Source organism: Sarcophilus harrisii, chromosome 5 (genome assembly GCF_902635505.1).
Source record: "Sarcophilus harrisii chromosome 5, mSarHar1.11, whole genome shotgun sequence".
Lineage (NCBI taxonomy): Eukaryota > Metazoa > Chordata > Mammalia > Dasyuromorphia > Dasyuridae > Sarcophilus > Sarcophilus harrisii.
In genome coordinates this window covers 100619836-100764014 of record NC_045430.1, presented here as the reverse complement: position 1 = coordinate 100764014, position 144179 = coordinate 100619836, and the positions used below count along the sequence as shown (strand labels likewise).

Here is a 144179-nt window from a genome sequence, read left to right as displayed (position 1 = left end):
CTTCTCCCATAGAGTCTTGGTTGTAGGAATCTCTAGAACCAATCCTTTTAAACTATTGGTGATTATTCCTTATCCCGGAGTTGAGAGAAGCATCATTTCGTTGTATGGAAACAGGAACTATTGGAGGAACTATTTGAGCCAAATTATTTACCAAAACTGAAAAAAAGGTTGTCAAAATATATGACAAATGGAAAAAGTAGAATATAGTTTCTTTAAAATTTAGTTTCTTCTACCAGCCTATGCTCTCATAGGCTTCTTGAGTACACTCCTGAGCACATGCTCTCAGACAAATACTGTTTCCTTAGGGATTTGACTCCCTAATTTTGCCATTGTTAGTGCTTTGAGTGTTGAGGATTCACAGATGGTACCATCAGGAAGCAACCTTAGCTTAGCACTACAGTTTCTGCTTCTGAAACCCTGCTGAGCACTTGGCATTGATGGGAATGTAGACTAGACATGTGATCGTAGCTATAAGAATAGCAGTTGCTGGCAGAGGGGCTCTATCTCTCAGGAAAGCCAGGTGGAGCAACATCTGCCTATCTACAGATAGGGCAAGAATCACCAGATTGTTTCCACTCTTTTTCTGGTGTTCATTTCCATAGATCCTGTCACGTTAGCTCACTGAGATGATGGAGAATATGGGTATTATTCTGGACTGTTTATGTTTAGCATGATCACCTCATCTAAAAGATAGTACCCCATCAACTGAGTTATATTCCCTTCTTCCCTTGTGGTATAAGTTATATAGGCCCTGCTTCAGGCATGGGGCTAATGTCATTACTCAAGAGTTGTTTTATCAACTGTTTTGGGGAGAGCCCTACTATATGGGATTCTGCTGGTCTCTACTGTTGGTAGTTGGAATTTCTTGAAAACTGATTACATGACTTCCAGTTAAGGTGTGATATAAAAAATGGTAGAAAAAGCCAGTTCTGACACATGAAACTTAGCAAATTTCTGATAAGTATAGTAATAGAAAAAGAAAGCTTTAGAGAAACAGAAATAAGGCACTCCATCCAATCCAGAATGACAGAAAAAAGATAGCTAGAAGAGTTTAAGGGAGCAAGTTACACTAAGGAAAGCAGTAACAGTTCTAACAATTTGTTTCTGGCTTGTAGAAGCTAGAAGAGTTTATTAGGAAAGCTAGGACAAGCTTCAGTAAATAACCCAAAATTTGCCAGGGTTTGAAGAGATTCCATGAATTAGTTTTTGTAAATGGTTTGGAGGCCAGTGGGAGCTCTGGACAGGAGAGTCAAAAGTCAAAACTAGTTCCAGGAACTGGGCATTTGAAGTGAGGTTCCACTATTGTCATATCAGAATAAAGTCAAGGAATAGATCTATCACTCATAGGGTCCTGAGCAGGAAGACAGCATCTGATCATACCTTTCTCACTACACAGAGAGCAAGCTCAACTGGAGACAAGATCAATTTGATGCCTGGGGCCCTATAGAAACAGAAAGAAGACCATAGTTAAGAATGAACAGGAGGGGGAAAAAATTCTGGGAAGATGGCAGAAGAGGTCAGTAAATTTCAAGCTCTCCATATTTCCCCTACAAATAGAACAAATTTGAGCCTTAGGATGAATACAGACTAGTGAAAAATCAAAAGACTTGGGACCGAACAGGGCTTCTCCAGACATAACTTGAGAAGATCTGAAGAAAGACTCCATGTCAGGGATTAAAGTGAAATGCAAATATCTTGGGATAGCTCTGCAAAAACAGCTAATGGGGATCCCTGGGGCTAGCTGGGCTTGGCTGGAGCCTCAGCAGGAACCACAGAAACTTTCACCTCCTAGACAAATTGTGAAGTTGGGATCTGAGTTTGGAAAGACTGAGGGAAGGAACCCAAGTTTAGTTGTGCTGCAAGGCATAGCCTTGGGGTGAGAAGGAACCAGCATACCCATGAGTGTGAAAGTAGTGGGGCAGTGAGCTGCTGGCTATGGGCCCCAGTGGGTGGAACTCTTGGTTTAGCGTTCCAGCTCCAAGGAGAGCTGAAATAAAGCTTCAGGCACTATCCCCCTACCATGGGATAGGAATCCATGATTAGAGGTTTTTATATTAATAATGCTTATTTTAAAAAATGAATTGGTAAAGAAGAAAGAATCCCCCCATAGAAATTTACTATGGAAACACGAAAGATCAGAGTGCATCTTCAGAGGAGGACACTGAAGTAAAAAGAGCTTCTATCCCAAAGAGAAATGTGAAATGGTTCCCTGCCGGAGAGTATTTATAGAAGAACTCAAAAAAGAATTTAAAAATCAAATGAAAGACATTGAGAAAAAACAAAAACATCCAAGAAAAACAAGAAGATTACAAAAAATAACCAACTGGAAAAGGAGATACAGAGTCTCAAAAATGAAAATAACTCTTTGAAAATTCGAATTGGGTAATGGGAAGCCACTGAAGCCATGAAAGACCAAGAAATAACAAAATAAATTATAAAGAATGAAAAAATAAAACAGAATGTGAAACATAAGAAAAAAACCAGATCTGGAGAACAGATCAAGAAGAGAAAATATAAAAATAATTGTATTGCCTGAAAGTTATGACCAAAAAAAGAATGTTGACACAATAATACAAGAAAAAATCCAAGAAAATTGTTCTGGAGTGATAAAACATGAGGGAAAAATAGAAATAGAAAAAAATCCACTGATCACCTCCTCAGCAAGATCTTTTATGGAAAACACATAACAATATTTTTCCAAATTTCAAAACCCACAGATCAAAGAGAAAATTTTGCAAGAAATAAGAAAAAACAATTCAAATACATTGGAACTATAATTAGAATTATACGGAAATTAGTAACATCCACAATAAAAGATCACAGGTCCTGGAATCATATCTACCAACAATCAAAAAAACGAGGCCTATGACCAAAAATATCATATCCAAAAAAATATTTATAATATTGAATGATAAAAATGGAAATTCAACAAACTTGCAGATTTTAAGGGCTTTTTATCAACCAAATCTGGTTACTTAATAGGACTTAATAGAAAATTTAATATATGAGCCAATATCAAAGATCAATTTCAAGGAACTCAACGCAGATAAATTGTTTATGTTTTTTTACATGAGAAATATATACCATATGTTTAAGATTGACATCAACAATGAGGCATCTCAAAAGAAAGATCGGGGTAGAGTTAATGTGAAAATAGTAATCATGTTATACAAATGAGGTGCAGAGGAAAAACACAGAGGCATTAGAGAGGGGAGGATGGCTCACTTCTAAAACCTACTCAGAAATGGGTTAAATAGGCAACACTACATATATATCATGAAGAGTATAGAACTCTCTAAAATCTATAAAGAAATAAGGAGGAAAGATAGGCATTTAAGGAAGCAAAGGGTGAGAGAAAAAGACAAGGAAGGGATCCATGGGTGTGGGAGGTTAAGTAATATCAAGGCAAGTTAAGAAACAGAATTTAATTAAAGAAGCATCAGGAATAGGAAAGACTTGAATGTGTTTATGTGGGGGACAGTGTGTGTGTTAGTGTATGTATGTATGTAGGTGAACATATATCTATATCTATCTATCTATCTATATTCTTGCTTAACTATAGCCTGCTTGGGGGTGGGAGGGATGAAAGGAGTGGGAAAAGAATAAAGTAAAAAAAGGTGTGGAGCAGAGAACAAAAGAACAATTTACAAAGAAGTAAAGAAAAGTGGAACAGTCATGAATACAATTTTTTCTACTAATCTCTCTCTCTCTCTCTCTCTCTCTCTCTCTCTCTCTCTCTCTTTCTCTCTCTTTCTCCATACACACACACACACACACACACACACACACACTACATGGGTTTGATATAGAATCAATGACTCAATCAACCCAAATGCATCTATTAAGTAGTAAGCTGAAAATGGAAGAAGACAATTACATTGAGGATAGGGTCAGCAACTTGGGAAGAACCTCCAAATTAAAAAGAATATGCATATTTGGCAATTGGGGTAGCTAAATGGTACTATAGAGTACTGGGCTTGAAATCAGGCAGCCTCATCTTCCAGAGTTCAACTCCAGCCTTAGAAACTTACTAATTGTATGATCCTGAACAAGTAACTTAACCCTGCTTGTTTTAGTTTCCTCATCTGTAAAATGAACTGGAGAAGGAAATGGAAAATCACTTCATTATCTTTGCCAAGAAAATCTCAAATGGGATCATAAAGTGTCAGATATAAATGAATAACAACAAAGACTTCACAGGGTGGGGCCAAGATGGTGGAGTAAAACAAAGAAGCTGCTCAAGCTCTTCCAGTGTCCCTTGGAAAACATATGAAAACCAAGCCTCTGAACAGAGTCTGATGAAAGATATCACTCTCCAGCTCAAGATAAGACTAGAAAAACTTCAAGAAAGGTCATTCTCACTGGAGTGAAGAGAGTATTTAGCCCATCTCAGACAAACTCTGGGAAAGCTGGTAAGAGGATCTTAATTACAGCAAATAAGCAACTAAGATCCTCAGTCCTGGCTCGGTAGAGAAGCAAATCAGCAGGGCAGTTTCCAGTCACAGCTAGGAAGGCAAACTGGTAAACCAGTCTGTTTCCTGAAAAAAAATGCAAATGCAAGGGGCCCCTATGCTCAAAGCCAAGGTTCAAGGCTGCAGCAGAACTCAACCATAAAAGTAAAAAAAAAAAAAAAAAAGTAAATCCCAAAAGAAAAGGAAAGAAAATGAGCAAGAAATAGAAAAGAACCTTGACCATAGAAAGCTACCATGGTGATAGGGAAGACCAAAACACCAATTCAGACGAGGACAACATGTCCAAAGAAATCTCAAAGAGGGATATGAATTGGTCTCAAGTCCAACGAGGCTTCTTGGAAGTGCTCATAAAAACTTTAAAAGGCAAATAAGAGAGGCAGAAATAAAAATGAGAAAAGAAGAATGAGAAGTATGCAAGAGAGAGTCAACAGCTTGCAAAAGGAAGGGAAAAAAATTGACTGAAGAAAACCATTCCTTAAAAAAATACGATTGCCCAAATGCAAATAACAACAACAAAAATCTTAGATCTACTGGTGATTCAGTTTACAATGTTTAATCAATTACACTCATTCAGTGATAATGATAAGTCTGATAAAAAATTTAATTCTCAAATTCATGGCACCTTAAATTATGGGGGCAAATGTCTGAGGTATGAATTGAACCCCAGATCTTCCCAATTCCCAGACCTTCCACTCTAACTCCTGCACCAACTAACAGCCTATATTTCAAATAATAAGAAAATATTGTAATTATTATAATATTGGATTAGTAATAGTTTGATTTAAAACTCAAAAAAATTTTTGTAATTCCATGTTTTCACTGAGGCAGAAAATAATGACCTATAATTTCCATGAGTTCTTCTGTTGTATGTCATCTTGTTAGTTGCACAGAATAGCAAATAACAATTATTCCTATAATACACTATTTTTCCATTTGTCTTTTGATCCTGTGTCAATTGATAAAATATATATTTTTAATGATAACAAAAATAAGCTAATTAAATCATGGGAAAGAGATTAAAAGCACAAAGTGGTATGCAAATGCAAGACATTTTCATTCTTATTTTAATGAATAAAAATTCATTTTGTAGCCTTATCTCTTTGTCTCTTTCCTCTTCAATCTATTTCCTACTGGCTGCTAATTGATATTCCCATCATGGTCCTACTCAAAAACCTTCAGGGGTTCTCTACTGACTTCATAATAAAATAGAAAATTTGCAAATGAAGGCTTTCAATAATGTGGCACTCACTGGATAGTGTGCTAGTTTACAGACTGGCCAAAAATTATGCAAGATACATTTTAAAGTTTAATTTATATTATCAATATTTTCTTCATCACTTTAAAAAATCTAGACAATTAAAACAAGTTAAGCTTTGACTGGTAGACCTTGCTTAAAAATTTCTGAGATATAAATGTTTGCACTGAAAATTCAATAAAATATTATCTGACCAGTTTAAGCTGACCCCAGAACACTGTTGCTTCTACTTATCTTTTTAGTTTTATTTCACAAATTAAGGGGAGTTATCCTTTTGGTTCATTCTATTCTCTGTTCATGACATTCCATTTCCCTCTTTGCACCTTTGCCCCAGTTCTTTCCCATGTGTGGAAATCACTCCTTCTCTTTCTTGTCTTTGAATTTCTAGATTTCTTCAAAACATGAGACCTTTCCTGATTTTTCCCCAGTTATGAACACTGTCTTTCTTAAAATTACTTTTAAAAAATGTATGTGTGTATACTGGAATAGTTTGTGATTTCCTTCTCTAGCTCATTTTATTGATGAAATTGAGGTAAATATTCAAATGACTTGTCCAAGGTCACACAGTGTCTGAAGTTAGATTTGAACTCGGGTCTTCCTGATTGTAAGCTTTGTTTTCTATCTACTGTACAGTCTAGCCTAAGAGAAAAGTTCCTTCTGTGGAGATTTGTCTTTGTACCCTCAGTACAGCATATAATAGGCATTTAAAAAATATTTGTTTGATTGAACTGAATCTCTCATTTTTTTCCCCCTTCTATTAATTTCATCCCAGCCTTTAAAATATTTTCACCACAGAGTTTCAGAGGTGAAGAGGTCTCAGAACTCATCTAGTCCAACCTCAACCTTAACAGGAATCCCCTCCACAACAACTCTGGTAACGGTCAATTCTAATGAAAGGGAACTCTCTACCATTCTGTGGGGAAAAAGGGGAGAGGAAAATGGGGCTTGTTTCTTTTTTGCTTTTGTATCCCTAGGGCTATTAAAGCATAATGCCTAATACATAGTAATAATAATATTAACATAAGGGGAGGGAAGGGAGCAAAAATGTGAAACACACACACATTAAATCATGAGTAATTTGGTTGGATTAAAGAATAGACTACATTAGAAGGGGGAATGAAGAAGGGAAAAAAGAATGAAAATATCAGGTGCTGTCACATAGTGGATAATTTTGAATGTTAAAGGAAAAATAAACTTTTAATTTTACTCAATTATCCTTAAGGCCCTACTGATAATCTATGCTTAAGTTTAGTTTGATACTGTGGATGGATTGGAAGGGAAAGAGTAGAGACAGGAATAATAAAATTGCACATATATGTATAATAAGTCACTATATTATGTAATATAATAATAAACCATCACATGCATATGTATAAATATATACAATTTAGGTGTATATGTATATATAATATATACATATACATATACACACACACACACACACACATATATATTTATCTCTATCTATCTATGGCTTTAAGTTTTGTGAAGATTTTACATACATTATTTTATTTGATATTTACAAAAACCCCAGGAGGAAGTGCTATTATTTCCCCATTTTACTTATGTGGAAATTGATACAGAGAAAGGTTAAGTAAGTACTTAAGATCAAATAGCTAAATCAGGATTTGAATTAAGGTATTCCTGACTGAGTCCAGCATTCTATGTACTGTGATACCTAGCTGACTTGCTTGTTATGAGGCTACTGGAATATTTAAATACAGCTTGTATTGTCTGTTGTGGGAATTTGCTTTGTTTGACTATGCATATTTATTGCAAAGGTTTTTCTGTCACTGTTTATATCTCAGACTGTCTGTTTCTCTTTCTTTCTCTTGTAATTGGTGGTGGGTGGTGAAAGAGGGAAAATAAATGCTTAGTGACTGAAAAAAATTAAAAATGAAAAACAAAATTAAAAAAAAAAACTTATATTGGTATCCTAGAAGTGAAAAATAAAGTAACCAGGAAAGAGTTTTTAATTACTTGATAACTGATTAGTTATGAGAACTAAAGGAGAGCAAACTAGTGAAATTAATAAGTATTAGGTGCCTATTATAAGTCAGTACTGCGGATACAAAGAAAGGAAAAAATAACTTGTGCTTTCAACTTATTCATATTCTAGTCAAGGAAAGAATATGAAACAACTACATAAACATAAGATTCAAGATAAATCAAAGATAATTAGCAGAGGGAAGACATTTAGGATTAAGGGGTATTGGAAAAAGCTTCTCATGGAAGTTAGTAGTAGAATGTTAAAGGAAGCCAGGAAAGGGAGAAGAGAAATATTCCAAGTTTAGGGGGAATAGCTAGGACAAAGGAACAAAGTCAAGAGATAGAATGTTATGGTTGAAGAATAGCAAAATGACAAAGAATGAATTACTCCAAGGTTGGACATGGGAAGATGGGATGGATGTCACTACCACAGAAGACAGCCAGGTAGCACAGTAGATAGAGCACCAAGTCTGGAGTCAGAAAGACTTTAGAGTCTATTCCTGATCATCCTTGTGATGACTGTCCTGCTGAGATCAAGGCCCATCCAGAGGACCACCAAAAAGCTAGTCTGGACATTACATTTTGGCGTCCAATGTGGAGCCACTGAAAGAAGCACAGTACATTTTGAGGCTCTGGACGTAAGGACTTACACTCAGCAGTTCAACTGACGCTATTGTAAGTTCAGTGGAGAAGTCTCTGTGACCCAGAAATAGGGTAAGTAAATTAGTCACTTTCATTTTTCAGCTGAAATGGGGCAAATACTAAGAAAAGAGCCTTCCCCCCCCCCAAGGGAAGTATATTGCAAGCAAAGTTAGGTTAACAAAGAAGCAAGGTTTGTTAACTTGGGAGCAGATCACTGGACTCTAAGAAATATTAGAGTGCATGTCTCCTTGATTCTCTAAGGAAGAAAAATTAGAGCTAGATAAGTGAAAACTAATCGGAGAGCAACCAATTGAATATTACAATGATAATAGTCCTGATTCAATTCCTAAGGAAAAATTCTATATATACACAACACAATATAATTGGCTTTAAGGAATCCCATAAGTTTTAAAATAAGGAAAAAGAAGAAAGAATATAAGGGGGATGGTACTGACAAAGCAACTAAAAAGCATGAAGAACTGGACAAGAAAGGAGTTAAGTACAATGCAGATGAAATTAAGAAGTGTGGTGCTTCTCAGTAGGAGCCCTTAGGGCATTCCCCATCTCATAACACTCCCTCCTCAATTTCACTTTTTTGGGTGGAGGGAGGAGGAGGAGTGGGGGGGGGGGCAGTGACATCATCAGCAACACCCAGTTTTGTTCAGCTCCCATGACACAATTACAAAAGGAACTTCTTAAAGCTAAAGAGAAGGACAAGATACATCAGATTTGAGAATAAAAGTATAGCCTATAATTAAAGAGTTTGACTCTTCAGGTCAAAAAAGAAAATACACTCCTTTTAAACTAGAAATTATTAAAGATCTGAAAAAGGCTTGCACTCTTTATGGGTCTAGATCGTCTTATATTAAAATAATATTAGAGAATTTGAAATTTTAAGCCCTAGTGATTGGAAATCTATAGCAAAGACATGTTTAGAACCTGGACAAAACTGTTGTGGCTTTCTGAGTAGAGTAAATTCTACAGAATGCAAGCCCAATGAAATAGGCAACCTGGAGTTAATATACCAGTCACCTTTGATCAACTAGAAGATTTAGATCCTTATGCAGACACTTTAGTGCAGATTAATTACCCTGTAGTAGCATAAGAGCAAATTGCTTCTACTGCTATCAAAGCATGGGGCACCCTCCCAAGAAGGCAAGATGGAGGGGAAGCCTCCACGAAAATAGAGCAAGGTCCAAATTAACCCTTTACTGATTTCATGAGACATCTACAGACAGCTGTCATACGAACTATTGGTGAAAATTCAGCAATAGAAATTATAAGACAACTTGCTAGAGAAAATGTTAATGAGATTTGTAGAAGAATTATATTAGGACTACCGAAGGTGCTCCTTTAATGGAGATCATAAGATGCTGTGCCACAGTGGGCACAAATACCTTTTACACCCAGGCTATAATGAACATGGGAAGACAGGGTCCTTTTTGGCAAGGGACTTCAAGAGAGACTCATCAATACTCTCAATGTAGTAAAGTAGGGCATCTGAAAGCTCAATGTTGGTATAGAAGACAGGATGGGAGAACAAGACCCAAAACACTAAACCCAAAATGCAACAGAGGCTTCCATTGGGCATCAGAATGTAGACTGACTCAGGGAATGGGAAGCAGGGCTCCCCTTCAGGGCCCCAGGCAAAAAAACACTGGAGAGATGATAGCAGCCAATGTTACACCCAGAGAGTCTTTAGAAGTTCAGTACTCTGATATGATCAATCAGCCAAGAAGCAACATGATGAGAGAAAGGGATTACAATTGGGGAGAACAGAGTTGTATGCAGTTGAGACTACTGAGATATCCCCTGGAGAGGTGAAATCTGTCCAGCCTATAGATCCTTTGCCTCCAGGCACAGTAGGCTTGACCATTTCACCTCCTGAGAGTCCTTACAAAACATTGTCTATCCATACACTGATTTGGGAAACTGGGAAATGTGTAGCTAATATCCCCGTCACTAATACAGGTAGACAATGTATGATTTATCACCTAGGAAAAGTTGTAGCATCAGAGTTACTGATACACTCTCCTGATAGGTAATCTAGTGATATTTACTCAGATTTTGACTCCCAACAACAGAATTCAGGAATATTCTGGACTGCAGCTGTTACTGCTTACCAACCTATGCTCACTATCTATGTAAATGACAAACCATTGAAAGGGTTGGTAGACACAGGTGCAGATCATACAATCATTAGAAATGCCAATTGACCCAGTCATTGGCCAAAGATTACAGAAGATACCTAGGCATAGGAGGATCAATAGCAGCTGAAATTAGTGCTACCCCTTTGAGATGGACTTTTGAAGGTGAAATAGGAGTTTTTACTCCTTTTGTAGTTGAAAAAATCCTCATCAATCTATGGGGAAGAGACATCTTACAACAGTTAGGATTATAATTGAGTACTTTGGCTTTTTAGGCAGGGTTGCTGTTGAAGGCCTGCCAACACTCTCACCTGTTCCCATTCAATGGAAAACTGCTACACCAGTGTGGGCAGAACAGTGGCCCTTAGCAAATGATAAAATTCAGGCCTTATTAAATATAGTACAGGAGCAACTTCTCTAAGTACTTGGAATTTCCCTGTATTTGTTGTAAAAAAGAAATTTGGAAAATGGAGAATGTTGACTGATTTAAGAAAAGTAAATGAACAGATGGAAACTATGGGAACTCTTCAGCCTGTACTTTCATCTCCTACTCAGTTGCCTAGAGATTGGCCTCTTTGGGTTATAGACATTAAGGATTGTTTCTATTCTATCCCTCTAGATAAGGAGGATATGAAAAGATTTGCCTTTTCAGTGCCCAGTGTTAACTTAGCTGAGCCTTATAAAAGATATGAATGCACAATTTTGCCACAGGGAATGAAAAACAGCCCTACTAGGTGTTAAATGTATATTGCTGCTGCTCTTACTCCAGTAAGAAAATCATTTTCAAAAGTTATGGTGTTACATTATATGGATGATATCTTGGAGTGAGCACCTGAGGAGCAAATGTTAGAAGCATGTCTACAAAAGACCATAGAAACACTAAGGAACTTAGTGCATTTAGCTCCAGAAAAAAATTCAAAGAAATGCTTCTTTTCAATATTTAGGATATGAAGTATATCCTAAGGTACATACAGTACAAAAGCTTTCTTTAAGGACAAAGAAGTTGAACACCTTAAATGACTTTCAGAAATTGATAGAACATATCCAATGGATGTGTCTGATTTTAGGCTTAACTACCTATCAATTACAACTATTATGTGACATTTTAAGGGGAGATACTGCTTTAAACTCACCACACCAGCTTACAAAAGAAGTTCAAGAGGCTTTGAGAGAGGTTGAACTGGCTTTATCCAATGCGGTGGAAAGCATTACTCAAAAATCTTAGAAATATCAGTTTTTGCTACAAAAGAGGCACCCACAGCAGTCTTGCATCAAGAAGACAATGTGATAGAGTGGGTTAATCTCCCAGTACAACCAGAACAAAGCCTTACTCCTTACCCAGTGCTTGTAGCTAGAATCTTATTAAAGGCCATTAAGTGAGCAGTACAATTATCTGGGATAAGACCTGACAAAGATATACACCTTTTACACCAATGCACAAATTAATGTATGCTGTGCAACCATCCCAGAGTGGCAAATTTTATTGGCTACAGCTCCAAATTTTACACACAGGTCTCCATTAAAGATAACCTGGCTATTACATAATTGGCACTGTATTTTTGAAGAAAAGGTTTCTAAAGTTCCTCTTAAAGAACCAACTATCTTTTCAGATGCATCCAAACATAACATTTGTGCTGTCTTAACTATAAAAAGAGTAGTCAGAACTCCTTTTTAGTGTACTCAGCAGAATGAATTATATGCAATCAAGCTAGCTCTTACTTATTATCCAGGAGATGTAACTATAATACCTCATTTGGTCTATTCAGTAGATGTGGTACAAATTATTGCCACAGCTCAAATAAAATAATATTATATATTATATATATATATTATATATCTAATATATATCAGCTCTTTAAGGAACTTCAAGAGCAAGTAAGAAAGCATCTAGGTAAGATTTATGTCTCGTATGTCCACTCTCATAGTGGACTTCCAGGTTCAATTTTTTATGAAAATTCAAAGGCAGATAGACTTTTAACCATGTTAGCCAATATTCCTTTATTTCAGGCAGCTCAAGAATTTCATTCTAAGTGTCACCAGGCTGCTCGAGATGTACATTTGCAGTCTGGGATACCAAAAGAAGAAGCTAGGAACATAGTAAAAGCCTATACAACTTGCCTTTTTTTCCATGCTCCTATGCTCTGTCCAGGTAAAAACCCTCATGGTTTGAGCCCCAGTGAAATTTGGCAAATGGATGTGACCCATTATAAATCTTTTAGTTGTCTGTCTTTTATCCATGTTGTAGTAGACACTTTTTCAGGATTTGCTTTTTTTTTTATAACTTTTTATTGACAGAACCCATGCCAGGGTAATTTTTTACAATATTATCCCTTGCACTCACTTCTGTTCCGATTTTTCCTCCCTCCCTCCACCCTCTCCCCAGATGGCAAGCAGTCCTATAATGTTAAATAGTTACAGTAGATCTTATAAATATAGTGGCAGAATGAAAGTTTTCTTGTTGCTAGGGAGAATTGAATTTGGGTATAAATAACCTGGGAAGAAGAAAAAAATGCAAGAGTTTAATTCATTTCATGTTCTTTTTCTTTAGGTGTAGCTGCTTTGTCCATCCTTGATCAATTGAAACTGTTAGATCTTGTCTGTTGAAGAAATCCACTTCCATCAGACTACATCCTCATACAGTTTCGTTGTTATATAATGATTTCTGGTTCTACTATTTTGCCAGCATCAGTTCATGTTAAGTCTCGCAACCTTTCTCTGTATTTTCTTACAGAAAATAATATTCCATAAATTCATATACCAAATTTACTTTAACCATTCTCCAATTGATGGGCATCCATTCATTTTTCCAGCTTCTCCATAAAAGGGTCCAAAAATTTTGGACATAAGGTCCCTTTTATCTTTTTATATCTTTGGGGTATGCCCAGTAGAGACACTTCTGGACAAAGGGATGGTTTGATAACTTTTTGGGCATAGTTCCAAATTGGTCTCCAGAATGGCTAGATGTATTCACAACCACCAACAATGTATCAGTGTCCCTGTTTTCCCACATCCCTCCAAATTCTGATTATCTTTCCTGTCATTCTCAACTGAAGGGTGTATAGTGGTATTCAAGTTGTCTTAATTTGATTTTCTGATCAATAGTGATTTGGAAACTTTTTCATATGAGTAGTAATAGTTTAATTTTTTTTGAAAATTGTCTGTTCATATCCTTTGACCATTTATCAATTGGAGAATGGCTTGATTTCTTATAAATTATAATTCTATATTTTGGAAAATGAGTCTTTTCAGAACCTTTTATGTAAAAATGTTTTCCCAGTTTTTGTTTCTTCTAATTTGCCTGATTAGTTTTGTTTGAAAAACTTTTCAATTTGATATAATAAATTTTCTATTTTGTAGTCAATAGTGATTCTAGCTTCTTTTGGTCATAAACCTTCCTCTTCCACAGGTTATCCTATGCTTTTCCCAATTTATTTATGATTCATTTTTATGCCTAGATATGAACCCATTTTTGACTTATCTTGGTGTACAGTGTTAAGTGGGGTTTAATGCCTGTTTTCCATAAAATTTAATTTTCCCAGCAATTTTGTTAATGCTTTTATTTAAAATGGGGTGTTTGGGTTTGTAAATTGATTTTGTTATTGGTGTTTTTTTTTGAACAATTTTCCTTGGATAATTTTTTTTTTTAGCCAATAAAAAAGTTTTAGTAACCTGCCTTTTTATAATTTTGTTTGTGCTAGGGCCCCATTTTTTTTTTTTTCTTTTTTGAAATTTTGATTTTTTTTTATGCTTTTGTTTTTTTTGGTTCAAAAAGTTTTTAAGTTGATTGGTATGCAAATAAAAGATTAGGGTGTTTGGCCTTTTTATTTGCTTGAACCAAGGGTTTTTTTTTCCAGAGTTGATGATTTAATTTGTGTGGGTGTTTTGTTTTTGTTAAAAGTTTTGATTTTTCTAGATGATTTAAATTTTTCTTGTGTTCTTTTGGAATTTCTTGAATTTGCTGGGATTTTGGAGGAAATAAAAGTTGATGACCTTGGGTTTTTTTTGCAACTTGCTTTTGGGATTTTTCTTCTTTTAGTGAATTTTTCTTCCATCAATTGCAAAGGGTTTTGTTTTTTTTTCTTATTCCTTTTCTTTTCAGTTTATTGAAAGCTTTACTTTAATTTTAAATGAACTTTTGTGGGCAATTTGTTTCATCCCTGATCTTATTGGGAAAGGTTCGTTTGTCCCTCATTAAATGAGGCTTAATGGGGTTTTTTTAATAGTTTCTGAATTTTTAAAAAGTTTTTTATTCTTTTACTTCAAGTGTTTTTTTTGGAAATGGATGGGATTTTTTAAATGCTTTTTTCTGTTTTATTGAGGAATTTGGTTTTTGTTTTTTAAAGGCAAATTTTTGTTTTCCTAACATTAAAGCCCTGATTCCTGTTTTCCCTTTGATATTGTTTTCCTGGGATGATTTTTTTGCTTTTTTTTTATTTTAAGTTTTAGCATCAATATTCATTGGGGTTGGGTTTAATTTTTTTCTTTTTTTTAACTTTTGGTTTGGAATCCCTTCTTTTCTAAAAGGAATTTGAGTTTTTCTTTAATTTCAAATATTTATTAGGGTTTGTTTTTGAATGTTTGTGAATTCCAATGTAAATCCTGCCTGGGGATTTTTTTTTTGGGAGTTGAAAAGCTTTTCTTTTTTTAAAATGGGCTTTTAAGATTTCCTCTCGTAATCTAAAGTAATTTTGGAGGTGTTTCCCATTTTTGGTTTCAAATTTTTGGTAAAGTTGGGGGTAACCCATTTTTCTTTAATTTCTATTGGGGGAAAAGTTTCCTTTTATTTTTAAGCTACAATTTGTTTTTTTTTTTTTAATGATTTTTAAAAGGTTTATAATTTTTTTGGTTTTTCTAAAAAATCTTAGTTTTTTTTTATTTTTTTTTTTGCTTTTTTTTTTTTTTATTTTAGAATTTCAAGTTTAGTTTATTGGGGTTTTTTTTTTTTTTTTTTGTTTGCCCAATTTTATTTTTTCCTATTTTGTTCGGAACTTAGGGTAAAATTTTTTTAAAATTTTTTTAAATAAAATTTTGTATGATTTAAAGTTGATTTTGAGGAAGTTATTAATTTTGGCTTTTTGCTTTTAAATTTTTTTTTAAAGGTTTTTTTAGTTTTTTTTTGATTTTTTTCCTCTTTTTGTTGAGTTTTTTTATTGATTTACGAAAAAAAGATTTTATTTTTTTTTTTTTTTTTGGGTTTTTGCCTTTATGGCAATTTTTTTAGGTTTTTTTTGGTTACTTTTTCCCTTCATTTTAGAGGGTTTTTAAAATTTTTTTTTTTTTTTTTTTTTTTTTTTTTTTTTTTTGGATTTTTTTTCTTTTTGGATCGTTGGGTTTTTTTTTTGTTTTTTAAATTTTTCTTTTTTTTTTTTTTCTTTGGGAAGTTTTATACCACTTTGGTGTTTAATTTTAAATTTTGCCTTTTTTTGTTTTTTGAAAAATTTTTTCCTTATTTTTTTTGCAATTTTTCTTGTTGGTGGAGGTTTCCCTGTTTTTTTTTCCCTTTAATTTTTGAGTTTTTTTTTTCTTTGATTTTTTTTTTTTTGTTTTTTAAAAAAATTTGGGTTTTTGTTTTTGTCGTTTTTTTCCCTTTCTTAGGGGTTTTTTTTTTTTTATTTTTAAATTTTTTTTTTTCCTTATTTCCCGTTTTTTTTTTTCTTCCCTTTTTTCTAGTTTTTCTGGATTTTAATTTTCTTTTTTTTTTTTTTTTTTTTAATTTTTCCTTTTTGTTTTCTTTTTTTTTTTTTTTTTTTTTTTTTTTTTATTTTTTGGGGTAATTTTTTTTAAAAAATGGTATTTTTTTTAAATTTAAATTTTGTTTTTTTTTTTTTTTTAGGTTTTGTTTTTTTAAATTTTTTTTTTTTTTCCCTTTTTTTTTTTTTTCCCTTTTTTTTTTTTTAATAGTTTTGTCTTTCGGTTTCCTTTTTTTTTTTTTTCTTTCCTTTTTGGGAAAATTTTTGTTTGGGGTTTTTTTTGGAAAAAGGAATTTTTTTTAAAATTTGCCCTTTCTTTCTGAAAAGACTTATTGTTTTATTTTCTTATTCCTTTTTTTTTTCGGTAAACCAGGGTTATCCTTTTAGGTTGAGGAGCTTTTTTTTGCCTTTTAAAGAAATTGTTTTGAAAATTTTTTCTGAGTTAAAATTTTTTTCATTAACTTTTTTTACTTCTTTTTGTATATGTCCGATTGAGTTTTTAAATGAGTCATTTTGCTCTATGAAATTTTTTCCATTTCACTATTTTTTTTTTTAGTGAGTTATTTTCTTTCTCCAGTTCACAAGTTCTGTTTTCCTGCACTTCTTGGGAGTTTTTTACTTTTTCCAGTTCACATTTCAGGGAGTTGTTTTCTTTTTCCACTTTGTCAAATTTTTCTTTTAGTGAATTATATGTCTTTTCTGTACTCTCTTGCATAGCTTCTCTTTCCTTTCCCCATTTTTTTTTCTAGTTCTCTTTTAAGGTTTTTAATAGTCTCTTCTAGGAGAGCCTTTTGTATTGGGGACCAACAATTGTCTGGAGACTGTCTGCTATTAGTCTCTTCAGGGTTGAAAGCGGCTTTCTTTCTGAGTAGAAACTATCAATTGTCCTTTTGATTTTCTTATTCATTTTGTTAGAGCCTTTAGGGTCTGCCTTCAGGGCCAGGAGGTTACCAGCTTCCTCTGCAGAGCAGTGAGAGGTGTATGGACAGGTAGCTGTCCTGCTAGCCGGCTGCAAAAAGCAGCGAGGTACTGAAGTGCTCTGGGAAAGAGTTCCCCACCTGGAAGTAAATCAGGCCTGCAGGGCAGAGCTGGGAAAGTGCCCTGCAAAGAACCCTGCTGTGTGAGATAATGACTGCCCTGGGGCTAGCCGCTGAGCAGTGAGAGTTTCACTGTCCCAAGCCAAATCCCGCCCTGGGGCTGTGGGTATTAGAAGTTGAGCAGTGAATGGATTTGCAGGGACCTGAAGTGTCTCTGGCCTGGGAAGCACAGTCCTGTTGGGGAAGTTCTATTGCCCCAGGCCGAGCCCCACACTGTGCTTATTAGAGGCTGCCCAGGCTGTGCTCCCCTGCCATGTGGGTTTGTAACTGCCCCCGCAAAAGCTCCGAACTGCAGGATGTGGCTGCAGGGCTGCGTTTCAGTCTCCTGAGTCACTTCCAGGTTTGAGTAGCTACAGCCAGTGTTAGGTTCTGGCATTTTTTTAGAGTACCCTCTGTTCCAGGCTTTAATTTCTCTGCCAGTTTACTGCTTTGTAATCAAGGTAGAGCAGTTAGCCTATAGCAGAGTGGTCTCTATAACTTCTCTAGCCACAGAGATCACCCCCGCCCCTGGTCTGCTCAGGACGCTAGCCTCTCCCTGCCTGTGCTGGTCTGTTTCTGGCCCCTCAGGACAAACCTTTCCTGGAGATCTTCTAGATTGACTTCAGCAGGTAAATTGTATGCTTCTGATCTTCATGAATTTAAGCAGTGAAGAGCTATTTCTGAGACTGGATAAAATAGTTGGTTATGAGGGGAATGAGAGGAGCTTAGAAAGTCGTGTGTGCCTTCTCCACCATCTTGGCTCCGCCTCCTCCCATCTTGGCTCCGCCTCCTCTCAGGATTTACTTTTGCAATACCAGCAGCAAAAGAGGCAGCCCAAGTGGTCACTGAATTCCTTGTACAAGCTTTTGCAATTATGAGTATGCCACAAGCAATAAAAACAGATAATGAAACTGCATATACTTCTAAACATTTTGCACACTTTTGTTCACAGTATCAGATTTTACACACCACTGGCATACCTTTTAATCCTCAAGGACAGGCAATAGTAAAGAGGAGAAACAGACATCAAGACGCTCCTACAAAAACAAAAGAAAGGGGGAGCCACAGGCAATCCTAGAGAACTCTTAAATTTAGCTCTTACACTATTAATTTTTTGATTTTTAATAAAGATGCACTGGCTCCGGCAGACAGGTTTTATAACCTACCCGAAGGGTAGTGTCCAATGCAAGCAGCTTCACTATCTCTAGATAATCACCAGGTGATGTGGAGAGATCCAGAAAGTGGTGAATGGAAGGGACTAGCTAAGTTAATTGCTTGGGGGAGAGGGTTTGCTTGTATCTCTACAGATGGAGAAGGTATTAGATGAATGCCAATGAGCCGTGTTTGCCTTGTCCATTGGATAGAGATGGAAAAGACCCTCAAAATGAAGGAGAAGACCTAAGAAACATCAGATGTGTGCCACTGAAAAAGCATGACTGTTTACCCTATGTGTGTGGCAATTGACTCATAAATATCAAAAACTGTCAATGAGTGCTGCAGGACTTCAAAATCTGTAGGAATCATTGGATTCCCTGACACATTAAGTGATGAACAATAGATTGGTTTTGGACTATCTCTGGGCTTCTGAAGGAGTTTTATGTGTGATTGTTATTTATATACCCTCATTCTAGGACTTATAGACATATATAATTCCTCATGTTGATTCATGTTGTTTGTTACATCACTACTAGCCTGTGTTATATTACTATGTGCTTGTGTAATGCTGATGGATTTATGTATACCTGTTTCAAGTAAGACCCTTCAGTCCAGAGGAAACCTGCTAACAAAACAAAATATGATTTGGTGTTTTCACCTCCCTGAGAAGTCAGGGAGGGTGTGACCACCTGTGTTCTAAAACAAAAGAAAGCAAGAGATGTAGAGGGCCGGAACTTTGGAAAAGTATGCTTGTAACAAGGATGCTTACAAGGTATTAATTAAATCAGTGGAACTGATGAGATAATGGTTCTCTAGTTCACATATATCTGGTATGATATAATGATATAATCACTCTAGTTGGCATATACTCAGTATGCTGTAATGATGTAATTGTAATAGGGTATTTAAGGGCTGAGAGAACTGGGGACACAGTCGGTCAGAGTGAGTAGACTGTGAAGGAGACAGACTATGAAGGAGACAATAAAAACTTTACATTGTATTCTTGACCATCCTTGTATGACTATCCTGCTGAGATCAAAGCCCATCTGGAGGACCTCCAGAAAGGTAGCCTGGACATTACATATACATATATATATATATGTATATAATCAATAAACTTCCAAGAGTTCTATCTGAATTCTTTTGCCTGACCCCTGTATATTTTCACACCCTTAATTCACTACAGGAGCTGGATTCCAAAAATGTATGAAAGTTTTCTAAATTCAGAAAGAAATAAAAAGGCAAGGGGATAGTGGGGGGGGGGGAGGGGAGAAGATAAGGGATGGACTCTTGGAGGATTAGGTAGATTAAGGAATAGGAGGGCAAAGTAGAAGGTAAAGCAGAAGAGTAAGGAGGGGGAGGGGAAATAGGGTGAAAAGCATAGCAAGAAAAAACAGGAAGAAGGAAACTACTCAAGTAATTGTAGCTTAGAATGTAAATGGAATGAATTTGCCCATAAAATGGAAATGCAAACAGATTAAAATTTTGAATTCAACAATCTGTTGCTTTCAACATTATAAAAATGAAAGATGCACACAGAGATAAAATAAAAAGCAAGACTAGAATTTAATATGCAAAAATAAAAGCAGGGATAGTAATTATCAAAATTCAAGTTAAAGTAATTTTATCAAAAGTGAAAAATAAGAAAAAATACATTTTGTCAGCAATATTTATTCAATATTGTTTTAGACCATTTAAAACACTTAGAAGTACAAAATATCTGAGTGTATACCTGCCAAAATAGACACAGAAACTATATGAATGTATCCACAAAATACTTTTTATACAAATAAATGCAGATCTAAATAATTGAAGTAATATCCATTAAGTTCATGAATGGGTAAAACCAATATAATTATTTAAATGACAATTTTACCTAACTAGTTTATTTGGTCAAAGTCATTCCAATTAAATTATTAATAAATTATTTAAGCGAGTTAGATAAAATAATAACAAAGTTCATTTGGAAGAACAAAAAGTCAGGAACTTCAAAGAAATCAGGAGAAAAAGATATAAAGAAGTAGATTCAGCAGTGTTATACCTTAAACTATATTATAAAAAGGTGAGAGCATTATTGAAGCATATAAAAGGATAATTTTGATTATTTTAAATTAAAAATTTTTATATAAATAAAACATATGTAGCCAAGAATAAAAGAAATACAGAAAATTGGGGGGAAACTTTGATAGTCTCTCAGATGGTCTATGATGGAGTTGGAATATTGCTGTGGTATAGGAAATGTTGAGCTGGTCAATTTAGAAAAAAATGGAAAGATTTATAAAGGAAAATGTTATTCTTCATTAGAGAAATAGATAATAGGAAATAACTGTTGTTGGAGTACAGCATTAGTGAAAACCAAGAATGTGAATATGAAATGAATACCTGAGGCCAGGCAAAAGATATACTTTGCAGTCTTCATTTATTAATCTGAATGCCAGGATTTATATACTTTTTAAACTAGTGTTACATTAACAACAATTATCTCCCAGTGATGTATATACCTTCCAGGGTTAATGCATAGACCACACTTTGACATTTCAATTCCAGGAGTAGGCTGGAAACACTGATTAAGTGTGTTTTCAATTATTTATCTTAAATATGAATATGGTGGGACTAATTGCACTTTCTCTGGAACTATCTTTAGTCCATATTTTTCTAAAGCCTCCTTTGTCCCTCAATACTTGTTGTACAATATCCCAGTCATAATGGGCACATAGGAGATCAACCATATAATATACAATATATGTTTCTTTTATGTTTGACTCTGATAGAAGATATAATATCTACCACTTATTTTTGACACATAGTAGGACTATTTTTCATACCTTGTGGAAGGACTTTTCATTGAAATCTTAAGTAAGGCTCTTCAAATTTGTGAATGATAATGCAAATACAAAATGAGGACAGTCTTCAGATTTTAAAAGAATAGAATAAAAATAATCCTTGATATCAATGATAGATATTTGCCATTCATAAGGAATCATATTGCATGAGGGAAGTCCCAGTTGTAGGCTTCCCATAGATTTCGTTCTATTATTAATGTGCCTTAAATCTGTTTATATTCTCCACTTTCCTGATTTCGTTTTTTATGGCAAATATGGACGAATTCCATGGATTATTGGCTTGTTCTATATGACCAGCTTTCAATTGTTCTTTAATAATTTCTCAAAGGGCCTCTAATTTTCATTTGTTAGGGGACACTGATCAACCCATAATGGTGGCCCTTCTTTATTTTAGATGCTTGTATTTTATGAGTGACCTTATGAAAAATTTATATGACTACATTCTTCCTTTTAGCAAGTCTCCCCCCCCCCCCAATAAATTAATAGGGAATGTCTGAAAAACATAAGGTTTGAACCATCCTTCTTTATTCTCATTTCTCTATAATAACTATGTGGCACTTTGTTCTGGCATTTGTATATTGCCCATACCTTGTAAAGGCATGTGCATCATGCCTTTAGGCCATGTGCACCATGGCTTTAGGCCAAGCCTGTGGTCAGAAGCATTGTGATATCACTGATTTATCAGTTCCTGTGTCTACTAACCCTTCAAATATTTTTCCTTCCATTTCTGATTCTTGATACTCCTCAAAAAATGCTGCCTTCCATATCAAATAGTCTCCTCTTTCTAAAGTAGTTTTTGGCACTAGACACCAGTCTGAAGGTGTCAAAGCAGTTTGGGAGACTGAATCCAACAGAACATGGACATAGGAGCTATTGGAGCCATAGAAGTGACCTGATGTAATTCCTTTAATAACTTAAAGTCTATGGATTGATATCTTCTTATAATTTGAGTTGGATTATTAGAATCAGGAACTTCAATAACAGAAAAAACTAATTGTATTTCTAAAGGGACATCCTTTCCTCTTTCTTTGGCACTCTTAATTGCCTCCTGAACTAACCTGCGGGGTTCATAATAATTTGGCTTCCCTTCAGATCTGTGTTTTTGAGAAAGATCTGAACAGGGAGCCGGGAAGAGTGGAGGATGACAGGAAGTCATAAGTTGTGCTGATTCTCCCTTTTTAATAACATTTACACATTCTATAGTTTTGGCCATTTCTTGTTCCTCCAGAGTACTGGTAGAAGAATCTATTTCAAAGATTTTTGTAGTTAATGGAGTTATTTCTGGAGGTTGAAGACATATTTTCAAAATATTCCAAATAGAAAATAAAATAATTGGAAAAGCTCCTGATCCCTTTTCCTTAAAATGTTCAACCATTTATTTGTTTTCCCAATTTACCCCGGGGGGCCTTCCTCCTGCTGGTATTTGTGCAGGCCAGACTTATTTGTCCTTTGATTAAATAAAGCAACCATCCACTAGGTGGCATGCAAGGATATACAGACCAAGATTGCACAGGTTTTATACATCCCCCATGGTTGCTCTGGTGAAGTTGTAAGATCTGCCTCATACTTGCCTTATTCAGCACTTCCTGACTATTATGGAAGAACTTCTTCCTAGGCTCCAACTCTCAGGCTTGTAGTTTCTCCTCGTCTAACAAAGATAGAGAGGCTAGACTTGAGGGAAAGAAGGGAATCAAGACCAACAGGGAGTCAACTTGTTCAGGTTCCTCATTCCCTGACTTTCTTGTTTCCTCATCTGTAAGACAGTTTCCTCTAGCTTCAAAGCACTGACCAGGTTGATGCCCATTCACATGTATATAGCAATGATCTCAGGTAGTAAGAGATTTTTCAACTCTTGTAATAACTGTCATGGGAGCCACCTACTAGTGACTGCTGGCTGGCATCTAATTCTTACCAGCAGAATAGATCATGTCATGTGAGAAGATGATAATTGTTAATGTTAAACAACCTGCCCCAGATATATGGAGGAAGTTGCAGAAGCCACATTTGGTCCCTCAAATTTCTCCCTTAAAAACAGCTGTTGGAGTCTTTTATGATAGGGATCAGGCTGTAGCCGAGGAGAGAGATTGCAGAACTAAAGTGAAATTTGGAGATTGGCTGCTACTTTTGGGAACCACAGAAGTCTGAAGTAGTATGCTTTGCAAAGGGACCTCTCCTCTTGGCACAGCTGCCTACCAGGACTCCTGCCTGCTGTGAAGAGACCTTCTTCTCAGTGATAACCTCTTATTATTTCTCACCAGGACCTCTTGCAACTGAGGAGTCAGTCTTCCTAGCAAAGCTGACTTCTCAGTGCCAATAAACTTCCCTTTTGCCATTAAAACTTTTTGGGTTCGTGAATTCTTTTCACATTGGACCGGTGCCTCTGACCAAAGGGGATTCTCACATCAGTTCTCTACCACTAGAACAGCATCACAATGATACAAGGAGACAGAGAGGAAGGTGCAATGAAAATATCTTAATCTCTGATTTATTTCATCTCTATACAAAATATATATTTTCTAAGCACAGCAAGGTTATTATTGTTTTAAGAGAAGAAAAGTATATATTTTGTTTATTTTGTTTTTTATTTTTTAATTTAATTTTTATTAATTAAAGTCTTTTATTTTCAGAACATATGCATGGATAATTTTTCAACATTGACCCTTATAAAATCTTGTGTTTCAAATTTTCCCTTCCTTCCCCCCACTTCCTCCCCTAGATGGCACCAATATATGTTAAATATGCTAAAATATATGTTAAATACAATATATGTATACATATTTATGCAATAATCTTGCTGTATAAGAAAAGTCAGATCAAAAAGGAAAAAAATGAGAAAGAAAACAAAATGAAAACAAACAACAACAAAGAGTGAGAATGCTATGTTGTGATCCACATTCAGTTCCCATAGTCTTCTCTCTGAGTGTAGCTAGTTCACTCTCTCTCTTTTTTTATTATAGCTTTTTATTTATAAGATATATGCATGGGAAATTTTTCAGTATTGACAGGTGCAAAATCTTTTGTTCCAATTTTTCCCCTCCTTTCCCCCACCCCCTTTCCCAGATGGCAGGTAGACCAATACATGTTAAATATGTTAAAGTATGTGTTAAATACAATATATGTATACAAGTCCATACAGTTACTTTGCTGCACAAAAAGAATTGGACTTTGAAATAGTGTACAATTAATCTGTGAAGGAAATAAAAAATGCAAGCAGACAAAAATAGAGGGATTGGGAATTCTATGTAGTGGTTCACACTCATTTTCCTGAGTTCTTTCACTGGGTATAGCTAGTTCAATTCATTGTTCTATTAGAGCTGATTTGTTTCATCTCATTGTTGAAGAGGACCACGTCCATCAGAATTGATCATCATGTAACTGGCTCTCTTCATCACAAGATCACTGGAACTGACCTGAATTATCTCATTGTTGAACAGAGGCATGTCCATCAGAATTTATCATCATATAATCTTGTTGTTGCCATGAATAATGATATCCTAGTTCTGCTCAATTCCCTAAGCATCAGTTCATGTAAGTGTCTTCAGGCCTCTCTAAAATCATCCTGCTGGGGAAGAAGATGGACATTTAATGAAACAGGTGAATTCCATTTGTTTCTAATGAAAAAACCAGAGCTAAATAAAAATCTAGATGGTAAATCTGATTAGGAAAAGGAAAGAGGAAAATCAAATTGTTAGTCTTAAAAATGAAAAGGGAGAACTTTCCACCAATGAAGAGAAAATTAGGAGTTACTTTGCCCAACTTTATTCCAATAAATTTGATAACCTAAGTGAAATGGATGACTACCTTCAAAAATATAAACTTTCCAAAACTGAGTAGATGCCCATCAATTGGAGAATGGATGAATGAATTGTGGTATAAGAATATTATGGAATATTATTGTTCGGTAAGAAATGACCAACAGGATGATTTCAGAAAGGTCTGGAGAGATTTACACGAACTGATGCTGAGTGAAATGAGCAGGACCAGGAGATCATTATATACTTCAACAACAATACTATATGGTGATCAGTTCTGATGGACCTGGCCATGAGGTCATCATGAGATGAACCAAATCAGTTCCAATGAAGCAATAATGAACTGAACCAGCTACACCCAGCAAAAGAACTCTGGGAGATGATTAAGAACCATTACATAGAATTCCCAATCCCTATATTTTTGTCCACCTGCATTTTTAATTTCCTTCACATTGTACACTATTTCAGAGTCTGATCGTTTTTGTACAGCAAAATAACGGTTTGGACATGTATACTTATTTTGTATTTAATTTATACTTTAACATATTTAACATGTATTGGTCATCCTGCCATCTAGGGGAGGGGGTGGGGGGAAGGAGGGGAAAAACTGCAGCAAAAGTTTTGCCAATTGTCGATGCTGTAAAATTACCCATGCATATAACTTATAAATAAAAAGCTATTAATAAAAAAATTCAAACATACATATATATATATATATATATATATATATATATGCTTCCCAGATTAACAGAGGAGGAAGTAAATTGCTTAAATAGTTCCATTTTAGAAAAAGAAATAGAACAAGCTATTAATCAACTCCCTAAGAAAAAATCCCCAGGACCAGATGGATTTACATGTGAATTCTACCAAACATGTAAAGAACAATTAGCCCCAATGCTATATTAACTACTTGAATAAATAGGAATGAAAGACTCCTACCAAATTCCTTTTACATCACAGGCATGGTACTGATACCTAAACCAGGTAAGTTTATTTATATTAAATATCCTATACTATATATATATTTTTGTAATTTATATTTACATATAAATATAATTATTGTATATGTTTAAATGTATTGTACTTTGTGTATGTGTGTACATGTGATATATATGTGGCTATATGGGCAATAATATATAGGAAGCTGAGTGGTGCAATAGATAGAGTACTGGGCTTGGAATCAGGAAGCCCCATTTTTCTGAGTTAAAATCCAGCTGCAGGCACTTACAAGTATTAGAATCAAGCTGACTCTGAAAGTCAGGTAACAAAGAAATTTTACTGAAAGAAAAAGTATAGAGGAATTGGATGTTTCAGGCCAGAAGAAGGCTCCATTCATATGATGAGGAATATCTTATAGGGATAGGAAGAGGAAGCACTACGTGCAGAAGCAGACAAGTTTTATGCTGTTAATTAGTCATAGCTCCCTCCCCACAGAGAATAGGATCAGTTATTTCCTCTTAGGATTACATTATTTCTTATATTCTAAGCCTAAATATGTTCCCCCTCTCTTATACATCCCATGTTTTGTTAATGAGGTTCTAATTCTATGCAGTATGTATCAGCTTATATACATGAGGCTTGTTAAGCAAGCACAATAATGAAAAGCCTTCTAAGTGTACCAGACCTAAAATTATATTATAAAACAGTGGTCACCAAAAGCATTTGATACTGGCTAAGAAATACAGTAGTCAATCAGTAGAATAGGTTAGGTTCACAAGACACAATAGTCAGTGACTATAGTAATCTAGTATTTGATAAATCCAAAGACCCCAGCTTCTGGCATAAGAACTCACTATTTGACAAAAATTGTTGGGAAAATTGGAAATGACTATGGCAGAAACTAGGCATTGACTCACACCTAATACCCTATACCAAGATAAGATTGAAATGGGTTCATGATTTAGATATAAAGAGTGATAATATAAGCAAATTAAAAGAAGGATAGTCTTCTTCTCAGATCTATGGAGAAGGAAGGAATTTGTGGCCAAAGAAGAACTAGAGTATATTACGGAATGCAAAATGAATAATTTTGTGGAAAACAAAACCAATGCAGGCAAGATTAGAAGGGAAGCAATAAACTGGGGAAGAATTTTATATCCAAAGGTTCTGAAAAAGGCCTCATTTTAAAAACATATGGAGAATTGACTCAAATTTATAAGAATACAAGCTATTGTCCAATTGATAAATGATCAAAGAATATGAATAGGCAATTTTCAGATGAAGGAATTAAAGCCATTTTTAGTCATATGAAAAAATGCTCTAAATCACTATTGATCAGAGAAATACAAATTAAGACAATTCTGAGATACCATTACACATTTCTCAAATTGGCTAAGATGACATGAAAAGGAAATGATAAATGTTGGAGGAAATGTGGGAAAACTAGGACACTAATACATTGTTGGTGGAGTTGTGAACTGATCCAATCATTCCGGAGAGCTATCAAATTGTACATACCCTTTGATCCAGCAGTGTCTCTACTGGTCCGTACTTCAAAGAGATAATAAAAAAGGAAAAGAACACACATGTACAAAAATGTTTGTGGCAGTCCTTTTTGTAGTGGCAAGAAACTGGAAACAGTGGATGCTCATCAATTGGAGAATGGCTGAATAAGTTATGGTATATGAATATTATAGACTATTATTATTCTATAAGAAACGATCAACAGGATGATTTCAGTGAGGTCTGAAGAGACTTACCAGATGCTACACCTGTGGGCAGCCGGGCCTTACCTCCTCTCGAGCTTCAGTATGCATCTGGACACGAGCCAGCAGTGTTTGCCAAAGACAGTCACAAGCCAGAAGAGATGAAATCAAGATACTCTTTATTAGAGGCACTTTTCTCTGCCTTCCTTTTTTTCTATAATTTTTGCTCCCTCCTTATATCCCTCTTTCCACACCAACCTCAAGGAAGAAAGTTTATGCTGACATGGGTCATTCAGGAAAGGTCTGAGACCCCAATAAGGATTTTTATGCTGATGTGGCTGAGTCAGGAAAGTCACAGAGCTCACATCCTGATGACAGAGCACTTACTGAGACAAGTATGTTTTTGGATCACTGTGACTTGCTCTTTGACCTGAGCTATTGTCAACAATCTTTGCAACCCCCAGGTCTCATGTTTATCAGAGGAACTACAATGTAATACTCCAAGCCAGCACAGATTTCCTCCCTGGGCTCATGACCCCTGAGCCCTGTGTCAGCACAAACTTCTTGCCCAGGCCCTCTGGGCCCCAAGAGACTTACATGAACTGATACTGAATGAGGTGAGTAGGACCAGGAGAACATTTTACACAGCAACAACATTTGGTATTGGCTAAGAAATAGACTAGTTGATCAATGGGATCGTTTAGGTTCAAAGGACAAACAGCCAATAACTTTAAAAATCTAGTGTTTGACAAACCCCCAAACTCCAGTTTTTGGGATAAGAACTCACTATTTGACAAAAATTGCTGGGAAAATAGGAAGTGAGTATGGCAGAAACTAGACATTGACCCACACTTAACGCCGTACACCAAGATAAGGTCAAAATGGGTTCATGACCTAGGTATAAAGAATGAGATTATAAATAAATTGGAAGAACACAGGATAGTTTACCTCTCAGACCTGTGGAAGAGGAAGGAATTTATGACCAAAGAAGAACTAGAGCTCATTGTTGATCACAAAATAGAAAAATTTGATTATATCAAATTAAAAAGCCTTTCTACAAACAAAACTAATGCAAATAAGATTAGAAGGGAAGCAACAAACTGGGAAAACATTTTCACAGTTAAAGGTTCTGATAAAGGCCTCATTTCCAGAATATATAGAGAATTGACTCTAATTTATAAGAAATCAAGCCATTCTCCAATTGATAAATGGTCAAAGGATATGAACAGACAATTTTTAGATGATGAAATTGAAACTATTTCCACTCATATGAAAGAGTATTCCAAATCACTATTGATCAGAGAAATGCAAATTAAGACAACTCTGAGATACCACTATACACCTGTCAAATTGGCAAAGATGACAGGAAAAAATAATGATGACTGTTGGAGGGGATGTGGGAAAACTGGGACACTGATGCATTGTTGGTGGAGTTGTGAACGAATCCAACCATTCTGGAGAGCAATCTGGAATTATGCCCAAAAAGTTCTCGAACTGGTGCATACTCTTTGATCCAGCAGTGATACTACTGGGCTTATACCCCAAAGAGATACTAAAGAAGGGAAAGGGACCTATATGTGCCAAAATGTTTGTGGCAGCCCTGTTTGTAGTGGCTAGAAACTGGAAAATGAATGTATGCCCATCTATTGGAGAATGGTTGGGTAAATTGTGGTATATGAATGTTATGGAATATTATTATTCTGTAAGAAATGACCAGCAGGATGAATACAGAGAGGCTTGGAGAGACTTACATGAACTGATGGTAAGTGAAATGGGCAGAACCAGGAGATCATTATATACCTCAACAATGATACTGTATGAGGATGTATTCTGATGGAAGTGGATTTCTTTGACAAAGAGACCTAATTCATTTTCAATTGATCAATGATGGACAGAAGCAGCTACACCCAAAGAAAGAACACTGGGGAATGAATGTAAACTGTTTGCATTTTCTTCCTGGGTTATTTTTACCTTCTGAATCCAATTCTCCCTGTGCAACAACAGAACTGTTTGGTTCTGCACACATATATTGTATCTAGGAAATACTGTAACATATTTAACATGTATAGGACTGCTTGCCATCTGGGGGAGGGGCTGGAGGGAGAGAGGGGGAAAATCAGAACAGAAGTAAGTGCAAGGGATAATGTTGTAAAAAACCACCCAGGTATGGGTTCTGTCAATAAAAAGTTATAATTATTTTAAAAAATAAATTAATTAAAAATATATATACATATATAGTTATTTATTAAACTTCATATGTACCTAATAATTTTGCTTCTTTTCCTTTTACTTTGTTACCCCATCACCAGTCCCAAGGAATGTAATATTTACTCAATAGGGCTGGAGATGGATGAACTCTAATTGTATGCTATTTGGCAAAGAACTATTTCATGAAATGCTATCCAGCTCCAAAGAAAGAACTGATAGAGTCTGAATGTAGATTGAAGCATACTATTTTTTATTTTCTGTATTTTTTCATTTTTTTTCTTTTGGGTATGCATATCACCATATTAGTCATGTTGTAACATGACTAATATGGTGATATGTTATGCATGATTGCATATATATAACCTTATTCTAATTTTTTACTATCTCATTTTAACATGTGCTAAAGGTATTTTATATCCTTGTATCCACGTGGAAGGTAGCATATGTTCCTTGTGGAAAAACTCCTTAGAGTAATGCTTCTGTACTGAGTATTAACAGATGTGCTGGAATTTACTAGGAATAAATAAATATAAGTCCTCTACATGGTTAAAAATTAACAGCACAAGCATGGAAAAGGAGAGACTTGATTTAACAGAGGTTCTTAAAAGGACCTGGAATCAATCTCTCTCTCTCCGTGTCTCTCTCTCTGTCTCTCTGTCTCTGTCTCTGTTTTTCTATCTGTCTCTGGTCTCTGTCTCTTTGTGTGTGTGTGTCTGTCTCTCTGTGTCTCTGTCTCTCTGTTTCTCTTTGTCTCTCTTTGTCTCTCTGTCTCTCTGTCTCTCTCTCTCTCTCTCTCTCTCTCTCTCTCTCTCTCTCTCTCTCTCTCTCCCTCTCTCTCCCTCGAAAAAATTTAAAGGGGGCATGTTTCCTGCTTTAAATATTTGAAAGGCAATCACATAGAAGAAGAGTTAGATTGATTTTGTTCTGTTGCAGGAGACAAAACTAGGAATAAAGAGTACAAGTTAGAGGGAGGCAGAGTTTGGCTCTCTGTAAGGATAAACTTCTTTTTTTTTATAATGTATTTTATTTTATTTTATTATTTTATTTAATAGCCTTTTATTTATAGGTTATATGTATGGGTAACTTTACAGCATTAACAATTGCCAAACCTCTTGTTCCAATTTTTCACCTCTTACCCCCCATCCCCTCCCCGAGATGGCAGGATGACCAGTAGATGTTAAATATATTAAAATATAAATTAGATACACAATAAGTATACATGACCAAACCGTTATTTTGCTGTACAAAAAGAATCAGACTCTGAAATATTGTACAATTAGCTTATGAAGGAAATAAAAAATGCAGGTGGGCATAAATATGGGGATTGGGAATTCAATGTAATGGTTTTTAGTCATCACCCAGAGTTCTTTCTCTGGGCGTAGCTGGTTCAGTTCATTACTGCTCCATTGGAAATGATTTGGTTGATCTCATTGCTGAGGATGGCCAGGTCCATCAGAACTGGTCATCATATAGTATTGTTGTTGAAGTATATAATGATCTCCTGGTCCTGCTCATTTCACTCAGCATCAGTTCGTGTAAGTCTCAAGGATAAACTTCTCAAAAATAATTTACACTACTCAAAAGGAAAAAAATGGATTGTCTTGGTAAGTAGTGAATTCACTTTTGCTGGAGATGTTCAAGGGGAGGCTGGATAATGGCTTTAGAGATGTATAAGAGGAGTTTTGTGTTTGAATGAATGATGGACTTTGGAAGTCCTTTCCAGTTCAGAAGAATGTTAGTGTTCCAAGTTAGTTCAAATATCATCTAACAATCTTTAGCAAATCATAAATATAGTCTGCAAGTCTAGATTTTTATGATCTAATCCATTCCTACATCTTTTACTCTTTTAAGGGTGATTCTTAACTATAATCACTTTTCTGACTGCTCACTATTCACTTCTTGTCCACCAATTAGCACTTCTCAATCACTACATATGGAACAAAACTCATCATTCCTTTACTGAAACTAGATGTTTTTAAATGATTTACTAATTTATTTTAGTAGTGACCCAAGCTTGAAATCATATTGCAACTGTGCATACCCTTTGATCCAGCAGTGTTTCTATTGGGCATATATCCCAAAGAGATCTTAAAGGAAGGAAAGGAATCCACATGTGCAAAAATGTTTGTGGCAGCCCTTTTCCTAGTGACAAGAAACTGGAAATTGAGTGGATGCCCATCAGTTGGAGAATGGCTGAATAAGTTATGATATATGAATATTATGGCTAACATTCTCACCTTTTTGCTGTTGTTTGCTTGCATTTTGTTTTTTATTCATTTACTTTCTTTTTGATCTGATTTTTCTTGTGTAGCAAGAGAATTGTATAAATATTTTACACATATTGGATTTAACATATTTTAACATGTATAACATATATTGGATTGCTTACCATCTGGCCCCCCCCAAATAAATTCACGCCCTCTACCCCCCAAGAGGGAAAAATCTGAAACACAAGGGTATGCAAGGCTAATGTTGAAAAATTATCTGTGCATATATTTTGAAAATGAGGAACTTTATTAACAAAAATTCTATTGCACTCCCTGCACTACTTTTGTTCATGTTTTCATTCCTATCAAATTCTTCTTTTCAATTTATCTTTCATGTCTACATGCAATATCAAGCCTAATTGTTCTCCCAGCCTCTATTCTCTCCTAACCCCAAAATTATTCTTCATAATTCAGATCATAATGATCTTCCATGAGATCAAGGTGGAGTTCAGTTTAGTAAATAGAGTTTGGAATTTAGAATATAGAACCCCTGGATTCAAAACCTGTGTCTAAATCTTACTAACTTATGTGTCCATGGACAAGTCACCTAAGCACTTTGAGGTTCAGTTTCTTCATTTATAAAATGGGGATAAGAATGTTTGTAGTACCTTATACTACCTTGTACATTAGTACATTGTAGTACTGAATGCAGGGATCCTGCCTCTGCAAGGGGTCCAGGGAGCTGAGTTGGAGGTATAGGATTGGCATCAAAGGAAGACAGGAGTCGTGTGGTAGCTTGAATGAAGAAATGATGGAAGTGATGTTCCCACTTCTCTCAGGCTCCTTCAGGCTTTATTTTTATACTATATCATGATCATATACTTTTCTTTAGGTCAACATAATCTTCAGACATGTGTCTGACTTATTGACCTTTATATGTTACTACATTTGACATTTAATATTTGAGTAAGTTTTTTATGGTTAAGTGTTAATTATTTATTACATTACACGAAGCTAATAATGAAAAGGTAAATGTTATACAAAGTTAAATGTTAGTGAATTTTGTTAGTTTATTTATGTCTTCTCTGTCAATTATATGGATTGTTTGATTCCTCTATTTTTCTGACTTGGAATCGTGTACATAGGCATTTAGGGCAATTCCTAGTTATAATTTAACCATCTTTTGGTTCCTAGACATACTGATCTTTTCTGAATCTAAGTTGGTAAATACCATTATTTCCTGGACCTTTGGATTCTCTCCCATAGTGACAATGCTTTCCATGGTGTTCTCTCCTCTATCATTTGTCTCAGTGAGAGATTTGTTTTATTAGGACAGAATATGCAAGTGGAATCATTTCTAGTTAACTTGCCCAAATTCCCTTGTTACCAGATTTTTTTTAGATAATATTTAGTTCTGTAATCAAGCCAATTATAAATAATATAGGAAATAGTAGTCCACTAATGAGAATTATAGAAGGAAATGTTGTTCCTGCGTGATTGCTGTGCACATTTGATGTCAGTGCTGGTCTTTGCCAATCAGCTTAGAGACTGCAGCTCCCAACAATTAATGAGATGCATTAGGCTATTGTGAGGTTCAAATGAGACTGAATATATAAAGCACTTCATCAAATTTAAAATACTTTGTAAATATCAAATTATTATCTTCTGTTGCTCTCCCTTTCAATAACAGTCAGCTCTGATGGGTCAGGGTCAACTTACAAAAGACAGCCCAACAGTTTGTGCCAGCTCTACTTTTATTAGATGCTAACTACTGTGAAATTGGAGAGAGCATCTCTGTCCCTGAAAAAAGCTTTCATTCACAGGAGGAAGAGAGTCCTAAAAATTAGGGAGATCTGAAAAAAAAATCTTTCTTTAAGAAGTACATGACTTGCTCTTTGAAGGAAATTAAAGATTCCTAGAAATTGAGGGGAAGAAAAAACACACTTCAGACAAAGGGCCCAGCTTGTGCCAAGGTACAAAAGTAGAAGATGAAATACCAGGTTTGGAAAACAGTAAGGCAATAAGGCAATTTGATTGGAATATAGGATACATGAAAAGGTGTACTGATGAATATTTCCCAATCAACTCTCCCCTAACCCTACCCATAAAAAAGTACATATGACCCTCTTTCAAGCTTAAACATAATTAGCATAGAAGGATCCTGTACCAGAATTCTTATAATTAGAGACTGAAAGATCATGATATCTAGAAGCTAGAAGGTGAAGATAGTGAAAAGGTAAAAGGACTTTTAAATCATTTTTATGGTATTGTTATTGTCTTCTCCACCAATTTCCTAAGGCTAAAGCAGAAGTGTCAAACACAAGCGATATGGTGACCAGATTAAAATATTTAACTATTTAAAATAAATAAAAATACAATCAAAATAAATAACATTACATTTTAAAAGGAAGTCAATATGTGAGTGAAGTGATTAGTGGCCCTCTTCTACTTGAGTTTGACACTACTTGCCTAGACAATTAACAAAACAATAAATCAAACCCTGATTGATAATGTTTGTTAATTTAAGCTCAAACTAAAAATATAATAGTTGGTCCTTGAGTTGGTTTGAGTTGGTTCCAGTATACTCCTGAAATAATGTGAAAACAGCCTGGAATGATAGGTGGGAATCAGATGGCAAAGGGTTTTAAATCCTAAAGAAGAGAAATGTGTATCTTAACCTAATGCTCTTTGAGCAGAGGAATGTCATGGATAAACTTATACTGTAGGAAGATTATTTGGTAGCTGTATGGAGAAGAAATGGAAAAGGGGATTTCAGAATTCTTTGCAACATTTGCTGCCTTTTTGCTCCACAAAGGTATTGCATAGTTTTCCTGAATTTGATTACATTGGTATGTTATTTTTGTTGTATGCCTATCTTAAAAATTTTACACTAAAACCATTTTTAAACAATGAAATGAATTGGGAAGGTGGGCAAGTAAAAAAGGAAAAAGGGAAATACTTTGCTCTTAAAGCATAGTTGTTGCATTGTTATCTTTTTTAAAATTCTCTTAATTTAAAATTCTCTTAAAATTCTCTTAAAACCAGAGGATACCTGAGGTGGAGATTGGATGAGGAGGTAGTGTTGGGACAACAAAAGAAGAAAAACTTATACCCTTTTGAACAATAAGAAAATGCCTGGTGACATTACCGGTAGACAACTGAAAAAGTTCCTGCTATCTATAGATCCCATTTGCCTCCCTTTTGCTACAGAAATTTATATTTCCAAGGCTGACTTTGCACTGGAAAAAAAAAAAGTGGTTCTGTTGTGTTTTGGGAAACAAAAGAGGGAAAGGGCAAATAGAAAAAAATAATAGTAGTGGATACACATATTTTAATGGGAACATCATTGTCCCTTGGACATCTGTTGGAATCTTTACAAATTGTTAAGTCATTAGAGTTGATAGAAACAATAATTATCTAATTTAGCATGGTTCAGTATGATTGATCTGATCTTACAAGGAGATGTTTTGGGCCAGAACCTGAAACAAGGTACTAAGTAGAACTGATAGACAATAATGCTTATGTTCACACCTTTAGAGAGCTCATATAAGCAAGAAGCTCTTAGGGCCAGAGAGCACTCTGGGAGGAAACCCATAATCCCACTCTCTTTTACACCCAGCATAAATAGAGCTTCAGTGAGCCACTCGAGTTAGTTACTTTGGAACATTGTCAGGGGTTGGAGAGGAGCACTCTGGGAGATTGAGAGCCAGGAGCACTCTGGGAGATACCGAAGCCCATAAGCCCTCTCTCGGAGGCAAGAGAGATTCATTCCATCAGGTTTGCTGGCTGGAGGCTGAAGAAAGCAGAGGCAGAAGCCAAGGACAAAGTTGCAAGAGCTCTTAGAACCAAGGAGAGAGAAAACCAACCGGGCTATATTGAAGGACACAATAAAAGATTTGAACTTTTAGCACCTGGCTGCATTTGGGTGATTATTTCTTTTAATTGAAACTAAGGCCGCCTCCAGAAAACCTCCTCGAAAAACCGCTCCCAGAGAGAACCATAATATTTTAAAGAAGAAAAACACCACAGGCATCTGTTGGCTAAAATTCTTCCATAGGGAGGCAACATGGTACAGCTGATCAGAGAAGCAAATATTTAGAACCAGAAGGTTCTTTTCCAATACATTTATTTTGTAAGTGAAAAAATTGAAGCCCAGCACAGAACAAAGGATGGCACAATTAAACTTTAAAAAACTTTACAAGTTATCTAATCTGAAGCAGTTTGTGGTCCCTTTAAGAAACTATATTTCCTATATAGAGAACTGACTCTAATTTATAAGAAGCCAAGCCATTCTCCAATTGATAAATGGTCAAAAGATATGAACAGACAATTTTCAGATGATGAAATTGAAATCATTACCACTCATATGAAAGAGTGTTCCAAATCATTATTAATCAGAGAAATGCAAATTAAGACAACTCTACGATACCACTACACACCTGTCAGATTGGCTAAGATGACAGGAAAAAATAATGATGATTGTTGGAGGAGATGCGGGAAAACTGGGACACTGATACATTGTTGGTGGAGCTGTGAACGAATCCAACCATTCTGGGGAGCAATCTGGAATTATGCCCAAAAAGTTATCAAACTGTGCATACCCTTTGATCCATCAGTGTTTCTACTGGGCTTATACCCCAAGGAGATACTAAAGAAGGGAAAGGAACCAGTATGTGCCAAAATGTTTGTGGCAGCCCTGTTTGTAGTGGCTAGAAGCTGGAAACTGAGTGGATGCCCATCAATTGGAGAATGGTTGGGTAAATTGTGGTATATGAATGTTATGGAATATTATTGTTCTGTAAGAAATGACCAGCAAGATGAATACAGAGAAGCTTGGAGAGAATTACATGAACTGATGCTAAGTGAAATGAGCAGAACCAAGAGATCATTATATACGTCAACAATGATACTGTATGAAGATGTAATCTGATGGAAGTGGATTTCTTTGACAAAGAGACCTAACTCAGTTTCAATTGATCAATGATGGACAGAAGCAGCTACACCCAAAGAAAAAAACACTGGAAAATGAATGTAAACTGTTTGCATTTTTGTTTTTCTTCCCGGGTTATTTCTACTTTCTGAATCCAATTCTCCCTGTGCAACAAGAAAACTGTTTGGATCTGCACACATACATTGTATCTAGGATATATTAGGACATATTCAACATATATAGGACTGCTTGCCATCTAGGGGAGGGGGTGGAGGGTGGGAGGGAAAAATTGGAACAGAAGTGAGTGCAAGGGATAACGTTGTAAAAAAAATTACCTTGGCATGGATTCTGTCAATAAAAAGTTACTATAATAATAATAATAATAAAATAAATAAATAAAAAAAGAAACTATATTTCCTTTTGATCTGTGATCCCTTTCAGATTCTTCCTGGGCATATCCTCCCTAGACATGTTGTCTTTCCAGGATGCCAGAACCTTTGATTCAATTAGAAATCCTGGTCAAAAAGCATCTCTTTGAAGTGTTGTTAATTCCAATAGGAGATCCGGGCTGTCCCAGCCCCGAATGGATCTGACCTGCTTGGGCTGTTCCAGCCTCCAATAAGACCCAGTATAACAGCTTCCTTCAAGGAAGGTCTTTTGCAGATGAGCCTAGATAGCTCACTCAGCTATCAGGATCCTTCTGTCCACTGAGAACTAAATTCTCAGTGTAAAACTCCATTTTCCCATAGATCTGCCACTATATAAGTTCGTCTCCTGGTAAACTGATTTCTATGCAACAATAAACTTTCATTTTGCAACTAATAATTCAAGAATGAGTGAATTCTTTCACTCCTAAAACCTGCAGCCAATTTAAAGGGGATTCTTAACAACTTTCTTATTGCCATTTTAGACTACCAGGAATCGAGACCACTCAAACTGCATCATATTCAAACCTCTTTTTTTGCAAATGAAGATATTAAGGTGAGAAGGAAGTTGCATCATTGCAACCTAGTAAGAGGCCAAGCTACGATTTGAACCCATGTCCTCTGACACCAAAACCAGGGTTTCTTCAGCTTTATTAGCCACTTCTTAGCTCTGCAATCCTGGGTACACTTTTTTTTTCCCCTAAACCTGTAGTCATTTTTAACACAAAAAGATTAGGGGCAGCTTGGTGATACAATGTATAGAGCCTAGGCCCTGGAGTGAAAAGGACCTGAATTCAAATTTGGCCCCAGATGCTTACTAATTATATGTCCCTGGGCAAATCATTTAACCCTTTTGGTGTCAATTTCCTCCTCTGTAAATGGACTAGAGAAGAAAATGTCAAAACTGCAGTATTTTTGCCAAGAAAACCCAAAATGGAGTCATGAAGAGTCAAAAACAACAGAAAAAACTGAACAACAACAACAAAACTACTCAACAGCAACAAAACTACTCAACAGCAAAGTGTGAATAATTCCTCAGTTACCTTGATGGAATTATACTCTGTTGACCACTGAATTAAGATAATTGGTGAACATGAAGAATGAAGAATAATTAACTGAGATATCAGTTATGTCTTCTATGGCCTTTTATTCTTGACATAATGTATATCAGCAGAATGAGTTGAAATACAAAATGATACATATTTATATAATTATTATACAGTATGTCATATTTATATAATTATATATAGTTATAAAAAAGTGATAGTAAACTAAAAAAAATCAGATTGTATATAAGCATTTTCATAACAACTGATTATAATAAATCAATAGAAAAATCAAATTAGATATAAGAATTTTAATAGCAATTGAAAATTGTGCTTTTCTTCTCCTAAATCTGTTTCTTTGTGCCTTCAATTTTCTGATGCAAATAGTTACAACCTATGTCATCATTGGGATTTTGATAATATGGTATAAATTCTAGTAAAATATTTTGCTGATTTTTTTTTTTTGTGCAGCTGCTAAATTTTCCCCCTCCTGACAGAGAAGCTAAAATAAGCTATTTCAGCTATTTAAATAATGATCTCCCTTGTTGTTAAAATATTACAATGCTAGCCCCCTCATAACTCCAAGCCATACCTAATAATGTCTTTGCTGTCTGTAAAGTTAATTAGTATACCTGTTAGGCAAAGACCACATTTTATTCTCAGTGCTTTCTTCTTTACACTCAGATAGTCAAAGCAAGCAACAGGCCCTTCAGAAATGTTTCTGGACTATAACACTTGATGGGATGGGGTAGAAGGGAAGGGGGTGTTGGGGTAGTTGGGCACATGGTTTTTTGAGAATTTCTTATATATTGCCCATCATTACATTCTAGGAAATGGGTTTGCAATTAAAATGCAATATGAGTACAGAATGATTCCAATATGTACCTTTCTCTCTATTTTTTGTTTTTGCAAAAGTCATCAGTCCCTTTGCAAAAAAAAAAAAAAAAAAAAAAAAAAAAGGGAAGTAGGGAGGGAAGGAAGGAAGGAAGGAAGGAAGGAAGGAAGAAAGGAAGGAAGGAAGGAAGGAAGGAAGAAGAGGGGACCCCAAAACTCTAAAAATCCTTAAAGGAGAAAATCTCCTTCATCCCTGCCTCAGTGAGAGACCACCCCAGGGAATCAAATAAAGTGGTTTACCTAGGTGGGGCTGGTTGAATCTTGAGCTGAAGAATTCCAATCCTATTCAAATGCAGATCTTCTATTCTAATTCAGAAATTCTATTCAATTCAAGCTGTACTCAGCCCCATCAAGAGCAACCCCTAGCTCTTAGCCAACTTGAGCTGTCCCAGTCCCCACTAAGACATTCAATATAAAAGAGCCAAACTAAAACCCTCTCTTTGCAGAGATTCCAAACATTCCAGCTATGCCATGCTTGGGATGCCAAGGGCCTCTGTTCACTGGAATATTTTTTTCCAGTGTTATCCTCTCTTTATCCTCACCTATTTCCCTAACCAAACTTTTTTCCTCTCTGTCAGGATTTCTAACCTTACTTCCAATCGCCATAATAAACCTCTTATCAGTCTAGGTTTTCAGGCCTGTAAATTCTTTCACAGAGAACCTCTGAACCGCCAGAAGGGAGTCCCCAAAACTCCCTACCCTTGCACCGAATCCCAAGGGGTTGCAGGGGAGCCAAACCTCTCCATTTGGTTCCCTGAACCCCGAACCTGCCATTAGACCTTATCATTTAACTCCCTGACCACCAGAAACCCTAATCTCATTTTGGTTCCCTAAATCTAAACCTTATCAGGAGGAAAGGAGGAAATGATACAGTATAACTTCTAGGGAAATATAGCAGTGGTTTTGAGTCCCCTAAATTTGAAGCTTCTGCCCTGGCAATCTATCTGATTCCAAAATCCTCTGACTTTGCCCAAACTAGGAATGCTATTGTTCTGACAATCTGCCTGATTTTAGAGACTATTTCTCAATTCATTGCTGACTGTCAGATAGATAATCTGTAGTCAGTGATAACCAAATTCCAGAGACTGCTCTTCAATTCATTGCTGACTGGTAATCTTGTCAGGGGAACCAAATTCTGGAGCCCACTCCTCCATCTTCCCTATGAATCATAGAATTAGCACATCAATAATAACAGCTGGATAAATGTCTCTCCTTGGTTTTGTTTCTCTGCTGAATTCCCTTAAAATACAGTTCGCTTGTAATGGCATTACAATTACAATAAAAATTTGCCCCTTAGCTAAGGAGATATATCCAAGCTTGCAAATTCTTTTGAGACACCTTGCAATACCAGTCTGTGACCACAAATTTTGGGGTCCCCTTTCCCAACCTTAATATTTGGTAGCCCGATACGGGGAGAGTCCAGCCTTCCCTGGCTTGATTGCCTCCTTGTCAAGGTAAGCCTCCAATTTTTTTTGGACAATCCTATAGCAGGACACCCCAAGCCAGTGAGAGAAGGTTTGTCTGGGTCATCATGAGCTCCACACTCAGCAAATTTTCCTTGACTGGGGATGCCCAGACTGGGAAATTCTTGCAATTTTCGGCAAAGTTCCTAGGGACCTTTGCTACCCTTTCACCTTCTCTGGCATGTCAAAGAAAATAGAAGTACTGTAGGATAGCTTTTGGCAAAATTTTACATCTTTTGGCAAAGATGGGATAGTCCTCTTTCATGTCATTTTGTCTATGTCTGTGTCTCTGCAGAATGTCTGTGTCATGTTTGTTCTGTGAGCTAGATTTTGCCAAGCTGGGGCTATACAAAAATGTTAGCTAATTAAAATCAAAATAACATCTTTACAGATTCTCAAAAGTTTTGAGAGCAAAACATGTTAGCAAATTCTCAAAAATTTGAAAGCAATAATTAAGAAGTTTGACAATTAGCCATTTTAAAACTGTAAGAAAAATTCCTGAAACATCTCAGTTGTGGAGATTGCTAGCAAGATCAATATAGCCCATGTCCCTTTGTTTGCTAAGTCTTCTCATCTCAGAAGTGTAGAGAAATTCAAATTCTGCCTTACCTGTAGGGGAAGCAAAACTGTGGGGACCCCATACAACCTTGCCCAAATACCTCCAAATTTAGCTTGGGGGAATGGGGATGGAGTGGAGGTCAGGCTCCATGATCAGCATTCCCTGAGCCCCGGTACCTGAAACTACCATCAAAGGGACATTCTAGAACCCCAGCTTTCAGAAGGTCCTGTTCAGGAACTGCCTGAGAAAAATTCAGGTATCCCTAGCAGCACCCAGAAAGCCAGTTAGCCTCTGCATTTGGGAAGACCTCCATTCTCTGTCTCAATTATGGATATGTATTTGTTATGAAATTTATAGCAGATTATTTTATCTCTGTACAGTTTTCTGATTTGTAAAGAGAAATAATAGTTGTTGTGAAGAACACATAATTGCAAAAGTACTTAGCATAAAACATGTTATATGAATGTTAATTGCTTTAGAGGATATAATTGCTTCAAGTTTGATAACTTTATGGGTTTTTTTTAATGTGATCAGCAGATAAATGATTTATATGTGTGTGTAAAGTAATTTGAGAATCTGAGATATGATAGTAAAAGAAATTTTATTTTATTTTTTTAAAGATTTTATTTTCAAAACATATGCACAGATAATTTTTCAACATTGACCCTTGCATAGTCTTGTATTTCAGATTTTCCCCTCCTTCCCCCCACTCCCTCCCCTAGATGGCAAGCAATCCAATATATGTTACATATGTTAAAATATATGATCAATCCAATATATGTAAACATATTTACACAATTCTCTTGGGGCACAAGAAAAATCATATCAAAAAGAAAAGAAAAGAAGTAAGAAAACAAAATGCAAGCCAACAACAACAAAAAGAGTGAGAATGTTATGTTGTGATGCACATTCAGTTCCTACAGTCCTCTCTCTGGGTATAGATGGCTCTCTTCATCACAAGATCATTGGAACTGGCATTGTTGGAAAGAGTCCTGTTCATCAAAATAGATTGTAGTATAATATTGATGTTACCATGTACAATGATCTTCTGGTTCTGCTCATTTCACTTAGCATCAGTTCATGTAAGTCTCTCCAGGACCCTCTAAAATCATTCTCCTGATTGTTTCTTATAGAACAATAATATTCCATAATATTCGTATACCATAACTTATTGAGTCATTCTCCAGCTGATAGGCCTCCACTAAGTTTCCAGTTTCTTGTCACTATGAAAAGGGCTGCCACAAACATTTTTGCACATGTGAGTCCCTTTCCTTCCTTTAAGATCTCTTGGGGAGGGCAGGGGCAGCTAGGTGGTGCAGGGTACCAGCCCTGAAGTCAGGAGGACCTGAGTTCAAATCTTGACATTTATCTTGAGTTAACTTGACACTTAACACTTCCTGGCTGTGTGACCCTGGGCAAGTCACTTAATCCCAATTGCCTCAGCCAAAAAAAAAAAAAAAAAGATCTCTTTGGAATACAGGCCCAATAGAAACACGGCTGGATCAAAGAGTATGCACAGTTTGATAACTTTTTGAGCATAGTTCCAAATTGCTCTCCAGAATGGCTAGATCCATTCACAATTCCACCAACAATGTATTAGTGTCCCAGTTTTTCCACATTTCTTCCTACATTCATTATTATCTTTTCCTGTCATCTTAGCCAAACTGAGAGGTGTGTAGTGGTATCTCAGAGTTGTCTTAATTTACATTTCTCTGATCAATAGCGATTTAGAGTACCTTTTATATAATCATATGAAATGGTTTTAATTTCTTCATCTGAAAATTGTCTATTCATATCCTTTGACCATTTATCAGTTGGAGAATGGCTTGAATTCTTATAAATTTGAGTCAATTCTCTATATATTTTAGAAATGAGGCCTTTATTAGAACCTTTGAATATAAAAATGTTTTCTCAATTTATTGCTTCCCTTCTAATCTTGTTTTGTTTGCACAAAAACTTTTTAACAAACTTTTTAACAAAATTATCTATTTTGTGATTTTGTGATCTCCAGTTCTTTTTTTGGTCACAAATTCCTTTCTCCTCCACAGATCTGATAGGTGAACTATTCTATGTTCTTCTAATTTGCTTATAATATCACTATTAATGTCTAAATATTGAAACCATTTCAATCTTATCTTGGTATGTGGTGTTAGGTGTGAGTCAGTGTCTAATTTCTTCCACACTAGTTTCTAATTTTCCCAGCAGTTTTAAGTTCTTATCTCAAAAGCTGGGGTCTTTGGGTTTGTCAAAAACTAGATTAAAATAGTTGTTGACTATTTTATTTTGTATCCTAACCTATTCCACTGATCGACTACTTTATTTCTTAGCCAGTACCCAATGGTTTTGATAACTGTTGCTTTATCATATAGTTTTAGATCTGACACAGTTAGGCCACCTTCATGTGCACTTTTTTTTCATTAATATCCTTGAAATTCTTGACATTTTATTCTTCCAGATGAACTTTGCTATTATTTTTTTCTAGATCTGTGAAATAATTTCTTAGGAGTTTGATTGATTGATATGGCAACTAAATAAGTATTTAGGTAATAATTGTCATTTATAATTGTCATAATAATTTAGGTAATATTGTCATTTTTATTATATTTGCTCTGCCTAACCATGAGCACTTGATATTTTTCCAACTTATTAGATCTGACTTTATTTGTATGGAAATTTTTGTGGTTCTGTTCATATAGTTCCTGACTTCCTTTAGAAAAAAGATTGCCAAATATTTTAAACTATCAACAATTATCTTGAATGGGTTTTTTTTTATCTTTTGCTGCTGGACTTTGTAGGTAATATATAAAAATGCTGATGATTTATGTTGATTTATTTTGTATCCTGCAACTTTGCTAAAGTTGTGAATAATTCCTACTAGTTTTTGAGTTGATTCTCTAGGGTTCTCTAAGTATACCATCATATCATTTGCAAACAACAATTTGGTTTCCTCATCACCTATTCCAATGCCTTTAATTTCTTTTTCTTCTCTTATTGCCAAAGCTAACATTTCTAATACACTATGGAATAGTAATGGTAATAGTGGGCAAACTTGTTTCAATCCTGATTTTATTGGGAATGGTTCTAGTTTCTCTCCACTATATATGATGCTTGCTCATGGTTTTAAATAGATATTATTGATCATTTTAAGGAAAAGTCCATTTTTCCCTATATTCTCTAGTGTTTAATTTAAGGAATGGGTATTGGATTTTATCAAATGCTTTTTCTACATCTATTGAGATAATCATATGATTTTTGTTACTTGGGTTATTGATATAGTCAATTAGGCTACTAGTTTTCTTAATACTGAACCAGCCTTGCATTCCTGGTATAAATCCTACTTGGTCATAGTATATTACCCTGGGGATGACTTTCTATAATCTCTTTGCTAATATTTTATTTAAGATTTTTGCATCAATATTCATTAGGGAAAACAGTCTATAATTTTCTTTCTCTGTTTTCACCCTACCTACTTTAGCTATCAGCACCATATCTGTGTCATAAAAGGAATTTGGTAGGATTCCTTCTTTCCCTATTTTTTCCAATAATTTATATAGTATTGGAATTAATTGTTCTTTAAATGTTTGCTAAAATTCACATGTAAATCCATCTGGTCCTGGAGATTTTTTCTTAGCAAGTTCATTAATAGCTTGTTCTATTTCTTTTTCTAAAATGGGACTATTTCAGTAATGTATTTCCTTTTCTGTTAATCTGGGCAATCTATATTTTTGTCTATTCCTCCATTTTACTTAGGTTATCAAATTTATTGACATAAAGTTGAGCAAAATGACTCCTAATTAAATGCTCTAATTTCCTCTTCATTGATGGATAGTCCTCCCTTTTCATTTTTGAGACTAACAATTTGATTTCAAATTAACTAAAGGCTTATCTATTTTGTTGGGTTTTTTTTTTAATAAAATCAACTCTTAGTTTTATTTATTAATTCAATAGTTTTCTTCATTTTAATTTTATTAATCTACCCTTTTATTTTCAGAATTTCAAATTTGGTATTTAATTGAGAGTTTTTAATTTGTTCTTTTTCTAGCTTTTTTAGTTGTAAACCCAATTCTTCTTTTTCTCTATTTTATTCAAGTAAGCATATAGAGATATAAAAATTTCCCTAATAATCGCTTTGGCTACATCCCACAGATTTTGGTATGTTGTCTCATTATTGTCATTCTCTTGGATGAAGTTGTTGATGGCATTTATGATTTGTTGTTTCACCCATTCATTCTTTAGGATTAGATTATTTAATTTCCATTTAATTTTTGGTCTATTTTCTCCTGGCCTTATATTGGATGTGATTTTTATTGCATCATGATCTGAGAAAAATGCATTTATTGTTTCTGCCTTTCTGCATTTGATATTGAGGTTTTTATGTCCTGATACATGATCAATTTTTGTATAGACTCCATGATCTCTTAGAAAAAAGTAAACTCCTTTCTATCTCTATTCAATTTTTTCCAGATACCTAAGTTTTCTAACATTCTCTTTACCTCCTTAACTTCTTTCTTATTTATTTTGTGGTTCAATTTATCTAGTTTTGAGAGAGCAAGGTTGAGATCCCTAACTAACATAGTTTTGCTGTCTATTTCTTCTTGCTGTCTATCATTTCTCCTCTAGGAGTTTGGATGTTATACCACTCGGTGCATATATGTTTAGTATTGATATTGCATCATTATCTATGGTACCTTTTAGTAAAATATAGTTTCATTCCTTCTCTCTTTTAATTAGATCTATCTTGCTTTTATTGAATTTGAGATCAGGATTGCTACCCCTTTTTTTTTTTTTTTTTTTTTTTTTTAACTTCCCTTGAAGCATAATAGATTCTCCTCCAGCCCTTTACCTTCACTCTGTATGTATCACTCTGCTTTAAATGTGTTTCTTACAAACAATATATTGTAGGATTCTGGCTTTTAATCCAGTCTGCTATCCACTTCTGTTTTATGGAAGAGTTCATGCGGTTCACATTCACAATTAAAATAACTAATTTTTTATTTCCTGCAATGTTATTGACTCTAAGATATGCTTTTCTCTTTTCTTTCCCCCTTTCTTCCTTCCCAGTATTTTGTGTCTAATGACCAATTCCCTCAAACAGCCCTCCCCCTTTAGAGCCCCTCCCCCTTTTTACACCTTTCCCCTAATACTTCTGTTTTCAATTCTATTAGTCTTTCCCTTTCTTGTCTCCTTTCCCCTCCTACTTCCTTATAAGGTGAGGCAAGTTTCTCTGTGAAACCAAATATATCTGATATTCTCTCTTTGAGCCAAATCTGATGGGTTTAAGATTCACACAATGCTCATCCCCTTTCCTTCCTTCCCTCAATTATAATTGGTCTTCTTTGCTTCTTTGTGAGATGTAATTTCCTTATTTTACCTCCTTTTCCCTTTTTTTCCAGTCTGATCCTCTTTCCACCTCTAGTTTCTTTTTCATATCATCATAATAAAATCAGATTATACCCACATTCTCTAAGTATACCCGTAACAGAAATATAGTTCTCAAGAATTCTTTCCTTTTTTACCTTTTTATGCTTCTCTTGAGTTCTGTGTTTGGAGATCAAATTTTTTCTTCAGTTCTGATCTTTTCATCAGAAACAGATGAAATTCACCGATTATCATTTAATGTCCATCTTATTCCCTGAAAGATAATGCTCATTTTAGCTGGACAGCTTATTCTTGGGTGTAATCCAAATTCCTTTGCCTTTTGAAATATTAGATTCCAAGCCCTTGGATCCTTTAAGGAGGAAGTTGCTTGATCCTTGGGTAATCCTAATTGTGGCTTTTCAGTATTTCAGTTGTTTCTTTCTGGAGTAAAAGCAATTTTACTTTTGCACTAAAGATCTATGTGCACTGTTGTTTTAATAGAAGAGTTTTGGAACTTTAGAAAAATATAAAAGCAGTTTGCCACTACTTTAAAAACTCAAGTTAGCTAGACTTCTGAGGACCCTGTTAATAGCAATTAACACCTTTTCCTAGCTCACAAAAAAGAAATGATTTGCATAGATTGGAAAATAACCAAATTGTAAACCATCAGGTTTCAAGCAAGATCATCAGCCCTGAGAAATAAGCCTGTTTAGGATTTATGATTTCTAAACAAGGAATGCGTTTACTAAGAATCTACAAGCCTGTATAGTAGATTGATTCTTTGCACCAGGATAACATGGGTCTCTGTAGGAAGTCTTCATTTCAGTCCAGTAATCACCCCCAATGCAGCCAGGTATTAAAGTCCAAATCTTTTATTGTCTCTTTCAAAGTCTTATCTCCTTCACTTGGGGCTCAGCTAGTTTTCTTGAGGCCTTCCAGATCTTGGTTTCAGTGTTCTCCACAGGACAGCCTGCCACCACTTCTCTGTCTTCCTTAGTTCTCCTTGACTGCCTAGAAGCTAGAGTAGCTTCTGAATCTCCTTGACTGAATCCTGGTTGAGGCTCCTAGCTTATATATGCTCTCTTAAAGGTGTGAATCTTGTAGAACTCTAGTAAGTACTAAGTACATATACTGAACTAAAGAACTGTTAAGCACCATGCTAAATAATCATTGTGTCTATCAAGTCCATTGACTTAGTCCCTTGTAAGAATCCTTTGTTTCAAGCTTAGAGTTCTGGCCCATAACAAAAAGGTAAAAAGGAAAGAAAAAATAACTTTCTTTTAAAAGGTACAAAAATTATATCTCTATATGGGAAGACGATATATTTAACTCTTGAGATCTGTATCTCTATTATGGGTATACTTAGAGGTTGCAGACATAATTTGATTTTATTGTGATGATTTAAAAAAGAAATTAGAGAAGGAAAGGTGATTCGAATGGAAGAAGAGGAAAATGGAGTTAAAATGTGGTAAATTACATCTCATGAAGAGGCAAAAAAGACCTATTGCAAATTAGGGAATGATGGGAGGGGGGGTGAGCATTGTGTGAATTTTATCCATCAGATTTGGCTCAAAGAGAGAATATCAGACACATTCAGCTTCACAGAGAAGTTTGTTTCAACCTATAGGGAAGTAGGAGGGTAAGGGAAAAAAGAAAAGGGGAGGCTAATAGAAGGGGAAAAAGACATAGAAGGGGAAAGGTATAAGAAAGGGGAGGCTGCAAAAAGGAAGGGCTATTTGAGGGAGGGAGTGATCAGTGACAAAATACTGAGAAGTAGGGAAAGGGGGAAAGGGAAGAGAAAATGCTAGCCTCAGCAATAAGAGTGGAGAAAGAGATTAAAGGAATTAGAGTAGGCAATGAGGAAACCAAACTATCACTCTTTGCAGATGATATGATGATATACTTAGAGAACCCCAGAGATTCTACTAAAAAGTCCTTTGGTATGGGACACTCACTATTAAACTACCACCAAAGGTAAATTTCCGACTTTCTTCCACCAAAAGCGCTATAGGTGCTACTGCCTGAATACAAGTAGGTTATCCCTTTGCCACTGGGTCTAATATTTTTGACAGAAAGGTCACTGGGTGTTGCTGTCCTTCTCTTACTTGTGCTAATATTCTTAAAGCCACCTCATTTACCGTATTTACATATAAATGAAATAGCTTATCTAATGATGGCAATAGTAATATGGGGGTTGACATCATTGCCCACTTAAATTGTAAAAATTTAGAGTTCTCCTTCCTGAGTCCCATTGTACTATATCAGGTTTCTCCTCTAACAAATGAGTATATAATGATTTAATTAATAATGCATATTCATCAATCCAAGTTCTACAATACCCCACCAATTCTAAAAATTTCCAGAGGGCCTTCTTTTTCCTAGGCTTAGTAATTTGAAGAATCTCCTCCACACATACAGGATCTAATTTCTTATTCCCTTCACTTATAAAATGACCTAAATATTTTACTTCACTTTCTACAAATTGCAATTTATCCTGGGAAACTTGTAGTCCCTGTGCTCCTAGATAATTTAACAAATTGATGGTGACTTGGGCAAGGTCACTCCTTTTCGGTCTCTCCACAAGAAGATCATCTACATATTGTAAAACTTTTACCCCTTCAATTGGATTCTTAAAATTTTCTTTTTTATTCCTTCAATATTTGCCCAAATAAATTGGGGGACTCCATGTATCACTGGGGTAACATATACCATTGATATTGCTGTTTTCTTCCCGTATCTGGGTCTTCCCATTTGAATGCAAAAATGTTTCCTCTATCTTCAGATAAGGGGCAACTCCAAAATGCATCCTTTAAATAACCATGCACTACCCTCTGGAATCTTTCCCAAGATCATGTAAGGGTCCAGTACTACTAGGTGAGCTAGCAGCACTATTTTGTTTATTTCCCTCAAATCCTGGACCATTCTATACATTCCATCCTTTTTCCTTACTGAAAGAATGGGGGTATTGAATGGTGAGATGCAAGGTTCAATTAATCCTGTTTTTAGCAATCTCCCAATTACCGGCTTCAGTCCTTTCCTTCCCTCATTTGGAATTGGATATTGTCAGACTCTAACTATGGTATGTGGGTCCTTTAAGGTTATCTGTATTGGGGGAATAGACAACAGTCCTGGATTTTCGGGACTTGCCCAAACCTCAGAGTTAATCTTCTGTTTGTCTACTTCCCTCATCACAAAAGTTTAGACTGGAACCAGCAGGGGATCCCTAGGCACAAGACTGATTGAAAGATTTGTTATCAAATCTCTCCCTAACAAATTCACTCCTGCCCCGGAAGTCACTAAAAATTGTCCAAACACTTTAAATCCCTCATATTCTATAGGTAATGCCTCAGTCATAGGTACTGAGAAAGTTTCTACCTTAACTCCAGAAATCATCATATATTTTGATGATAATTTCTCCCCTGCCAGTATCTGTGTCACAGAAGTCTGGGCTTCTCCCGAATCAACCAAAAAAACCATTTCTTCCTTTTTGGACCCCACCTTTGAATTTATCAAGGGCTCTAAGTGGGGTCTCCCCCGAGCTCCTGATATTCTTAATCCCCCAGTTCCACCAGGGACAGTACCCATTCCTCTTCACTTTTCTGCGGGCATTTCCTTAGTGAAGTGGCCTAATTTCCCACAAAACCAACAAATCATATCAGCCCTCTTCCTTCCACTCCCCCCCACCCCACCTCGTTCCTGACAAGGTTTTCTTGCACTCCCCATCACCTCTTGCTTCTTATTAGCATTCTATTGCGTTGTCTGCAACATCTTAATCTTCCTATCTCTTTGTTTTTCTTTCTCCTCATCCCTCCTTACATACACCTTGGTGGCCTCTTCCAGAAGGGTTCTTAAAGGGGACTACATCCATCCCTCAATCTTTTGTATTTTCTTATTAATATCTGACCAGGAATTGGATACAAACTGTACTGTCAATATTTGCTCATTCTCCAGGCTATCTGGGTCAGCCCCTGAACATTTCCTCATTCCTTCTCTGAGTCTTTCTAAATACTGAGCTGGTGACTCATAGTTTTCCTGAATGATAGTCAATGCTTTGTTTATAGTTTGTCTCTTTGGGAAGGCATCCCGTATTCCTACAGTTACTAGTTCCCTCAAGTCCTGCATATTTTGCTTATGTTCCTGATTGTTGTTGTCCCATCCTGGGTCATTCACTGGATATTTCTGTTCTGCTGGGATTGCTCCCTCATTCAGGAGTTGGTGCCTTCTCTTTATAGAATATGTTTCTTATAATACTGCCTGTGTTCTAGATCGATCAAATCTTCTTAAATTGTGACTCATGACCTCATATGGGGTTGTGTAACTGAATGTGGGGGTTACCAAATTATGATTTATTACCAGTAAATGTTTGATTTGTATGTTTATATGTTATATATATATATATATATATATATTATATCTATTCTGACTAAATATATAAGCTGGGGCTTAAAAATTGGTCCAATTGTTTGGATGCCCCAACCAAATCTTCCATAATAGAAACTAACTCTTTCTTAAATTTTCTAACCTCATTCGCAGACAGAGGTACATTTACAAATCCAATGCCTCCCTGAGCCCCACCTAATGGGATCTCTCTAAGTGGATACATATTCTATACCTCGTTTGCTAATGTCCCAGATCCTTTTTCTCCCTAAAGGGGAGATTCTGAACATCCTGTCTTAATTGCTCTAATTTCTTTTGTAGATATTTATATGAGCCACTGTGAGCTCTGCCTATACTTCCCTAGCCTAAATGCATTACTTCTTCTACAGGAGGGGGAAGAGGAGGCAAAGGATCTTCCTCTGCAGGGGTAAAAGGGGGAGGCAAAGGCTCTGTGGTACAAGGGGCGGTACCACATAAGGGGGTGGAAGAGCAGCAAGGAGATCCCACTGTCCAACTTCAGACTCTAGGTTCTTATCTATTTTCCCTTTTGACTTAGCCTGCTTGCTCCCTTCCTTTGTTTTGCTCAGAAAAATTTTCATAGCTTTAGCAGCTCCTGGCAGTCAGAGGCTAGCATAAGCTGATTCCTCTGGATTATACCGATCTCTGTTATTTGCATATATATTCAATTATTGGCATATCCAATCCTCAGCAGAACCATATTTTGGCCAGATTATTCCCCCACCAATATTTTGGTTGCCCCAAACAAAGCAGCAATACTTAATCATTATTTTCTTATCTTTCCCTTTATATCTGGATAACTCATCCCAGTCTTTGAGTCTCCCAAGTGGGCTATTGACTGGAATTCTCTGGCTAGCATCCTGACACAAATTCTTGGACTGCTTCTGTCCCATTTTACAATCTGGTCTCAAACCAAGTTGTCAGCAGATGTCCTTCATTACCCTCATGCCCACAGTCACCTGAGAGAGCTTTCTCAGAAAGTCCTTTATCACTGGGGTCAACAGCAGTCCACTAAAAAAACAATTTTTAAGAGGTCTAGTCCCTCAGGTCTCCCTCAATCCAGCCAATAGACTCCCAGACTCCCTTAGAGGTTTTTACCTTGAGTACACATGTATCTTTTCAGACTGTAATTCACCAACCGTCAAGACTCTATTTTCCTTTGGTTTTCAATTCTGCTTTCCATTGAGTATCTCTACCTTGGGTCGTTTGTCTGAGAGGGAGGGGGGCTACACACTCAAAGCCAGAGATCACAGGAAAAAGTAACCATGAATATGCCTATCCCCTTTTGGGACGCGCTGCCATCTCCCCCAAAGACTCATCCTGGACAAGCCCCCAAAACTGTGAGGAACTTATCCTTACCCAAAAATGACTACTCAAGAGACCTCTCAAAATAGGAAGCAGAAAGATTGATGTTTATTAATAAATTCTCATGAGAATGAGCAATTCCCCCCACGAGATAAGGGAAAGAGAGAGAGCTCACGGTAGAAGGGCTAAAGAATTAATAAAGATATACAGCTTTTATAAATTCTGTTACAAAGGATTACATAATAAGTTGGGGAGCATTAAGAAATAGGTGCCCTCTCCCCTAATTGAATGTTAAACATTGGTGCCCAAAACAGATTAGAATGGAATACTTTCAGTTTCCCTGATTCCAAAAGGAACCATCCATCAGACCTTCAAAATTCAGATTACTAAACTAACAGTATTTAAACTAATAATCTAAATATTGCTAACATTGAACAATGATAAATGCCATCATCTTAGGTTAAGTAAATATATCTAAAGTTTAAGTAAATATTGGTTAGCGCACACTATACTTATGCAGGTCACAGGGACTTAGAAATAATGAAAAATAAAATACAGAAAAAGAATTTAAACATTCCTGTAAATTCTTCACCTTATCTTTACATTCCACACATTGCTGTTGTTATTGTTGTTGTCGCTGTTGTTTGTCCTTCATTCTCAAATAGGACAATGACATTAGGAAAGTGATGCCATGATTTGCAAATGAATTGGATTTAAGTGAAGGAAGGCTGTGCAAAGTCACCTCACTTTCTCCTCAAGAGCCATCTAGGTCCAGTGGTAAGATATAGATCAGGATGACTAAAGATGGCGCTGGATGCAATGGGAGATCTTGGTCTTTTTTAAGTAAGAACTTCCCAAGTCTCAGTTTGACTGAGGCAACACTCATTAATTTTAATTTAATTTAATTAATTTAAAATTTAATTTAATTTTAAATTAAGGCTAGATGAAGCCTATGTCCTGTTTTCAGAACAAAGTTTTTAAGTGAATAAAAAAGTTGGATTATAAAGGAAAACAATTATGTTGAAATAAAGATAAAATTCTCCCATCCAAGTTCATAGACCCCCACCCCATCCTGAAATGTCTACTCAATATTTCAATTAAGTTTAGTGAAAATAAAAATATATTTTCCAATTAAATTTCATGGACCCTCTGAAATCTATTCACTGACCCTGTGGGGTCCAGAAGATTGGGGGTTTTATATATATTTTGATAACTGCATTTCAATATAATTGGTCCTATGTATTTTATTTGATGCATTTAAAAACATTTCTCCAAGAAAGATCCCTAGACATCTCCCAAAGGAGTTCATGATCTCAATAAGAATCTCTACTCCAGATTTGCTACTTTTAAGAATTACAATAATTTTGGAGATTGTTTCTGCTATTAAATCTATTATAAAAAATTATCTGGCCATTTACTATGGGCTGTGGTACAGTTTTAACTGAGGATGAGAACAATTTGAGGCTAAGTGGAAGGAGTATCAAGGTTACTGACCTTTAGATAAGTCATGGAACCCACTTGAAGGATGTCTTGTGGAATTCATCTTATTTACTTGCTCACAAGGGTTAAGAAGCATCTTTCCAGGTGTGGAATAGTATAACATAGCAAGAGGTCTAGAATCAGCATCTGAAAGAAGGAATAGATGAGAAAAAATTTCTTACAATCTAGTATCCAATAAAAAGGAAGAAGAAGAAGAAGAAGAAGATAGAGAAACAGAGATAGAGAGACAGAGAGAAAAGGAAGGAAGGAAGGAAGGAAGGAAGGAAGGAAGGAAGGAAGGAAGGAAGGAAGGAAGGAAGGAAGGAAGAAAGGAAGGAAGGAAGGAAGGAAGGGAGCGAAAGGACAGTGACAGTGAAAGAAGTCACAGAATGGATTTTACTAACCTTTTACCTGGAGAAGGCTCAGATCTGATCCAGAGTAGGGTAGAATGTCAGATGAGGAAGACCTAGGTGCAAATTTTGCATCTGATACAATCTCATGACCTTGGAAAAGTTGCTTAAACTCTCAGAGCCTTATTCTTCACAGATGAAAGGGACCTCAAAAGTAGACCCCACCTCATCCTAAAATATCTACTCACAATTGTAGTGTCACCCATGATCTTAAGAAATATTTTAATAGTAGTTATTCACTGATAATAGCTAGTATTTGTGTAGAGCTTTAAAAAGCTTCTTAATGAGTGTCTCTGCCTCAAGTCTCTTCCCTCTCCAATTTACACAGACATCAGAATGATTTCCCTAAATTACATGTGCCTGACCATACCAATACTCTTTTTCAATAAATTCCAATGTCTTGATATTACCTTAAGGATCCAATTATAAACACCATTGTTTGACATTTAAAGTCTTGCAATCTGGCCTTAACCTACTAAATTGTTTTCCTCTTCTGGTGTTAATAGGCCTCTTGCTATTAGAGCATCTAGGTGGTACAGCAGATAGAGTACTAGGCATAGGATCAGGAAGACCTGAGTTTAGATTTGACATCAGATACTTACCATGTGACTTTGGGTAAATCACTTAATCTCAGTTTTCTTACATATAAAATAGGAAAAATAATAGCACTTCCCAGAATTATTATAAAAGATCAAATGAGATAAAATTTGTAACAAATTTGGTCTAAAAGACCAAGATATTTGAGAACTTTCTGATCTACCTAATCTGAAGAAGTTATTTGACCTGAGATATTAATTACCAATATAAGGCTCAAAATATTAATCATTCCTTGTAGTCTTTGTATTATAGCAATAAACTTTCAACAGATGATGATAAGGCAATGAGACTACATAGAATAAAAAGGGAAGAGATTTCTTTAATGAGAAAAAGGTACAGGGAGCCCCTGAACTCTGCATGATAAGGAAAAATGGTTATAGAAATGGCAGAAAAAATGCTAGCGGGGTTTAAATTGGGATCATGATTCCAGGCTACAGCTTGCATATCACACACAGATACACACACACACACACACACACACACATACACACACACACTAGCATTGCTTAGAGGATCACTAATAACCTTTTTTAAATATCTTAAGAGTCCTGAAAAATCTGCCTATACAATCGCAAAATGAATCTTTTTCTGGGCCTCAGGCTAGCTCTGTTTATTAGATCTCCTGAACAGGACTCATATATATTTAAATCATATTGGCTCAAACTGCTGCTCTGCTTTATGAGATGATGTTGCTACGGTGTGGAGCAGGGTGATTGAACAGTATGCTCTTTCTCATAATCAACTTCCTTAGCATTTAGAACTACACACATTTTGCTCTGCTTTCCTAGATTTTTATTGCTATTTTATCTAACAGCATATACTTACACAAATATTATAAAAGTTATTACAATTATCTATTTAAATGATCTTACACTTAACAATTTTTGTGAATTATGACCAGGTCAGTTCTGAAAGCTGGTAGATAAAAATTGGAATTATTTAATTTTCTTGAACATCATTCACCTCCACCCTCAATGCCACAAGAAGAAAATGAAGAGTGAATAACTTTCTGGTCACTTTAATAATCCTTCAGGAGTAATTGTCCTACTAAGGATTAATGTGAACAAACCCTATTTTACAATATCAGCCCATGTTCCATGGGCTTGAAGAATTAAAAAAAAGAAACTGAGAGATAAATTTATCCTCAAACCAAATCAACAATATATTACATTTATATAAACATTTATATAATACTTTGGGCCCTGAGGTGATGTAATGCATAGAATAGTGGGAATGGAGTCAGGAAGACTTATCTTCATGAGTTCAAATCTGGACCCAGACACTTATGAGCTGTATAACTCTAGGCAAGTCACTGTTTGCTACAGTTTCCTTAATTGTAAATGAGCTGAAGAAGGAAAAGACAAACATTCCAAGGATCTCTGTCAAGAAAACTCCTTGACTATAATAGTTCCCCTTAAAATCTTTGAAATTATCTCCTACAAGTATATACAGAATCCAGAAGAAAAGGTACTCAAACTTAGAAAGCATATGCATAATTACCAGTATATGCTGGGTTCCTACCACTTGCAATAACTTGTCTTTATGAGCTCTTGTAACCATCAGACTGCTATCTAACTAGTGATAAGCCTCTCCAAATTTGTATGAGCTGGTCCTCAGACAATAAGACATCTAGTCAATCAGCAGGCCCATACTCACAACTTTCAAGGTTGATAAGATCTGCCAGAGTTTACACACAAAACAAAGTGGAAACAAAAACTGGGAGGGTTTAGGTAATAATAATACTGGCAGCTGACATTTATATAGCATTTGCTATGTGCCAAGTACACAGTAATAATCTCATTTGACCCACAGCCACAAAACAAATATCAGAGTGAGGAATCAAACCTAACACTAGCTCAGACTAAGATGGCTCTTAAATCTGGTTTCTTTCTTCCTGTAAAATTCTTGGTTTTGTGTTTGGACTGGTCTTTTGCTTCGTCTTTTGTTTTTCTACATGGACAATTATATTTAAACTATCCCTCCCTTTCTTCTCTCCAGGTCTGTTGAAACATCACTTATCTGCTTTGACAGGAACCTGCTAGTCTCTTGCTAATCTTTGACACAAGCCCAAGGGACATGAAATTCAGTTCTTAAATTTACCACTCTGCTTTTTTAGTCTATGACAAAGAAAACTAAATGTCACTCTTAAAATCTTTAACTTCCACAGCTATTCACTTCCCATATCTTGATTTATCTTCCTTTAATTGGAAGAAGAAATGAAACCAATACCTGTGCTTTCATCCTTCTGTTCCCCCACCATTTCTTCATTTTACTTTGTGATTTTTGATGGTAGGCATCCACTAGTTACAAGGTCCCAGCAATGCCAGGCTCATTGCTTATAGATGAACAGCCAAAAATAAAAAAGCTGAGACCAGAAGACAATCAAGAGCTAGAGATCCAGGATAGCTAGATGGTGCAGTAGCTAGAGCACCAACCCAGAATTCAGGAGAACCTGAATTCAAATTTGGCCTCAGATAATTAACATTTCCTAGCTCCTAGTTGTGTGACCTTGGACAAGTCACCTAATCCCAATTGCCTCAGGGGGAAATAAAGAGCTAGAGATCCACCAATGATTTGAGAACAAAGGGCTCAAGTTTAAACACATAGGATCCTGCAAAACCGAAGCTTTAGGTACACTTCAGCAAGAGTAAAGGAATCCCCAAAATTTCAATAACAGCAAACCAAAATGCATCACTGGAATTTGCCAAAAAGGGGCCAGGCATAATTCCCATGTGATTTGGAGATTCCCAGGAAGTGGTCACTGTTTTTTTTTTTCTTTTTGCTGAGGCAATTGGGGTTAAGAGGGCCAGATTTGAACTCAAATTCTCCTGACTTGCTCTATCTACTGTGCCACCTAACTGCCCCCTCTGCTTTTTCTTTTTACTGCTTTTCCTTGAAGGTGGGTAGGTGCGAAGTGAGTTAGAACATTTTGTATCTATGTTTGAAATGTTTCTACCCCTATACTTATACACTCATTACCCTCTTTGTTTTGATAACTATTATTATCCCTATTTTATAGATGGGGAAACTGAGGCCAACAGGAGTTAAGTATCCTGGGCAAGTCATTTACCCTATTTGCCTCAGTTTCCCTATCTGTAAAATAGGATAATAATATTGCACTTAACTTTTCAAGGTTGTTAAGATCAAATGAGATAATTATGAAACACCAAGCATGATGCCTGACAAATATTGTACTGTATAAATGTTAGTTACAATTATTGTAAGTAATATCCATTATTAATATTTATTATTATTGATATTAATAATGAATAAGACAAACTGACTGAAGACTCTCATAAGAATGTGACCTAGATTTATGCCCTAGTTATAACGTGAAGCTTTGCAGTAACAAGTTGTTTTAGTTTATTTTAGACAAACATACATTTCCCTTCTCCCTTTCCTGTTTTGCCATATAATGTTCCTAATATGGTATGTGTGTCATTGGCTAGTATCATTAGCTTCTTTATTCTTAGTCCTTGGGTAGATTTTTAGTTAGTCTCTGCATATTCTGCATTTAGAGTATATGTGGTGTTCTTTTTCTTTAAAATAATAATGGTTCTCTCTGGGAGAAAGGTTTCTCGGGGAGGTTTTCTAGAGGCAGCTTTAGTCTCAGTTGAAATAAATAATTACTCCAAAATGCAGCCAGCTGGTAAAAATGCAAACGTTTATTTTCTCCTTCCAAAATAGCCCAGTTAGTTGAGGCCTATTTCTCTGCTTGGTTCTAAGAGCTCTTGCATCTTTGTCCTTGGCTTCTGCCTCTGCTTTCTTCAGCCTCCAGCCAACACCACCTTGGTGGCAATGAATCTCTCTTGCCTCAAAGAGAGGGCTTGTGCGCTTCCTCCCAGAGTGCTCCTCTCCCACCCCAGTCAATGTTCCGGAGTAAGTCTCTAGAGTGGCTCACTGGAGCTGTATTTATGCTGAGTGTAAAAGGCTGATTCCACCTTCTGGAGGCAGGGATTAAGGGATGTGTGAATTCAGATATCTCTTTCTAAACCCTGAAATCTCCCAAACATGTGAACTCCAATGAGTACTTAAATATTTCTTGCTTCTATGAGCTCTCTAAAGGTGTGAACACAAGCATCGTTTCTATCAGTTGTACTTAGTACCTTGTTTTAAGTTCTGGCCCAAAATATCTCCTTCTAAGATCAAATCAATCATATTGAACCATGCCAAATTAGATAATTATTGTCTTTATCAACTATAACGGCTTAACACTTTGTAAAGATTCCAACAAGCCTGGACTGTCCAGCCAATGGGAGAAAAGATAAGAAGGGAGGGGGGAGAATTCCCTTTTCAGCTATATAATCCATTTTCTGCATATACACTTAGTACTGCTCTACTGAAGTACTATCTTATTTGGGGGAGTTGTCCTTTCTCGTGATATCGAGATTATAATAAATCCTTTTTTGCTTTTCTAATTTGAGAGTCTCTGATTTCAATTTGGGTAGGGGTCATCACTGTCCCACAGGACAATAAGCACAGGATTAATTTTTAATTAATTAGTTTTTAAAGAGTGCAATGAAATACACATAATACAAAATCTAGCACTAACTTGAAGAGAACAACTTAATTTTGTTTCATAGTTAAGGCCTGATGTTTTGAGCCAGTCTTAATATTAAGATTACATAAATGACCACTGCTGTCATAAACTTAAACCATATAAAAATTGCGTGATCCAAGTAATTAACACACCATGCCTACTCTCTCCAAATTTGTAAGAGACTATGTTCCAGATTGAGAGGGAGGAGTATCTTATACCTAATACTTTTATGATACTATCAGTTAATATCTTTACTTTGAACATAAATTCAATAATTGTTTATTTGAAGTAAATGAACTGGAAGGTGTATGTGGAGGGGAGGGGGGGAAGCACAAACAACCTTGTCCTGAGTTTGTGCTTGATTACACAATTTGTAAGGGTGGTAGTGTTAAATTTTAAAATAACATAAATGATTCTGCCTAAGCTTTCAGATATATAGGTACTAAAAAGAGGAACAGGGCTTTTTCTGTAATCTTTTGGATCCTTCACACTTTAAAACTGGTTAGCTTTCAAATTTTCACTCCTTCCTTTATAACGGGGGCAGATTCAGTGATTGGGAGAATAAGAACTCAGGTTTCACTAATCAAAAATCTTGCCTTTAATCACTTTCTCATTCAGAGAAAAATAACTGTGAAAAATGGTTTCTGGTGGCTTTTTGACAGTTTGGCAATTGCCAAACCACTAGTCAAGTGCTAAAGCCACATCAGCTCCATGAAATCCTTGCCAAGACTACATTCTCAAGTTCAGTGCACAGGCTTCTCAGGGAGCCCTCGCCTCCACCTTCGTACCCAGAACCTTCTATTTTTGGAGAACCTGGTGTTATAAGCAGCCAGGCTGTCTGACTCAGGCACTGAGGCAGTGTGACGCAAGCTGCCGGGCTGTAGTTTTGGACTTCCGCCACGGAAAGGGGAAGAGGGCGCGGAAAGGAAGAAGAGGGAGGAGGAACTTGCGGCTGCAACTGCGCAGTGGCATTCGGCTTTCAGTTCGTCAAAGTTGGGCGACTGGTGGCCGCTATAGAAGCAGCCCCAGCGGCCATCGTGGGCCAGCTGTGACTGGAGGGAGACATGCGACGTTACTTACGGATGTTAGTGCTCTGTCTGGGTTGCGGCTTTTGCTCGTTGCTTTACAGCCTCAACCAATTCGCTGTGAATCTGGAGGAAGAAGCATCTGGCGATGGCGGGAAACTAAAGGCCGCAGCTACTTCCTGGCTCACTGTTAGCAAACGGATAGCTGGGAAAGGAGCGCGAAGCGTAGGCCCTAAGGAGAGTCCCGGGGGGCCCGACAGGTAAGCTGTTTGTTTTTAACTTTTCTTTTCTTACGTAGGAGACCTCGCCCTCTAGAGGGCTGAAGGAAGTTACAGACTCTTCTTTTGGACTGCACTGGAGCCTTGTTGGGTCCTGCGGCAATGCCCCTCTTTCTTCAGTATTGTGCTGCTGCTTTACTTCCCCTTCTTTTCCCACACCCAAAGCACAGAATTCGAGCCTCAGATTTCGATCCCTTGGCTTTAGTGTTTTTCAGACCTCTGCCCAAATTTCTATTCTGCTCTGTGACATTTAATATAGCCCCCAATTTGTAGTAGGTGATTTTCAAGTAATTAAAAAGAATGCAAATGAAAAAGAAAAATTTAAGCACAAGGTAGTAACTTTCAATTTCATTAACTGAAAGGGATTCCCAAATGTTTTTATGTTATGATTTTCGAGTACAGGCCTCTTTAACATTGCTAGTAATTCTACAAAGTCTGGATACTTTATATCTATTTTTGTACTGTTGTTGCACTTTTAAGTTTAATAATATTTCCCAATTGAAAAACCTCCCATTGATGTTGAAAACCAAAATAATTAACAAATCCATGGATTTAATGAGTGAATTTTAAGCAAAAAGTATTTTAAAGATAGGTTGTGTTTTGTCAGCGTGTGTGTGTGTGTGTATAAGTGTATAAATTGTTATATTAACTTGAATTTCCTGGAGACTTTTGAAGCCAAATAATCACCTCTACTCTAGTATAATCCAAATAGTATTTATCCAGAAAGAATTTAACTAAACCATATGCTTATTGGTCTTTTGCCTCAATCTCTTGGGAGTGTTGGAGGTTATTCCTAGACAGGGAGGAGAGTTTAAGGTTTGCATAAAGAAGCTAGGCAGCTCCTTTGTCTGGTGAATCCCTAGCACATCTGAGATCTCCCTGCTTATAAGTAAAAAAACCAAAAACTACTAAAGCTAAAAAAATGATTTTTGGACTTGTATTATAGATAATTGAGTGTACTTTGTGCAGATGTGAATATTATGAGAAATGATATTTGAGGAAAAATATACCATATTTCTATACCATAATAATAAAACATAAGCAATAAGAGATGAAAATTCCATTACCAAAAAACCACTAAATACATAAAATAACTAGGAATCAATCTTCTGAAAGAAAATTTAGATAGATTAATTTGCAAAACATTCCTTAAATGACAGCCTAAATAGCTGGGAAAAGATTCCGTTCTCATGGCTTGGCTTTGGCAGTATAATAAAAATGACAATACTTTCAAAATTAATTTATACTATCTATGACATACTAGTCAATGCTATACCAACAGAACCCTTTAGAACATTTCATTTTGGAAAACCAAAAAATTTAAAGGGAATGATGAAAAGAAGTAAGGATCAAAGGGAAATAGTATATCCAGACAGCAAACTGTATTTTGGTTAAAGAAGAGAGAGATTGCTTAATAGAATAGATTAGACAAGGGAAGATTAAAGAAAATAGAACTAAATTATTCAGTTTTTGATAAAGTAGAAAGACTTTCCTGTTTGATAAAATTTGCTAGAAAATACAATAGTCTGGCAGAAATTAGGTTTAGATTAATAACATACCACACTGCACAATACATTCTGAATTGTTTTGTGATTTTAATGTTTAAGATTTTGATGTAAAAGAAGAGAAAATAGATCACAGAAGAGAAATAAATCACAGCTATTGGGAAAGAGATGTGTTCTTAACCAAACTAGAGATATAAGCAATTTAAAAAGATTGTGGATAATTTTGATTACTTACTTGAATCTTCTGCCTACACAGCATTAGTACATATAGGATAAAATGAGAAGTGGTTGACAGGAGGAAAATCATGTCAAATATCTCTGGTAAGGGTGTAGTATCCAACATATAGAAATTGTATATATGATTAATGGCAATTTCCCAGTAGAATAATCAAAGAATATGAACAAATAGCTCTTAAAAGAACTGCAAAATATTCACAACCACATGAAAAATTATTAAACCTTAAAGTTTTTATTTTCTCCGTATTAAGGAGAGAGAAAACCTGATAATCAAGTTCAAAAAAGCAGAAATATTAAATACATCCTTTTCAGATCATATTGCAATAAAAATTACATTTAAAAAAGACCTGGAAAGATATATTGAAAATTAATTGGAAGCAATAATCCTAAAAAATGAGTGGGTAAAGAACAAATCATAGAAATAATCCATGATTTCATTAAAGGAATGAGAATAATCACATGACATACCAAAATTTATGGGATATAGACAAAGCACTACTGAGGGGAAAATTTATATCTCTAAACTTTTACGTCAACAGTATAAAAAAAAAATCAGAACAACGATTTAGACATACAACCAAAAAAATCTAGAAAAAGAGCAAATTAAAAATTCCCAATTACATACCCAATTAAATGAAAGGAGAGATTTTTAAAAATTGAAAGTAAAAAACAAAACATTGAAATAGTTGATAGAAGATTTTAAAATAAAATTCTAGCAAGGTGAGTACCGCAATATATCAACTAGGATTATACACTATGATCAGATGGAATTAATGCCAGCAATTTTCCAAATTCAGTATTAGAAAAACTATCAGCATAACTGATAATATTAATAACAAAATGAGTAGGTATTATATGATTCTCTCAATAGATGCTGACAAAACTTTTGACAAAATACAGTACTAATACAAAAATATTAGGGAACAGGGGAAAAAATGAATCTTTCTTTAAATGATAAGTAATATCTATCTAAAATCATCAGCAAGCCTTATCTGTAATGGGAATGTTAGAAGCTTTCCCAGTAAGATCAGGGGTGAAGTAAGAATATCCATTATCACCTCTATTATGTCAGTATTATACTAGAAATGTTAGTTATAGCAGAAAGAAAGGAAAATGAAATGAAAAGAATTAGAATAGACAATAAAGTAACATTTCGTTCTTTGTAAATGATATGATGGTATTCTTAGAGAACCCTAGAAAATCAACTTAATTTCATTTTTATTTATTTATTTATTTTTTTATTATAACAACTTTTTATTGACAGAACCCATGCCAGGATAATTTTTTTACAACATTAGCCCTTGCACTCACTTCTGTTCCGATTTTTCCCCTCTCTCCCTCCACCCCCTCCCCTAGATGGCAAGCAGTCCTATATATATTGAATATGTTGCAGTATATCCTAGATACAATATTTGTGTGCAGAACCAAACAGTTCTCTTGTTGTACAGGGAGAATTGGATTCAGAAGGTAAAAATAATCTGGGAAGAAAAACAAAAATGCAAACAGTTTACATTCATTTCCCAGTGTTCTTTCTTTGGGTGTAGTTACTTCTGTCCATCATTGATCAATTGAAACTGAATTAGATCTCTTTGTCAAAGAAATTCACTTCCATCAGAATACATCCTCATACAGTATCATTGTTGAGGTATATAATGATCTCCTGGTTCTGCCCATTTCACTTACCATCAGTTCATGTAAGTCTCTCCAAGCCTCTCTGTATTCATCCTGCTGGTCATTTCTTACAGAACAATAATATTCCACAATATTCATATACCACAATTTACCCAACCATTCTCCAGTTTGAAGGGCATCCATTCATTTTCCAGTTTCTAGCCACTACAGAAAGGGCTGCCACAAACATTTTGGCACATACAGGTCCCTTTCTCTTCTTTAGTATCTCCTTGGGGTATAAGCCCAGTAGTAGCACTGCTGGGTCAAAGGGTATGCACAGTTTGATAACTTTTTGGGCGTAATTCCAGATTGCTCTCCAGAATGGTTGGATTCATTCACAATTCCACCAACAATGCATCAGTGCCCCAGTTTTCCCGCATCCCCTCCAACATTCGTCATTATTTTCTCCTGCCATCTTAGCCAATCTGACAGGTATATAGTGGTATCTCAGAGTTGTTTTAATTTGCATTTCTCTGATTAATAGTGATTTGGAACACTCTTTCATATGAGTGGTAATAATTAAAATTTCATCATCTGAAAATTGTCTATTCATATCCTTTGACCATTTATCAATTGGAGAATGGCTTGAATCAACCTAATTTTTAAAAAAGCTAATTGAAATATATAACACCTTCAGCAAAATTTCAGGATATAAAATAAACTCTTACAAATTGCCAGCATTTTTGTATTATTATCAACAAATCTCAGCAGCCAAAGATTAAAGAAATTCCATTACAATAACTGTTGAAAATATAAATACTTGGGACAATTCCCTGCTGAAACAAAACAGGAATTATTGGTACACAATTACAAAACAAGTTTTCACAAAGTTAGATCTAAACAACTGGAATATTATAAATTGCTATTGAGTAGGGCAGTCCAGTAGAATAAAATAAAAATGACAAATTCTACCTAAATCAGTTTACTTCTATAGTGCCATATCATTCATACTATCAAAAATTATTTTATAGAGTTAGGAAAAATAATGAAAAGATTCATCTGGAAGAACAAATGGTTAAGAATATCAAGGAAATTAATGGGGAAAGATCAATCAAAACAAAATGGCCTAGCTGTACCAGGTCTCAAACTGTATTATAAAGTGGCAATCATCAAAACTATTTGGTACTAGCTAAGAAATAGAATAGTATATCAGTGCAATGGCCAGGTATACAAGACATAATAATCTAGTGTTTAATAAACCCAAGAATTCCAGCTTCTGGGATAAGAACTCACTATCTGACAAATTGCTGGGAAAATTAGGTCTAGACCAACAATTTTACACTAAATATCAAGATAAGTCAAAATAGGGACATGATTTAGATACAAAGAATGATACCATGCAAAAGCAGATTGAGAGAGCAAGGAAGTTTATTTGTTAACTCTATAGCAAAGGGAAGAATTTTTGGTCGAATGAGATATAAAATCAATTACTTTGATTATATTAAAAGTTTTTGATGTAAAGGAAATTAGAAAGGTGAGAAAATTTTTATTATTCTAAGTATCCCTCATAAAGGCCACATTGCTCAAATATATTGAGAAATGAATCAAACTTATTAGAACACAAATCATTCTCAAATTAATAAATGGTCAAAGGACATTATCTGGTAGTTTTCAGATAAAGTAATTAGAGCCTCCTATAGTCATATGAAAAAAAATTCAAATAATTTTGACATTGCATTTCACACCTATCAGATTGGTTAATATGACAAAAAAGAAAAATGACAAATTTTGGAGAGGATATGGGAAAATTGGGACACTAATACGTCGTGGATGGAACTGAAAGGTTATTTGCCTTGGATACATAGCTAGCATATGAAAGTCAGAAGGTGAATACGGGAATTCTTGACTGCAAGGATCTTCTATTTACTATGCCTAACTGCCTTTACACAAACATACATATCTATGTGCTTAACATTTTTGTGGGCTGGTGAAATTGAAGTTTAATTTTTTTTAATCTAGAAAAATGTCAAGTTCATTTGTTTTTTAAAAATTTTGGGAGGTCAGAAAATACCAGGCTCTTCAAATTTGTCCCACTTCAAAAAAAATTATAGATTAGGAGAAATAAATAAAGTCAGAGTAAAGTAGTTGTCCTTCTGAAACCTCTTGGAAAGAACTTTGGGAAGGGCCTAACCTCCCTAGACTGAGGTATAACTCAATGGAGTCTTTACTCTGCCCAATCAACAAGCCCTGAGGACAGCTAGGTCAGTGGCAACTTGGACTTTTGGAACTTTAATCTCACCAGACCCTGTGGAGGTAGGATGATTTAATTAGGGGACTATTGAAGGACCCTCTATTGTTTCAGGATGCTAGACCCAGCTGTGATGATCAGATGAGGTCCCAGGCTAAAACCATGGATAAGAAGAGGAGTGAGTACATGCTTGGTGAGTGCAGTAGCAGAGGGGAAAGAACCCTGCTGGCTAATGGCACCTGCAGAAGAAGAGTCCCTGGTTTCATTTCCAAATCAGAGTGAAGAATTGAAATTTGTAGTCCAGAAGGGATTGCAGGGAGTAAGAGTATTTGGGGGGACAGTATGGTTGGAGGCCCTGACTATGGCTTAAAGGTAGAGAGATCTGCCAGAGATTGCCCCCCCTCAACTCCCAAAGAGCTCAGAAAATAACAGTAAGAAGGACATGAGACCTGGTTCAGCATTCCCCACACCTCAAGTTAGAACTCAGTTATAATAATAAGCTTCTAAAACTAGAATAAAACAAAATAAAATAAAAATGAGTAGGCAAAGGAGAAAGAACTTGACCATAAGCAAGTACTGTGGGCTTAGAGATCTGTTCATACTCAGAAGAAGATGGTACAGTTAAAAAAAAATACTCCTACTTGAAAGAGAAATACCAAATGGTCAAAAGCCCCAAGAGTTTAGAAGAACTTAAAAAGGACTTCAAAAATCAAATATGAGAGTTTGAAGAAAAATTAGGAGAAAAATCCCCATAAATCCAAATAGATCATTTTTATGTTACACTAACAAAACCCTGCAAGAAGAAATGATAAGGAATACCCCATTTAAAATAATTGTGAACAGCACAGAATTACCTGGGAGTGTACCTGCTAAAACTAATCCAGGAACTACATGAATATAATTATACTTTTGATATAAATAAAGCCAAATTGAAATCATTGGAGAAATATTAATTGTTCACAGGCAGGGAAAGCCAATATAATAAAAATTACAATTTACCTAATCTATTTAGTCAATACTATCCCAATCATATTACCCCCCCCCCCAAAAAAAAATTCTTTTACCGAGTTAGAAACAAATAATGCCACAATTCATTTGGAAGAACAAAGGGTTAGTTTACCTAAAAAACAAACAAATAAACAAAAAAACCTATGACAGTTTTTTCAAAGCTCAATTTCTTGCCTATGCTTCCTTCTGAACTTCCTTCTTTTAATTAATCCTTTCATTTAATTTTTTTCATTCAGTAACGTTTATTAAGTTGAATATTAGAGATCATACAGAAATAAATTGTAGTAATTTACCTCAAGGAGTTTATAATTAGATAGAGGAGATAATATATACACAGATAAATATACAAATTTCAAAGAGAATAAAGACATTATAAAATAGTGCTTATTTGTTTGTTTTTCCCCACATCAATAAATATTTATTAAGCACCCACTACTACACAACAGAAATTAAATAGTTCCCTGCCCACAAGGAGTTTATATTTGAGGAAACAATATGTACATATATAAGTTTACATTGACTTACTTTAGTCTCACACCAACTTTTCTTCAAATATGTTTTTCTCTCTGCTGCTGAGTTAATACCATACAAAATCTCTTAGCTCCCTTCCCGTCTTTAAGATTCTGAATTGCTCAGTTGCTATGTTTGTTCTTGGCAAGGGGATCAAGTGTTTTCTGATCATGGCAGTTTTCTATACTGTTTAAGCTTCATAGTTGTGGCAGTTCATTTATATTGGTTAAACTCATGTGGAAAATGGTCATAGTCTTATGTATGCTAATACTTTTTCCTTTATCCAGTTTCTATTTTGTCAATTGGTAGCTTTTTTGAATAAACCAAGTTGAAAATATTGTAATGGCACATAGTATTTTTTTCTCAGCTTTATCCTTTCTTTGAGTTTGGTTCATTTTGATTTCTAATGGATAACAAATAATCTGATTACGCAAAAGAGTTGATCAGGAATTGATTCCCATATTAATAATTTTATTAGTTTAGTAAACTTCCAGGTGAGAAAATTTCCTCTGTAATACAGTATAAAGTGTTATGAGATCAGAGGTCTTTTTACTTAAAAAAACAAAACACATTTCAGGGGCTGCTGCCTTTTTTTTTTTTTTTTTTTGCATCAATGATTCCTTTCCTCACAATTCTCCACACCACACCCTCTGTAACCATCATCCTTTGTGGAAACTGTACTACTTGCTTCATATAAATACTCTGATCAGCATTCTTAAGCTTTCAATTTTTTTTTCTTTTTAATGTTTTGTCTATTATATAAATTGTTCTCTTGGTTCTGCTTATCTTACTTTGTATTGGCTTATGTTAGGAGGCATTGTTTGAAATTATCTCTGTCCTTGTTTCTTATGGTACATTAATATTTCATTATATTCATATGACACATTTTGTTCAGTGTAAGGATTAAAAAGACTCTGGGAGCAAGGAATGCCGCTCAAGGCATGTGGGAGGACCTGAGGGATGAGAGGTACCGAGGCGCAGGCGAATCCTACGTGGAGGTGGGACATAGCCCCAGGAGGCGGAGTCTGACCCCAGATACCACATGTCCCTCCTTAGTGCTCTCAAAGCCTAACACGCCTCCCTCCCTCTTCACGGGCCAATCCCATTATGCCATGTTGCTAGAGGACTTCCCCTTCCCACAGATCTTCAGTGGGGTATAAATATGTGCTATCTAAGAATAAAGTTCTCTTTTGCTTCACCCCTACCTACTGGTGGTCTGTCTCTGTGGGATCTGGGTTGGTGCCCAAAGATGGATAAGTGTGGCCTAGCCATGCAGTCTATGGACCAGCATTAAGAGTAGCTCAAAGGGGAGCTACCAGGTTAGAGTAGTCCATAGGCTCAAAACAGTTAAGCTGTTTCCCACTTGTGTAAGGGATTTCGTATCTCTTTAGATTCTTGTTCTTTTTCTTTTTTTTCCCCCTTCCCCTTCTAAGTCTTATAGCATCAGGGTTTTGTTTGTTTTTTTTTTTTTCTTTCCCTTCTTGCTATATTATTCACTCTTTCCTCCTTTCTTGTTTCTCATTTGAGTTGTACATTGCATTTTAATTTTTCAAATAAATTTCTGAGTTTCTGAACTCTTGTGTTTGAATTTTAGAATTCCTACTCAGCTTTGGGCTTAAAAACTTAAAATCAAGAGTGCATAAAAGTCTTCATTTCCATTAAAAATCCATCCCTTGCCCATCAGTTGGAGAATGATTGGGTAAATTTGGTATATGAATGTTATGGAATATTATTGTTCTGTAAGAAATGACCAGTAGGATGAATACAGAGAGGCTTGGAGAGATTTGCATGAACTGATGCTAAGTGAAATGAGCAGAACCAGGAGATCATTAATACACTTCAACAAAATACTATATGAGAATATATTCTAATGGAAGTGGACATCTTCGACAATGAGAAGATCCAATTCAGTTCCAATTGATCGATGATGGACAGAACCAGCTACACCCAGAGAAAGAACACTGTGGACTACTTGCATTTTTGTTTTTCTTCCCAGGTTATTTTTATCTTTCTGAATCCAATTTTTTTTTTTGTGTGTGTGTGTGTGTGTGTGTGTGTGCAACAAGAGAACTGTACCGATGTGTACACATATATTGTATTTAAGATATACTTTAACATGTTTAACATGTATGAGACTGCCTGCCATCTAGGGGAGGGGGTGGAGGAAGGGAAGGGAAAAGTTGGCACAGAAGTGTTTGCAAGGGACAATGTTGAAAAATTACCCATGGATATGTTCTGTCAATGAAAAGCTATTAAAAAAAATCCATCCCCCTTTTTCCCCTATAAGATTAGCTTTTCAGGGTAAGTTCTTGTTTTTAAGGTTTTGACTTTTGGATAGCATTTCCTTTCATTTTTAGTAGAACTGATTACTATGTCTTGTGTGATCTTGATTGACCTTTTTTGGTCCTTGAAGTCCTCCTTTCTGAATGGTCCCATTATTTTTTCTTGGTACTTCTTTTACATTTCTTTTTAGGAGGACATAAGTAGATTCTTTCTATCTTTACCCTCTGATTTTACTGAATTTGTGCAATTTTCACTGATCATTTCTTTAAATATGACACCCAGGCTTTTTTTTTTTTTAAAACTGTTGTCTCAGGGAGTCCGATTCTTAAATTACTACTCACTGACTTGTTTTTTAGGTCATTTTAAAATGTCAGATATTTCCCATTTTGTTCAATATTTTCAGTCTTGATTTTGTTATAATATTTATCAATGCCTCTTTGGTATATTCTAATTATTTAGATAAGGTTTATTACTTTCTATTCTAGTTATATTTATCTTCCTTCTAATTATTTCCTTCTGAGTTTTTAGTTTTTGATCTTTGTTACATTTTTTGGGGGAGGAGGATTTTCTTTGGGAGAGAAATCCTCTTTTCCTTTGAGTCTCTGCTTGCTGATGTTGTAGTTACTTTAAAGAAAATTTTTTTTAAAGTTTTGTGTTCCAAGCTCTATTCCTTTTTCCCTCCCCTACCACAAGATAGGTAGCATCAGATGATAAGCAATCAGACAGACATGTTATACATGTTCAATTATGTAAAACATTCCATATTAGTCATTTTTTACATGAAGACTCGAATAAAAGAAAAAATGAAAGAAAATAAAAAATAGTATGCTTCAGTCTGTATTCAGCCAGTATCAATTCTTTCTTTGGAGGCAGGTAGTATGCTTCATCATTAATTCTTTGGCATTGTCTTGGATCATTATATTGCTATAAAGCTAAGTCACTCATAATTCATCAAACAATATTTCTTTTACTGTATCCAGTGTTCTCCTGATTCTATTCTCTTTACTTTGTTGCAATTACTTTTGCTTTCTTTTGAGGATTCTCTAGATTTACAACACATTTTGATTACTGGTTAATGTCTTATTTCATTTACACATCTCTGGGTTCTGTACCTCACAATAGCAGCGTTGTGCCAGAACTATCTTTTGCTTCCTGGTTGCTTTTGTGGGCAATTATAGGCCCCATATAATTTCTTCCTTGGTATCCTGGGTGCTGGATCAATTCAATCTCTTTTTCCTGAAGTTAGGTTCCATGGATTTTTGATATACAGAGTGCTAAATCCTTAAGACCTTGTATAGGATCTTCTATAGATAGTGTTAGGGACCTTAGAGCCTGTGGGTCTGAAGTACTGAATACTTCCATGTTGCAATAGTTAACTGGTACTCGGGCTTCTAAGGTTCCCACACTGGGGCTTTGTAACAATACTGGACATGAATATCCCTGAGTATTAAGATTCCTTTGCTCTAATTTTTTTTGGGGGGGAAGGGAGGGGACAGTCATTCAGGCTGTGTGTATCCCTGATTACTTTGGAAGCCTTTTATTTTGTTTGCCAATACTGATACTAGTTTTTCTATTAGACCACCTTTTGGTGGGTTTTGGTAGAATTTTTGTATAATTCTCTTGTCAAAGAAGACAGTCTTTTTTTTTTTTTTTTAATTAAAAACTTTTTATTTTCAAAACATTTGCGTGGATAATTTTTCAGCATTGACCTTTGCAAAAACTTGTGTATTAAACATGTTAAAATATATGTTAAATCCAGCATAAGTATACATATTTATACAATTATCTTGCTGCATAAGAAAAATCAGATCAAAAAGGGAAAAAAATGAAAAAAAAGAATACAAACAACAACAAAAAGAATGAAAATTCTATGTTGTGATCTACACTCAGTTCCCACAGTCCTTTTTCTGGGTGTAGATATCTCTCTTCATCACAAGATCATTACAACTGGCTTCAATCATCTTACTGTTAAAAAGAGCCATGTTCATCAGAACTGATCATCATATAAGCATCTTGTTGCTGTGTAATGATCTTCTAGTTCTGCTCAGCATCAGTTTATATAAGTCTCAACAAGTTTCTCTGAAATCATCCTGTCGATCGTTTCTTATAGAATAATAATATTCCATAACATTCATATACCATAATTTATTCAGCCATTCTCCCACTGATGGGCATCCACTCCATTTCCAGTTTTTTACTACTATAAAAAGGACTGAGACAAATATTTTTGTACATGACACCTCATTTCTTCTTTCTTTCTTTCTTTCTTTCTTTCTTTCTTTATTTATTTATTTTTTGCTGAGGCATTTGGGGTTAAGTGACTTGCCAAGGGACACACAGATAGGAAGTGTTAAGTCTGAGGCCAAATTTGAACTCAGGTCCTCCTGACTAAAGAGCTGGTGCTCTGTCCACTGTACTACCTACCTGCCCCGACACCTCATTTCTTAATGAATTCCTTGATTCAATGTAGTATGAATATCAGGTTTTTGATAGTATAGATATGTGAGTGCTGGGTGGTCCATTTCCTATTTATGGGAGTTCCGGTCAATTCTTTTTTAAAAGAAAGATCAAGTAATATTAAGAAAATATTTTTGATGGGATAAATATCTGATTACATTTTTGTGGTTTTATATGAAGAAGTAAATATAAAATTTCAGGCAATTATTTAGGACTAAATATTCAGAACTATTTGTATTCATATCTGATTTATGATAGTAATTTATTTTTGAACAATTTGTTCTACCACTGGTAGTTTAAATAAAAGTTAAAATACCCAATTGCCTAACTTTATTATAAGATAAAAACAATAAATCATTATGTTACTTTTTAAACTCCCTAAATAGTAAATGAAAATATACTTATAGGACTTTTATTTCTGTCTTATTTTGTTAGGTATAATAAGGATGTATCTCTCTCTTATTGGAATCCCTATTGGATGCTGCCCTCTGATGTTTGTGGAATGAACTGCTTTTGGGAAGCCACTTTTAGGTAGGAACTTAAAATTTTAGTAATAAAGAGTAGGTAAGAGTAGGTAAGAACATATAATAAAAACCTGAACTATGGAAGGGAATTATTTTGATAATTTTTCCCCAGTAACTTAAACATTTTCTTTCAAGTACAATTAATGATTTTTCTGTTTCAACTCCATTCTTTTTTTCCTTTGCTCTTTAAATTCAACAAATATCAGGTTCCTAACTGTTACCCCAGTACTTCACATAAAGTTTTATATGTAACATTGTTGTAACAAAGGCTTACTAAAATTCTCATTGTTTATTTAACAGATCCTGTCTGATTACCATGAATAAAACATTCTGCTAAATTCACATTCAAATAATTATAGAAAGACAGTCTGTGCTTTAGGAATTCATAATCTTAGATGGTACAGGTATGAAATATGATAAGATACAAATATATAGAAATTATTTCTATTTTTAAGGTGACTTACTTTTGCTTTTTTCATATTTCCTTAGCCACTATCCTAGTAATCCTTTTGTCATTACCAACTGGTAAATCTTCATTCCTAACAACCTATCTCCAATATGAATTTTCTCTACTTTTTCCAGAGCCCCAAAAATCAAACTCTCGGTGATAGACTACAATGAAAATGCCTTACATTTTAGACACCACCAATGTAAAACCGTTTTTTTTTGCTTGACTTGTTTATTTTAGTTTTATTTAAATTTTTTTTTGAGGGGGAAGCACCAGGACTTGAGTTCCAAACTGTTTCCCCCTTAATCTTCCTCCCAACACTGTATTAGAAAAAGTCAACATTTTATATAGCTATGTATGTGAAACTATACAATGCATAGTTTCATATAAGTTCTTTTTCTGAGGTGGGTAGTCTTTTTCTTCATAAGTTCTTTGTAGTTGATTTGAATAATCATATTAATTTAGAATAGCTTAGTCATTCACATTTATTCTTCAAACACTATTGTTGTTACTTTGTACAACATTCTCTGGGTTCTCCTTGTTTTACTCTTCATTAGTTCATGCAAGTTTTTTCATGTTTTTCTAAAATCAGCCTCCTCTACTATTTAATATTGTATTAGAAACGCTAGCTATAGCAATAAGAGCTGAGAAAGAGATTAAAGGAATAAGAATAGGCAATGAGGAAGCCAAATTATCACTCTTTGCCGATGACATGATGGTATACTTAGAGAACCCCAGAGATTCTGCTAAAAAGTTATTAGAAATAATCCACAACTTTAGCAAAGTTGCTGGTTATAAAATAAACCCACATAAGTCATCAGCATTCTTATATATCACTAACAAAATCCAACAGTCAGAGTTACAAAGAGAAATTCCATTTAAAGTAACTACTGATAATATAAAATATTTAGGAATCTATCTGCCAAGGGAAAATCAGAAACTTTATGAGCAAAATTACAGACCACTTTTCACAGAAATTAAGTCTGATCTAACCAATTGGAAAAATATTAAATGCTCTTGGATAGGGCGAGAAAATATAATAAAGATGACAATATTACCTAAACTAATCTATTTATTTAGCGCTATACCAATCAGACTCCCAAAAAACTATTTTAATGACCTAGAAAAATAACAACAAAGTTCTATATTGCAAAACAAAAGGTCAAAATTTCAAGGAATTAATGAAAAAAAATCAAATGATGGTGGCTTAGCTGTACCAGATCTAAAATTATATTATAGAGCAGCAGTTACCAAAACTATTTGGTATTGGCTAAGGAATAGATTAGTTGATCAGTGGAATAGATTAGGTTCAAGGGATAAAACAGTCAACAAATATAGCAACCTAGTCTTTGACAAACCCAAAGATCCAGCTTTTGGGATAAGAACTTACTGTTTGATAAAAATTGCTGGGAAAATTGGAAACTAATATGGCAGCAACTAGGCATTGATTCATACTTAACGCCATACACCAAGATAAGGTCAAAATGGGTTCATGACCTAGGCATAAAGAATGAAATTATTAATAAATTAGAGGAACATAGGATAGTTTACCTCTCAGAACTGTGGAAGGGGAAGGTCTTTATGACCAAAGCAGAACTAGAGATCATTACTGATCACAAAATAGAAAATTTCGATTATACCAAACTGAAAAGTTTTTGTACAAACAAAACTAATGCAGACAAGATTAGAAGGGAAGCAATAAACTGGGAAAATATTTTTACAGTCAAAGGTTCTGATAAAGGCCTCATTTCCAAAATATATAGAGAATTAACTCTAATTTATAAAAAATCAAGCCATTCTCCAATTGAAAAATGGTCAAAGGATATGAACAGACAATTCTCAGATGAAGAAATTGAAACTATTTTTAGTCATATGAAAAGATGCTCCAAGTCATTATTAATCAGAGAAATGCAAATTAAGACAACTCTACGATACCACTACATACCTGTCAGATTGGCTAAGATGACAGGAAAAAATAATGATGATTGTGGGGGGATGCGGGAAAACTGGGACATTGATGCATTGTTGGTGGAGTTGTGAACGAATCCAACCATTTTGGAGAGTAGTTTGGAACTATGCTCAAAAAGTTATCAAACTGTGCATACCCTTTGATCCAGCAGTGTTACTACTGGGATTATATCCCAAAGAGATTATAAAGAAGGGAAAGGGACCTGTATGTGCACGAATGTTTGTGGCAGCCCTTTTTGTAGTGGCTAAAAACTGGAAACTGAATGGATGTCCATCAGTTGGAGAATAGTTGAATAAATTGTGGTATATGAAAATTATGGAATATTACTGTTCTGTAAGAAATGACCAACAGGATAATTTCAGAAAGGCCTGGAGAGACTTACATGAACTGATGCTGAGTGAAATGAGCAGGACCAGGAGATCATTATATACTTCAACAACAATACTATATGATGACCAGTTCTGATGGATCAGGCCATCCTCAGCAACGAGATCAACCAAATCATTTCTAATGGAGCAGTAATGAACTGAACTAGCTATGCCCAGAAAAAGAACTCTGGGAGATGACTAAAACCATTACATTGAATTCCCAATCCCTATATTTATGCACACCTGCATTTTTGATTTCCTTCACAAGCTAATTGTACAATATTTCAGAGTCTGATTCTTTTTCTACAGCAAAATAACGCTTTGGTCAGGTATACTTATTGTGTATCTAATTTATATTTTAATATATTTAACATCTACTGGTCATCCTGCCATCTAGGGGAGGGAGTTGGGTAAGAGGTGAAAAATTGGAACAAGAGGTTTGGCAATTGTTAATGCTGTAAAGTTACCCATGTATATATCCTGTAAATAAAAGGCTATTAAATTAAAAAATAAATAAATAAATAAAAAATAAAAATGAATAGGCATTAAAAAAAAAAAATAAAATCAGCCTCCTCATAATTTCTTACAGCCCAATAATATTGCATCATATTCATTTACCACAACTTGCTCAGCTGTTTCCCAATTGATAAGCATTTCCATTTCCTTGCCACCAGAAAGAGAACTGCTCCAAATATTTTGGAACTTGTAAATTTTTTCACTTTTCCTTGATTACTGCAGGAAAAAGATCTAATTCTGGTATTGCTGAATCAAAGCTGAATCAAAGAATATATACAGTTTTATTTGTTTGTTTGTTTGTTTTTCTGAGGCAATTGGAGTTAAATGACTTGCCCAGGATCACACAGCTAGGAAGTGTCTGAGACCAGAGTTGAGCTCAGGTCCTCCTGACTTCAGGGCTGGTACTCTATCCACTATACTATGTAGCTGGCCAGTTTTATAATTCTTGAAGCATAATTCCAGGATGCTCTCCAAAATGGTTGAATCATTTCACAGTTCCAACAGTGTATTTTGTGTCTCAGTTTTTTCCTACTTCCTTAATGTTTGTCATTTTCTCCTATCATTTTTAGCGAGTCTGAAAGGTATGAAATAGTATCTCAAAGTTGTTTTAATTTGCATTTCTCTAATCAATAATGATGTAGGAGATTTTTTTTCATATAAGTATATTTAGCTTTGATTTCTTCTTTCAGAAACTGACTGTTCGTATTCTTTGGCCATTTATCCATTGGAGAATGACTTCCATTCCTAGAAATTTGTCAGAGTCCTCTATATATTTGAGGTATAAGACATTTAACTGAGAAACTGTCTATAAAAAATATTCCCCCCAATTTTCTGCTTTTCTTCTAACCTTGGCTATATTGATTTTATTTGCCCAAAACCTTTTTAACTTAATGTCATCAAAATTAATCATTTTATATCTCAAAATATAATCTCTTGTTTATATTTATTTATATTTTCTCCTATCCATAAATCTAATAGGTAATATATTCTATGTTAGTACATAGAATATATATCTTTTTTTTTACCATAAATATTTGCTATAATTTTTTTTTGTTGTTTTTCTTCAGTTTGGGTGAGGGAGATAGGAAGGAGAGAAGATAAATACTTGTTAAATTGAAATTAAAATGTTTTAAAGTAATCATTCAGAGAAGCACAGAGGATGTGTAACGGTAAGGGCCAAGTAGATATTAGTTAATTTACCTTTGTAGTAAATTTGGTTGACAATGTCATAAATTTCTTTAGTTAATAAATTGTTGACATTTATAAAGTACTTACAGAGTGCCAGGCACTGTGCTAAGTGTTTTATGATTATTAACTCATTTAGTTCTCACAACAATTCTGGGAGGTTGGTGCTTATAGTCTCCATTTTACTGATGAAGAATATTATGCAGACAGGTTAAGTGCCCATGTTCACATAGCTATCAAGTGTTTCTTTAAGTCAAATCTTTCTGACTCCACGCCCAGGACTCTGTCCCCTGTACCACCTGTCTGCCCCATGAAGCACATGAACAAAGACATAGAATGTTAATTGAATGGTTAGGATTGATTGTCTGTACTTTTTTTTACTATCTAATGCCTCTTCATCATTATTCAGTTGAAAAATGATTATGAATAACTAATGATTTTGGGAGATCCAGAGTTCCTCCCATCCCCTTTTTAAAGTCCTCATTTAAAAGTTCAGTCTCTTGAAGACATTACTGATAATGAGATTGTATTAACAATGTCTTATTTTTGTTTGTTTGTTTTTTAATTGGAGAAACGCAAAATAAGAAAAAGAAGAATAGAAAAAGAAAGGAAAAATAAAGACAAAACATTGTTATGTGTCAAAATATATAGCAATAAATTTCCATTTCAAGTAAACATACATAACAGAAGAAATTATATTCATAAATGTCCATCTTTTCTTTGTTTCCTTGTAGATTATTCATTTGTTCTTTGTTGTGTATTTTTTTACTTTATTCTTTTTTTCTTTTTTCATTCCCCTTACTTTCCCCAAGAAGACTACAGGCACGGGTACATTTATATATACATGTATATGCTTTTATACAAATACACACATGCACAGACTATTTTCCCCCCTTTACTTCTCTTGTTTGATTTTTAAAAGTCCTTTTTTTTTTTTTTTTTTCAGGAATTCATTTCAGGTCTGGGACCAATTCGTATTTCTTTTCCTTTGGGAAAAAAAACCATGGAAACAAGTATTATGAACAACAAGTTAACCCAAAAGGAGACAAATTTTGTAACCCCTAAAACAACAAGCCTAGCTAAACAAGATTCTGTAGATTAAACTAATCAGGTTACAGATTATACTGCATTTAATCAATTTATTTCACCTTGAGATTTAGCTATTTTAATAGTTTTCTGATATTTAAAAATATTTTAACCTTGAAAGTGCTAGAATAGGCCTCATTCCAAAGGCAGTTTTGGAAGGTCGTTCCTCTTAAATTGAATTTTTCAATAACTAGTTCAGAAGGTGAAAATCAGTTAAAATTTTATGGAAGTAATCTTATACCTGTCCTTTCATCACTGTTGTTAATAGAAACATTTTAAAACCAATTTTTCTCATACACACATACACATGTGTGTTTGTGTGTATGTATTCTTAGAGAAAAGTCTTCTTGCATTTTCTCTGAGTAAAGTTTACTACTCGATTAAAATGTAAAACTTTCACATTATTGTCACATCACATTTTTTCTAATTTGCCATATACCCCTTTTGAAAGTATATTATCTTAATATCATCCAGAAAAAAGATATTTTAAGGACCTAATCTTATATGTCAATATGTAACTATTAGTGATCACAAGTTCAGAATAGTAAAATTTTAAAAAGATCTTTCATACTTGCATCTTATTATAATAACTGAGAGATATTTAATATTACAGCAAGAAAATTCATATATATGATGATGAATCATATGTATGATGCATTTTTACTATATATGCACTTTTTATAGATATTTGCTAAATAAGAAATAGGAGACAAATGGTTATATCAATATTAAAACTTTTTTCAAGGACACAGACTGACCTAAGCATATCACTCTATTAACTGTATGATTCTCCTTAAGATATAATATTTTTTATTTATTTAACAATATTCACAGGGTATCATAGGTGAGAAAGATTTCTATTCAAAAGGAAATAGTACAATGGGGATTCTAAGTTAAGAAGGTATTATCTTTCAGAGTTAGCACCTCAACATTCTCAGACATAGATATCCACTTGTATAAGTTCTCAGATCAGTCTTTGAGTAGCACTTGGCATTTGCTTTAAATGGTGGATTACTGGCTCAGTGACAATTCAGAAGATAGTACCAGATATTAAATCTCAGATTGCCCCAAATGATTTTATATCAGATCACTAATAACAGTATTTTTCTCATATTGTTCCAATAACGGTTAACAGTAAACATATGCTAGCTTTTTTATGATCTTTTCTTTTTAAAATCCTATTAAAACAGAAATTGATCATTAGAAATAGAATATAGTAACATTGAATTCACTCAAAACCCAGAAAAACACTGTTTACTTTGATGGAGAGTTTAGAAATCAAATTACAGAAAGCTGAGAGAACTGTTTCAAGCATAAAACTTCATTATTTTTCTCCAGCATATCAAACTTTATGCATTTTTTTTTAATCAGTTTTTGTGGCTGACGACATTTTCCCATGATGTCATTTAACCTGCTATGGTCTTTGTTCTCTATTTACTCCACAAATCCCTATAAATTTACCTGTTTTCTCCTTGTTCTTTGCCATCTTCCTTACTTGGAATTTAGCCTGCTTTAATTAGCCTTACAATTATAATAAAGCTTTGCTTCTTGATTGTCTAAGCTTTCAAATATTCTTGAAACAACCTTCTACAGCTGTCCAGAATCCCAATATTTTGGTGGCTGCCATGGAATCTAAATCTATTGCGGCTTTGTCCTTTTCCTCATCAAGGTAAGCAAGCTCCCATCTGATTGCTTCTCTGCTGATTGATCATACCAGAGTCCTGAACTTCTAAAGACTCTGGGTATAAACTTGGCTGCCATCACGCCCCACCTGTTTTTGGTTTGAGATTCTGGAGCTGGGCCCTGCCTCTCATTTCCCTGAGTCAATCTACATTCTGAGGCCCAGTGGAAACCTCGGTTGCATTTTGGACATAGGGTTTTAGGTCTTATTCTCTTATCCTGTCCTCTCATTCTATCTCTTTGCCTATGTTGAACTTTCAGATGCCCTATTTTTCCACATTGAAAGCATCAACAACTCTCTCTAGAAGTCCCTTACCAAAAAGGACCCCATCTTCCCATGTTCATCATAATTTGGGTATAAAAAGCATTTGTGCCCACTGTGGCATAATGTCTTATGATCTCCTCTAAAGGAGCAGCTTTGTGTAGTCCTAACCTACACATATATGTAGTCCCCATATAATTCTTCTATGAACCTCATTATCATTTTTCTTAGCCAGTTGTCTGATTATTATTCTTGTAGCTGCATTTTCTCTAGTGGTTCTTGTTACAGCTGTCTGCAGACATCCCACAAAATCAGCAAAAGGTTCATTGGGACCTTGCTCAATTTTTGTGAAGGCTTCCCCTCCATCTTTTCCTGGGAGGGAGCCCCATGCTTTGATTGTAGCAGCAGCAATTTGCTCATATGCTGCTATGGGGTAATTAATCTGTGCTGAAGTGTCTGCATACTGACCTTTACCTTCTAGTTGGTCAAAGATGATTTGTATATTAACTCTAGTTTGCCTATTTCGTTGGGCTTGTATCCTGCAGAGTTCACTGTACTCTGAAAGCCACAAGTTTTGTCCATGTTCTAAACATGTCCTTGCTATAGATTTTTACTCACTAGGGGTTAAAATTTCATAAGCCAAATTCTCTAATACTATCTTAACATAAGATGATGTAGCCCCATAAAGAGTGCAAACTTTTTTTAAATCTTTAATTTTTTCCAGATCAAAAGGCGTGTATCTTCTCCTTTTTGACCTGAAGAGTCAAATTTTTCAATCACAGGGTATGCATTCATTAAATCAGATATATCCTGTCTTTTTTTTTTTTTTTTTTTTTTTTTTTTTTTGCTTTAACTAATGTCTTTTGTAATCTTGTCATAGGCTGCTTCATAGGTGGTGCTAATTGTGTCACTGCCTTTCCCCCTCCCTTGAAGGGTTAATACCCTAATGGCTCCTGCTGTGAAGCACCACACTCCTTAATTTCAGCAGAATTGTACTTAACTCCTTTTTTGTCTAATTCTTCATCCTTTTCACCTAGTTTGTCTAGATCTTTCCCCCCTCCTGCTCTTTCTTTTTCTTTCTTATTCTAATATTTATATAATTTCTTAAAGCCAGTTATATAAAGTTATATGTATAAAGTGTTTCTTTAGAAATTGAGTCAGGTCCATTATCATTGTAGTATTCACATAGTTGCTCTCCTACTAATTTCCACTGGTCTGGATCTAATTCTTTTTCCTTAGAGAACCAAGGAGATGTGTACTGTACTGTTTCTAAAAGTTCAGTGATCCTTGTTTCAAGTTCAGAGTTCTGGCCCATAACACATCCTCTTCTGAAATATTTTAGTTTTGTAAATTCTACAGAATTTTAAGGAATTTTTAAGAAAAAATAAGGATTAAATCTTATAAGAGTTTAGAAATATTTTAGAAACACTTGATGAGATTAATTTATTGTTTTAAGGCAGTGAAGGAAAGAGATTTTCTTTCTTCTCCTTCCCTCTTTCCTTTTTTGACTGTAGCCTGAACATGAAGAGAAAGGGATTTGAGAGTTTGGAAACTTAGAAGGAGAAAAGGAGTTTGCTGTCCCTTTTTTATTTGTTTGCTGTCCCTTTAAAACAGTTGCAGCAAATCAGCCTGCCTTATTGGGAGTTAGGTTTCTGGGAGCTGTTAATGAAAAACCTGTATCTTGAAGTAGAACTGACACTTAACCTTTTTCCTGGCTCATAAATAGAGAAAAGGTTTGTGTGAATTGGGAAACAACCCCCAAAAAAGTAATAGCGCTTGGGTGGGACATCTAGTTAGAATTTAGGCAATCTAATTTTAATGTGATTTAATTAATTTAGCAATCTAATTTTAATGTGACTTAAAATTGCGGGTTTATATGTGTGTCTGTTTTAAAATTAGAAATTGGATTATAAATTATATGCAGTCCCACCCATTTTGTAAAAGATTGTTATATTTGAATTTTAAGAATTGTCTTATTTTCTTTCTAAAACAAGAAGGAAACTTATTTAGGAGAGCAGGAGGGAGAAACTCAACCCCTTCTGAGAACTCTCAGAGGTTCAATAGTTTGGGAAAAGAAAATCATACCAGTTGAGTCCACTATTGAGGGACAAATACTGATTGATAAGAAATGGATACTTTCTGAGATTGTTGAACTCATATTTGCCTTGTCATTCAGTAGCCTGAATGCCATTTATCAATTAAGCTATTTTATCAGCCTTGCAAACTCTGTTGCATAATTTTTTGTAAATGCAATAAAGGGATTTGGGTGTTTCCACCTTTGTGTGTAAGTTAAGAGAAAATTACAACTAAGACAATTTGGCTACCATTTATGACAATTTTTAACTAAATTATTTGGAGTTATGATCAAACTGGTAATTACTGTATGTAGAAAGAAGGGGATGAGATAAAAGTTTTATTTGAATTGGTTCTGCTTATACAAAGGGGTCCACCTTGGGTTATGAGGGTATGCAGCACCCTTTCCTCTTACTCCCCTTCACAAAATGGGAGCAGGTGTCAAAGAGTATAGCCTTTGACAGCCCTAAGGTTAGATGGGTAGGCAGGCAGAAACAGCAAGCTCAGACCCTTCTTTAGAGTCCCCCTTTAACTTGTAAACTTGTCAGGTTTCTTGAAACCATTGGTGTAGGCAGGTCATCAGTCCTGAAAAATGAGTGTTTAGGTTATATAGTTCCCAAATAAGAAATATGTTTCTTGAAAATCTATAAGTTTGTTTATTATATAGAAATGAATTATAATGATTAGTTTTAATACTAGGATGAGTTTAACTCAAGAAGAAGAAAGGAAAAAGAAATGAAAGATACTAGCTAAAATCTCTTCTGTAATATTGAACTTAAATGATATGTTTAGGTATCAAGATAAGTTGTAAATTTTCTGTGTAAGAGTATTACATTACTATTTTTTTAGACTATGTAATCCTTGAGAGATAAACCTACTGGAAGTTCTGCTTAATGAGACTTGCTATTTGAGATGAAATCTTTCAGGACTGTAACTGATACTGTTTTGAGAAATGCACCATTTGAGAGAAATGCCACTAGATACTTAGAGGGATGTGATCCTGAACTGTTACAGGTGAAGATCTGTATCTGGGAATGAGCTGAGGATACCTTTGATTTTACTTAAAGTGAACTCACTTTCTGACTCACTTTCCCAATTGTGTTCCTTTGAACAGTAATGTTTCCCACCTAATTATCTCTGAATCTGTCTGTGAGGTGGATTGATTGTCAATTATGAGTCTTATTTGAAGTCAAACAGAACTAAGGGTGCTTTATCCCAACATATATTTGCTAGTAGACACGAACCTGAAGGACTAATTTGATGATGTTATAATCGTGTTCCTGCCTTTTTTTCTTATAGCAAATAATCAATGCAAGTGGTCAGTAAAAGTTTTGAGCACAATATAAGTATGTAAGAACTTGCTGTTTTTAATCTGAAAATATGTAATCATTCTACCCTAAACAGTCAGGTAAATTTGTGGGGATTTGAGGAGTATAGGACAAAGAATAGAATAGGATAAATGATATCATGGGATTAGGATCAGCATGATTGGTAGGAGGCTAATAATGACCCCTTTCTTCTCTCATGAAACTAAGAAATGCTCATTGTTTGAGTTCTGGTACAAGATAGCATCCCAGACTTTTGTATAACAAACTATTTTTGTATAACAAAGCGTTGAAGGAAGGCTGTGTAGAAAAAAGGTATCAGGCCCAACTCTCTTTCACACATTCTCTAAGGGTGTGCTACATCATTTCCAGTCACTAAATTCCTAAGGTGGCATAGTCTGAGGATTGTACTACATCATTTCCAAGGCCAGGTGACCTGGAGTTTCTTGAAAAGTATTGGAGTCTCTACTATTAATGGATTTTCTACTAAATCAATGTCATTTTTTAAAAGTCAGATTTGAGATAATGTCAGTAATATAAAGAACACTGATCTTTGTCTAAATTTTCATGCTTCAATATTGGATGCAAAGCCATATTTATTCTTGATTTGGGGTATATTATAATTGAATATTTTTTTAAAGTAATGCTTGTTTTTCTTTAATTGAAGCAGTTATAGGTTTCTGGTTAAATCTCACTTTTTTTTGTAACTATCATTCCCCTCCATCTATACCAAGAGGAAAGGAGTATGTTTCATCATATCTTCTCTAGGACCAAGGTTTTTGCAGTTAATTAGTGTTCAACTGCATAGAATCATAGGATTGGATGTAAAGGTAAAAAGAACTTCAAAGGCCATGTAATCCAAACCCCTCATTTTATAGATGAAGATACTGAGGCACATAGTGATTTCCCCTAAGAAATCCATGGTAGAATCAAGAGTTAGACATAGGTCCTTGATTCCAGGTCTTGAGCTCTTTGCATCATATTATATTGCCTTTTAGTTTTGTTTTTGTTTACATTATTGTAGTTACTGTGTATATTTTTCTGAATCTTTTTGTTTTTGTTTTTAATTAATTCATAATCTTAAATTCTGAATTTGTCTTTCGATTTCAGTGATGGTTCATTGTTATGGAGTTGTTCATCTGTTCAATTATGCCAATTTTCTAAAGCCACATTGAAAGTTTTACAACTTTAAATGTTCTCTTTGTCACTAGGTATAGACTGATGAAAACACAGTCCTCTGACACAATGCACCTAGCTGTGGTAGCCTGTGGGGAACGACTGGAAGAGACTATCACTATGATAAAATCAGCTATTATTTTCAGCATCCAGCCTCTTCAGTTTCACATTTTTGCTGAAGACCAATTACACCATAGCTTCAAAAACATAGTAGGTATTTGGGATAAGTTACAGAATTATTTTATAGCATATATATAATAAATATGTCGATATAAAATAAGGAGTAGTTGAAGCTTTTTTGCTAATAATGCTGTGTCACTGATAGTACAAATCTTGGAACATAGCAAATGGTTTAATAAATACTTATTGATTGATTTATGAGAACTAAATCAAAACTTAACTGATGAGTAGAAATTTATCTGAGTGAAAAAAAATTTTAATCACACCAGAGTACAGACTAGGAAAGCAGATCTCCCTACAGATCTTCCAGATTCTTGGAAGCACCAAAAACTTCCAGAATCCCAGAATCAGCTCTGAAAATAGAAGCATAAAAAAGCCTGAAGCTTTAGACAATGCCTCCCATCCTCTGCTGAGGCAGAGCCCAACTTTACATAAAATTCAAAGTCAAGAAATAAGGTAGAACGATAAAAACTTGACCATAAAAAGCTACAGTTAGTGATAACAAAGACTGTCATAAACTCAGAAAAAGACAACAATGTCAAAACATGCAAAGACTCAAAAATAAATGTTAATTGGACACGAATCCAACAAAAATTCTTGTAAGTTAAAGAAAGAGCTGAGTGTTAGAGAGAAAAAAATGGGAAAGGAAATGTGATGCAAAAAAATTAATAAAAAAAGAGAATTAAGGGCAGCTAGGTGGCACAATGAATAGAGCACCAGTTCTGAAGTCTGGAGGACCTGAGTTCAAATCTGTTCTTAGACACTTAACACTTCCTAGCTGTGTGACTCTGGGCAAGTCACTTACCCCAATTGCCTCAGCAAAAAAAAAAAAAAAAAAAAAAAAGACAGAATTAACTCTTCGGTAAAAGAGATATGTTGGTAAAAAAAAAAAAAAAAAGAAGAAGAAGAAGAAAAGAAAGAAAGAAAGAAACAAAGGCAAAACTGGAGAAAATTGCTTTTTAAAAAAACAGAATTGACCTCCTTGGCACAAAAATTGACTGAAAAGCTCCTTAACAAGAAGAATCACTAAAAGAAAAAAGAGGTACAAAAGCTTACTGATGAAAATGATTCCATGGGAGTTCAAAAAAATAAAGCAAAATCAAAAGAGGAAAATATTAGATATCTTATTGGAAAAATAATCAGTCTAGAAAAATCAAGGAAAGATAATTTAAGAATTATTAGGCTACCTGAAAGGTGTAATTAAAAAAAAAAAAAAAAAGAGCCTGGACTAAATACTTCACAAAATTATAAAAGCATTGAAAGAACTAATTTCTCTCCTGAAAAACAGCCCCCAAAATGAGAATTCCCTAGACTGTTTTAGCCCAATTCCAGAGTTCCAAGATTATGTAGAAAATATTGCAAGTAGCTAGAAAGAAACAAGGCAAATATCATGAAACCATAGTTAGGATAACATACAATCTGTTAATCTTTACATTTAAGGATTAGAGGGTTTGGAATATGGTATTCCAAAAGGCAGAGGAGCTAGGATTATAATCAAGAATAATCTACCCAGAAAAACTTTAGGGGGATAAAAGGGATATTTAATAAAATAGACGACTTTAAATTATTACTGATGAAAGGAACGGAGCTGAACAGAAAATTTGACAAACATGAGACTCAAGCATAAAAAGATAAACATGAAAGAAAAATCATAATGTAACCTCTATTAAGACAGAATCTACATAGAAAGGACATAGCTGTGAGTCAGTCATGTTGGGATGATCTAAAAAAATGAAGAGATGAAAAAGAGGGTTACAGGGGGAAAGGAAGAAAGGCAGAGTTAAAATGGTAAAAATTTTCTCAAATAAAAGTTTTATGAAAATTTTCTTACATGAAAGAATGTTGCATTCAACCCTCAGACCACACCCAGGAGTAGTTGAAATCTAAACACTTTACTTCTACCCAAATAGGGCTAAAACCAAATCTTTTTGCTAATTTCACAGAAATCTGAACAGGTTTTAATTGCTGAATTGTCTCAGGACACTCTGTAAAACCAATTTGTATATCACCCTTTCTCCCTATTTTATTGACCCAATGCTACTTCTTGAGAGAAGACCTCAGTGCTGCTTCTGACCAGTTTCTATTAAAGAGGAGTACTCCTATGCCACATGCTCTCATTTGCCTTTCCCAAACTCTTGGAATTAATATGTAATTTTTCTCTTTTAAAAATATACCTATTTCTCTCCCATTCTTTTGCAAAATAAGATTTTTCCATCATTATTTAGAACGAAAAGATATTCATTAAAATTGACTTTCCTTTTCCCCTCTGGTTATGCAAAATATTTTATCCTACATATTTTACTTAAAAAGTTTTTCCTTAAAAAAAAAAAGTTTGTGAAATTATTCTAATTGATGCGACACTGTAGGTGCTGGTGAGTTAAGTCCTCTTTCCTATCATACCATTGAAATTCAGGAATTAACAGGTTTGCTATTCTTTAATATCTTCCTGGGAATCTTTGGAAAACAGATTTTTTAAGGACTGCTATCTGTGCAAGGAAGTGACTATTTTTTCTTCTTCAAGTGTACTTTGTATGATAGTAGCAGTATTAAACTTGGGTGTCATCTCAATACCCTGGAGTTAAGCTGCCTGGTAAAAGTTAAAGGAGCTACTTGATAGCAGCCTCTAAACTTAGGGGCTTTCATATTGAACATCAAAATGAATCAGATAAAAAAATATCAAAACCAGACAAACATACTCATTTTCAACACAAGGAGAAGAACATTTGCTCTAAATAAAATTCACCCTTGTCTTCAATACTCTCTAAAAGGAATTATAGTAAGGGAAAAAATATTAATCCAGATCAACAAGGGAAGAATTTTTACTGTGGAGGGTAAAATGAGAGGATGATGGTAGGCAAAGATAAATGATACTCACTACAATTGATTCAAAGAGGAAAAAATGTATACACCCTCAGTTAGATAGGGAAATCTGTCTTATCAAATAGAGAAATAAAATTACTCAATAGGAAAATAGGAGGAGAAGGGGATTAGAGAAAGGTAGGAGGGGTTGTGATAAAAGAGCAAAATAAGGGAGGTTGGGTCAGAAACAAAGCAGCCTTTTGGGCAGGGACGTTATAAAAAGATAAACAAGAAAATAATGTGATGAAGAAAACTGGTAATTAGTAAAAGTTAATTATAATAACTATGAATGTGAATGTTAATGGGATAAAAGCAGATAGCACAATGAATTAAAAACCAGAATTCAATAATATGGTATTTTCAAGACACACACTTAAAACAGAAAGACATGTACTGTGTTAAAATAAGGGGTTAGAACAATCTATTATGGGGCAGTTGAAGTAAAAAAAGCAGAGATAGCATCTTGGACAAAGCAAAAGCAAAAATAGACCTTATTAAAAAATAATCAGGGGAAACTGCATTTTGCTAAAATACAAAAACTAAAAAGTGCCATTGACAATATCAATAAAATTTACATTGTTTCCCTGATAAAGGCTTCATTTCTCAAATGTAGCGGGAACTAAGTAAAAGTTATAAAAATAAGAGCTATTCTCTAATTGACAAATGTCAGAGGATATGAAGGCAGTTTTCAGAAGATTCAAAGCTGTGTATAGTTATTTCATACCATATGAAAAAATCCAGATGATCAAAGAAATACAAATTAAAAGAACTCTGTGGTACCCTCATACATTGAAGACAATGGTTTGAATATAAGTGGCAAAATGCTGGGTATACTAATGAATTGTTGATGGATTGGTGAAATGGTCCAGCCATTCTCCAGGGCAATTTGGGTTTATGCCCAAACAAATATAAAACTGTGTATACCCTTCAACCCAGCCATATGACTAGTAAGGTCTATATCCCAATGAGATCAAAGAAGAATATAAAGAATGTATATAGACAGAAATATTTACAGAAGCTCATTTCATGATAACAAAAAATTGAAAATTGGGGGGATGCTTGTCAATTGGGGAGTAGCAGAAGTTGTGATGTATAATTGTGATGCAGTATTACTGTTCTTCAAGAAATGAGGAGGGGAATGGTTTCAGAAAAACACCAGAATACTTGAAGTAAAGCAAAATGAAGTGAGCAGGAGAACATTTTACACAGTAACAATAATAGTGTAATGATTAATTGTGAAAGACTTGGCTTCTTTCTGGTGACAAAATACTATCCACCTCCAAAGTGGCAATTGGAATTATTATTTTTGAGTTAAATAAAATTTGGTATTGCCATAATAATAATTATTTGTCATTTTATTATGAGGTATTTGTAATGATAATTCTTTTAGGTCATTGAATCAGTAACCTAAATGGTACCATGGTGTTCTGAAAAGAAATGAATTTACCTAAAAGGCCACAAGTTTAGTTAGTATAGGTTCGATTCCAGTAAAAACGTAGAACTTGTGTAGTATTTTTTCCTTCATTGTTTCAGGGGACTCAAAAGTGATTGTAAAAATATGCCAGACAAAAAATGTAAAATTAATTTGTCACCATTAGCCTGTACTTAAATTCTTCGTGGATTCTAATTAATGCATTGTTATTGAATTAATAATAAAAAAAAAAGTTTATGATTGTGTTTTAAATGCTGACCTGAGCAATTGCAGTTTTAATTATATCAGTAGAGAATGTTTTGAGCTTTGAATTGATATGTGCATATTGAATGATTTAATACAAATTGATTTAGTTGGAATTTCAGTGATCAGAACTTTATTTTAATTGGCACTTCATATCTTTACAAAGTTAAGTATTGTTTATTATGATTATCTACAATAGTAAGAGAGCTAAGAAAGATTTTTATTAGTCTATCCAATGCTTCATTGTGTAACTCATAAGTGTCAAATTCAGGGTCAGTGGGCCAAATACATGGGCCAAACTCGGGGATCTGTTTCTATTTCATTTTGACACCCTTGGTGTAAGTTATTTCCCTGACATCTAGATCTAATATTCCCTTTCTTAATAAATTCTTGTACTCTTGTTTGCTTTTATCAATTTTTTTTTTTTTTTTTTTTTTTTATTGTTGGCATTTACAACTCTTCACAATCTGGTCCCAATTCACTTTTCCATCTTTATTCTTTACTTTTTCTTCTGTCGAGCCAAATTGACCTTTTCCTAGTTCTATACACAGCTCTACATTTCTCATCTTTACACTTTAATACTGACTGTCCTTGATGCCCAGACTGAACATTCACTCTACTTCTCAATCACCACCTATTACATGAAGTCTTTTCTGATCTCTCCAGCTGCCAGTATTCTTCCCACCATTATCTTTTACTATATATTTTGTTTTATATGTTGTCTCTGCTTGCCGCCCAAAAGAATGTAAACTCCTGGAAGCCAAGGATAGTTTCAATTTTGTCTTTGTATTCCTCACACCTGACATAGTGCCTTGTGCATACTTGATAGTTAATAAATTTTTAACTCATTGATAGTGTTCAGAATAATTTTGATTCTTCAGAATTTGGTAGTTTTATTTTTTACTAGTTTTGAGTATAGAGTATAAACTTTGAGATCATAAGTAACAAAATATGCTTAAATTCTTTTTTAATGTTTTATGGATGCTATCACATTAAGAAATTGAATAAAAATAAGCAGTAGTGAGTTGTCATGATTTCTGCAAAATAATGCTTCATAAATGATACATTTTTATATTTAAAATTACTTAAACCCTCTCTAGTTCCTTTAAAAAGTACAGATTCATTTGAGAAAGTCTAATATTGAACTGTTTCACTTTTGTCTTTATATTTCCCAATAGTTTCTTGTGCTTGTTAAAAGTTTGTTGATTTATTGATCTGGTTTTAAAAATAAAACAGAAGACTAAACTTTTTTCTCCTTTGCTGCTATTGTTTTTATCTTAGCTCGATGGCTGGAAATTTCTGCAGACATTTAATTACATTATATATCCAATAACTTTTCCGACTGAGAATGCAGCAGAATGGAAAAAACTCTTTAAACCATGTGCTTCACAAAGATTGTTTTTGCCAGTAAGTTCTTTAAAAAGAGACAATGCTGAAAAGCTATTTTATAAGCAATTTTTTTAAATCAAGTTATATTTTTCAGTGTATTTCAGTGTTAGAAATTAAACATATGAGTAGGCAGTAGCATATTAACACTGGAGAATCACACAGGAGAACTCTCTTGCTCTCGGTTTACTCATCTATAAAATAAGGGAGTTGGACTCATGCAGTCTAAGGATCTCTTTCAGCTCTTCTAGATATACATTTGTGATCCTGTGATCTTAAACAGGATAAAAGATATCACTGTAGTGATAAAAAAAAAGAAGTTGGGTTTTGTTTTGTGAAAGCAATGAGCCCAGTAGTCATGCATTCCTATAATCCCTACTCATGGAGAAACTGAGACTGGTGCATCTGTTGAACTCAGGAGTTCTGATCTTCTGTACTTTGAGGTAGGTGGCCTCACTACGCTTAGCATTAATATAGTGAGTCCCCAAGAGTAAGGTTGATAGGGAATAAACCAAGTTGCCAAAAGAGATTATCTGACGCAGGCCAAAAATAGAGCAGGTCAAAGATCTTCTATGAATTACAGTGGAATTTGAAAAACTCCTGTACTGAGATAAGGAGATTGAATCTTTGAAACGAAAAAAAATAGCAAAGGACAGTATACGTGCTTCATTAATATTCATAGCGTGCAAAAGAGATATAGAGGAAGGCATCCATCACATTGATTATGGAAAATTTATGGAAGAACATGGGACTAGAATTGTTTATGAGTAGACATTTGTGATTTGCTATCTGCACCAAATGTTGAAGTAGTAAAAATTTAAGAAAATCAACATCTTCAAGAAAGCATCTGATCGTGACTACTAAAGGTCTTGGGGTCAAGAAAAGAAAGTGCCCTTTTAAAGAGGCCCTTATCAGACCTTGTAAACTAATATTAATGTGGAAAATAATGTCACCACACACACACACGAACACACTCGTGTGGGGCGGAGGTACATTAAGTAAAAAAGAAATTCCATGTCTTTGTGATTCCTAACTAAAAGAATATTACTATTAACATAATATGTTAAGACGAAAATCTATTCCACTTTATAACGTATGAATAGTTTGATCTCTCTCATCCCTTTTCAGACTTTTTCTCATGCCCTCCCTTGTTCTTCCCATTTCATCAAGGAGAATATAAATTAAGAGTTTAGAAATAACAAAAGGCTTACTCAAAATTTTGAGAAGCGTTTTGTTATAAAGTGACTGGCATGAATTCTCACTTAATTTTACGCTTAGTTTATTACAACTTTTATTCTTTTTGTTACTCTTAAAGTTGCCTTAAATTAATTATTTTTTTCAATTCTGTTCCCTCTCCCACTTTTTAAAAGTTCAGTTGATTCTTGTGTAGCATAAAATTCTTTTACTGATGTAATCTGTTTCATATCCTAAGATTACTGATACAATTTGTTTCATACCTGTATCATGAACATGCTTCCTTAAAGCTTCCTGGATTTGTCTTTTATATTCATTATAATTACATCTATTTTTAACTAGAGTTAGATGTAAGATAATCCATGCTTTCCTGTATGATAGCCCTTGGATAAAGTTCCTCTAGTTTTCAGATAATGAGAAGAAAAGTACTAATCTTTGGGGGAGGGGAAAGAGGGAACCAAGACAAAACAACAAACTGGTCATTTTTTTTCCAAGGTGCTCTCAATGCTGAAATAATTATCTTAATTTCTGGTTGTTCTCCCTTCAATCATAAACTTTATGTTTATCTCCAGTTGATTGAATGAATAGCAATTAAATACTTAGTATGTTATTGTGTAAAAATGGAATTTTCAAAATCAACATGAAAATTGGGATTATGAAGGAATAGCTTAATTAAGCCCTCAACCTGCTCCTGCAGCTGTTTTAAGATTTGCAAAGAGATTTCCTCATAAATTATTAGTGAAATGCTAGTGTAAATCTTCTCTTTTTACATATGAGGAAACTTATCTTTTTAAATCTATAGTCCCAATGATAAATCAGTCTTTGATATTGTATGTCTCTAAATTGAATAATCTACTTAAATGATTTGGTTTTTCTTCCTTATTCTTTAAATCATTACCAAGTCATGCATAGCAATTATACATTATATGAATGAATAAAAGAAAGAAAAGCATTTATTAAGCTGAAATAAAAGTGAGCTGAAATGTGCTCACTTTTAAGTACCAAAATAGAAAAATCAGAATTGAGAGTGCTTTCCAGGAACTCATATTTTTAGTTGGGGGAGACAGCACAAAGGAGAAAGTTTAACTGAAAAATGGATGGCAAAAGCCAGAATTACTAAGGGTATTTTGGTAGTGCAGATGATGAGGCCCAGAGGTCTTAATGTTAAATTGATAGGTCAGATATAAGACTGCTTAGATGTCTAGTAAATGGTAAAGTCTAGTGGTCCTTAATATCTGTCATCAGAAGGGATAGAATTAATGATTTCCATCTCATCTAACTACTGTGATAAGTGAAACTTCCTGGATGGGTCTTCATCAGCCCATTCCTCAGGGAGAGGGTAACAGAGAAAAGGGGGAGAATGTTCTGTTGTAGGTCTTTCTGTCACCCAGTCATTCCAGATGAGTTATATTATAGACCCTTAATTTGAAAAAAAAGAAAAAAAAGTATCAGAAAACAACCTGAATTCAGATTCTGTGTCATTTACTACCTGTGTTACCTTGAAGAAACTAGTTAACCTCCTGAACCTCAGTTTCCCCATTTGTAAAGTGGGACTAACTAGCTTATTCTGAGGACCTTTCCAGTTTTAAATCTATAATGTTACTTACATTTCACCCCCTGTAATTCTTCCAAAAACTATGGAACACTAATTGGACAATTTAAAATAATTTGTTTTTAATTGAGAATTACTACATTTAAAAATTTTGTAACAATATATGTGTATAATGATTAGAGTGAAAAAAATTAGATTTTGATCTGTGAGCTAAATTTTCATTCTTTTTTCTTAAGGTAATATGAATATATAATTGAAATTTATATATGATCAAAACAGAACATTTTCCCCCCAGGCAAATGGGGATTATAATTAATTCTTCAAATATCTTTTTTTACAGTTAATCCTGAAAGAAGTTGACTCACTACTATATGTTGACACAGATATCCTTTTTTTGCGCCCTGTTGATGATATTTGGTCACTGCTAAAGAAATTTAATTCCACACAAATTGCTGCCATGGCACCAGAGCATGAAGAACCTCGGATTGGTTGGTATAATCGCTTTGCCAGACATCCATACTATGGAAAAACTGGAATAAATTCTGGAGTTATGTTGATGAATATGACTCGAATGAGAAGGAAATATTTCAAGGTAAATTAGTGATACGAGTAGTTATTGGAAATGTCACATTGTTATTTCCTGGAATTTTGTTTCTAAGGTTTCTTTTTCTCTTAAAATATTAGGCCAAAAGAACAGATGTAGGGAATGCCTTTAGTGGACTAAAATCCTATGATTCTCCTCTCCCTATCCCTAAGATTCTCTGATTTACTCACAATTCTAGCTTTTTGCTAAATGAAACTCAGTACTCTGGTTATTCAAGTACTTCTCTCCTGGAGATCGTTGACTTGGCATTCTTGGACCCTCTGTTCTACTTTACAAGGCTGAACTTAGAGCTTTTAACAAAGGCCCTTATACTAGGGATGGGAAATTACTTCAACAAATAAGCTTTCCTTTCCACGTTCTCCATGCTCATTAGGTCAATTTGGAAAGAATGAAGCCTTCTTATCTCTAGTGATTCCCCTGTTAATCATAGTCCCCAAAATATGGACCTTCTCACCACTCCTTTCTGAGGTTTCTATCATGAATTGTAAAGTACCCCAGACTGACAACTCTGTAGAGTCCTGTGGCAATCAGTTTGCTGGGGTTTTATCCCTCTGATTCTAGTTGACTTGTAGATCCCACTGGCCCACTGTTTATTCCCTAGCATCTACAGTGGAAGTTTGTCCTTTCTTTCCATTCTATATAGTGACCAATGACAACATAACCTTATCTCCTGTTGGCCTTGTCTTGACAATCCTAATTCTGTAAGGATAGTGCCCCTTTTACTGTTTAAGTAGATGGAATTACCCTAAATCTCACCAGCTCCCTTTTTAAATACTCAAATTATGTAACACCCTCATAATCTGAAGATTTGTACAAGCCTTACAGACTTCCCCACTGAGCTTGGTAACTTGGGATCTACTTTTCTAGGACTTAAGACATGCCCTCCTTGTTGAGGTGTCATGTATCCTCCCCTATCCTGTCAGGGGCCCCACTCATTTTGTTTTCTAGCAGATACTAAAGATGGCAACCTCTTTAGAAATTCATGCCAGCACCCACTCTTCCTGCAATCCAAACCATCCCATTTGTTTTAATGAAAAAGCATTTGCCTTTGATGCTCAGGAAGCATAATGAAGACCTTCTGCATGCTCCTCTTTGTGCCTGGCCAGTTCAAAGTAGTTACAGATGATGTGATCTACATCCCTATTTCCTGATTCCCTTTACTCTTCCCTCTAAAAAAAAAGTGGGGAAATGGAATGGACCCCCAGCATTTTGTAATTATTTGTAATTAGGGGCAGGGGAAGAAAAATAAGTTATTGCCCACTAGGGCAGGTACAGGGGACTTGGGTTATGATAAATTGGACATGGCTAACCATACACCCAGATGCAAGGAGGTTGGATCTTAATATATAGGATGCCAGGAAATTTCGGTACTGCTACATGTTTCTATTCCTTGTTTATCTCAAAATTTGGCTAATAGTTAAGAAGCAAACATATCCCCAAGGACGGTGTAACCAACAGGCAAAGAGTAAATATCTCTTCCCCCTAACCCTTATTTTCCCCTATAAAATACTTGTCCTGAAGCATTCCCTTAGACTAACGTGTCCCCTGATGCTACTTGATCCCATGCTGCTTTATATGACAATAAAGCCTTTTTCCTTTGAGAATCAGTCTGTCCAGGTAATTCTTACCTATTGAACCTGATCTCCCATTGCAGTAGGAATCAAGATTTAGAATTATAAGGGACTTTAAAGATATCTAATCCCAACACTTCATTTTATAGAAATTGAAGCCAAGAGATGCAAAGTACTTGCCAATAGAAGAATCAGGATTTGTCTACATGCACTCTGAATCTAAATTTAATATATTCCCCACCACTGCATCAGTCTGTCTTCATCTTAGCTATTCAAAGTGGTCATACTTTAAATTTCAATGTCATGCCAAAACTATTCTATATCTTCTGAACAATGCTCTCTATTCCAGACAAAGAACTAATGGTATATGAATACAGATTGATCGTTTTTTCTTTTGGTGATTTTTCTAAATCTAAAGGTTTTTTTTTATTTTTTGGTCTGTTTTTTTTCACAACATGACTAATATGGAAAAAATGTTTTGCATTACTACACATATATGACATTGAATTGCTTGTTTTTTCTTTGAGGGAGTGGAAAGGAAGGAAGGGACAGAATTTGGAACTCGAGAGTTTTAAAAATAAATGTTAAAATTTATTTTTACAAGTAATTGGGGAAAAAATAAAATACTAAACTGAAAACATATTGCCAAATATTGATATCAATCCAAGAGCACATGATTTAAGTTGAGACAAAAGTTTTAATAGACTTACACAACTTTATTTTCTTTGGACATATTTCTTTTTTTCAGTCAAACATGATTTAATTAATCCACTATAGATAATCAGCTTTCTTTGCTTGGTTAACATACTTTTTATGGTTGAAATCTCATTTTCATTTTTTATTTTTTTCAACAAATTCTGTTGTGATGAGATATTCCATTTTAAATTTTCTAATTTTTCTAGCCATTTCTTTCCTGTGAGTTGGATTATTGTGATGAGTGCTTAGTCAGATAATAGCAGTATACATTATATACTTTTAGCTTTATCTGTAGTTTTACAACTATAATGTCATTGCCTAATAAACATAATCTTTGCAATCTAAATTTGGTGACAAAACAATCCCCCCCTTTAAAAGTACAGCATTCAGTATCATCTTTTTCCTTTCTTTTCTCCCTTCCCTGCATAAAACTACATATACATATGTATGTATGGTTCATGTACATGTATATATAATATATATATAGTAATAAGAAATATACCTAGATGACAAGGATGTGCTCAAATCTTCTAGTTTCTGCCTTACTGTTCTCCCAGCAGTTTTTGTCAAGTAATGAATTTTTTCCCTCGATAGCTTGGATCTTTGGGTTTATCAAAATACTAAATTACTATAGTCATTTACTACAGAGTAATGGGTATCCAATTGATTCCATTAATCTGGCATTCTGTTTCTTAGCCAGTATCAGATTGTTTTGATGATTATCACTCGATTATATAATTTGAGGTTTGGTATAGCTAGGACACTTTCCTGCCTCCTTTTGTTTTATTCTTTTAATATTCTTGATCATTTGTTTTTCCAAATAAATTTTGTTACTCTTTTTGTTAACTTTGTAAAATATTTTTTTTTTTAATAGTTTGATTGGTATGGTACTGAAGAAGTAAATTAATTTAGGTAGAATTGCCATTTTTATTCTATTAGCATGGTCTACCAAGAACAATTAATTGTTTATATCTGACTTTATTTGTGTGAAAATTGGTTTGCAATTGTATACCCATAGTTCCTGTATTTTTCTTGGCAGATAGACTCCAAAGTATTTTATATTGTATACAGGTATTGTAAATAAAATGTCTCATTCTATTTCTTGCTGCTATACTTTATTAATAATATATAAGATGATTTAATGTGGATTTACTTTATATCCTGTGACTTTGCTAAAGTTGTTATTTCAGGTAGTTTGTTAGTTGATTCTTTATATACTATCATACTTGCAAAGAGTGATATGATGCAAAGTTGTTTTCTTTTCTCATTATTCTAACTCCTTCAATTTCTTTTTAAAAAATTTTTATTGCTACAACTTAACATTTCTAGGACAGTATTGGAAAAAAGTATTGATGATGTTGGGAAAGTTTCTAGCTTATGACCATTACATATAATGCTTGCTGATGATTTTAGATAGATACTACTTACCTTTTAAGGAAAGCTCCATTTATTCCTATGTTTTTAAGTAGTGTTTTCAATAGGAATGGATGTTATATTTGTTAAAGGCTTTTTCCTCATATGTTGAAATAATTTTTTGATTTCTCTTGGTTTTGTTATTGATACTGTTAATTATACTGTTAGTTTTCCTAATATTAATCCAGTCCTAGATTCCTGGTATAAATTCCATGTGTTCATCATGTATGATCTTTGTGATAGCACTTCTATATTGTCCTTGTTGGTATTTTATTTAAAATTTTTCCATCAGTGTTCATTAGGGATTAGTTTTCTTTCTCTATTTCTGTTTTTCCTGGTATAAATATCAGCACCATATTGGTTGAACCTTAATCTCATCAAATTTGGCTCAGAGAATATCAAACATTCAATAATATACAATATCAACAATTCAATAAATAATCAAAGCGGGGAGAGACTGTAAAAAGAGAGGATAGATTGAGGGAGGTGGTAGGCAGAAGCCTACCAGAAGCAAAACAATGGGAGGAAGGAAAGGGGGAAAGGAAAGAGAAAAGTATAACTTAGGGAAAATGAGATGATGGGAAATACAGAATTAGTCATTTTAATTACTTAATTAATTCACATGAATATGAATGGAACAAACTCTCCCATAAAATGAAAGCAAGTAGCAGACTGAATTAAAAGCCAGAATCCTACCATATGTGTTTGTAAGAAACACATTTAAAGCAGAGTGAAACATATAGAGTAAGGTTAAAAGGCTGGAGCAGAACCTATTATGCTTCAGCTGAAATACAAAAAACAGGGATAGCAAGCCTGATCTCAGTTCAAGAAAAAGGTAAAATAGATTTAATTACAAGAGATAAGGAAGGAAACTACATTTTGCTAAAAGTTACCATAGATACTGAAGTAATACCAATATTAAATATATATGCACCAAGTGGTATAGCATCCATATTTCTAGAAAAGAAATTAAGAGAACTGCAAGTAGAAGATAGTTAAACTAGTTGGGGAGAGCTCAACCTCAATTAGAACTAGATAAATTGAACCACAAAATAAATTTTTTTTTAATCTTTTTTTTTATAATAACTTTTTTATTGACAGAACCCATGCGAGAGTAATTTTTTACATTATCCCTTGCCTTCACTTCTGTTCCGACTTCTCCCCTCCCTCCCTTTACCCCCTCCCTCAGATGGCAAGCAGTCCTATATATGTTAAATATGTTACAGTATATCCTAGATACCATGTATGTGTGCAGAACCAACCAGTTCTCTTGTTGCACAGGGAGAATTGGATTCAGAAGGTAAAAATAACCTGGGAAGAAAAACAAAAATGCAAACAGTTTACATTCATTTCCCAGTGTTCTTTCTTTGGCTGTAGCTGCTTCTGTCCATCATTGATCAATTGAAACTGAGTTAGGTCTCTTCGTCAAAGAAATCCACTTCCATCAGAATACATCTTCATACAGTATCGTTGTTGATGTATATAATGATCTCTTGGTTCTGCTCATTTCACTTAGCATCAGTTCATGTAAGTCTCTCTAAGCCTCTCTGTATTCATCCTGCTGGTCATTTCTTACAGAACAATAATATTCCATAACATTCATATACCACAATTTACCCAACCATTCTCCAATTGATGGACATCCATTCATTTTCCAGTTTCTAGCCACTACAAACAGGGCTGCCACAAACATTTTGTCACATACAGATCCCTTTCCCTTCTTTAGTATCTCTTTGGGGTATAAGCCCAGTAGTAGCACTGCTGGGTCAAAAGGTATGCACAGTTTGATAATTTTTTGGGCATAATTCCACATTGTTCTCTAGAATGGCTGGACTCATTCATCACAAAAAAAAAAAAAAAAAAAAAAAAAAAAAAAAATTAAGGAGGTAAATAAAATTAAAAAAAAAAGTTAAGGACATAAATAAAAGTTTAGAAAAGTCATCTTTGGAGAAAATTGAATGGGGACAGAAAGGAATATTTTTTTTTCTTGGTGGTATATGGAACCTACACAAAAATTGACTCCTGTATTATGGCATAAAACCCTCAAAATCAAATGCAGAAAGGCAGAAATAGTAAATGCATCTTTCTCAGATCCTGATGCTATAAAAATTATATGTAGCAAAGAGCCAGGGAAAAATAGACTAAAAATTATTTGGAAACTAAATTATCTAATCCTTTTTCTTTTTTTCATTTGAATGTGTACTTTTTTTTTTTATTAATTAAAGCTTTTTATTTAAAAAACATATGCATGGGTAATTTTTCAACATTGACCCTTGCACAAGCTTTTGTTCCAAATTTTTCCCTTCTTTCCCCCACCCCCTAGCTGTCAGGTAGTCCAATACATGTTAAATATGTTAAAATATGTGTTAAATCCAATATGTGTATACATATTTATAGTTATCTTGTTGCACAAGAAAAATCAGATCAACAAAGAAGAAAAAAACTGAGAAAGAAAACGAAATTCAAGCAAATAACAACAGAGAAAGTGAGAAATCTATGTTGTGTTCCACACTTATTTCCCATGGTCTTCTCTCTGGGTGTAGATGGCTCTCTTCATCACTGAACAAGTGGCAATGGTGTGAATCATTTCATTGTTGAAGAGACCACATCCATCAGAACTGATCATTAAATAGTCTTGTTGTTGCTGTGTATAATGATCTCTTGGTTCTGCTCATTTCACTTAGCATCAGTTCATGTAAGTCTCTCCAGGCCTCTCTGAAATTATCCATGGAAAAATAGTATTCCAAAGCATTCATATACCTTAATTTATTCAGCCATTCTCCAATTGATGGGCATCCACTCAGTTTCCAGTTTCTTGCCACTACAAAGAGACCTGGCACAAACATTTTTGCACATATAGGTCCCTTTCCCCCCTTTAAGATCTCTTTGGGATATAATCCCAGTCGAAACACGGCTGGATTAAAGGGTATGTACAGTTTGATAACTTTTTGATCGTAATTCCAAATTGCTCTCCAGAATGGCTGGATCCACCAACTCCACCAACAATGCATCAGTGTCCCAGTTTTCCCACATCCCTTCCAACATTTGTCACTATCTTTTCCTGTCATCTTAGCCTATCTGACATGTGTGTAGTGGTATCTCAGAGTTGTTTTAATTTGCATTTCTCTGATCAATAGTGATTTGGAACACCTTTTCCTGACTACAAATAGTTTCAATTTCTTTGTCTGAAAATTGTCTCTTCATATCCTTTGACCATTTATCAATTGGAAAATGGCTTGAATTATTATAAATTTGAGTCAATTCTCTATATATTTTAGAAATGAAGCTTTTATCAGAACCTTTGAATATAAAAATGTTTTCCCAGTTTATTACTTCCCTTCTAATCTTGTCTGCATTAGTTTTGTTTGTACAAAACCTTTTTAACTTATTATAATCAAAATTATCTATTTTGTGATCAATAATGATCCCTAGTTCTTCTTTGGTCACAAATTGCTTCCTCCTCCACAGAACTGAGAGGTAAACTATCCTATGTTCTTCTAGTTTATTTATAATATCATTCTTTATGTCTAGATCACGAACCCATTTCAACCTTATCTTTTAAATGGTGTAAGGTGTGAATGCCTAGTTTCTGCCATACTAGTTTCCAGTTTTCCCAGAAGTTTCCCAGAATTCCCAGAAGAATTCACAAGTAGTGAATTCTTATCCCAAAAGCTGGGGCCTTTGGGTTTGAGGAATACTAGATTGCTTATAGTCATTAACTGTTTTGTTCTGTTAACCTAACCTATTCCACTGATCAACTGTTCTATTTTTTAGCCAGTACCAAATGGGTTTGATGACCACTGTTTTATAATATAATTTTAGATCTGGTATAGCCAGACTACCTTCATTTGTTTTTCTTTTCATTAATTCCCTTGAAATTTTTGACTTTTTGTTCTTCCAGATGAATTTTGTTATTTTTTTCTAGGTCAGTAAAATAGTTTCTTGGGAGTTAGATTGATATAGCACTAAATAAATACATTAGTTTAGGTAGTATTGTCATATTTATTATATTCGCTCAGCCTATCCAATTTTTTCCAATTGCTTAGCTGTGACTCTATTTGTGTGGAAAGTGTTTTGTAGTTTTGCACATACAGTTCCTGACTTTCCCTTGGCAGATAGATTCCCAAATGTTTTATACTATCAACGATTATTTTAAACGCAATTTTTCTTTGTATCTCTTGCTGTTGGATTTTGTTAGTGATATATAAAAATGCTGATGATGTATATGGATTTATTTTGTATCCTGAAACTTTGCTAAAATTGTGGGTTATTTCTAATAGCTTTTTAGTTGCTTCTTTAGAGTTCTCTAAGTATACAATCATAACATCTGCAAAGAATGATAATTTGGTTTCTTCCTTACCTACTCTAATTCCTCTAAACTCTTTTTCTTCTGTTATTGCCAAAACTAGCATTTCTAATACAATATTGAATAGTAAGGGTGACAGTTGTTACACTTGTTACAGTCTTGATTTTATTGGGAATGGTTCCAGTCTATCCCCATTACATATGATGCTTGGTGATGGTTTTAAATAGATGCTACTGACTGTTTTAAGGAAAAGTCCATTTATTCCTATATTCTCTAGTGTTTTTAATAGGAATGAGTATTAGATTTTGTCAAATGCTTTTTCTGCATCTATTGAGATAATCATATGGTTTAATTTGGTTATTGATTTAGTCAGTTTTACTAACCAGCCCTTCATTCCTGGAATGAAAAAAAAAGAGCCTGGACACTATTTTTCAGGAAATCATCAAAGAGAACTGCCCTGATGGAATCAGAAGATAAAATACCCATTGAAAGAATTTACTGAATACCTCCTGAAAGAGATCCCAAAATTAAAACCCCATGGAATATCATGGCCAAATCTCAGAACTATCAGACCAAGGAAAAATATTATAAGCAGCCAGAAAGAAACAATTCAAATAAGGAGGAACTATAAGGATTACTCAGGACCTAACAGCTTCCACTTTAAAAGATCAAAGGGCCTGGAATCTGATATTCTGAAAGGCAAAGGGACTTGGCATGAAGCCAAGAATAAATTACCCTTCTACTCTGAGCATTTTCTTCCTGGAAAGAAGATGGATATTCAATGAATTAGGTGAATTCCATTTATTTCTAATGAAATGACCAGAGCCAAACAAAAAATTTGACCTCCAAATATAGAATTCAAAAGAAGCATAATCATGATTTCCTGAAAAATGGTGTCTAGGCTCTTTTTTTCATCATGATTTTTAGGGAGTCCAATAATCCTTAGAGTGTCTCTCCTAGATCTATTTTCCTATTTTACTATTTAGGTATTTTTTAGGTTTTTTTTTTTCAATTTTTTCATTTTTTTTTGGTTTTGCTTGGTTAATTCTAGTTGTCTCATTGAGTCATTCATTTCCATTTGTTCAGTTCCGAATTTTAGTGAATTATTTTCTTCATTTACTTTTTTTTTTTACTTCTTTTTATATTTGTCCAGTTGATTTTCTAAATGAGTTGTTTTGATTTATGAAATCTTTTACCATTTCCTAGATTCTGTTTTTAAAGAGTTATTTTCTTTTTCTGTTTTGCAAATTCTGTTTTTCTGGGAGTTGTTTTCTTTTTCCATTTTATCAAATCTATTTTTTAATGAGTTATATGCCTTTTCCAAACCCTCTTGCAAAGTTTTCATTTTTTTCCCCCATTTTTCTTCTAGCTCTCTTTTAAGATCTTTTTTTAATTTCTTCTAGGAGAGCCTTATGTGATGGGGACTAGGTTATATCACCTTTGGGGCTTCATCTGGAGATGATCTGCTTTTATTTAGTCTCCTCAGAATTTGAAATCTGTTCTTCTCTTTCACCATAAAAGCTCTCTATTGTCAGAGTTCTCTTTGCTTTCTTGAACTCAATTTTTTTTTTTTTTTTTTTTTTTTTTAAGTTAAGGTCTGCTTTTAGGGCGGGGAGGTTTTCCAAGCTTCCTCTATATGCAGCCCTCTGGGCTCAGTCAGTGCTGATTCACTCCTGGTACTGAATAGGCATGGCCAGGTCCCCGTGAGATTCTGATGTTTGGGGGTCCTCTCTTTATCTTTTGTGTTTGTGTTGGATGTTTTATAACTTCTCTGCTGATCTGTTGGTTTGCAACTAGGGCAGAGTTGCCAACACTGCTGCTGTAGGTTCCTCCCTGTAGATTCTCCACAATGTGGAGGCTGCACCTCCCCAGGACTTTATAGTCTGTGTTGTTGTCTGTGCTCAGCCTGCTTGTCCTTGGCCTCCACCCTCCATTTCCGATTACAACACACCTTTTCTGGTGATCTTCAAAATTATTTTCTGCTGGTAATTTGTTGCACTCCCAGTATTCGTGGATTCTGCTGGTCAAGAGCTAATTCAGAGGCTAGATTTGCTAATTGGTCTGAGGATTATAGGAGAAGGTCAGAAAGAAATGTGTGTCCTCTCTGCCATCTTGGCTCCGCCCTCAGAAGTCCCTAAATTATCTAATCCTAAAGAATGAGTGGGTGAAACAGCAAATTATGGAAACAATCAATGATTTCATCCAAGAGATTGATAATAATGAGATAACATACCAAAATTTATGGAATGCAGCTGAAGCAGTTCTTAGAAGAAATTTTATATTTCTAGATGCTTAGTTGAATAAAATAGAGAAAGAGAAGATGAATGAGAAAGATAAATTGGGCATGGAACTAAAAAACTAGAAAAATAAATTAACCCTCCCCTCCAATTAAATACCACATTTGAAATTCTGAAAATGAAAGGGAAGATTAATAAAATTGAAAGTAAGAAAACTATTGAACTAATAAACCAAACTAAGAATTGGTTTTATGAAAAAACCAACAAAATAGATAATTTTAGTTAATTTGATTAGGAAAAGAATAGAAAAAAAATCAAATTGCTACTATCAAAAATGAAAATGGTGAATTTTCCATCAATGAACAGGAAATTGGAACAATAATTATGAGCTATTTTGCCCAACTATATGCCAATAAATCTGATAATATAAGTGAAATTGAGACATGCTTAAAAAATATAGATTACCCAGATTAACAGAAGAGGAAATAAATTAATTCAATAGTTCATTTTAGAAAAAGAAATTGAACAAACTATTAATCAGCCCCCTAAGAAAAAATCTCCAGGGCCAGATTCATTTACAAGTGAATTCTGCCAAACATTTAAAGAACAATTAATTCCAATACTATGCAAGTATTTGGAAAAATAGAGAAAGGAGGAGTTCTACCAAATTCCTTTCAGAATACAAATATGATATTGATACTTAAACCAGGTAGGGTCAAAATAGAGAAAGAAAATTATAGACCAATTTCCTTAATGAATATTCCTGCAAAAATCTTAAATAAAATGTTCTCAAAAAGATTACAGGAAATTGTCACCAAAATAATATATCATGACCAAGTAGCATTCATGCTAGGAATGCAGGGGTGGTTCAATATTAGGAAAACTGTTAATGTAATTGATTATATCATTAACCAAACTAACAGAAATCATATGATTATCTCAATATAAATGCAGAAAAAGCATTTGAGAAAATGCAACACCCCTTCCTATTAAAAACACTAGAGAGCATTTAAATTCTTTAAAATGGTCAGAAGCATCTATGTAAAACCATTTGTAAGAATCATATTTAATGAGGATAACCTAGAAGCATTCCCACCCCAATAAGATCAGGGGTGAAACAGAGTTGCCCACTATCAACATTACTATTCTATATTGTATTAGAAATATTAGCTTTAGTCTAACAAGAGAAGAAAAAGAAATTAAAGGAATTGGAGTAGATAATGAGGAACCAAATTATCACTCTTTGCAGTTGATATAATGGTAGACTTAGAGAATCCTAGAGAATAAACAAAATCTACAAGAAACAGTTATCAACTTTAGCAAAGTTGCAGGTTACAAAATGAAACCACATAAATTATCGGTATTTCTATATGTTACCAACAAAGTCCAGCGGCAAGAGAAAGAGAAAGTCCATTTAAAATAGCTGTAGATAAGCAAAATAACGTTTTGGTCATGTATACTTATTGTGTATCTAATTTATATTTTAATATATTTAACATCTACTGGTCATCCTGCCATCTAGGGGAGGGGGTGGGGGGGTAAGAGGTGAAAAATTGGAACAAGAGGTTTGGCAATTGTTAATGCTGTAAAGTTACCCATGCATATATCCTGTAAATAAAAGGCTATTAAAAAAAAAAAAAAGGCTTAACCAAAAAAAATAAAATAAAATAGCTGTAGATAATATAAAATATTTGGGAATCTGCCTACCTGAAACTATATGAACACAATTACAAAACACTTTTCACACAAACAAAATTAGATCTTAATGATTGGAAAAATATTAAGTTTTTATGGTAGGTTAAGCTAATATAATATAATATATATAAATATATAATAAAAATGATAATTCTACCTAAATCAATCTACTTATTCAGTGCCATACTAATCAAATTTCCAAGGAATTACTTTACAGAACTAGAAAGAATAGCAAGGAAGTTCATCTGGAAGAACAAAAGGTCAAGAAATTCAAGAGAATTTATGAAAAAGATTGCAAATGAAGGTAGCCTAGTTGTACCAGACCTAAAACTATATTATAAAGCAGTGGTCATAAAAACCACTTGGTACTGGCTAAGAAATAGAATAGTCAATGGAATAGGTTAGGTTCACAAGATACAATTGTTAACGAGTATAATAATTTAGTGTTTTATAAACCTAAAGACTCAAGTTTTTGGCATAAAAACTCACTATTTGACAAAAATTGCTGGAAAAATTGGAAAATAGTATAGCAGAAACTAGGTATTGATACCCTATTCCAAGATAAAATAGGTTCATGTTTTAGATATAAAGGAGCATACTGTAAGCAAATTAGGAGAACAAGGGATAGTCTACCTCTCAGATCTGTAGAGAAGGAAGGAATTTGTAGCCAAAGAACTAGAGAACATTATGAAATCTAATATGGATAATTTTGTTTATATTAAATTAAAAAGGTTTTTTGTGCAAACAAAACCAATGCAGACAAGATTAGAAGGGAAGCAGAAAACTGAGCAAAAACTTTTACATCCAAGAGTTTTGATAAAATTTCTTAAATATATAAAGGATTGACTCAAATTTATAAGAATGTAAGACATTCTCCTATTATACAAAGGGTCAAAGGATATGAACAATTTTCAGATAAAATTAAAACAATTTCTAATCATATGAAAAAAATGCTCTGATCACTATTGATCAGAAAAAATGCAAATTAATATAACTAAGATACCACTACCCACGTCTCAGATTGGCTTAGATGACAAGAAAATATAATGATAAATGTTGGAGGAGATATTGGAAAACTGGGACACTAATAAATTGTTGGTGGAATTGTGGGCTGATCCAACCATTCTGGAGAGTAATTTTTAACTATGCCCAAAGGGCAACTGAAAATTTTTCATACCTAATTTTTGCCATACCAAAACGAGTGATTGTAGTGCTAGCTCCTTTGTCTTCCTAAAATATCATATTCTTTGGCTTCTAATCCTTAATGTCCAGCTGCTTCGTCTTGTGTAATCCTGATTGTGACTCCCTGATATTTGAATTGTTTTGTTTTTTGAAATGCTGAAGCATGTAGAGATCTCACTGTTGGAGGTCACTTGTTTGTCCAGAGTTGTGCTGAAGCAAGTGGAGGTGCTTGAAACTGGAGTCTGCTCATTACTCTCTTTGCTGAGGCATATGAGTCCTGGTGTTGGTGTCTTCCTGTTACACTACACTAGAACTCAGGATCTCCTGCTGATTTGCTGAGGTGGAGCTTGTTGCTGGCTTCCTGTCTTGGACTATGTTCTCCTTTTGTCCATGAAATAAACCTTTCTTGTCAATCTTCCAAGTTTCTTGAGCTAAAAGATTATTTCATCCCTTCTTTTTGCTGATTCTACTTTTCCAGGATTTGTTTTGGGTGCTGTTTTCTGTTTATTTGGAGGTGAATATAGGATAGTTACTATGCTTTACTTCTTATTCCCTGGGACAGATTATAGGACATTTATTTAACAATATATTACAGAGGTAAAAAACCTTAGAAACTTACTAATTTTTTTTTAAACCAGCATTTCCTTTTCATTGTTTTTTTTTTTTCTTTTAAAATAAATTAACAAACAAGCATTGTGAACTTAATAAATCACAGAACTGAGGTTAAATAGGTTAGAGCATCCTCATTTTAAATTGTGACTTGATTTGCTTTCAGTCTGTTGTATTAAAATGGGTTAAAAAGTCAGTTTTTAGAAGAAAATGATTTAAGGATTTGACTTAATGAAAGTTTTTAAAAATACCCCAACTAATTACAAGTATAACTCCAAATTTTCCAAAATAAAATGTAACAGAACATTTCATTAAGAAGTTATTAAAGTTTTTCCATTTCTCTTTGTAAAAAGTTTTGAGTTTTCACTTGAATTCTAGTTTTTAAGGAGGAAAATTTTAGCTTGTACTTGCCCCCTACTGTGAGTTTTTGCTCTTCTCTTTTGTTGATTTTGTTTCCTTGTTCTGGTTACATTGTACATGAAATCTTTGTCAACAATTCTCATTCTGTTCTTTAGTCATTTTGACTTGTGTCTCTGAAATTTTTCAATTATTTCTTTTCACTATTAACTCCAGTACTTTGTGTTTTCTTTTTTTTTTCCTCTCTAACATTTTCTTTGCAATAAAATCAGCCTGTTTGTTGTTTGAGTTACTCTTTAGAAAACTCACCCAATTTCATCCTTGCTTTTTCTCTCTCTACCTTTTCTATGGTTTTACCACAAATTCTTGAACTCTTTATTGCTGGCAAAAAGTTCAGTGAGCCTTTTTCTCCTCTCCATATTTTTTTTCTTTCTTTTTCTAGACTGCCATACTTTTTTCAAAAGATATATTTCAAAATATAGCAACTATTTAAATATTAATTTTGCTTATTTTATTTATTTTGAAAATCAATAAGCTTGGAAGGAATGTTTACTACTTTGTGGAATATCCTTAGTGAAATAGAACTGTCAGTGTTGAAGTTGAAATAATTACTTATCTAAACTTATGCTTTCTTTCATTTCATGTCTCAATATTAACTAGAATTGGAAGGGACTTTAGATATATTAATGGGAGTAAATTTTAGATGAGCATTTTAATATTTGGCTCTAATAATTTGCTCAAAACATTCAAAAGTAGGCTCAGTTTCTGAAGCTCATGGGAGAATACTCAGAATTTATCGATTTTTTTTCAAATGGTATATATAAATGCTTCCAAAACATAACATTTACTTTTCCTTGACTCTTGACTTTATTTTCTATATCTTTAGTCAATGTCTCCTTATTTTGTTGTTTAGTCAGACAAATTCAAATTAGCTAGGTGCCAAAGTTGATAGAGTGCTGAGCTTGGAGCCCGAAAGACCTGAGTTTAATTGTGGTCTCAGATATTTCTTCAGTTTTCTCAACAATAGAATAATAACACTTACCTCCCAGAGTTGTTGCCAGGATTAAATAAGGTAGTAAATAAATATTTTGTAAAACACTTAACCACAGTGCCTAGTACATAATAAGCCATATACATATAAATTGTTTATTCTCTGTCTTCTCTATCCTTCCCTCCCTCTCTCCATGTGTTGGACATAGGACATATAAAGGTGTAAAATCTCATTGTCTCTGCCCTCTTAAAAGTTTTTTGTTGTTTGTCTTTGCAACACAACTGAATGATTTGCCCATGCAGCTATTAAGTGTCAAGTGTCTGAGGTCACATTTGAACTTGGGCCCTCCTGATTCCATGACTGATGTTCTTTCTACCGGGCCACTAGGTTTCAAACCTCTCTTTAAAAAAAATTTTTTTTTAAAGACTTGACATTCTTTTGTAAACTCAAAAGTAGAACATATACAGGTTTGTATATGAATCTGTTATGATTTGAATATTAACTCTATTATACACATATTAAAAGCAACTAAGTGGCAAAGTGGATTATCAAGTCAATAAATATTTGTTTATATTGGTTAATATTAATATTTTTTAGTTGCTAAATGCCAGGCATTATACCAAGCAATGAAGATAAAAAGAAAAGTAAATCCTATCTACTCTGCAAGGATCATGTTTTAAAGAGAGAGATAACATGCAAACATTTATGTATGAATGTAGCATACATATGGCAAATCAAAAGTAATCTTGGGGAAAGGTACTATTAAGCATACCAAAGAAGGCATCTTGCAGAAGGTGAGATTTCAGCTAAAATACAGAATGCTTGATCCTGTACATAAGAGTGACATGGCCAGACTTGCACTTAGGAAGATCTCTTTGCCTGATGAGTGAATTTTGTGGCATAGTTTTAAATTACTTTAAAGAATGGTTGTACTGGGACACTGATACATTGTTGGTGGAATCGTGAATACAACCAGCCATTCTGGAGAGCAATTTGGAACTATGCTCAAAAAGTTATCAAACTGTGCATACCCTTTGATCCAGCAGTGTTTCTACTGGGCTATTATCCCAAAGAGATACTAAAGAAGGGAAAGGGACCTGTATGTGCCAAAATGTTGTGGCAGCCCTGTTTGTAGTGGCTAGAAACTGGAAAATGAATGGATGCCCATCAATTGGAGAATGGTTGGGTAAATTGTGGTATATGAATGTTATGGAATATTATTGTTCTGTAAGAAATGACCAGCAGGATGAATACAGAGAGGCTTGGTGAGACTTACATGAACTGATGCTAAGTGAAATGAGCAGAACCAAGAGATCATTATATACCTCGACAACGATACTGTATGAGGATGTATTCTGATGGAAGTAGATTTCTTCAACACAGAGATCTAACTCAGTTTCAATTGATCAATGATGGACAGAAGCAGCTACACCCAAAGAAAGAACACTGGGAAATGAATATAAACTGCTTGCATTTTTGTCTTTCTTCCCAAGTTATTTTTACCTTCTGAATCCAATTCTTCCTGTGCAACAAGAAAACTGTTCAGTTCTGCACACATATATTGTATCTAGGATACACTGTGACATATTTAACTTGTATAGGACTGCTTGCCATCTGAGAGAGGGGATAAAGGAAGGGAGGGGAGAGGTCGGAACAGAAGTGAGTGCAAGGGATAATGTTGTAAAAAAAAAATTATCCAGGCATGGGCTCTGTCAATCGAAAGTTATAATAAAAATAAATAAATAAATAATAAAAATGTATTTTATATAAAAAAAAAATGGCTGTACTAATTCAAAAGTCCGCCATTAATGGAGTCCATTAATGTGCCTCTTTCCACAGCCTCTCCATTTGTCATTTTCCTTTTCTATCATCTTTGCCAGTGTAATGAATTTGAATTGTTGACTCAGAGTTGCTTTAACATGCATTTTTCTAATTATTAGTGATAATGGGATAATTTTTTCCCCCAAATTTTTGATAGCTTATATTTCTTCCTTTGAAACTGGTTGTTAATATTCTTTGATCATTAGCCTATCGGGAAATGAATGTTTATTATTATCATATTTTTGAAACAGTCATAGATCTTGAATATCAAATCTTGGTCAGAGAAATTTTCTATAAAGATTTTTCTCCACATATAATATTTCTCTTCTAATTTTAACTTCTGTTAATTAAGTTTTGTGCAAAAAAGTTAATTTTATCTAATGATTTGTCCATTTTGTCTTCTGTATTCCTATCCCTTGTCTTGTTTGAAGAGTTTGAACTCTTCCTTGATTCTCTTTCTTTTCTTCCTTGCTTCTATTACACAAACTATTATATTTAAATCAGATACACATTTGCCACTTATCTTGGTAAATAGTTTGAAGTATTGATCTAAACCTACTTGACAGACTGCTTTCTAGTTTCCCCAGTTGTTTTTATAAAATAGAATTCCTATCCTAGCAGTTATGACCTTTGGATTTTTTTAACAGCTTGTTATTATGTTAATTTGTTTGTATGTTATATTATACCTAATCTATCCCAGTCATCAGTTTTCTTATGCTTGCTACTTTGTAGCATATTTGAGACCTGTTACTACTAGGAGCCTTCTTTTACTGTTTTTTTGTTTTGTTTTGTTTTATCATTTTCATTGAGGTTTTTGATCTTTTATTCTTTTTTTCTTTTTCTTTTTTTTTATTATTATAGCTTTTTATTTACAAGATATATGCATAGGTAATTTTTCAGCATTGACAGTTGCAAATCCTTTTGTTCCAACTTTTTCCCTCATTTCCCCCACCCCTTCCCCCAGATAGGTTGACCAAGACATGTTAAATATGTTAAGGTATAAGTTAAATACAATATATGTATACATGTCCAAACAGTTATTTTGCTGTATAAGAAGAGTCGGCCTTTGAAATAGTGTACAATTAGCCTGTGAAGGAAATAAAAAATGCAGGTGGACAAAAATAGAGGGATTGGGAATTCTATGTAGTGGTTCTTAGTCATCACTCAGAGTTCTTTCCCTGGTTGTAGCTTGACCTTTTATTCTTTGAGGTAAATTCTAATTTTTTTTTTCCTTCTATAAAGAAATTCTTTAGTATTGGTTATTATTGTTGAATTGTTTAGTTGGGCCTGACTCTTCTTGATACTGTGGACCTGTGATCACAACTATAATGTCCATAAAATTCAGAAATGATTTGCCATTTCTTTCTGCAAGCAAGCAGTAAAAATTAAGTGACTTACTTGGGGTCATGCAGTTTGGTAAGTGGCTGAGATCAGATTTGATTTGCTGTTGTTTTTCCCCAGTTACATGTTTTCTGAAGTGATTTTTTTTTTTATATTTGACCAATTGTATATATTAAGGAGTTGTTTTCTTCAGTCAATTTTTTTCCTTCCTTTCCTTTTCTTACATACTTCTCATTTCTTTTCTCATTTTTTCTTCTGTCTCTTTTAATTGCCTTTTAAACTCTTTTATGAGCATTCTAAGAAGTCTTTTTAGGCTTGAGATCAATTCATGTCACTTTATGAGATTTTCTCTGTGGACTTTTTCTACTTGTCTGAGTTGGTGTTTTGGTCTTCCCTATCACCATAATAGCTTTCTATGGTCGATTCTTTTCTGTTTTTTGTTTTTCATTCTTTTTCTTTTGGTGTTTCCTTCTTTTTTTATTTTTATGATAAAGTGAAGAGGACACTGCCCCTAGCTTCCTGTGAAGCTCTGAGCCTTGACTTTGTCTATTTTTCAGGGGATAATTTTGCCTGTTCTTTTCAGGAACCAGCCTGGTTTCCCAGAGTTTGCCTTCTCAGCCAGTATTGGGGCTGCCCCACTGATCTTCTTCTTTACAGAGCCAGAAGTTAGCCACTGATTTGCTGTGATGAAGACCTTTCACCATCTTTTCCAAAGTCTGAGCTGGGCTAACCACCCTTTTCACTTTAGTGAGACTGATCTTTATTGAAGTTTTTCCAGTCTGTCTTGAGCTGAAGAGTAGTTTCATTCTGTCAGACTTTTCAGAGGCTTGATTTTCATGTTGTTTTCTAGGAAAACTGGTAGAGCTTAAGCTCCTGGCTTTACTCCACCATCTTGGCTTCACTCCACCATCTTGGCTTCACTTACAGAAAAAAAGCCCCAGTTACATGTAAAACAATTTTTTATATTTGTTTTTAAAACTTTGAGTTCCAGATAATCTCTCCCTTCTTCCCACTCTACTTTAAGAAAGCACATGTGAAGTTACACAATTTCCAGAAAAGTCATGCTGTAAAAGAAAATGGAGTACGTTTCAGTCAGTATTCAGACACAATTAGTTCTTTCCCCGAGTATAGATAGCATTTTTCACAATATTTGTGGAATTTTGTATTGCTGAGAAATAGCAAAGTCATTCACAGCGGACCATCTCAAGACATTACTCTTTCTTTGTAATACACTCTGCTTGAGTTCATGAAGGACTTTCCATGTTTTTCTGAGAGCATCATTTCCCATAGAACAATAATATTCCATCATAATTACATACCACAATATATTCAGCCATTCCCCAATTGATGGGAGTTTCCTCGTTTTCTAATTCTTTACTCTGAGAAGAGAACTGCCGTAAATATTTTTGTAAATATAGGTTTTTTTTTTTTAATGTCTTTAGAGATTCATGCCTAGTAGTGATATTGTTAGGTCAAAAGATAGGCATAATTGTATAGTCCTTTGGGTGTCATTCATATCTTTTAATCATTTATAAGTTGGGATTCTTCCTTTTGTTTTTTTTTCGTTTTTTTTGTTTTTTATAGATTTGACTCCATTTCCTATCTATTTGAGAAATGAAGTGTTTATCAGAGAAACTTCTCAAATTCTTTTTCCAATTACTATTGCTAATGTGGATTCCCTCTTTTTTATTCTATTCTTTCCTTTCACCCTAACCTTCCTCAAAATGTTTTGCTACTGACCATCCCTCCCCACTATACTTTCTCTTCTATCACCCTTCCCCCTTCCCATAGCTCCTATCTTCCTACTTTATTGCAGGCTAAGATAGATTTCCAAGCCCAATTCAGTGTGCATGCTATTTCTTCTTTAAGCTAATTCTGATGAAAGTAAGGTTCACTAATTCCCACTCCCCTTCCCATCTTCCCCTCCACTGTAAAAGCTTTTTCTTCTTTTAAGGCAGGTAAATTATGCCTCTCCCTTTCTTCTAGAATATTTCTTTCACCCTTTATTTAAAAAAAAATCATTTAACTTCATATTCAACTTAAATTTGTTCTCTGTCATAATAATGAGAAAGTTCTTTTAAATTACAAGTATCATCCTCTTATGTAGGAATATAAACAGATAAATCTTAAGTGCCTTATGATTTCCTTTTTCTAATTACCTCATTGTGCTTCTCTCGAGTCCTATATTTGAAAATCATATTTTCTATTCAGCTCTAATCTTTTCAATCCAAATGCTTGAAAATTTTCTATTTCATTGAATACTTATCTTTTTCCCTGAAGGATTATGCTCAGTTTTGCTGGGTAAGTAATTCTTGTTTATAGTCTTAGCTCCTTTGCTCTCTGAAATATTCCAAGCCCTCCAATCCTTTAGTGTAGAAGCTGCTGTGTTACTCTGATTGTGGCATACCCACTCTCCTTTAAAAAAGCACATGTGAAGTTGCACAATTTCACAAAAGTCATGCTGTAAAAGAAAATAGAGTATGTTTCAGTCAGTATTCAGACACAATTAGTTCTTTCCCCAAATATGGATAGCATTTTTCACGATATTTGTGGATTTTTGTATTGCTGAGAATAGCAAAGTCATTTACAGCTGACCATCTCAAGACATTACTATTTCTTTGTAATACACTCTGCTTGATTTCATGAAGGACTTTCCAGGTTTTTCTGAGAGTATCATTTCCCATAGAACAATATGTGGTATAAATTGTGATTCCCCCATACTTGAATTGTTTCTTTCTGAATGCTTACAATATTTTCTTCTTGTCTTGGAAGTTGCAGAACTTGGCTAAAATATTCCTTGGAGTTTTTATCTTGGGATCTCTTTTTTTTTTTTTTTTTAATTTAATAGCCTTTTCTTTACAGGATATATTTACATGGGTAACTTTACAGCATTAACAATTGCCAAACCTCTTGTTCCAATTTTTCACCTCTTACCCCCTCACCCCCTCCCCTAGATGGTAGGATGACCAGTAGATGTTAAATATATTAAAATATAAATTAGATACACAATAAGTATACATGACCAAAACGTTATTTTGCTGTACAAAAAGAATCAGACTCTGAAATATTGTACAATTAGCTTGTGAAGGAAATCAAAATGCAGGTGTGCATAAATATAGGATTGGGAATTCAATGTAATGGTTTTTAGTCATCTCCATAGTTCTTTTTCTGGGCATAGCTGGTTCAGTTCATTACTGCTCCATTGGAAATGATTTGGTTGATCTCATTGCTGAGGATGGCCTGGTCCATCAGAACTGGTCATCATATAGTATTGTTGTTGAAGTATATAATGATCTCCTGGTCCTGCTCATTTCACTCAGCATCAGTTCGTGTAAGTCTCTCCAGGCCTTTCTGAAATTATCCTGTTGGTCATTTCTTACAGAACAGTAATATTCCATAATATTCATATACCACAATTTATTCAGCCATTCTCCAACTGATGGACAACCATTCAGTTTCCAGTTTTTAGCCACTACAAAAAGGGCTGCCACAAACATTCGTGCACATACAGGTCCCTTTCCCTTCTTTATAATCTCTTTGGGATATAATCCCAGTAGTAACACTGCTGGATCAAAGGGTATGCACAGTTTGATAACTTTTTGAGCATAGTTCCAAACTACTCTCCAAAATGGTTGGATTCATTCACAACTCCACCAACAATGCATCAATGTCCCAGTTTTCCCACATCCCCTCCAACAATCATCATTATTTTTTCCTGTCATCTTAGCCAATCTGACAGGTGTGTAGTGGTATCTTAGAGTTGTCTTAATTTGCATTTCTCTGATTAATAATGACTTGGAGCATCTTTTCATATGACTAGAAATAGTTTCAATTTCTTCATCTGAGAATTGTCTGTTCATATCCTTTGACCATTTTTCAATTGGAGAATGGCTTGATTTTTTATAAATTAGAGTTAATTCTCTATATATTTTGGAAATGAGGCCTTTATCAGAACCTTTGACTGTAAAAATATTTTCCCAGTTTATTGCTTCCCTTCTAATCTTGTCTGCATTAGTTTTGTTTGTACAAAAACTTTTCAATTTGGTATAATCGAAATTTTCTATTTTGTGATCAGTAATGATCTCTAGTTCTGCTTTGGTCATAAAGACCTTCCCCTTCCACAGGTCTGAGAGGTAAACTATCCTGTGTTCCTCTAATTTATTAATAATTTCATTCTTTATGCCTAGGTCATGAACCCATTTTGACCTTATCTTGGTGTACGGTGTCAAGTATGGATCAATGCCTAGTTTCTGCCATATTAGTTTCCAATTTTCCCAGCAATTTTTATCAAACAGTAAGTTCTTATCCCAAAAGCTGGGATCTTTGGGTTTGTCAAAGACTAGGTTGCTATATTTGTTGACTGTTTTATCCCTTGAACCTAATCTATTCCACTGATCAACTAATCTATTCCTTAGCCAATACCAAATAGTTTTGGTAACTGCTGCTCTATAATATAATTTTAGATCTGGTACAGCTAAGCCACCTTCATTTGATTTTTTTTTCATTAATTCCCTTGAAATTCTTGACCTTTTGTTTTTCCATATGAACTTTGTTGTTATTTTTTCTAGGTCATTAAAATAGTTTTTTGGGAGTCTGATTGGTATAGCGCTAAATAAATAGATTAGTTTAGGTAATATTGTCATCTTTATTATATTTGCTCGCCCTATCCAAGAGCATTTAATATTTTTCCAATTGGTTAGATCAGACTTAATTTGTGTGAAAAGTGGTCTGTAATTTTGCTCATAAAGTTTCTGATTTTCCCTTGGCAGATAGATTCCTAAATATTTTATATTATCAGTAGTTACTTTAAATGGAATTTCTCTTTGTAACTCTGACTGTTGGATTTTGTTAGTGATATATAAGAATGCTGATGACTTATGTGGGTTTATTTTATAACCAGCAACTTTGCTAAAGTTGTGGATTATTTCTAATAACTTTTTAGCAGAATCTCTGGGGTTCTCTAAGTATACCATCATGTCATCGGCAAAGAGTGATAATTTGGCTTCCTCATTGCCTATTCTTATTCCTTTAATCTCTTTCTCAGCTCTTATTGCTAAAGCTAGCGTTTCTAATACAATATTAAATAGTAACGGTGATAGTGGGCAACCTTGTTTCACTCCAGATCTTATTGGGAATGGTTGCAGTTTGTCTCCATTACATATGATGCTTACTGATGGTTTTAAATAGATGCTGCTGATTATTTTAAGGAAAAGTCCATTTATTCCTATACTCTCAAGTGTTTTTAATAGGAATGGATGTTGGATTTTATCAAATGCTTTTTCTGCATCTATTGAGATGATCATATGGTTTTTGTTAATTTGGTTATTAACATGGCCAATTATATTGATAGTTTTCCTAATATTGAACCAGCCCTGCATTCCTGGTATAAATCCTACTTGATCATAGTGTATTATCTTGGAGATGATTTTCTGTAGTCTTTTTGCTAATATCTTATTTAAGATTTTAGCATCAATATTCATTAGGGAGATTGGTCTATAATTTTCTTTCTCTGTTTTCAACCTACCTGGTTTAGGTATCAGTACCATGTCTGTGTCATAGAAGGAATTTGGTAGGACTCCTTCATTCCCTATTTTATCAAATAATTTATATAGCATTGGGGCCAATTGTTCTTTAAATGTTTGGTAAAATTCACATGTAAATCCATCTGGTCCTGGGGATTTTTTCTTAGGGAGTTGTTTAATTGCCTGTTCTATTTCTTTTTCTGAAATGGGACTATTCAAGCAATTTACTTCCTCCTCTGTTAGTCTGGGAAGTCTATATTTTTGGAGGTAGTCATCCATTTCACTTAGGTTATCAAATTTATTGGCATAAAGTTGAGCAAAATAACTCCTTATTATTTCTCTAATTTCCTCTTCATTGGTGGAAAGTTCTCCCTTTTCATTTTTAAGACTACTAATTTCATTTTCCTCCCTCCTTTTTCTAATCAGATTTACCAAAGGCTTATCTATTTTATTGGCTTTTTCATAGAACCAACTCTTAGTTTTATTAATTAGTTCAATAGTTTTTTTACTTTCAATATTTTTAATTTCTCCTTTTAATTTTAGAATTTCCAATTTAGTATTTGATTGGGGTTTTAATTTGGTCTTTTTAGTTTTTTAGTTGCAAGCCCAATTCATTAATCTTTTCTTTCTCTGTTTTATTCAAGTAAGCCTCTAAGGATATAAAATTCCCTCTTATTACGCTTTGGCTGCATCCCACAAATTTTGGTATGATGTCTCATCATTGTCATTATCTTGAGTGAAATTATTAATTGTATCTATAATTTGCTGCTTCACCCAATCATTCTTTAAGATGAGATTGTTTAGTTTCCAATTACTTTTGGTCTATTTCCCCTAACTTTTTGTTGAATGTAGTTTTTATTGCATCATGATCTGAAAAGAAAGCATTTACTATTTCTGCTTTCTTGCATTTAATTTTGAGGTCTTTATGTCCTAATATATGGTCAATTTTTGAATAGGTTCCATGAACTGCTGAGAAGAAAGTATATTCCTTTCTATCTCCATTCAATTTTCTCCAAAGATCCAACATACCTAATTTTTCTAATATTCTATTTACTTCTTTAATTTCTTTCTTATTTGTTTTGTGGTTTGATTTGTCTAATTCTGAGAGTGCAAGGTTGAGATCTCCTACTATTACAGTTTTGTTGTCTATTTCTTCTTGCAACTCTCTTAACTTCTCCTTTAGGAAGTTGGATGCCATACCACTTGGTGCATATATGTTTAATATTGATATTGCTTCGTTGTTTATGCTACCCTTTAGCAGGATGTAGTTTCCTTCCTTATCTCTTTTAATTAGATCAATTTTTACTTTTGCTTGATCTGAGATAAGGATGGCTACCCCTGCTTTTTTGACTTCACCTGAAGCATAATAGATTTTGCTCCAGCCTTTTACCTTTACTCTATATGTATCTCCCTGCTTTAAATGTGTTTCTTGTAAACAACATATTGTAGGGTTCTGACTTTTGATCCAGTCTGCTATCTGCCTCCTCTTTATGGGGGAGTTCATCCCATTCACATTTACGGTTAGAATTACTAAATCTGTATTTCCTGCCATCCTAATAACCCCAGATTGTGCTTTACTTATTCTTGCCTCCCCCAACCCTCTTTCCCCCTTTTAAACTTATGTACCCCTCTTGTATCACGATGCTTACCCTCTTTATAATCCCTCCCTCCCCCCCTTTGAGTCTTTTCCCCTTCCTTCCCTTATTACTCTTTTTCTTTTCCCTTTTCCTCTCCCGTTTTTAATGAGGCGAGAGAGAATTTTCTCTAAAACAAATGTCAATTATTTTTTCTTTGAGCCAACTCTGATGAGAGTAAGATTCACACAATGTTCCTCCCCCTCTCTAAATTCCCTCAGATATGATAAGTTTCCTTTGCCTCTTTGTGGGATGTGGTTTCCCTCTTTTTATCCCTCCTTCCCACCTTATTCTGCCATCATCCCTTTTCCATATCTACTTCCCTTTTTTATGTTATATCAGTACAATCAAATTATACATGTATTCTTTTTGTATATCCACAACAGAAATACAATTCTCAAGAGTTATTTTTACCTTTTCTGCATCTCTTGAGTTCTATGGTTGGAGATCAAATTTTTTGTTTAGTTCTGGTTTTTCTTCAGAAACAAATGGAATTCATTTGTTTCATTAAATGTCCATCTTCTTCCCTGGAAGAAAATGCTCAGCTTAGCTGGGTAGTTTATTCTTGGCTGCATCCCAAGTTCTTGTGCCTTTCGGAATATCATATTCCAGGCCCTTCTTTCCTTTAATGTAGAGGCAGCCAGATCTTGGGTGATCCTTATTGTGGCACCTCGGTATTTAAATGTTTTTTTTTTTTTGCTGCTTGTAAAATTTTTTCCTTAATCTGATAGTTCTGAAATTTTGCCACAATATTCCTTGGGGTTTTTATTTTAGGGTTTCTTTCAGAAGGTGTTCGATGAATTCTTTCAATGCCTATTTTACCTTCTGATTCTATTACATCTGGGCAGTTCTCTTTGATGATTTCTTGTAAAATAGTATCTAGGCTCTTTTTTTCATCATAGTTTTCAGAAAGTCCAATAATCCTCAGATTATCTCTCCTAGATCTATTTTCCAAGTCTGTCGTTTTTGCAAGTAGATAATTCATGGTTTTTTCCAGTTTGTCATTTTTTTGGTTTTGCTTGACTGATTCTTGCTGTCTCAATGAATCATTAGTTTCTATTTGTTCAGTTCTAATTTTTAAAGAATTATTTTCTTCATTAGCTTTTTTTACTTCTTTCTGTATATGTCCAATTGAGTTTTTAAATGTATTGTTTTGGTCTGTGGAATTTTTTTCCATTTCACTAATTTTTTTTTTTTAGTGAATTATTTTCTTTTTCCAATTCACAGATCCTACTTTCTTGCGTGTTCTTTGTCTTTTCCAATTCACAGATCCTACTTTCTTGAGAGTTCTTTGTCTTTTCCAATTCACAAATCCTACTTTCTAGTGAATTCTTTATTTTTTCCAATTCACAATTCTTACTTTCCTGAGATTTTTTTACTTTTTCCAATTCGTATTTCAGGAAGTTGTTGCTCTCTTGTAAGGCTTCTCTTTCCTTTCCCCATTTATCTTCTAACTCTCTTTTGAGACTTTTAATGGTCTCTTCTATGAGAGCATCATGTAAAGGAGGACAGTCTGATGCATTTTGCTGTTTGAGGTCTCTTCAGGTTTGCTGACCTGCTCTTTTTCTGCATAGAAGCTGTCGATCGTTCTTTTCATCTTTTTATTCATGTTTTAAAGCCTTTAGGGTAGGTCTCCTAGGCAAGGGGGTTACCAGCTTCCTCTGCAGAGCAGGGAGAGATGTAAACCGATTTCCGGCTCTGAGGTATGGGAGTGCTCTGAGTGAGAGTTTTCCCTTCCCCCAACAGGAAGTGGATTCAGCACTGGCTGAGCTATCAAAGTGCCCAGTTGGGCTGAGTGGGTTAGCGATTGCCCTCGGCTAGAGACTAAGGGGTGAAAGTGTCACTGCCCCAGGCCGGAGCCTCTTGTGGGACTGTGAGTATTAGCAGCTGACCGCAGACCGCCCGAACTCTGCCCCAGTGTCTCTGCCCAATGCAAATCGGCCCTGGAAAAGCTCTATGGCCCCAAGCCGAGCTCCCCACTGCGCAGATTGGAGGCTAACCCGGGCTGCGTCCTCCTGCCGTGCAGGATCACAACTGCCCCAAGGAAAAGCCCCGTACTGCGGGTTGGGGCTGCGAGCTTGTGCTGAGATCTGTGCTTTCACTTTCGGTTTGAGGCTTTCCTCAGAACCTAATTTCTCTCCCTGTCTGTGCTGATCTCCCCCCTGGCCCCGGAACCAACCTTTTTTTGGCGAGACTGCAGATTTTCTTCGGCCGGTGAGTTGTTTTACTTCTTATCTTTACGAATTGTAGCAGTCAAGACTATTTTTGAGGCTCGATATAATATTGATAAAGAGGGTAAGAGAAGAGCTTAGAAAGTCGCGTGTGTCTTCTCCACCATCTTGGCTCCGCCCCCTTGGCATCTCTTTTAGGACGTGATTGGTGCATTCTTTAAATTTCTATTTTACCACGTGGTTCTAAAATATCAGGGCAGTTTTCCTTGATAATTTCTTGAAAGATCATTTCTAGGCTCTTTTTTTGATCATGGTTTTCAAGTAGACCAATAATTTTAAAATTATTTCTCCTTGTCTATTTTCCAGGTCAGTTTTTTTTCCAGTAAGATATTTCACTTTATTTTCTATTTTTTCCCATTCTTTTGTGTTTGTTTTATTGTGGGTTCCATTTGCTCAATTCTTATTTTTGAGGAATTATTTTCCTCAGTGAGCTTTTGTACTTCCTTTCCCATTTGGCCAACTTTGCTTTTTAAGACATTCTTTTTCTTGTTAGCTTTTTGTATTTTCTTTAGTACCACTCTTGGCTCTCTTTCCAATGTTTTCTCTATCTTATTTTTAGATTCCCCTTTGAGCACCTCCATTTTTCTTGGAGCCTTGAGATGTAGGAGCTTTGACTTTGTTATCTTCTCCTAAGTGTATGTTTTGATCTTCCTTGTCACCAATAGTAATGTTCTGTGGTCAGAATCTTTTTATGTCATCTGCTCATTTTCCTAGCCTATTACTCAACTTTTAACTCTTTGTGAAAATAGGGCTCAGTTTGTAGGGTGGAGGGTACACTGTTTGCAGAGATCCTTCTAGGGACATGACCACACATGTGTCTTTTCTGCCCTGGAACTATGAGGAAGGCCCTGTTCCTCTGTAGCTATAAGTTTTAGTGTGGTGAAGAAAGAGTCCTTCCTCAGTGCTAATAAAGAGACCACTTGTGAGCGACAGAAGCCACCACTGCCCACATCGCCATTGCCCACATCTGGTTTGCTGGTTTCCCAAGACTTTCTCATTTAGTTGAGACAAATCTTTCCTGCTGAACTTTCAAGTTATCTTTGGTGTCTCTGGGTGGGGAGATTTTGGAAAATGCCAGTCCTGCCACTGATTCAAAGACCCCCTAAACCTTTTCTTGATTTGCTGGCACCTAGACCAGAACTGCACCAGCACTGAAACTGTACACCAGACTCCCAGCTTAGTGCCACAGACCTTTCCTGAAGACCTTCTAAGTTGTTCTCAACTGGAAAATGTTCCATTCCATATTTTGTGTGTTCTGATGCTCAGATATTTATTTAGAGTCATTATTTAAAGGAATTTGAAGTGGTTTGGAGAGAACTCAATGAATCCTTTATTCCACCTTCTTGACTCCATCAGATTTGAACTCCCTGACTCTAGGCCAGCCATCTATCCAGGTTGCCTAATTTTTTGGTATTTTAATTGATATGACTCATAAGTAAATTAATTTATGTTGTGTTATAATTTTTTATTATTTTGGCTCAGCCTATCCATAAGCAATTAATATTTTATCTTATTTAGGTCAGTCTTTGTGTAAAAATTGTTTTGTAGTTGTATTCATGTAGTTGCTGAGTTTTTGGCAGGTAGACTTTCAAGTGTTAATTGAAAGGCAATTTCTCTTATTTCTTTCCCCTGCTGTATTGTTAAAGTAATATTTCAATTATTTTTTTTTCTTTTATAGATTGTCTAGGGTTCTCCAATGAAACTGTAAAGATAAATATTTTTGATATATTTCTATAACCTCTTTGTGATATTTTACTTGAAAATCTTATGTTGATCTTTATGATCACTTGATCTATTGTTTGTTTATTTTTCTCTGCTTTGACTCTCCCTGGTTTAACTTTCAAGACAATAGTGTTCTGTTATTCTAGGCATCTTAAAAATATTTAATAATATTGTTTAAGCTGTTGGAATTTTTTTAGCATGTAGTTGGCAAAAACAATTTCTATTACATTTAAAAGAATCTATTCTTCCTTAATCATTGGAAGTTCTCATTTTCATTTTTTAATACTGATTATTTAATTTATTTTTTCCTTTTAAAAATCAAATTGGCTAATTGTTTACCTTATTGGTCCATTAAAAAAAAAAAAAACTAGTTTTATTTTCTAACAGGGTAGGGTTTTTTTTAATTTCTATTTTGATAGTGTTAATTAAATTTGATTTTCAGAATGTATATTTTCTTGTTTAATTGGTGCTTTAAATTTTTAGTCCATTGGTTTTCTAAGTTTATTTAATTCATATCCAACTTGTTGATAAAAAGTATTGATAAAAAATGAAAGTTAATAAAAAGCTTATAAAAGATAAAAGTTGATCAAAGTAAAAAGACCACTTTGAATGAGTCTTAAAATTTTGACTGACCTTTGAAATTATGCATTGTTTCTATTGTTCTTTAACACGCTAATTCATTAGGATTGTTATTCTTCAGTTGATTTTTAATCAATTCACTGGTCTTTTGACTGAATATATGTGTGTTTAGTTATGATGTCTATTTTTTGCATGTTAATTTTTATTATACTAAATATGGTCAGGTTTTATAAAGCTATACAAAGAAATGTGCATGTACCTTTCTCTTTTTATTTAATAATTAACAGAAATATGTCTAATTTTTCTAAAATGTTATTTAGACCTCTAATATTGGGAAGTAGATTTGTCTAGGTCTAAAAAGAATGTACTTTGAGGTCCTCAATGTATTATTTTACTATTTATTTCTACCTGCAACTTATTTATATTTCCTATAAGTATTTAGATGCCATACCTTTCAGGGTATATGTATTATGTATTTATATAAATTAATATTAATTAACAGTATTTTCTCTGATACCTTCCTGAATAATTTAGTTTACCTTTTTATTTCTCTGAATTAAGTCTAGTTTTGCTGTTGTTTTATCTATGATTATGTTTGCTACTCTTTGTCTTTTTCACTTTCAGCTAAAGCATAATTAGTTTTCCTCTAACCTTTTATGTTAGCATTGTATGAATCTTCTTGTTTCAAGCATAAGATAATGATTTCAGCAATTTTTTTCCCTCAAGTTTCATCTTAGTTGCCATGTCTATGCATCATTTTCTGAATCAATTTCCTATTCTTCCTTTTTCAGATTTCTCTATAGTACTTTTCCTCTTATCTCCCTACCAACCATCATATCCAGTCTCGTATTATGTTTATCTGAGTACATGTTGTATTTGTGTCCCCTTATACATTGGGGCGAGGGGGAGGAAGGGGAGTTTTTTATTGTAATTTCCCAAATAACAAAGTATATCCCTTTTTATGATGATGCTCACAGATGATATTCAGATTCTCTTTTACAAAATAGTAAAAAATAGTAAAATTGCCTAAATACAGGCAATTTCATGCTTTTTATTGTGATCAATTCCCAAAAAGCTGCTGTTTTATGATAACCACATTTCACCTTCTGCCCTTGTAAGGATAGTAACATGAATTTTTGATCACCTTCCTGGTTTCTGGTGGTGAGATTGAATGTTATATTTTATCAAGCTTTTTTTTTCCATCAGTTAATATAATCCTGATCTTTGTTGATAGTTTTATTAATATTTTTTATTTTGAATTTGGAACCAGCCCCTTACATTTCTGGATTATTCCAACATAGTCAAAGTACATATTTTTGATATATTACTGTAGCCTAGTGAATAATGGTGATTGATCAGAAATGAAAAGAGCCTTCAAATCTAGATTGTTGATTGCTTCATACAGGACTGACTTTGAAAGCTTTTCCTTACAGTGTTCTTTCTTCCAAATTTATAGAAATTTGGTACCTGTTTTGTAAGCTTTCCTGTTTGCAAATAAAATAGCAAGCTTTTGTGTTGTGAGCATGACAGTAACCAAAATGCACAATTGCAAAATCATGGGGGAGGGAGGAAGCTATTTAATTTGTGTTGAGAATTCCACCTCCTCTCCTCCCTCCTCCCCCTTAAATTAGTCTTTCCCTTTCAGTTCCTGGATTTAATCTTATAGATTAATATGATGCTTTTTATTTTTTATATTTCAGTTAAATTTATTAAAAGTCACTTTGTTGGTACCAGAGCATAATGGTACTTTGTTAGGTTACTTAAGCCAACATAAATTTGTATTGATGAATTAGAAAATTCTCAAATGAATCAGATATTTAGCAGTAATTGAAGACATCAGTAAAATGCCTCACAAAATGAGGCATAAAACATGTGAGACATATTATGGCTTTTTGGCTTAGATTTAAAGAGAAATTTTTTGAAACATGTTTTCAAAGGGAAAGTTAAACTATTTATAGATATCGTAAAATGTATGTGTTGTCTTGATTAACCATATACTTTCCCAACACTATATGCGCTATATATTGATTTAAATTCATTAACCTACAACTAGCTTTAAGTGTTCCAGCACTCCAAATTACTGTTGTTTCCAACACCAATACTGGATAAGGAAACTATTAGTGCAAAATTGGAACATTAAATATATATGTTTGATATTTTATACACACATTTATATATACTCAGAACTTATAAACATAAATTCCTATGAAAATTTCCAGTAAAATTTATTTAAATTCTAAGTTGTACCATTTACTAGACCCTTTTTTTAACCTATACTTTTAATAACTGAAAATCATAAGGTATTTTCATATGGGAAACCAAGAATAAATAAACCAAGAAGGACTAAATGCTATTTTTTCCTTACCTGTAAGTTTTTGTGTGACTTAAAGATAAATAATTTTGCAAACAAATTTGAGACTTTCTTTTGAAACTATACTTAAATATAATCTGAATGTGTTTTTTTTCCTTACAGAATGACATGACAACTGCTCGTTTACAATGGGGAGAGATACTTATGCCATTACTTAAAAAATACAAACTTAATATCACATGGGGAGATCAAGATTTGTTAAATATAATGTTTTTTCATAATCCAGGTAATTATATGTTTTCATACTTTTAAAGTCAGATGGGCAATTTCTGAATTGTCATAGTTTTCATTGAGTAATTAAACTTATTATCATTACTTTTAAAGTCATATTCTAAATGACACATTTTTGTTTTCATTTTGATAAATTTTGTCATGTAAAAATTCTGTTAAATATTAAAATCCTTACCAAATATTAGTTCTGTAGAAAACTGTTTTTAGAGTTATGCTCATCTCTAAACCCTTCTTGTGATATGTTTTTCTACATTTAGAAAGCCTTTTTGTTTTTCCATGTCAATGGAATTATCGGCCAGATCATTGTATATATGGAAGTAATTGCCGAGAAGCTGAAGAAGAAGGAATCTTTATTCTCCATGGAAACAGAGGTGTTTACCATGATGATAAGCAACCAGTTTTTAGAGCTGTTTATGAAGCACTGCGAAATGTAAGTATTTGATCTTTTAGTCATATTTTCAGGAAAGTAGAATCTTAACCATTCTATCTTCATCTCCAAATTCTTCTATTCATCACACTTTCTTCACTCTAGCCCCATCCATTGTAATTAGGGTGAGATATGTTTCCCATATATCAAAACATATAATGTGAAGTTATTTAACTTAGAATGAATTGTGAACAGTTAAAAGGAACCCCCATAATCTTTCAAGTATCTCCTGACATACTGCTTAGTTGTGTGACCAAGATAAGTTTTTGTAATATCATCTGAAGTGCAGGTACTGAATTGTATTTGCAAGCATATAATTGAAGTGGCACTTTTCCTTAGATGACTTAAATAGCATTCCTTGTGAACCTGTTATTTTAAGTACTGGACTAAGTGCTATGGAAAGATTTAGAAATGACCATGAAGACATTACTATCCTCTAGGGTACAAAAAAAGGAGATAAAATATATGTATAAATTAATAATATCCAAAGTGGAATATCCTAAACATTATGGAATAGGTAGGAGCAAAGTGCTATAGGTAGGAAAATACAAGATGCTGATTTTCCATATTCAGAATCAGGTAAGATTTTATGGAGTAGTGTTTTGTTTTGTTTTGTTTTGTTTTAATTTTAACCTGTATGTTAAATTTTAGATAAATATAGATGAGATTGGCAGAGACAGAAATAAAAAAATAGTGTAGGCAAAATTAGAAAAGCTCATGGAGCATATTCTAGAAATGGTAATAAGTCCAGCAGCCAAAATAAAAAGTTTGTAAAGGGTAACAGTGAGAGATAAAACTAGAAAGAGATAGGCCCCTTCCACTCCAGAATTCTAAAGAGGGTTTCTAATCTAGGGGGTATCTATTTTTCTTTGAATAAATCTAGTATTAAAATGGAAACACTATTTTTTTTTTCTATTTGTTTATTATTAACATTCATTTTTATTTTTTATTTTTTTTGCTGAGGCAATTGGGGTTAAGTGACTTGCCCAGGATCACACAGCTAGGAAGTGATAAGTGTCTGAAACCAGATTTGAATTCAAGTCCTCCTGAATTCAGGGCTGGTGCTCTATCCCCTGTACCACCTAGCTGTCCCTATTAACATTCATTTTTTAAAAAATTTAACTTCCAAATTCTGTCTCCCTCATTCCTCTCTTCCACACATTGAGAAAACAAGCTATATAATATTACTAATATATATTGAAGTAAATGTAAAACAATTAGTCATGTTGGGGGGAAAAAAGGCAAGAAAAATAAAGAAAATGAAAAAAGTATGCTTCATTCTGCATTCACAGTTTATCATTCTCTGGAGGTGGATATCATTTTTCAGCATGAGTCCTTTGGAATTGTCTTGGATCATTGTTTTGATTAGTGTAACTAAGTCTCATAGTTGATCATTATTACAATATTGCTATTACAATAAATTTGTGTATTAGTTCATGTAATGCTTCCCAAGTTGTTTTGGTAACCACTTGACTTGTCATTTCTTACAGCATTACAGTATTCCATCACAATCACATTCTACATGTCGTTTGGCCATTCCTCAATTCCTTTAATATTCTATTCTTTGCCATCACAAAAAGAACTGCTGTAAATATTTTTTATACATGCAAGTTTTTCCCTTTTTTCCTTTTCTTTGATCTCTTTGAAATACTTGAGTATTGCTTAGTCAAAGTATATGCACATTTTTATAGAACTTTGGACATAGTCCCATAATGCTTTTTGGTACAGTTGAATCAATTTACAATTCTACCAACAGTGCAAAAGTGTCCTCATTTTCTCACATTCCCTCCAACACATTTTATTTTCCTTTTCTGTCATGTTAGGCGAGAAAAATCTTTTTTTAAGAGCAGCCCATTTTATTTTAAGAAAGCTCTAATAATTTACTCAGTTTTATCTAACTCAGTTTTCTCTTTTCTATGATTTTTAGCTACTACTTCTCAGGGACCAAATAGGACAGGTCTAACCATTCTTCTATATGACATTCTTCTATATGGCTTTCAAATTCTTGAAGACAAATAATCTTAGATTCCTTTTCCAGAGTAAATAATTTCTGGTTTCTTTAGTCTTCCATTCCTTCTCCATCTTCCTTGAACTTTAGAAAAATACTTCCTATGTTATGGCACTTAGAATTGAATTTAATACTCTAATATTAGGGTTGAGATGGCACAGCAAATAGAATACCAGGCCTGGAGCAGGAAAAATATTTGTGAATCCAAATATGCCTCAGTTACTGGTTTTGTCTCATTTTCCTTATCTATAAGGAAATGGCAAACTACTTTAACTCCCAATATCTTTGCGAAGAAAATCCTAAAATTCAGTCACCAAGAATTAGACACAGCTGTAACAATTGAATGGCAATTGACTCAGACCACATTTTTAGAAAAAAACATTACTAAATAAAATTAAAGAATATTCAGAGAAAGGTAATCAGAAAAGTGATTATTAGATCAGTTTGAAGGAAGTCTAGGAATATTTAGCGTAAAATTTCTATTTTTAAAGCAGTGGGATTAAGGCACACTAGTATCAAGTGTTTGAGGCAGGATTTGAACTCGGGTCTTCCTGACTTACCCAGCCACTATCCACCGTGCCATCTAGATGCCCTAAGTTCTTCTAAGCAATCTTTTGTGCTTGGGATCATTTGCTATTTCTTATTGAAAAAGGAGTGGCTTTTTTTAGCTCTGTTACCCTCTTCTAAATATGACCCCTGATCTCTATTTCCATAATATCTCTCTCCGGTTGCGTTCCCTTTATTTGCACACATTTATTTGTTGTTTTTTGTTTATTTATTTTCATTTTATTTTTATCAGCTATTGGTTCACACCAAGTTTTGGTCTCAAGGTATAGGGAATCATGCCCTAGTCCTCAGATCATTTTTACTATTATTTTCTTTGGTCTGTAATGCTCAACATTGGGCTCTCCTCTTCACTAGTACTCCAGGGCTAGAGCACCTAGTCCTGCTGTCCTGTTAATGAACTTGGAAGTCAGGAAAGGGTACATTTCAGATCTTGCTCTGATCCATAGAAGCTGTGTGTCTTCTTACCTAAATAAAATATCTAAATATCAGATTCTAGACACTTTGATCCTTTAAGGTAGAAGCTGCTAAATCCTGAGTTATTCTGATTGTGGCTCCTCAATATTTGAATTGTTTCCTTCTGGCTGCTTGCAGTAATTTTTCCTTGATCCTATAGTTCTGAAATTTAGCTATGATATTTCTTGGAGTTTTCATTTGGGGGTCTCTTTCAGGAAGTGATCGGTGAATTCTTTCAGTGGCTATTTTACCTTCTGATTCTGGAACATCTGGGCAGTTTTCCTTGATGTTTTCCTGAAAGATAATGTCTGGGCTTTTTTTTTTTTTATCATTGTTTTCAGGAAATTCGATAATCTTTAGACTGTCTCTTCTAAATCTGTTTTCTAGGTTATTTGTTTTTCCAAGGAGGTATTTTATATTTTCTCCTATTTTTTCCTTTTTTTTTTTTTTTTTTTTTGGTTTTGCTTGACTGATTCTTGATGTCTCATTGAGTCATTCATTTGTATTTGTTCATTTCTAATTTTTAGTGAATTATTTTCTTCATTTACCTTTTTTTGTGCTTTTTTATTTAGCCAATTGAATTTTTAAATGAGTTGTTTTGTTCTATGGATTTTTTTCCATTCTGTTTTTTAAGGAATTGTTTTCTTTTTCCATTTCACAAATTCTGTTTTTCAAGGTGTGGTTTTCTTTTTCCATTTCACATATTCTGTTTTTCAGGGAGTTGTTTTCTTTTTCCATTTTGTCAAAGCTATTTTGTCAGGAGTTATATGCTTTTTCCATTTCACTAAATCTGTTTTGTAAGGAATTTTCTTCAGATAATTTCTGTGTTTCCTTTTCCAAACCCTCTTGCAAAGTTTTCATTTCCTTTCCTCATTTTTCTTCTAACTCTTTTTTAAGATCCTTTTTGAATTCTTCCAAGAGAGCCTTGTAATATGGGGACCAATTTATATACCCTTTGGGACTTCATCTGGAGACAATCTGCTTTTAGTATCCTCAGGGATTGAAATCTGTTAGTCTCTTTATCCATAAAAACCATCTATGGTCAGAGTTCTTTTGGGGTTTTTGTTCCATTTTTTTTTTTTTTTAAGTTGAGGTCTGCTTTTAGGGCAGAGGGGAGATTGTCCAAGCTTCCTCTACAAGTCACAGTGGATGAGCTGGGTCAGTGCTGACTAAACTTCTGGTGCTGGGTGGACATGGCCAGGTCCCGTGAAATTCTGGCATTTAGGTGCTCACTATTTGTCTCTTGTATTTGCGTTGCATGTTTTATAACTCTCTGCTCTACTGGCTTGCAACCAGATCAGAGTAGCCAACACTACTGTAGATTCCTCCTGGTAGATTCTCTGGCTCACAAAGCCCACACCACCCTGGGACTGTGTACAGCCTGTGTTCCGCCCACCTCCCTCTGTGCCCAATTGAAACAGATCTTTTCTAGAAATCTTCAAAATTATCTTCTGCTGGAAATTTGTTACGCTCTCAATATTCGTAGGTTCTGTCACTCCAAAATCAGTTAAGAGACTGGATTTGCTGTTAGTTTGAGAGACATGGAGAGAGCTTAGAAAAAAAAACATGTCTCTTGTCTGCTACCTTGGTTCTGCCCCCTTAAATAAGGTGTCTGAATCTCTTTCCTTACCTTGGGAAAAAAAATTGTTCATCACCTCCCTCACAGGATTATTATGAAGAAAGTTTTGCAAATTTTAGAGTACTATATAAATGTTGAGTACTTATTATTCATGTAGCTCTTCTGGACCTATTCACTTAATCTCATTGAGGTTGGGGACTGCTAATACGCTTTAAAATCCATTTTTTAAAAAACTTAAATTTGTTGTTGTTATTTTGGATTTGACCATTTTATATACCAAGAACAAGAGCATCAATTAAGTACTTATAGTAAGTTAATATAAAAGTAATTAAATAAAACTTAGTTTAAAAAGGAGGGCATACTTGGAGTTGGATCAGAAGAGACTCAGTTTAGTAAGTGGTGCTTATGTTATCCTGATTGAGTGCTTGATATTTGAATGAACTTTCTTTCTAGTGGCTTTGTTTTTTGAGCTATTCTGACTATGTCACTTCTGGGAGTTTTCATGTGAATAGTTTCAGTTATGATTTCTTGAAATATGGATGCCAGGCTTTGGGAGAAAAGAGGTATAGAATAGATGAAGTTTCATGTCTTTCAGGAAGGGTTTCTTGAAATGTGGTTTCCAGGTTTTTTTTAATTGTCTTTGGTTGGCCTTTTTTCCAAGTTAGTTGTTTTTAATAGTAGATAACCTAAATTTTACTCTTATTTCTTTTACTTTTTATTTTGTTTTTTTGTTGTTGTTGTTTTGTGTTGTTTATTTACTATTTATTTTGTTGTAAAAATTCTTGTCTTGTAAAAATTCTTGTCTCGTGGAATCATTGAGTTTTAATTTTCAGGGAGTTTTAAAAAATGATTAATGTTTACTGCCCTCTCTTTCAAGCCCTAATTTTTTTCCAATAGATATTTCATTTCATTTTTTTTCTTGATTGTTTCTTCCTGGTATTTTTATAATACTTGAAGTCAAAACTTTTTTTTCCCCCTGAGCCTAAATGTCTTCTTGGAAATCTCTTAACCTATAATATATCTTCATAATATCTTTATTCAATATTTTCAACCTTGGTTCTTAATTTGGGACATTGTGCTAAGGCTATCCTCATCCTTCACAAGGTTGTTTTTGCCCTGATCTTACTTTCCTGAAGTTCTTGCTGCTGACTTAGACTTCTCTTGATGTGCTTCAGAATGCTGGCAGGTTTGGTGTCTTCAGCAAAAGTCATCTCCCATTAGGATACCATTGAAAGCTTTCATTTTCCTGGACTATCTCTGATTAAATTATTTCAATAGGTCTTTTCCCTCTGATATTTCTACAGCTGTTGTTGTGCCTTCGGCTTCAGTATTCCAAGGGTTTCCCCATTGAGAACATAGCTTATAGACTTCTATTCCTTTGAGCTCATGCTGTTTTTTCTGTAGGATCATAGTTTCTGTGCTCATAAATTGTGTCTTACCTTTCTATGATATCCTATAATGAGTAAAGAAACTTACTAATGTTCCTCTTTGGATTTCTTGATCATTTTCAATGTGGTATCATTTTAGATCATTGTTAAGAATGTAATGAGTTAGACTCCTTTTCGCCCTTTCTAGCCACATTCTTAACTAGAATTTCAGCTCCTCTTTAGCCTTTTTCATTTTAGTCTTACTGATAAAATGATTGTCTTCCATGCCAGAAAAACGAGAAATAAAATTGGAGTTTACTAAGTTGTTTTCTCTTGGTTCTTTATTAACATGTTCTTATCTACCTGAATATCAACTCTGTTTCTTCATTAGGCATGTTCTAGTTATTAGACCTATCCCAGTCTCTTAAATAATTCCCATGGGGTAGAACTTCCTATCTTTCATTGGGACTTCTAATGTTTTATTTTACATGCCTTTTGTATTTATTAATAACCAATGAAGTTCATGACTTTTATTGTTGATTCACTTCTTGGATATTGGTTTCCATCACTTACTATTCTTCTCCTCTTTCTGTTCTCTCAGCTTACTTCTTTGGCATTTTTTATATATATAAACTTGCACACCCACCCAATCAATCTTGTTAGTACCTATTAGTACCTATTCTTTCTCAGGAGCCCTGATTTTTATATTTTAAGCTATATGACCCAGAAATCCAAATTCTGTTCAGAGATATGATTTTCAGTGTTGACTTCCTTCTCCAAACGCTCTGTTTGCATTTGGCCTGGAAAAACAAAAACCAAAACCTCTTGCTCCTAAAGTCTTCTGTTATTTCTAGACTTTTATGGAAGTGTTTTTTCATAACTTCACATGTGCCTTTTTAAAGGGGGATAGAGATGGGGAGGAAGGGAGAGTTATATAAAACTCATAGATTTAAGTAGAAATGTAAAAAATTGTTTTACAGGTAACTGAGGAAAATAAAAATATTAGAGAAAAAAAAAGAAAAAAAGTTATTTCTAAATTCCTTCTCATTTTATCATTTGTCTCCATGTGAATTATCGGGAGTATTTCTAGTGAATCTATAGGTTTGACCAATCCAGGAACTTGTCCATCACACATCTCTAGGAAAAAAACCAGACCTTTCTGTTATGTCAATCAGGAGCCAGTCACCAGCCACTATTACTCATCTCTTCTTCATTTGATCATTACTAGATCCTTCTCTTGATGGTCACTATAGATTCATGTTTTCTTGGAGCACAAGAAAGTGCTTATATTTCCTCTTTACTCATACAACCATGGTCTGCCCACTCCCAAATTCTGATTTTAACTGCAGTCATCCAAATGAAAATGACATGACTAGTCATACCTTTGTCTCTATTCCTTGGTAGTCTTTCACTGGCATTTTTCTTCTCTTCTATCAAATTTATATCTTCCCTAAATTGGGAAACAAACAGTCCAGTAACTTTATCATGATCTTCCTTCACTGGCTTGGTGTTTGTTTCTTTCCATTATCAATATTTTGTTGTCATTTCTCTATACTTATTAGCTGCATTTCTGTACTACCAACAACTTCCTATTTAATCCTTTGTAATTTTGATTTTGTCTCTACCACTCCATTGAAATTGCTTTCTCAAGGACTACCAATAAACTTCTCATTCCTTTTGATGTTCTTCTGTATTTGACACTATTTACCAACCCACATTGAAACATTTTCTTTTTCCTTCTCTGTCATTATATTGTTTTTATTTTCTTTGTTAAAAGCAAGACAATGCCACTCCTGTTCAGAATTGGAACAAATTGAGACATTCATACATATGTATATATGTATGAATATGTATACATTCATGCATATGATTTCTTTGTATGAGACTCTCCCTCTCTATATGGAAACATAGCAAGTCAGCAGGGTCTGACTTCATTTATACTTGAAGTATCTGGCGATTCATGTGGTTTTCAGAAATTTACCTAGTTGGTGGGACTATCCCTGAGCATGGATGGGACTTTTTATGCCCTTAAGTAACCAGGAAGTACTTGCATCAGGGAAGTCAGGGTCAATCAGGTACCCAAACCACTTTGTTAAAACTAATCCTTCTTACTGGAAACAGGGAAAACCAGATCCTACTGATGTGGTTGATACAGCACTAATTGTTGTTATTGGGACACTAGATGATAAAAGCTACCAAATTTTAAAGAATTCACAGTGACCGTTCTCTTTAGCAAAAGGTAGGTTTATTTAGAAGAGGTTACAGACAAAATGAAAAAGATACAATAGACACTAGGAATGGTGAATATGAAATAGAGTTGGGAGAGCATAGAAAGGGGTTTTAATAATTAGTTATATAACATTATATAATTAATAATGATAATAATTAATGATGGAAAGAGCATATTCCTTAGTGGGACACAGAATTACCTAGGAGAAAGAGGACAACCCATGAGATTGTGAAATCTTAAATCTCTAAAGGATTTAACATCCTAAAAGAGGAAACTTTTAAGGAGGAAAAGTGGGATCCGAGAGGAAAGATACCATAAGGTATAGTGGGGTAAGAGAGACATATGGCTTGGTGAAGAGGGAAGGTAAGAGGAAAGACACCGTGAGACAGACCCCTGTGGTAGACTGACCCCTGACCCAAATGAATGCAGCAAACATGGCAAGGACTATAAATAAATTTATAGGGAAAATTTAACCTCAGCAGTTTGATATAACTTGGATTTCTGACTGAATGATCTCCACAAAGGGTAGGACCATGGAGCTAACCTGATCTCTATGAAAGCCTTTTCCCTCCCTGCCCCAGGAAGCAGTTTCATTAATGCATCAGTTTCTCTCTTCCCATCACATCTACCATTCAGGTACGCACCACTACCACATTCTTTTTAACTCTATTTCATATTTTTCCTCCCTTAAGCAGGATTCTAACCAACTTTGCATTTTCACCCTCTGACCTTTTCTTTTCACTTTTACCAAAATAATCATCTTTCAGCACAGTCCTTATCTGTTCTTTCTCTAATCAATCTTATTTCCCATTATTGCCTATCATAAATATTCTGCCATATTTAGATAGTTAAGACTAAGCTAAAAGACTAAACTATCTTTTAGTCAGAAAGATCTGGGTTCAGGTCCTACATATGGCATTAACTTTGTGTTCTGGTGTCCTAAGTCATTGTCTAAAAGTATAAACAGCTGATGAGTTGCTTTTCTACATTTGTTGAAGGTGGTTTACACACCATCAAAATCATAGGTCTAGACTTTTATATTCCCCCTTTATATGTCTTCCATATATATATATATATATATATATAATATATCTAATATCCATATATCTAAGATGAACAAATTCCAGTGAGTAGGAGCAAATTTATTTCTCTGTGGAAAATTTAGAATTCTTCACATCAGGACCCCTTGTTACTTTTCCAGTCTGCTTATCTTAACTGTTTCTCATAAAGATTCCATTTCTAACTCATTACATTTGCACATTGTCTGTCCTTCATTCCTGAAAGGCTCTTAGTCTTCACTTAAACTCATCTCTAGTTTCCTTTGAGATACAGTTCAAGCACCATTTTGTAGGTGGTCTTTCCCGATCTCTCAGCGTTTACTCAGTATATTTTGTATATAATTATGTATTTTTCTTTCCCTTTAGAATATAAATTTTTTAAGTCAAGGACCTTTTTATGCTTTTTATATTCTCAGAGTTTGCAGTGTCTGCTATATATAGAAAACATTTAAATGCTTTTTAATTGTTTGCTATTTAATTTATCATGGAAAGAGTTAAGACAAATACTACCTTCATAAAATTAGGTTTATAGCAAATAACAATGTTATCTTTAATCAAATCATAGGTTAATCTGTTTTTAACTGACTTTCCTTTTTTTTCTTCTCACTTTTAGTGCTCTTTTGAAGATGATAAGGTGCATTCTTTGTTACACCCATTAGAACTGGAACTACAAAAGACTGTACATACTTACTGTGGAAGAATACACAAAATATTCATGAAACAACTAACAAAAAGTATAAGAGATAATTATGTCCGATCATCAAAGGAAAGGTGAATCTTGTTGGTGAAGACTTACTGCCAAAAAAAAAAAAAAGTGTGAATGATTTTCTTACATGTATAAATGTTTAAGAAAGTATTATTTATCATTTATCCAGATAAACTTTACCAGAGAGAGTAAATTGGGGAATGTTCTATTCTTATGAAGAATAAGTTGGAGCCTTATATGTGTAACTACTAAGACATTCCTCTTACAGAAGTTTTGTTAATCATTGCCCTCTTTCAATCCAGTATTCTGGACTCTGATAAATAGTTTTAGGTTATGTGATTCTGTTGACTGTCATTCTCCAATGGAAGAAAAAAATAAGGGTATGTAAGTGAAGAGCTGTGTACCTCATACATAATTTTTTAAATATGAAACTGTGAATGTTAGCTATATTTTTTAGTCAGCACTAACCTCACTTTAATTTTGTGAGAATAAAGTTTACAGGGACAAACATTTTGTCTCTAAGGAATTTGTCTCTAAGGAATAAGGATATTAACTATCGACAATCTACATGTGCCTTTTGATGTTTCATCTTTGACATGTTAAAATATTTTTTGTGACAATCATGTTTAAAATCTACATGTTTAAACTACATATATATTTTAAAGCAAGTGATACAAAGTAATAGAAAACTAGTATAAATTTTGAGACATTATTAATAATGATTTTATGTGAAATAGCATCTTTTCATTTGTATTAAAGCTTGTACAACTGTTTTGCTAAAAATCAAATTTTGATTTAAATATGATAAAATATATTTGGGGCAAAATTTTTATTTGTAGCTTTAATGAACATCCTGGAAGTCAAAGATACCTATTCAGATATTAGAATTTTGGTGAAAATCTTAATAGCATATTAGTATGGTATTATAGTATTAGTAAATGTAGTGGACCTATAGCTATAAATTTCTTATAATCAATTATTTCAGTCATCATATGATTGAAATGTGTTCCTGCAATGGAAAGTTGAAATACTTCTTTCTTCTACCTCAAATTTTTTTGTTAGATATTTTTAGAATAAGAAAGTTGACAGAGCATCATCATAATTTTTATAGAAAAATCTGTCTATGGATGGTTTGTAATTCAGGAAAAATGTTTTGGTTCAACTGTGGGGGAAAAAAACCCCATCAAAACTTATTTCCATAAATTGCATATCCTTTTGAAGTGAGGAGAACTGAATTTTTTCTTTGATTTTGAAGACTAGATAGTTTCTTTCATTCTTGGTTTCTTGTCTTGTTACTCATAATTCTATTTCCCTCTTTTTTTTTTTTTTTTTTTTTTTTTTTGGTTTGGTATTTCAATTTCTAAATAAGGAGAAGTGAAATCATATGGTTAATGTTTGCTTTATGAAAACAAAGTGCTCATGTGATCAACCAAATCATTTCCAATGGAGCAGTAATGAACTGAACCAGCTACACCCAGTGAAAGAACTCTGGGAGATGACTAAGAACCATTACATTGAATTCCCAATCCCCATATTTTTGCCCACCTGCATTTTTGATTTCCTTCACAGGCTAATTGTACACTATTTCAGAGTCTGATTCTTTTTGTACAGCAAATTTGGTTATGTATAAAAAAAAAAAAAATGAAAACAAAGTGCTCTTGTTGAAACAGAAAGGAGATGGCCTGAGGGGTTGATTTTCCTGCAGTGGTTGGCATTGTGGTGAGTTAAAAGAGGAGAAGAATACTAATGAGGTAATGGAAAGCAAGTCAGGGCTATCTAACCTGCCTAATATTTACTATTCATGTTTCAAGATGGGTTTTGAGAGTAGAAGAATTAGTGTGTGGGAATATTGATGTGGATGTCAAGGAACTATTAGTCCTTTGAGGGTGGGATTGTTTTCAGTTTGTCATTTTTATCTCTACCACCTAACTTCATAACATATTTTACTTATGAGAGTAAACTTGGAAAGACACTTCAGAGATCATTTAATCCTACTTCCTTATGATAAATAACCACGCAAGAGAGATTAAATTACTTGCTCCAAAACATACAAATAGGATTCTGAGCTGTACAATGCACGTATAATGTATTTATGTGACCATATATGATAAATGTATAATATTGTGAGACTGGGAAGAATGTAGAGTCAAAAGGTATATTCTCTAAGAATATCTCAGCACAATCTGAAGAAAAAACAAATAAGAAAACTGACAACCATCCCCTCTTTGGTTTCTATGTCGATTCAACCTTACATAATAGCCCCTTTTATCTCTTCCATAAGGAATTAATCTTGGTGGAGAAAAAGGAAGTTTTCCTTCAAAATTTGAGGAAGAAAAAGTATAGGATGCAGAAAGTTACATGTTTATGTGATAATTGTTTAAAAGCTGATCATGCACGTCTTCTAGTTTTTCCCCAGAAGCCTATATCAGTCTTGATAATTGAATTTAGTATATATGAATTCTAAAATTTTGTACATAACATAAATATTAGACACCAGGTTTCCTTTTTATTTACATATATGGCCTTAGGAAATTTCCTCTAATTCAATGAATTTCCATTTCCTTATCTGTAAATTGACAAACTTAGATTAGACACTGCCTAAGTATAAATCCTATTATTATCTAATATATATATATGTATAAATATATTTTATATTATATTAAATATAAATATATTCTTTAACTATAAAGCTATACTATAGCTTGTTTAGACTGAAAACTCTTAGTATGTATTAGTTTTTTTTTACTTCATTAAATTGAATTATACTTTATTAGGATGATTGTCACTGAAGATTCCATTCTGTTTATTTAGATTTGTCCTACTTATCATTTATGTCAGTAGAATAAGTGGAGTTTTTAATTGTATTGGAAAAAAATTAGCTCATATTTCAGTAATGTAAGCATTCCTTTGTCAGTTGAGAGAGTGTACACCCAGTACTTTAGCTAAATCAAACAAACATTAAGTGCCTTCTGTGCATTGTAAAGCATTGTTTTACAAAAAATAAAAAAGATAATCTTTGTTCACAGGAGTTTGCAATCTGTTTATAGAGTATATGAAATGTACACATATAGATATGTTCTTTGAATAAAGATATTTAGCAGCCATGGCAACCCATATATGTCCTGATATGCCAAAGTACATTAAAAACATTAAAAAAGTACATTAAAAAGTACATTTGTACACTTGGACAAAGTTCTATTGTTTCATTTTTAAAACTGGCAAAATATCAAGCAAAAAATAGAAAATTCATACTGTGATAAAAAATTATATTTTATGAAGTAATTTTAAATTAAATTTTATTTTTTAAATTATCAAACATTTTTTTCTCCCCACCATAGAATAATCTTTTTAACAGTAAACATAGTCAAACAAAACTAATATTATCCTGTGTTTCTCATTTTGTACATTAGTCCATTAAATATTTGTCAGAAGGTCTTCTAGAGTCACTTTTAACCGTTGTTCTCAATAATTATTAAGAACATCAGAGTTCTTAAGTTATTCATATTTCTGTGCTGAAATTATAGTATAAATTGTTTTCCTGATAATTAATATGTCAGTAAAAGTGTTCCCCATATTTCTCTGAAACTCTTCCTTCCATAAAAGTACTCCTTTGCATTTTCAATAATTCGTTCAGCCATTTCCCAGTTGATGGTTTCCAATTGCTTTGCAGAAAGCAAGACCAATTCATAGCTTCATTAAAAGTATATCATTGTGTGTGTTTTCCTATAGGTTCTACATTTGTCATTTTTCTTTTTCATTATCTGATGAAAATGAAGTTGTGACCCTCAGGGTTTCAATTTGCATTTCTCTAATAGTAAGAAGGTATTTTTAAAAATGCTTATTTTTCATATGCAAGGAAGGAATCAAGTACTCTATTGAAGTTTTTTTAAAGTTCCTTCATTAGATAAAAAAAGCAGATAAAAGTATCTTTCAATGAATTCATTTCTATTTTTAATCTAGTCCCTTGATAATCCTTATTTTTTTGTCACAGAAGTCTTTCTCAAACAAAGTCATATTATATAATATTATTATAAAAGAAACCATATTATAATAGAAAACTATTCTTAGAATTAGGATACCTGTTAGGATTCTTACAAGGTGCTAAGTAAGTGGAATTGAGGAGACAGTGGTTAAATTTAGTTTAGTATTGATTTAATCCTACAACAAATAATGGTTTCTTAGTGATATAATGATTGATGTGTACTCAGTGTGGAATATATAAGGAGGGAGGTCTCAGGGCCAGGGAGGACAAGCCCACTAAAAGTTCTCGGAGCCTCAGCCAGAATTCAGTTGAGCAGATTCACAAGCCAGAGAAGGCAGCTTAAGCTCTCGAAACCAAGACTACAGAAGGCTCTAAGAAAAACTAGCCAAGTCCCAAGTGAAGGAGATAGATTTTAAAGGATACAATAAAGGATTTGGACTTCAACTCCTGTCTGCATTTGGGATGATTATACTGAACTAAAACTAAGGCTGCCTCCAGAAGTCCCCCAAGAAACCTGCTCCCAGAGAACATTAAATTTTAAAGAAGAACATTACATTTTGGAGCCTAACTTGAGGTAGACATGATCCTGATTTTAGTGAAAAAGTCTCCTCGACCCACAAATTAGGGTGAGACAACAAGGAAACTTTGTTAAAGGTTAGTATTTCAGCTAAAATAGGACAGATGTTTAGAAAACAGCTTTCTTTTCTGATTAAAGGAAAATGTGTAGAGAGTATTGTGAGACTTATGAAAAGCCAAGGTTTGATCATAATTTGGGAACAGATCACTGAACTTTTAAAAACTGTACAGTACATATCTCCTTGGTTCTCTAAGGAAAAAGACTTGAGGTGAGTGGAAATTAGTAGGAGAACAACAGGGTAAATGCTACAATTCCAATCCAAACTCAATTTCCAAAAATACACTTTATATATACAATTTAATACAACTGGCTTTAAGAAAATTATGTGTTAGAACAAGGAAAAAGCAGGAAGGGGGAGGTGCCAAATAAACTAGGTGAAAAGGATGAAGAATCAGATAAGAATGGAGTTAAGTACAATTCTAAGTATGGTACTTCACAGCAGGAGAAATTAGGTCATTCCCCATCTCCTGACCCACTTTCCTCAATTAATCCTTCATGGGTGAAGGGAGAAGGGAGTGATGCAATCAACACCACCTATGACAAGATTACAAAAAGCACTGGTGGAGGCAAAAAATGAAGGACAGGATGTATCTGATTTTATAATGCATACCCTGTGATTGAAGAGCTTGACTCTTCAGGTCAAAAAGGTAAAGATACACTCCTTTTGATTTGGAAAAAATTAAGGATTTGAAAAAAGGTTGCACTCGTTATGAGGCTACATCGTCTTATGTTAAGATGTTACTAGATAATTTGGCTTATGAAATCCTAACCCCTAGTGATTGGAAATCCATAGCAAGGACATGTTTAGAATCTGGACAAAACTTGTTGTGGCTTTCAGAGTATCATGAATTATGTAGGATTCAAGCCCAGCGAAATAGATAAACAGGAGTTAATATACAAGTCACCTTTGACCAACTAGTAGGTGAAGGTCAATATGCAGAGAATTTAGCAGAGATTAATTATCCCATAACAATGTATGAGCAAATTACTACTGCTGCAATAAAAGCTTGAGTTTCCCTCTCAGGGAAAGATGAAGATAAAGCCTTCATAAAAATAGAGCAAGGTCCCAATGAAACCTTTGTGGATTTTGTGGGATGTTTGCAAATAGCTGTCACAAGAACTATTGGAGAAAATGCAACTATAGAAATTATGATCAGACAACTGGCTAAGGAAAATGCTAATGAGGTTTGCCAAAGATCAGTAGAATAGATTAGATTCACAAGACATAATAATCAATGACTATAAAAATCTCATGTTTAATAAGCCCAGTGACCCCAACTTCTGGGATAAGAACTCACTGTTTGACAAAAATTGCTGGGAAAATTGGAAAATAGTATGGCAGAAGCAAGACTTTGAATATCATCTAACACCCTATACGAAGATAAGGTCAAAATGGGTTCATCATTTAGACATAAAGGGTGATAACTATAAGCAAATTAGGAGAACATAGGATAGTTCACCTCTCAGATCTGTGGAGAAAGAAGGAATTTGTGACCAAAGAATTGGAACTCATAATTGAATACCAAATAGATAATTTTGATTATATTTAGTTAAAAAGTTTTTGTACAAAGAAAACCAGTGCAAACAAGATTAGTAGGGAAGCAGAAAACTGGGGAAAAAATTTTATACTCAAGGGTTCTGATAAAGGCCTCATTTCTAAAATATATAGAGAATTGATTGAAATTCATAAGAATCGGAATCATTCTCCAATTGATAAATCATCAAAGGATGTCAACAGACATGTTGATGAAGAAATTAAAGCCATTTCTAGTCATCTGAAAAAAAAAATGCTCTAAATCACTAACAGAGGAATGCAAATTAAGACAACTCTGAGATACCACCACATACCATTCATATTGGCAAAGATAATGATAAAAGTTGGAGGGGATGTGGGAAAACTGGGACATTGATATGTTTTTAGTGAAGTTGTGAACTGATCCAATCATTCTG

General features: G+C 34.2%; 1 protein-coding gene across 4 annotated transcripts; it reads left to right on the top strand.

Annotated features, from left to right (window-relative positions):
* Window positions 1-60424: 60424 nt before the first annotated feature.
* On the top strand, window positions 60425-137736 carry GXYLT1 (glucoside xylosyltransferase 1). Of its 4 annotated transcripts, none has more exons than XM_012551672.3 (8): window positions 60427-60767; window positions 73080-73175; window positions 85292-85466; window positions 91252-91377; window positions 94443-94694; window positions 127087-127210; window positions 127473-127645; window positions 137518-137736. In XM_012551672.3, exons 1-8 carry the CDS (start codon window positions 60547-60549, stop codon window positions 137677-137679), a joined length of 1329 nt encoding a protein of 442 aa, XP_012407126.1. In that variant the 5' UTR covers window positions 60427-60546; the 3' UTR covers window positions 137680-137736. The 4 variants fall into 4 exon arrangements, with proteins under 4 accessions (XP_031794026.1, XP_012407126.1, XP_003772500.1 ...); XM_031938167.1 differs by lacking the exon at window positions 60427-60767 and adding an exon at window positions 66505-66579; XM_031938166.1 differs by lacking the exon at window positions 91252-91377 and having other exon boundaries at window positions 60425-60767.
* Window positions 137737-144179: the final 6443 nt, after the last annotated feature.

Excerpts from the sequence above, each read along its gene's own strand:
- GXYLT1 (XM_012551672.3), top strand. The coding sequence starts at position 60,547 with ATGCGACGTTACTTACGGATGTTAGTGCTCTGTCTGGGTTGCGGCTTT. Across the intron at positions 60,768-73,079 it reads AGTCCCGGGGGGCCCGACAG|GTATAATAAGGATGTATCTC; the intron begins GTAAGCTGTTTG and ends TTATTTTGTTAG. Across the intron at positions 127,211-127,472 it reads AATGTTTTTTCATAATCCAG|AAAGCCTTTTTGTTTTTCCA; the intron begins GTAATTATATGT and ends TTCTACATTTAG.